Source organism: Aedes albopictus, chromosome 3 (assembly GCF_035046485.1).
Source record: "Aedes albopictus strain Foshan chromosome 3, AalbF5, whole genome shotgun sequence".
Lineage (NCBI taxonomy): Eukaryota > Metazoa > Arthropoda > Insecta > Diptera > Culicidae > Aedes > Aedes albopictus.
This window is the reverse complement of record NC_085138.1, coordinates 411,336,804-411,451,514: the sequence shown is the minus strand read 5'-3', so window position 1 is coordinate 411,451,514 and position 114,711 is coordinate 411,336,804. Positions and strand designations below refer to the sequence as shown.

General features: G+C 39.6%; 1 protein-coding gene and 1 long non-coding RNA gene across 8 annotated transcripts; one reads left to right on the top strand and one right to left on the bottom strand.

Annotated features, from left to right (window-relative positions):
- Positions 1-15,359: 15,359 nt before the first annotated feature.
- On the top strand, positions 15,360-112,820 carry LOC109403338 (6-phosphofructo-2-kinase/fructose-2,6-bisphosphatase). 7 transcript variants are annotated; one of them, XM_062856260.1, is made up of 10 exons: positions 15,360-15,696; positions 71,800-72,086; positions 98,943-99,077; positions 99,300-99,356; positions 100,275-100,532; positions 100,603-100,821; positions 100,889-101,123; positions 101,185-101,312; positions 110,899-111,420; positions 111,507-112,434. In XM_062856260.1, exons 1-9 carry the CDS (start codon positions 15,393-15,395, stop codon positions 110,977-110,979), a joined length of 1,704 nt encoding a protein of 567 aa, XP_062712244.1. In that variant the 5' UTR covers positions 15,360-15,392; the 3' UTR covers positions 110,980-111,420; positions 111,507-112,434. The 7 variants fall into 7 exon arrangements, with proteins under 7 accessions (XP_062712244.1, XP_029731474.2, XP_062712245.1 ...); XM_019676170.3 differs by lacking the exon at positions 15,360-15,696 and adding an exon at positions 70,863-71,539; XM_029875614.2 differs by lacking the exons at positions 110,899-111,420; positions 111,507-112,434 and adding an exon at positions 112,557-112,820.
- LOC134289779 (uncharacterized) lies at positions 49,340-50,771 on the bottom strand. The gene is made up of 3 exons (XR_009998662.1): positions 50,397-50,771; positions 50,170-50,341; positions 49,340-50,108 (listed from the first exon to the last, which is right to left on the bottom strand). It is a non-coding gene; the product is annotated as an uncharacterized LOC134289779 (long non-coding RNA).
- Positions 112,821-114,711: the final 1,891 nt, after the last annotated feature.

Below are 114,711 nucleotides of genomic sequence, written 5' to 3'. Positions count from 1 at the left end.
ACTTGAATCTTATCATAAAATGTTATACCTAATGACAAGCTTGGTTATTTTTCAGGAACCACTTTAGGGATTATTTTAAAAAATTCTTCCAAGGATTTCCCTAGGAACTCTTCTTGGATTTTTTTTCAGAACCCCACAGGAATTAATCCAGGACTTAGGGTGGGGCGGGGCAAGATGGGTCGCGGGGCAAGATGGGTCAGTGCCATTTTCGGGCGTATTACTCATGTTTTGATTATGTTAATAATTTTGTTAGATGACCAGCATGAATATACAAAAGTTTGGGGCATTGATTGAAAAATTATTCACTCTCATTGGAAATACAAAATAAAATGGTTTTTTGCCATTTTTCTTATGCGATACATTCCATATATTCTCCATATAAACGGCCGCGGGCAAGATGGGTCACCTTCAATTTTGAACGTATTTTTGTAGCATTCAAAAGTTATTTATTTTTTATTACAAGACTATCTCATAAATGACTTCAATCAAGCGGAATAAACGCTCGAAATTATAACATAAAATTATGATAATTTTTGAGTAAAAACATCGATTTTCAAGTCGCCTCAGGACCACTCAAATCGTAAAATGTTTTATATTCCAAATAAATTTATAAAATGTTTACTAGTAGCTCTTGTTTACTCAGTATGGATATGGAGCATATTTGAATGCGGAACAAATCTTATATTTTGACGTTTTTCGTTGAGAAAATGTTAATTACTTAAAAGGTGACCCATCTTGCCCCGCACTTTTTTCACGGCACAAAATCGATCACTTTTTAAAACTGCTTGTTTAACATCATATTTTTTATTTAATGAACTTTTTATCGACTTTTAGCATAGCTAACTAGTGTATTAAAGAGTAGCGGACGAATGCAAACCAATCCGATTTGTATTTACGAAGTTATGGTGATCCATCCTTATGCGACCCATCTTGCCCCGCCCCACCCTATTCCAGGAACTGTTTCGGGTTTCGCTTAGAAAATCATCTTCGGATTGCTACCTCCTGCGGTTTCTTCAGCAATTTCTCCAGGGATTCCTTAAGGAACTGCTATGCCTACAGGAGGTCCTTCGCGAACTCTTCTTAGGATTCCTTCAGGATATCTCCCAAGAATTTTTTCTGTGATTTCTTCAGTTCCTCCTCGTGTGAATTATTTTTTTTTAACACGAACACGTTTAACCTTCCGTAACTCGCGTGGTTGACTACCTGCGTCAGCACCACGCTAATGTTGAGTACAAAAAGCGAGATTTTTTCATCGTGTTGTACAAAATACAACAGTGCGATCGCTCGAGGGATAATGCTTCCAGTGAGCTATTCGCTCTTTGAAGGAAGCACGACACTAGACAACGGATGAGCATGCAACGCCCAGTGGCACAGCCGAAAACTTTTTTTGACAGCTGCGGCGGGAATCGAACCCACGCTCCTCGGCACGATGCGACTAAATGCTTGATGACACTATCCCCACGACCACGAAGCCGCACAGAAACTTCTCTTGGGATTCACTCATGAATTCTTCCTGTAATTCCTCCAGACATTCTTCCTGGGATTCCGAAAATAATAATTCTAGGAATTCCTGCGCAAATTTAAGGATTCTTCCAGGAATTCCTCTGGGAATTCTTGCAGGGATTTATCTAGAAATTTCTCCAGGAATTGCAATGATGTTTCCTCCAGAAGTTTTCGAGATTCCTCCAAGAACATCTTCAGGGGTTCCTCAAAGAATTTCTTTAGTCCAGTAAGGTAATCCTAAAGAAATTCTTCCAGGCATTTCTCCAAAGATTCCTCTTGGAATTCCTCCAGGGATTCTTACAGGAATTCCTTCAGGGATTTCACCAAGAATTACTCTATGGATCCCTCCGAGATTCAATGCAGGGATTCCTCCAGGAATTTCTCTACAGATTCCACTAGGAACCCCTTCGGGCATTTCTCCAGAAGTTCCTCCAGTGATTTCTACATGGATTTCTCTAGGGGTTTCTCTAGGCTTGCCTCCATGCATTCCACCTGGACATATTCCAGGAATTCCTCCAGTGACTCCTCCACGAATTTTTTCGAGATTTCATCGAGGAACTACCCCAGGGAATCCTTCAGAAATCCCTCCAGGAATTGATCAAGGAATTCTTCCAGGAATTCCTACAGCAATTACAATTTATCCAGAAACCCTCCCAAGAATCTAGATCTCCAAGATGGCCTCCAGAGATTCCTCCGGAATTTGGGGCTGTCCATAAACCACGTGGTCATTTTTAGGGACTTCTCAAACCCCCCCCCCCTGCGTGGTCATCAGTCCATACAAATTTTTTTTCTCTTCCATACAAAATGGTCATTGGCCGAACCCCCCCCCCATGACCACGTGGTTTATGGACAGCCCCTTTCATGTACACATCCCTCTAGATATTCCTACAGGCATTCTTCTAGAAGTTCCTCCAAGAGTTTCTCTAGGAGTTCCCCCAGAAATTCCACAAAGGACTTCTCTAGGCATTTCTCCAGGATTTCATCCTTAAATTTCTCCAGGGAGTCCTCCAGGAGTTCCTCCCAAAATTCCTCCAAGAATTACTCCAGGAATTCCTCCAAGCATATCTTTAGAAACTGTTTAAGGAATTCCTTCAAGAAATCCTCCATGATGTTTTTTTCAGGGATTACTCCAGGAATTCCTCCGAGAATTTATTCAGGAATTCCTCCAAGTAGTCTTCCAGAGATTCCTCCAAAAATTGGTTCAAGGATTCCTCCTGGAATTCTTGCAGAAATACCTCAGCAATTCATCCAGAGATTCCTCCTGAAAATTTCTCCAAGAATTCCTCTAGGGATTTCTTTAGGAATTCCTCCAGGGAATCCTTTTCAAATTCCTCAAGGGATTCCGGGGTCTCCAGTTAGCCTAGTGGTTAAGGCTATGGATCGCCAATCCGGAGACAGCGGGTTCGATTCCCGTTTCGGTCGGGAAAATTTTCTCGATTCCCTGGGCATAGTGTATCATTGTACTTGCCTCACAATATACAAATTCATGCAATGGCAGGCAAAGACAGCCCTTCAATTAATAACTGTGGAAGTGCTTTAAGAACACTTAATTGAAGCGAGGCAGGCCAAGTCCCAGTTGGGGCGTAGAGCCATAAAGAAGAAGAAGAAGAAGAAGGGATTCCGCCAGGAATTTGTCCAGATGTTCCTCCAGGAATTGCTTCAAGAATTCCTCCAAGGAATTATTAAAGAATTCTTCCAGCGATCCCTCCAGGGATCTCTCTTGAAATTTCTCAAAGGATTCCTCCAGAAGTTTCTCTAGGAATTCATAGAAAGATAGTTCAGAAATTTTCCATGGCTTCCTCCTGGATTTTCCCCAGGGATTCTTTCAGGAATTCCTTTAAGGGATTTCCAAAATTTCCTCCAGGTATACTTTCAGAAATTTCTCAGGGATTCCCATGGGGATTCCTCCAGAAATTTCCCCAGAAATTCCCCCTGAGATTCCTTCAAGGATTCTTTCAGAGATTCCTTCAAGAATTCTTTCAGAGATTCCTCCAATAATTGCTTCAGGGATTCATCAAGATTTTTTTAAGAATTGCCTCTTTCTCCAGAAATTCATCCTGAAATTCTTCTAGGAGTGCCTCCAGAAATTGCTCTAGGGATTCCTTCCAGAATCCGCTAGATATTCTTCCAAGAATTCTCCAAGGGATTCCTCCAGAAAACCCTACAGGTAGTCCTTCAAAAATTCCTCGAAGGATTTCTCCTCCTTAAAGTCCTCCAGGCATTCTTGCAGAAATTTCTGCAAGAACTTTCCCAAGGATCGCTCCGGGAACTCTTCCACAGATTGATCCAGGAGTTCCTCTCGTGATTTTAGAAAGCCCTTTAGGGATTCTTCCAAAAAAATGTCAAGCAACTCTTTTAGAAATTCCTCCGGGAATGCCTCAAAGGTTTCCTCCAATGATTATTTCAGGACTTATCCTAGGATTTCTTCAGAAAATTTTATCAGAGATCTCTTTTCGAATTTTGTATAAGGATTCCTCCGAACATTTCTCTTGGAATTTCTCCAAGAAGTTGCGTAGGAATCTCTCCAGCATTTTCTTTAGGAGTTTATTCAGGGATTCTTACAATAAGTCCTCCAGGGATTCTTTCACACATCTATATCTATCTATATATATATAAAAATCCAGTGGCATACGTGGGACCGCGCATAACTTGCGAACGGATGGTCCTATTTGGGTCGTCTAAGTTTTATTCTGTTAGTTTCCACCCAAGGAAGGTTTATAAGGCAAAAAACATGGGAGAATTGAGAATTTTTGAAAATCGGGATTTAATACATTTTGGGCTTGGCTAGGTACTTGAAACGTCAAAAACCGCAGTAGGCAAGACAAAGTTTGCCGGGTACAGCTAGTTGTAAATAAAAGTCACGGCAGCGCAGGTTTTGGTTGCGCGTAAGTCACTGTGACTTAATTTGAACAATAAGTATTAACATGCTAGAAGCGCTTCCAGACATTTCTCTCCAGGGTATCCTTAAGGAATACATCTAGAGAAGGCTCTCCATGAATTTCTCTAGGAATTTCTTCTTAAATTCCTTCATACATTTACGTTTTTATCCAGGAATTCCTTTAGGTGAATTCCAGAAATTTTCTTAGAACTCCATTATTTAAGGACAAACGTTATGAAATCCCGTTTCAACAGTGCATCAGAACTTCAGACGCACAAATCTCAAGAAGCAAGCTTTAAACAACCGCGAATTTAATTATTCTGTTCTTGCTCACTTGTAATAAGCTTAAAATAAGAAGATCAGGTGCGCTGGTTTTGTTACGAAGAGATTTGTGCGCTCAAAATCGTGAGTAGGTGCCAAAGTCGGCCATTGTGGCGGCCATGTTGGGATTCCAACAAGTCTGTCCTTAAGAGTTCTACGGAAGCACCCCCAGAAAGTTATTTCAGAATTGACATTTGACATTTCCACAGGATTATGCTCTGAGATGAGTATATATTTATTTATGTATGCAGTATGAGTGTAGAAACTTTTTTAAGGAAATTCCGACAAGGACGTACTCGGAACAATACAGCTGAGGGTTTATTTTTAGAGGAATTAAGATCCAAGACATTCGATGATTGCTTATAAGCATAGACAAACAAGATGATTATTTACTAAAAGAACTACAGTTTGTCATAGAAGACATTATGTAGACATTTTCAAAAATTCTTCGGACGGATTTCCATTATGTTCTACTACAGAAACGGTTGAAGGAAATCACTAAGAAAAATCTAAATGACTTCATAAAAGAGTTTGTAATTTCCAAAAGAGTTAAGCTATGATTTCTTACAAAAGTTTTGTAGGAAAAAGAAAAAGTACTCTTTAAAATCCCCCACCCCCACCGATTTTTCACGTATTTGGCTTTCTATATAAAACTGAGCGGTTGGTACGAGATGTCCCCGCCTCAATGGATTTATTGTAGAGTCAATAACGCAGCACAGTAGGCATGGCCGCTTTAATGCTTGTAATGCATTTTCGATATACTGCAAGCATTAATAATGACAAGAAAAATGGTAGAAGTAGTCGATTATACCATTTTCCATTCTTTTAATGAATGGCTGTGTATGTGTAGACTAGACTAGATTTCTTACAAAAGTTTTGTAGATTTTAACAACAAAAAAATGAGCTCAAAAGAAATTATGCATGAGTAAAGAAAAATTTTAAAATATAAAGTTATCATATTCAATTTTCTCATGTTGCGCTTAGTTATAAAAGAGCTACTAGGTATAAATAAGCTAAGCCCCCCCCCCCCTTACTGAAAAGCTGGCTACACCCTTGATTCGAACATTAAAAAGCAGTTCTATCGCTGTAAGGGAACGTTCAAAAATTACGTCCAACATTTGGGGGAGGGGGGGGGTCTAGAAAAGTGTGACAGTACGTGTATTGGGTATAGGGAAATTGCGTGACAGAGGGGGGAGGGGGGGTCTGGAAATGCCGAAAAACGATGGACGTAATTTTTGAATCTTCCCTAACAATGATCATGAAAATTTGTTGACTGCTGCATACCCTTTCGTTGCAAAAACTCCAGGTTTGAAAGAAATACCTACTAAACTGATTGGCAATGATTTCAATTACGAATCGTTTAACGTTAAGTTGGAAAGGGTAATAGGGTGGGGCGGGGCAAGATGGGTCGCATAAGGATGGATCACCATAACTTCGTAAATACAAATCGGATTGGTTTGCATTCGTCCGCTACTCTTTAATACACTAGTTAGCTATGCTAAAAGTCGATAAAAAGTTCATTAAATAAAAAATATGATGTTAAACAAGCAGTTTTAAAAAGTGATCGATTTTGTGCCGTGAAAAAAGTGCGGGGCAAGATGGGTCACCTTTTAAGTAATTAACATTTTCTCAACGAAAAACGTCAAAATATAAGATTTGTTCCGCATTCAAATATGCTCCATATCCATACTGAGTAAACAAGAGCTACTAGTAAACATTTTATAAATTTATTTGGAATATAAAACATTTTACGATTTGAGTGGTCCTGAGGCGACTTGAAAATCGATGTTTTTACTCAAAAATTATCATAATTTTATGTTATAATTTCGAGCGTTTATTCCGCTTGATTGAAGTCATTTATGAGATAGTCTTGTAATAAAAAATAAATAACTTTTGAATGCTACAAAAATACGTTCAAAATTGAAGGTGACCCATCTTGCCCCGCGGCCGTTTATATGGAGAATATATGGAATGTATCGCATAAGAAAAATGGCAAAAAACCATTTTATTTTGTATTTCCAATGAGAGTGAATAATTTTTCAATCAATGCCCCAAACTTTTGTATATTCATGCTGGTCATCTAACAAAATTATTAACATAATCAAAACATGAGTAATACGCCCGAAAATGGCACTGACCCATCTTGCCCCGCGACCCATCTTGCCCCGCCCCACCCTACATATGTATCCTTAGAAAGTAACATCACAGATGTGGTAACATAATATTGATAGCAAAGATGTTTTTATGAAACCAGCATATGACGAAGAGTGCAATGATGGAAAATTTGCCATCATCCCTTCAGGCACATGAGACAATCACATGGTATACTGTCAAGAATGGAAAACCACTAGGACGAGATACATGTTAGAACGTGCGCTGGTTACTGCTCTTTTTGTGCTACCTGATCACTTTTGCTTTCGTGCGTTAAAATTTTCCTATTACGGCTATATGTACCTATGTGCTTCTAGCATCTAGCATATGGTATCTGTATTGCATTTGTTGTACGATGGGATTTTCCCCCACATACAGCAAAGCATATTTCAGATAAACTTTCCAATCGAGGTTTTCAGTATTGCCCATTGCACGGTGACGTCATCAAGAAATCGCTCTCTTTCTCTCCTACGGGAAATTAGAAAACAACAGGACCAACACCTGTCAAATTTGACGGGTACTGGTCCTGTTGTTTTCAAACTCTTTGAAAGAGCGAAAGAGATAGAATTTCGCCGTGAGGTGGTCTATTGTACTGAATAGCACTACCGAACGTTTTATGTTTTATTTTCGGTGAAACGGATAATCGGTCATGTGTTGTGCTACTGTTATTATAAAAATAATATAACTTAACTTCATATTCTTTTTTAGAAATGTACAATTGAGCAGGCCTAGACTCTCCAAACAATTTGTACGTTACCAGAAAACAAAACTCGCAAATATTTGACAAAATGAATGTTACCCAAAAGTAAAAATTACCTGGCATTCCGGACATTCCACTCGAATATTCGAATTTCCAAATTTTATGATACACAATACGGACTCCAGGCGTACTTAGGCGACTCTTATAACACACGAATCAGCGGTTCATTCATTATTATCTATCCTCTATTTCAATTCCCGGTTTTTCGTTCTGAACTTAATCGCAATGTTTTCTTGAATCAGTAGCATAATGTACAGGGGATAGACAAAATGATCGGGACAGGCCACTCTCCTTCTCTTTCACTTTTACAGAAATTTTGTAAACAACAAGGCCACGAAACGTCAAAGTCCCATACAAAATCAAAATAGTGCAGTGCCCTATAGCTGTAACTTTTCGAAAAATGCATCAAATATTTTCAAAATTTCACTGTAAGTTGATCATCTAGTTGTGTATCAGTGGACAAAATTTGGAAAAGATCGGGCTATTCTGCACAAAGTTATAAAGATTCCAGTAAAAGGTATTATTATCCGATAGCCAACTTTGAGCTGTTATATCTCCGGATTGAATGAACCGAATGCAATGAAATTTTGACCATTTATGACTTACATAATGAGCTTTGAAAATTTTTTGACTTAACTTAACATTCTTAACACGGAAGAATTTTTTTTTATCTAGTTCATTTATTTGGGGCTCAATCGCGTATAACGCTTTACGGAGCCGAGGATCTTTCTTTGTACTTAATAGTATACATTATACAGAGTAATAACTTTTTAATGATATCTGTTAGTAATGGGTGGAAGCCAGGGTACTCGTGGCAGCTCGAGGTTAGAAGGTCACATTTTGAGGGATGGACGGGGTAAGGATTGGGCCAAAGGTTTCACTGCTGCTCATCCGGGGGTGAATCGCATCTTGCTAGCGAATTCGGTGCCTTATGGTGTCGGTACCAACTTGTTGTGGTGGACTTGGTCACGGAAGAAAATTATAACGATTAGATTATTTTTCTAATAAAAAACCAAATTTTCTTAAATTTCAACATCGTTTCAAAATTCAATATACTAATTATAGTTCATTTAAATTTCCTCTAATTGTCTCAAATATAAGTATATTTTGAAAGAGAGTAACAACATAGCCGGAAACTTATTGAAAAAGTAATGGGATGCATATTAAAAATATACCAATTTACTAAGAAATCATAAAATAAATAAAATTGCTATAACTTTACCTCTTGCTAATAATTTCAAGTTGAGTCAAACATTTTTCAGAGCTCATTATATAAGTCATAAATGGTTACAATTTCATTGCATTCGGGTCATTGAATCCGGAGATATAACAGCTCAAAGTTGGCTATCGGATAATTCTCCCTTTTTCTAAAATGCCTATAACTTCCTGCAAAATAGCCCGAACTTTTCCAAATTTTGTCCACTGATACACAACTAGTTGATCAACTCACAGTGAAAATTTGAGATTATTTGATGCACTGTTCAAAAAGTTACAGCAAATTGAACATTTTTTGAAAAGTGAAAATTTTGCCTGTCCCGATAATTTTGTCTATCTCCTGTATATAATTTCTTTAAAAAAAACCGTTAAATCTAACGGAAATAGGTGAAAGTAAGTTCATTACAGTCCATTGTAAGCATGCCGGTGCGTCATGATCGGGATTGACAACAAGGTCCAAATATAAACCCACTGATTACCACCACGAGCCGACCGATTACTCGCGAGAAATAATAAATATTCAAAGCCAACATGACGCCACTTGGCTCGTTCGATTTGTTTGCGGCGATCATATTCATTCAAACGACGTCATCTGTAGCGTTGATAGATAAGCAAGCTTCCATCCAGTGCAATGCCAACATGGTTTGTTCTGCGTGTAACTCAATGCCAGTGGCATTTGTTTATATTTGTTCGCGCTTTCGAGTTAAAAGTAAATCGCTGATACATATAAACAAAAATAATGCAAAACTATGTCTATTTCATGTACCGCTACCGCTTCTTATTCTGCGCACTTCTTCGAATATTCTTCGATATATTCAAATTTTGCCTATCCAGGTTTTTGCGCTAGCCTTGCCATAAATTTTGAATCACCCCTTTCTGGCATTTCTTGCCGACACCATAATTGGCTTCTTTAGCGCTGTTGAGATAATTGCATATTCTGAATCTGCATGCCAAACTGAGCCGGAATCCAAATTTTCATGAATTTTGGTGCCCGGGAACCTATTTAAAAATAAGTTTGAAATTTGTATGGGAGCGATTTGTCGAATCACCCCTCGTCGCATTTTGTACTGGGCGGAGCTGTCAAGCAGTTGTCCAGCTGTCAAAAGGTGATTTCAAAAAATCTCTTTGTTGCGATGTTCTTGGACAATGCCTATATTCGCGTAGTTAACGTAAGAGCCACTGTAGTTTTCAATACACTTTTGAAATTTTAACAATGAATAATGGAAGGTTTAAGATTTTTTTCACGTTGACATCTTCTTCTTATTTGTTGCTCTACGTCCCCACTGGGACTTGGTCTGCCTCGCTTCAACTTAGTGTTCTTTGAGCATTTTCACAGTTATTAATTGAAGGGCTTTCTTTGCCTGCCATTGCATGAATTTGTATATTGTGAGGCATGTACAATGATACACTATGCCCAGGGAATCGAGAAAATTTTCCCGACAGGAACGGGAATCAAACCCGCTGTCTCCGGATTGGCGATCCATAGCCTGAATGCTGATATTGTCAATAGTGGTTACGTCGACTATGCGATCATGGGCAGTCAGGGTGCAAAATGTTCGTAGCCATTGACTGAAAACAGCACGAATTTCAATAATTCTGCACAGAATAAATATTCAAAACAAACAAATTCATTTTCGCTCTCCCTCTTTACATAGTCAGTCAATTCGTAGTCATTGAATATGGAGCCGATCGAGAAACATCTTCATAATTACCTACGTTTATGGCTACGATTCCTTCCAAAAACACTCCACAACAATCAAATGGGAAAAGAACTGTGTAAAGCACCGTTAAATGTAGGTAATCGAAACGTTAATATTTTATCAGCAATTTAACACTTTGTAAGATGTTTACAAATATTCATTGATTTTCATTCAGTTGACAAACGAGTATCGAGCAGCTGAATATGAATATGCAGGCAAGTAAATGAAAATTGCCGCACGGTGAACTTCAGCTCATCTGCTCGAAAATTTTGCGCCCTGTGGGCAGTATGCTCTTGGCACTGATGGATGAGTTCCCAGGTATCCGCTAAGCATTTGAATAAGCCGTACAGCAGACTGTATTAAGCATTTGAACTGCTTGCTACCCTAAATAAGCAGTTAAAAAAAAACTGGGCTTATGTCTCTGTTGTCAAACATTGCTGCAGCTGGTTTGGATTGGGAAATTGGAACATGACCATCGAGAAATTACCATGCTTCATTTCGTCGGAAAATATTTGCAGAACCATTGCGGATTATGAGATTATTTGGAAGAGGGAATCATATGCTGCAGATTGAAGTGGGAACGAAAATGTTTTATACAAAATGGAATATCTCTTTGAAAACATGTTTTAGGTGTTGGAACTGAAGCTGGCTTCCAACCATCCTTATTATATTGGCAATAAAACCAACAGCGTGGAACAGAACTTTGAGCAGCAAAAATGATTTAGTAGTCTGCGGATCGTAAGTTCAAATCCCAAAAACTACTTAAACTTGAAAAAAAAAATACCACCTAGAGTGTGAAAAGACGAGGAAGCGGGAATGTTGAGAGAGCAAAAAGCAGACCTTAAATATTTTTGTTTTGTTTTGCTCTCGACGAGGCGTTACGCTTCTTTGACATTTTGATACGACGTTCCTGAAGGTGCAGCACTGAGACAGCCCGTTATTTTGCCAAAACCTGCTGTGGGGTAGCACTATAGGCGTATAGACGATCAATAAGCATTAAACGTATTGTCGTAAGGACTACTATAATGCTGAATAGATGCTATTTTAAATGCTTGCCACCACAATAGATCAAATAAATGGTCGCAGTGGTATCATGTCCCCAACACAGGATTAAAATGCTTGCTGGTGTTGGGTTATGTCCATTAAATAAAAGATGAAATTCAGGCCAAACATGTCTAAAGGTCCTATCTGCAGAAGAGAGGCTCTCTTTGGTTTCCCTCTCTTTCGTTAAGATATCAGCTATTTAAATGTATTATGATTGTCTCCTTGCATTGAACGATGGTCAAAACAATCGTCTTTTGATTTGTACTGCAAAAATAGTTGAAAAGTGTACCATTACATTGCAATAATTGAAAGAGAAAGTGAACAAAGAGAGCCTCTCAAATGCAGATAGGACCTATTGAAATGTTTGGCCTGAATTGCCTCGGGCTGCAAATCTTTCTGAAGAAATAGGAGGCCTTGGACCGATCCAGTTTAAGTAGTAGGCTATGAAAAAACCTATCTACTCCGCCATGACAGTTGTTAAGGTCATTCCACTACAAACCTTCAAACAGTTAACACATACTTACAATAAAGCTAATTTAAATTCAAGCCTAACTTTACCAAACACCGTATCTAACAAAATCAACGAGCGGAGAAAATCGAAGGGGAAGTTCGCTGTTCCCATAGCAACTTATACATTGAGCATTTCGGAAACGTGAATATCAGGGTATTTTTTCACAAATCATCCCCAAAGGTGAGTGATACAAATGGTCCTAAACAAAATTCAGCGCCTCATGTAAAACTCTCTTTTTTGTTTACATATGTTACTAACGGTGTTTGGTAAAGTTAGGCTTGAATTGTTCAAGCTCCGTTTCATTCTTTCGCCCATCTGAAGAGAACCTCCTTTAGGCTCGTCTTTGAAAGTAGGTTCCGGCATCCCGCAGCTGAATGGACCAAACTAGGAAAATTGGAAGTTCCGAGTCAAGCTTTACCTGGATGCGGCGGAAGTATCGACGGTGTTGAAGGCGGAAACTCCAGCTGAACATGATGCGTCAAGAGCGAAGTGGGACCAGCTGGACAGGAAGGCGAAGTCGTTGCTGGTCGGATTCTTATCGGATGAATGCCTGGAAGTAGTCCGAGAGAAGGAAACCGCTTGGTTGATGATGTGGAAAGCCCTCGAAGAAACGTTTGCGAAGCGCTCCGTGACTAGTCAAACCCTTTTGAGGAAGCAGCTCGCAAGATTACGCATGAAGGAACCATTTCGTGGCGTTCGACGACCTTATCCGGCAATTGAAGTCTGCTGGTGAAAAGCTGGAGGAAAGTGACTTGGTGTCACAGCTGTTTCTGACCCTTCCGGATAGCTACGACCCCCTGGTGACAGCGCTCGAGAACCTGGATGAGAAGAACCTGACTGGAAACAGTGAAGCAGCGGCTTCTAGCTGAAGAGTCGAAGCGGGTCGATCGTCAGGATTGCGTTAGCGATGACAAAGGTGCGGCGTTCGTTGGAGGGAAGCAGCATGACAAGAAGAAGTTCACGCGGGAATTCCATGGTAAGTGTCACCGGTGCAAGAAATCGAGCCATATGAAGAAGGACTGTCCCTTGAAGAAATCCGATGGAAACGGATGAAATAGGAAGGTAGTTGCTTTTATGGGAAGAACCGAACATCCTAAGGCCTAAGGCATCAAATGAAGGAAGGATCTCGTTCTGCGTAGACTCGGGCTGCAGTCCAGTCTTGTTAAAGATCACAGTCTTCGACACCTTTTCGTCGATATTCTGCCTTTGTCTCTAACATTCGCAACACAAGCGATCAAACTACTGTACGAAACGAAAATGTCAAACGAATGCGCTTGACCAAGATAGCGTCTTCGGGAGACGGTTCGGTTTTTGTTATTCCTGTCTTTCCCATAAAGAGAGCAGTTTTGGCTATATGTATGTGTCGTAATCGATTTATCACACACGAATAAACTAATATGATACCAATCATAGCCAGAATTGGCATAAAATCATGCGAAAAGCTGGAATTAGACAAAAATCATCGTGTTAGACGACGTTGATTTGATCCACTTTTATGTTTACTGATCTTCGTTCTACCGCTCGTGTTGTGTGTAAGAGGTAGCGGTAGCGTATGAACGTAACAAAGCAAGCTGACACCCGACCGCGGCACCGAAACGAAGGTAGTGAAAAATGTCGAATGTTTACAAGCCTGGCAGTGATCACCTGGTTAACGAGCCATCTGACGTGTTTGCGAAGTTTGAAGGAACCATTCATCGTTGAAGTCGCGATAGAAGGTGTGTCCCTGATTGGCAAGTCGGTTGGAGAATTGATCGGGCTGTCCAACAAGAGTGTGGAGTTCCGCATAAAGAACGTTATTTTCATTCCGGAACTGCGAGAAAATTTACTTTCGGTGAAGAAGCTTTCTCAAGCCGGAATTGATGTCTTGTTCCGGCTAAGACATGCTAGGGGTATCCACATTATTTCATAATCGGATTCTCCGCCCAAAAATTAGTCGAAATCCAAAATTTCATAATTTTTTAAGTCTGAGAACTTTTTTTAAAATGAATTTAAAGTTTGTATGGGATTTTTTTTTTTGTTCAGGTCGAACTGTCATTTTATCGATTGAACTGTCATCCTATCCACGAAAATTAAAACTCTTTTGTTAATTTAACCATCAAAACAAAGGTATTGGAATCTACTAAAATCACATACTCAGTAAAATGAGCTCTTTCGATTAGGCTATTGAAAATAGGAATATTTTGTTCACTAAACAACCCAATTGTCCTAAGCTTCTTACGTGCTATTAGGAATATTGGAAATTTAAAATGTTATCGATTAGTGCACAACAAACGTGGCTTCGTGCTCGTGCGGCTAAGGTCACCAAGCCTTTAGTCGCAACGTGCTAAGGAGCGCGGGTTCGATTCCCGCCGCAGCTGTCAGGAAAAGTTTTCGGCTGTGCCACTGGGCGTTGCATGCTAGTCCGTTGTCTAGTGTCGTGCTTCTTTCAAAGAGCAAATAGCTTACTGGAAGAATTAAACGTGTCCGTGTCTTTTTTTAAAAAAAAAAACGTCTAAAAAATCTTATCAGAGGGATATTGAGGAGAGCCGCTTAACTCCAACGGCTCAAAATAAACCGATTCCCAAGCATATTTTTTCTGATCTAAATATCTTCACTGAAACTAATGCTAATATTGCTCAGTATTATTTACACTTTAGCACGAGTTCTCTACCATAATAGGGTAGCGAACCACTTGGGCAGCGGCCGGTATTTTGGGCACTCTTCGCTTTAACTCAGTCTCAGTCAATTCCAAACCAATTGATTTGAAATTTTGTAACGGCTAGATACCATACGTATCTCATCGCGTTCCAAAAATTGTGTCGATTGGTTCAGAATTGGCTGAGTTATAGCAGAAAAGTGCCCAAAATAGGACCCCTGCCGAGATGGTTCCACTTCCTCATATGGTAGATTATATTTTCATAATAAAGTTTATCACACATCAGCAAATTTACCAACGCTGCACCGAACACTTTCATTCTCAGAGTCCTCAGAACAAAAACATCGCTACCTACTCTTGTGAGAACGCCCATCTACCTACATCTCTCTCTTCAAGTTCTTAAATATTTTTGCAAATCTCGTGTGCTCATACCGCATGGCCCGCATATTGGATTCCCATGATGGGGAACTGCTGGTATCTCGCACTCTCACCATCCACGTCTGATTACTAGACCACTGCTCTGGTATCCCCTTTATCGCGCGCGGGTAGAGCTGACCAGCTGTGCGATTCTCAGCAACCATCGCCTCCGCCGATGAGCTTATGCCAGGAGGAACGAGCTTCGGTTGCTCAGCTCAACTCAGCTCAGTTCAGTTCGCGTTTGTCAGCCGTTCGAGATGGATGTAATCGTGGGAAACAGTCTGTCGTCGAGTAGTAGTGTAATGTCGTCGTCGTCGTCGTCGTCCGCGTCACCCGGTAGTAAGACGTCGGCGGTGGTTACCGGTGGTGGTGGTGGCATTTCGTTGCCACCGGCGGCGTCCCGGTCGTTGCGTGTGCGCACATCGAGTACCAGTGGAAAATTCAACGACGGTGGACCTGTGAGTGAGATTCAACTGTGCCCCAGTGTGATGTCCGAGGATACCAAGAAGATGCTTCCGCCAACGACGGAAACCATCCAGACCAAACCGTTCCCGATTCGAGGTGAGTGGAAGCCCCGCCCGTGCCACCCCAAGATGGGTGACCTAGTCCCACCCCTGTCGAGTAGTGCGCGCCGCCGGTGCTGATTGAGACGCGCGGTAGGCGGGCGAGCAACTTGTTGTAATCGGAATGCACAATAATCATGCCCCATGGTTGGTGGTGGGGCCCCCGAGGGGGTGCCCGGAACAGAACTGCATGCGCGGGGGAACAGTTGCATCGTACGATATTTTCTTCCATTTTACGCTCTTCCCCCTCGCCTTGGCTCGACTCGACTCGACTACTGAGATCGACACTGGCTACTGCGAGATGCTCTCGTTCGTGGAGCGGTGATGATGATTGCTTGGATCCATCTCAGCTCAATGAATGATTGCCCTGCACTACAATCAGTAGTCGTCTACCTACTAGATTGCAATTAAAAGAAATTATTAACCATCACGCGAATTTACGACGATGGCGACGAACAGTTGGCGTGGACATCGTGTCGTGGCGACGATTCGAAGCCGTTTTCGATTTAATTGGGCAGTAGAAGAGCAAATTGTGAAGCAGCCAAGTCCAATGTAGACTTCAATAGACTAGCAATAGACGAGAGTGAAACGACTGGACCTAATATTATTGATTCTTTGATATTGTTTAAAATAGTGACAATATTTAGACTACTAGATTAGATTGTCATGTTCCCCAAATCCTTAAGAAAGATGGTTTAATCGGTTCTCGTATGACATTTGCCCAGTTGTCAGCTGCACACAGTTCCCCCCTCAATGGAAACCTGCTTGAGTTTTCCTCGGAACCATGGCCCACCACAACAGTGATGAAGAATGCAGTTCAACGGAGCGAACGTTGACGATCAAATGCGGGATGAAGGGGCAAGGTAGTGCAGCAATGCTGTGATGTGCTGGCTGGTGGGAAAGTGGTGACGGAATTGGCATTGAAATGTGAGGCAACGGCGAGTGGCGCAAAAATAGAACGATTTGCTTGCTTTTTGTGCTTCCCCGTTGTAAATTGCCTCGCTTTTTTCGCGACGACAGAGTGTGGGAAAAATGGTTGGGGATTGTGGGTTGGATTCTAGAAACACAGGAGTGAAATGGGGCTTCTGCTCTGCGAAAGAGATGTTTTGGGTAGCTTTGATGCAACATACCTATACCTACCGTTGTTTTGCCATGGATCGAAAATTTTAGGTGATCTGTTGAGATCGAGTTTCCGATACATGCTAGGTACTTAGTTGCTGTTTCAAAGAAGGAGAACATGTTTCCAACAACATTGTCATCAGTTTCTGGCGTGTGTATTCGATTCGCGTGAAACAAACTTTAAATGTTTATTAGATAAACAGAATCGTACAGGGTAAACGTTCCCTTAGCGGTGGTACAGATATATCTCGATTTAGAAGAAATTACCATTTTCGAAATGTTTGTAAAATTGAATTTTACAGAAAATCGAAGCAAATATTTTTCTTTAAAATGTATACCATAATGTACCAAAACATGTGAAAACTGAGTTTTCGATAAAACGCTCGGGGGTTTTGGCCTATTTTAGTAATTCTCGATAAATAACGAATAAAAAAATCTAATATTCGGAAATTCATTTAGGGAATTCTTTGAAATGACTCCGAGAATTTACCCTGGAATTTCTTTACGAATTGCTGAACTGTTGTGGCTTTCTCAGTCTAAGAGCATTAAAACGTTTAGTTTGGCATAGCCCGACGTTTCGGTCCCATGTATTGGATTTTTTCAAGGGAACTGACGGGCTTGGTGGTCTAGTGGCTACCGCTTCTGATTCGTATGCAGAAGGTCATGGGTTCAATCCCTATTGACGCAGTAGGCAATCGCCCTAATGCCCCACCCTGGTTACGCCCTTGGTGACCAACAACTGTTATTTTTTCCTAACTATCATTCACAAGCCAGACCTCAAGTCATACAGACGTGTTTCTCAAATAAACTGTTTTCGTTTGTTATCATCTTCGTTATTTGTCACTCGAGTCGTCCCTTAAAAGGTTATGGGTCCCTCAACACGTGAATCGACGCACGGAATACCTCAATTCGATGGTGGACAAGGCTTCCAGAACTGGAGTTACAGGGTGAAAATGTTCCTGGATTCCGTTGGAGTACTGAAGACCTTGACGGAGAATCCCCCTGAGATTGCTGGACAACGAGAGAAGTTTGATGAAGCCGACCGTAAAGCCAAAGCCCACATTGTAAGTTTCCTGGCAAATGAAGTGCTGGAAGTTGTACGCGAGAAGACCTCAGCAAGAGAGATGTGGAAGGCCCTCGAAAACACCTTTGCAAAGAAGTCCATCGGAACTCAAAATCTACTACGGAAGCAGTTGAATCGCTTGAAGCTGGAAGAAGGGAAGTCTGTACGAGCCCATCTGCTGGTATTCGAAGATATCATCAGGCAGTTGAAGACGGCCGGACGTTTTTTAAACAATATCCACGCTGGTGGAACGTACGTTGGAAAATCAAGTTGTTCAAATCTTCACAAATGCATGCTTCGTAGGACTCTAGGACTATTCGACTGATGAGATACCGGAGGATCACCAAACGGACGATAGAGAGGGGGTATTGACGCAGTAGGCAATCGCCCTAATGCCCCACCCTGGTTACGCCCTTGGTGACCAACAACTGTTATTTTTTCCTAACTATCATTCACAAGCCAGACCTCAAGTCATACAGACGTGTTTCTCAAATAAACTGTTTTCGTTTGTTATCATCTTCGTTATTTGTCACTCGAGTCGTCCCTTAAAAATCCCTGGCCCGTCCTTTTCATCCTACTTTGTATCTTTCTATCCACTTTCTCTCGCTCTTTCTTCTCTACATATACAACTCATGTACAGGGGATACTCAAAATAACTGGGATAGGTAAAATTTTCACTTTTCAAAAAATGTTCAACTTGCTGTAACTTTTCGAAAAATGCATCAAATACTGTCAAATTTTTACTGTAAGTTCATCAACTAGTTGTGTATCAGTGGTCAAAATTTGGAAAAGATCGAGCCATTCTACACGAAGTTATAAATGTTCTAGAAAAAGTTATAATTATCCGATAGTTAACTTTGAGCTATTATATCTCCGGATTCAAAAAACCGAATGCAACGAAATTTTGATCATTTATGACTTATATAATGAGCTAATAAAAACATTTCACTAAACTTAAAATTCTTTACACGAAAGAAAATTATTACGATTGGATCACTTTTCTAATATACAGGTCGGACTCGATTATCCGGGTGACCCCAAAATTATTTCACCCCGGATAATCGAATCACCCGGATAATCGATCCATGCTTCTTTTCTTTTATTTTTGATGTTCTTCAATCAAAAACTGTACCTTAAACATGAAAGCTAACATACATGACGTTGTAGTGCCTAAACTTAACGCCTGGTATTATTACAAGCATGTTTTTTGAAAATGAAATTTTAGCTGAAAAATGTGAAAAAGTAAAAACAATTTTCAAATAGGCTAAATCTTATTTACAGGTGTTGTATTGGATGTTTATCACATTTTCTGACATACTGTAATCTAAAAATTTGTAAACAAAGCAAAAACAAAGTTTTCCCCGGATAATCGAGCCATTTTTGCAGGATAATCGAGCCCCGGATAATCGGGCCCCCGGTTAATTGAACCCCCGGATAATCGAGTCCGACCCCACCAATTTATCCAAAACTTCATCATGGTTTCAAAATTCGAGATAGTAATTATAGTTCATTTAAATTCCCTCTAATTGACTTCAATATGAATATGTTTTGAAAGGAAGTAACAAAATAATCGGCATTAAATTGAAAAAGTAATGGGATGCATATGAAAAATAGATAAATTTACTAAAAAAAACATACATTTATTCTAACCGCCATAACTTTTTTTCTTAATAATTTCAAATTAAGTAAACTGTTTTTCAAAGTTCATTATATTAGTCATAAATGAACAAAATTTCATTGCATTCGGTTAATTGAATCCGGTGATATAACAGCTCAAAGTTGGCCATCGGATAATTATACCTTTTTCTAGAATCCTTATAACTTCGTGTAGAAAGGTCCGATCTTTCCCAAATTTTGACCACTGATACACAACTAGTTGATCAACATACAGTAAAAATTTGAGCATATTTGATGCCCTTTTCGAAAAGTTACAGCGAGTTGAACATTTTTTTTAAATTGAAAATTTTACCTGTCCCAGTTATTTTGAGTATCCCCTGTATATTCATATGTTCATAGCCATCGCTAGAACCAGAAACGAATTGAAAAAAAGTCGTTTCCCTCCCTTCCAACTTCCACTCACAGCACAGTGTATATATAACGCCTATAAGTTATGCAACCAAAGCGTGCTGTGTCGCTTGACCTTATTCACCTTATTCACCACACAATCTATCACGAACACTATAAATAACCCTATCCATGGATCGCATCACCGACCCAACGGTGACTCCCAGATCTCCCATCCTTTCCGTCTAACAAATACCCCAGTCCGTGCGGGTTGTGGGGACGCAGAGTGCTCTCGGTCTCTAGTAGCAACAACCAGTACACTCTAACATTCCTTTCCCTTCCCAGCTGACTATAAGGACTTGGCCGGCGCCGTTATTGATCAAATATACATGAGCTGCTAAAATTGCACTTTGAGAATAAGCCCTTATTCAGTTGGATCTCAGTGCAACTGGTACCAGTTCAGATCAATCACGGAGGAGCAACCATTGACATGTATAGTCAGAATTGATCGTTATCGTGATATTGGATTTTTTTCAAGGGATAAGCAGTCAACCGTCTCTCGGTATGCGGTTTTTGAATGCAGTTTGAGAGTTGCTTCAATTTTTGTATTTACTTTTATTTTACTTTTTGTATTGCTTCCAAAATTCCTCAATGGGTTCCTTCGGAAATTTAGAGATTCGTGACAAGCACTTGATAGAGTGTGGTTACTAGTTGTGCTGTATTTGCAGAATGATCTTTCTGTACGAGTAGCGTAGGTTTGTGCCGCTATCTACTCGGTCGCGTTTTGTTGCAATTATACGGTGTTAGATAAAATTAAGTGAACCCAGAATTTTCAACTTTTTTACGATGGTTTTCGCAGAAAACTTCCCAATTTTTAAAAAAAATCTTCCATGTGTTCCTCCAGAAGTGTCACAAAAAAATCTTCCACGAAATCTGGCAGGAATTTCTTTGCCATATCCTTTATGATTTTTCACAAATCATTTCAGAAATTGTGTGAGAAATTCGCCCAGGAATTACTTCAGAAATTCTCCTAAATATTTTTACAGAACTTTTTCTATGCATTCGTTTGGAGAAGCTGTTGAGGATTCTTTAGAAAATCTAACAAAAATTTGTTCAAAAATTCTTCTAAAATATTAAAAAAATCTATCGGAAACTTGCCGAGTATTCGGTTAAAAATTCCCTCACGGATTGTTTCAAAAAATCTTCCATGGATTGATTCGGAAATTTTCTTCAGGGATTTGTTTAGAAATTGCTCCTATTCTAGCAAATTCCATTTTCTCCAGAAGTTCCTGTAGGGTTTCCTCCAGAAATTTCACAAAGTGTTGTGGATGGAAATTGTGTATGAATTGGTGCAGAAATTTCTCCAGGGATTTCTTTATAAAATCCTTCAGAGACTTTACCTATTTTTTCGGGATTTTTTTGGTTCTTGGTTTTTGGGTTTTTGGTTTCCAAGGATTTATTCCAAAATTTTCTCTGGAGTTTGCTGTAGAAATTGCTCCAGGGATTTTATTTTAATCTGAATTTCTGTCAGAAATTTTTCGGAAATGCTCCTGGGATCCTTTTTTAAAAAAATGTGAGATCCATTCTGCAATTTGCTGCAGGGATTCCTATAGAAACTGTGGTTCCTTCACAAATTTTTCGTGGGATTCTTTCAGAAAATCTCGCATGGTTTTTTATTATAAATTCGACTAATAAATTCTTCAGAACATTTATTTACAAATTTCTCCAAGGGTTACTCAACAGATTTTTCGATAGTTCTTTCATAGATCCTTGCTGAAATCCATTTTAGGACTAGTTTCAAAAATCTTTCACGAGGTCCTGAAAAAAAAATCTCCCAGGGATTCCTTCAAAATTTTTTTCAGGGACTCCTTAGGATTTCCTTGTAGATTTGCTTTAAAAAATCACCCAAGAGTTCTAAAGAATTTCAGTAATAAATTATTTGAAAGAATCTTCAAGACTTCAGAATGTCCTTCAAAAATTCTCCAAAATCTCCTTAAGAAAGTTTTGGTGGGATAGCTTCCAGAAATGTTGCATGGATTCTTCTACAATTTTTTTCAAGAATTCCTTTCAAATAATCTTGCACAGATTGTTCCAAAACTTCATCTACGATTTTTTGAAGATTTTTATTCATGGAGATTCCTCTAGAAATTTGTCAAAGCATTCATTTAGAAAACCTTCCATGAATTTTCTCAAAAATACTCCATGGATTTTTTTTAGAAAATGATTCACGGATATATTAAGAATCAGAAATTCAGAAATCCTTCAAAATGTTCTGAGAAGCAGAGATTATTAAGGAAATTCACAGGATTTATTCTCATTCCTTTAGATTTTCTTTATTTCTCTTCGAGAAATCGCTCCAATGATTTCTTAAGAAAGTCTTACAAAATTCTCCATTGATTCATTCAGAATTTTTTCTACATATTCTTTCAGGGATTTTTAATAAGAATTCTTACGGAAAGGCTGTAATTTCATCAAAAATTCCACCGTGTATTCCTCTATGTATTTTCTATATCCAAGTGTACCTCTAGGAATATCTCTACGGATTCCTCTATGAATTCATTGAAAATAATGTTTAAGATTTTCATAAGGGGATTTATCCAGGATTGTTTTTCAAAAATATCTCAAGAGGTTTTGTTAGGTATTCCACCAGGGTTTTCCAGATGATTCGTCAGGTATTCCCCCTGGAATTTCTTCAGAGAATCCATCTGTGGATTCTTAAAATGTTCCTGTTTCATCAGAAATTCTTGCAGGAATTCATTTAGAATTTGCTTTCATATCTTTAGAGACTTCTTCAATTATCCTAGAATAACTTCAAAAATTTGTTCCATGGATTCTTCCAGAAGTTATTCGAACAATGCCTTCAGGAATTGCTCAAGCGGTTCCTTTAGAGATTCATCCAGGAATTCATCCATGAGAATGTACCAGTGAAGAGGCGCTGAAATCGGGGAACCTTGACTAACTAGCTCTGATTTTACCATGACAGTACTGGAAATTAATTATCACACATCTTGTCAGTAATCTACCGAACCATTACAATGACCTATTTATGGAATTTGCTACAAATGGAATTCAATCAGCTGAGTACAGGCCAAGATTGTACAAGGCATCTACCACAAATATCAGGAATATATTACAATTCTCGGTGAGGAAGTCATAAGAAATCATGAAAAAAATGTTAGAAAGCTTTGAGGAAAAGTCTAGCGTATGGGAAGTATCCGCTTAATCGAGGTAAAATGTACATAAAATCGAGGGTCTAAATAATCAAGGGTCCAGGAAATCGAGGTATACCTGTAGTACCAATTCTGATAGTGGCAAAAAGGCACCATTTCGACCTAAAAATTGATAAATTAAGGCTAACAATTGAAAAGGCCGCATCAACATTGAAGCAATCCCAGAAGTAGTTACTGAATGAATCTCGTAAGGAGCTCCTGGAAGAATCCTGGAGAAGTTCTTGTAGGATTCCTGGAAAAATCTCAGAAAGAATTCCTGGAGAAATCCCAGAAGGAACTCCGGGAGTAATCTCGCATGAAGTTCCTAGCAATTTTGGAAGGAGTTTCTGTAGGAAGGAGAGAACTCCTGGTGGAATTCCGGATGATATTGCTGGAATTACCAGTCACATTTTGCAGAAATACCTCCTCTAAGTAAAAAAAAAATAAACTTCTGGAGATATTCCAAAAAAACTATCAGGATAATCTAGGATGGAATTCCTGGAGGATTCCCGAAACTCCTTGAGAAATTCCGGAAGATTTCCTTTGAAGTTCTAAAAGGAATCCTGAAAGGAGTTCCTGGAGGAACCTTTGAGGAATCTCAGAAGGAAACTTCTGAAGAAATTCCAAACACAATGGACAGATGGAGCTCCCTGAGGAATAACAGAAGGAAATCCTAGGAGAAACGACGGAATAAATTCCCGGAGAAATCTCAGAAAAAAATGCTGGGGTTATCTTAGAAGGAATTCCTGGAGGAATCTCGGAATTAATTTCTAGAGAAATTGCGAAAGGAATTTTGAAGGGCATTTAGGGACTCTTGAAGTAATCTTAGAGAGGGTATTTCTTAAGTAATCCCCGAAAACATTCTCTGGAAGTATCTCAGAAGAAACTCCTGAAAGAATCCCAGAGGGATCATCTGCAGCAATCTTGAATAAACTCCCGGAAGAATCTCAGGAGGAGCCCTGGAACACTTTTGTAGGAAAACTGGATTTCTTGGAGAAATCTCGAATGGAATTCCTGTGGAATCTCAGAAGGACTTCCTGGAGCGATGCCATCGTTCCGTCCTCAAATCATAAATTAGCGCAGGCGAAAAAGTTTTCTTCAGGTCCTAGGGGAACCATAAAATAGTTATTGAAACACTGCTCTACCACAAACAAACAGACGCAACACTCTGATAATTCTCATCGTACATCGATTGAACGGTCTTTTCAAAAAAAATAATGATAGTTGGCCAACTGATTATCCGTGGTTGGTTAACCAAACTCCGTCCTCTTACCATGATTTGAATCAAAAAATGTTCGTCTGCTTGTCTGTGGCTCTACTCTCGAGTATGCCATGTTTTATCCAGGCTCGTTACTCTACACGACTTTTCTAATCATTAGAGTGGGTCAACGTTGTATGGAGAAAATTTGAATTTGATCGCATCAACCCGAAACAAAGCTTTTTGAAACTGTATTAGCGTCCAAAACAACTGTGCAAAATTTGGAAGCGATTGGTTGCATCCCCGTATTCCGCATTGCGATTGAAATTTGTATGGAAGTTAGTATGGGAAAACGTACTTTTTTGCATTTTACTCATAAGTTGAATTCTTTTTTCCAATACCATGTAAGTGTCGTAAGTGTTATATCTTGTCTCGCGCCTAGTGTTATGTGTGTACCATGTAACTAATGACGTTAAAGTATAGCCTAGGATATGCCGAAAAACTTTGCCGAAGACTGCAAAGTGATCCGACGCTTGTGAAAAAAGTTATTCGCGGGATAACTTGGGTCAAAAATTGAGATTTTATTATTGATGTTATGCCTTTACATGTTAAATGTTAAGCACCACCGGGCAATCTGTACGTTATAACTATTTTCGCAAATGTCAGATCACTTTGCGGTCTTCGGCAAAGTTTTTCGGCATATCCTAGGCTATACTTTAACGTCATTAGCTTGATCGTTTTAGAGAAAAAAAATGCAAAAAAGCACGTTTTCCATACTCAATTTTATACAAATTTCAATCGCAATGCGAAATACGGCGGCGCAACCAATCGCTCCCAAATTTTGCAGTTGTTTTGGACGCCAAAAGGATTCCAAAAAGATTTGTCCCAAAAAATCAACTTTGTTGACCCAGTCTACTAATCATGTTTGTATACTCCATAGATTTCAATCTGTAAATAATATGTGAGTTTTAATGTGTTTTTCGGGTCACTAGCAAAGTTTCATCAAAATGAAAATGTGATTTTCGCTTACTTGAAATTATGGGTCTTCCAAAACTCCAAACGAGCTTTCATTGATTACTGCTTGTTTCATATTCACTATTTTTTCCTACCGCTCGTCATAGATTAGCACAGTTCTAGCATAACATGTGAAAAGGGCCTAAAGGCTTTTTATAAACAAACATATTTCGGTCGCGCTAGGGCTCATCTTGATCCACCCACGCACATCAATACGCTTACCAGAAAGAGTAATCTTCGGGCTATCTGTTAAGGGTCTGTGTCAATTGACGAATCAAAATTAATTTTTACTTAAATTTGACAGTTCAACACTTAAACTTGACAGTTCTCCCAAGGAAATAAATTATGAACTGTAAAGTTTAAGTGAAAATTAATTTTAATTCGCCAATTGACACAGACCCTAAGTTTGTTGTTGTCCGTGGGTGGATCAAGATGAGTCCTACAGCGACCGAAACATGTTTCAAGGTGGCCACTCAGAGCAGCAAATAAAATTCCCGAGTTTTTCCCGGTTTTCCCGATAGATTTTTGAAATTTTTCCCGATTTTAAAATAGAATGATTTACAGTGAAAATTAAACATAACTTAGGGCCTGTCCATAAACTACGTAGACTCTTAGGGGGGACGGGGGGGTCTGGCCAAAGTCTATGCTTCATACAAATTTCGAAAATGTTGTATGAACAAAAGTCTACGGAGCGGGAAGGGGGGGTCTGAGATGACCCAAAATAAGTCTACGTAGTTTATGGACAGCGCCTTACTGAGAAAAATTTAGGAGAATTAATATTGAATATTCTCAAATCCTTGGATTTAACCCTCTAATACCCAATCCCGCCTTTAGACGGGGTATAGTTTGAGCATTTTTGTAATTTTTGTTTCTTGGAAAATCTAAATTTTTATATTTTTGGCTGATATTTAGGACTGTTTTGTATATCTCAAAATAAATGTTGGTGTATTTTGAAACATACTAACATTTTTCAAAAATCATTGAAAAATTGATGTTTTAGTCACTTTTCATAAGTCATTGTTTATTTTGCTTTGAAACGCTACAATTAACATATTTTAAAATTTTCCCAAGTCATTCTATCCTAGTTTAATAGTTTAAGGGAATCGAATACACTCTAAAATTATTTTCCTTAAAATTACACGGAAAATAAAATTTTCAATGAAAAAAAATAAAAATAAAAATGTTTTAACAATAATCATAAAATCTCAAAATGTTTTCATCTAAAAAAATCCGTACCCCGTAGGCTTCCAAGAAAAATATAAAAGTGTGGAATGTTCAAAAATAAAAATTAGAAAAATCAAAAACTGAAATTCACGAAATCGCGAATTAAAAAGAATCATCTTCCAAAACATGTTTAAATCGATTTTAGATGACGAAAAATGATATTTAGATCAAAATCAAAAATTTGGGTATTAGAGGGTTAACATAGTATTCATATGAACTTGAAAATAAGTTATGTGTTGTTTGTCTCGTATCCAATGATGGGCATTGAAGCTTTACGATATCTTCATTAAACATTCCTTAAATTTATAGATGACCAACTAGTACCAATTATGCAGTTGTTTAAGCAAATAAAAATAAAAAAGATAATCCTGAGGGGGTCGAAATTTTCAGTATGATTATAGGATTTGCGAACATATTATTAGTGGATTTCTTAGTAATATTCCAAAAATCTCTTCTGAAAAAATCTTGGTAAGTTCGTTTGGGAAACTAATAGGCAATAACAGAATGCTCAGAAAAAAAACATTCTGGATGAACTTCTGGTGGAATATCTGGAAAGATAACTCGTGAAAGAATTTTGGAAACGATTTCTAGGGAAATCTTCAGTGTATTTGATGGTCATGTTCAAGATATTTTAATAGAAAACCAGTGGCTAATTTTATGGTACCGTAAATGGCTACTGCAGAAAGTCAGGCAGGTTACTTACGCTAGAATCGTAAATTCTAGGAGAAATTTGAGAGATCAAAGAAATCTTAGATTTTGCCTGATACTCGTCTAGCATTCAGTTATTTCATCAGCGATTGAAATATGAAACTCTCAGAGATTTAATTCTGATCACATTTTCCCTATGCCAAGAATTTCTCCAGGAATTCCTGAAAGATTAATTTTTGAGAAAGTATTTCCCCCAAAATGTAGAGACAAATTCATTATTTGGGAATTCCATAAATCATACAACTATATTACTCCAGATGCTTTTGAATACTCAATGAGAATTTCAATTGGAAGTTTAACTAGAAACTACGAATACTCAAAATTCTCGAGAATTTGTTGAACCAGGCACGGTGCTCCCCAGACCGTTATTATAAAATAAAAATCTCCATCCAATCGGTGCCCACCATTCGTTTTCTATGACTATCCTGCATGTCTGGGCAAAATTTGAAAAAAATCGTAGGGCCCGTTTTTGAGTTAGGCCCTTTTAAAGAGCGTAAAGTCATATATTCAAAGTAAAAATCGAAATATTTATGTACCCAGCCATTTTTTAACGATTTTGATGGAATACCCAAGTAACAATATTAATTTTATCAAAGTTTTTTAGCGATTCAAAAATCCTAAACATAAAACCATTGATGCCGACTTGAAAATGCTCTCGAGTTCTTGTATGCCTCAATAAGCCCACGTTCTGGCTAGTTGGCCCAGTCTTATTAGGGTCTACAGGACTTCGTATGCAAACCAGCTTAGGATTTCGGGTTGTATCATAGTTTTATCAATCTTCTAAATAAAACCATCTTCTGACTTGTCAAATAATTGTTTTGATTATTTTACACTATCAATGTTCGATCGTCAGAATAAATTATGCTTGGTTGTTTATCCAGCCATCAATTGGAAAGATGCAAATATGGAATTCAGATTTGTTTTCCTATTTAATACGTGTCAGGAGACATGCCACGGAAAATTTGTGGTGAATGTGACTGTGATAATGACAAAAACTAAGTGCGCCACACAAAATATGCATAATTTGGAAGTTAAATGCATTTAATTTACTCGGTGGAATTGGGTGCAAAAAGGTTTTTTCAACACAGCGGAGTTGAAAAGACATTATGTAATTTTTCTGACAAAATAAAATGACGAAAACGTGTTGTATGGTTTAATTTGATCTTAAGCTGTACGTGAAATCATAAAATTGAGTAATCATTTTTCTGTATTTACATAAATTATCCCGGCTAGGCGACATATTTTTCTGATAAAACTCTGTGTTCCTGATGATTCCTCCGATAGGGCTAACCTTCCTGAGGTAGTCATAACTGAGCTCATGATAGAACTAGCGGTTTTATCACAGCATTTTTTTGGTTTATGTTACGGCCACGAAATCTTTTGTTGGTTTTATGCATTGCCTCACAGTTTTGTGTATTTGTTTACAAAAACAAATCTCTCCGACAACAACCGCAAATGCAAGTTTTATTGAAATGGTTTATAATAAGTGATAAAACCAATTCATGTCTTCTTGCAAGTCTTTAACTGAAGATGTTTATAGCAGAAGTTATATGATAGTTTTATAAAACGCAAAAGGTTCAAAGTAAATAACTACCACATAAAACTAGTTTAGAACAACTAGCTTTTTGACATGCTCGTATAAAACCAGGATAAAACATGAATAAACCTTCAAAGCATGCTGATTGTTACTTGGGTATTTTCACAAAGAATCGTTTTGTATCGAGAACCGGTAGTGTCAAACATAGTTTTGACTGAATTCTAGACCAACTTGTGAAAAGGGCGAAACAACCATTGCTCGCCTCAGCTTCTTCCGTCTTTTCTATGCGGATCTTGTTATTGTTATTGTTATTTATGAAAACATACACCATTATCAGATAAAGAGGAGTCTGCTCTACGTGTTACTGGTGAGAGGTTGCAGAAGTTTGCAATGGTTGTTACGCTTTTTTCAAATGCTAGCCTAGATTTGTTGATGAAAATGTGAACATTTGAGTGTTGTAATATGGATAAGTGAGTACTATTACGTGAATATTTAATAAATTATGAACTAAGAATAAAACGCGGACAAAAATTACAAAAAAAAATACATGATAAAAAGTAACGAGGAGATTTAAAAATAATTTCAGGGTTAAAATAAAAATTGTAGAAAAAAGTTGAAGCATTGAAATGTTATCCATATAAGTTCGTTTTCACACATGAATGTAACACAAAATAAATACCCAAGTATGAGGCAGAGCAGAGCCCAACAAAATATCTATTCAAAGGAATGGGTTTAAAATATTTGTTACAATTTGAATCAATCGTTTTTCCAGTGTCTAATGTCTCTCGAGTCTAATAACATTTAATCATTCTCAAGAATTGATAAAGTGATATCCATCACGATATTTTGACATTCTAGTGTGAAGCACATGTCTTTGAAGACGGAATTTGGGACCTGAATCCGACTTCTAATGTACTCATTAAAAGGACAGGACAGGAAAGTAAGCCATTTCGGCTAGAAATCTTATTGGACTAAAAGCTAGTTAAAACAGATAAAAAGTTGTTTTCAGAATATCATGTCAATACATCGGATACATTTATACAAAAAGTTTTTATTTTTGTTAAAAAGTAGGATTTAAAGTCATTAATCAGGTTTTGGTCCTTTAAATTTTAAAAATATTGTGCGGACAAAAGGAAGGAGGAGGTTAAGATGGCCACCGATTTATTCCTTTCTGATTGATTGATTTGTCTTCATTAAAGAGACTTTCAGCCCTTGGCTGGTTCGTCTCTCGCCTTTCTTGTTGTTATCGTTTATTATCATTTCTTACAAAAAATACAAAAATGAGACACAAACCAAACCAAAACAGATACCGTACGTACAGGGGATGGCCAAAATGTTTGGGATGGGCAACTTTTATTTTTCTCACAAACAGTTCAACATGCTGTAACTTTTCATAGAGTGCACCAAATATTCTCAAATTTTGACTGTTTGTCAACCTATTATATGTGCATCATTGATACAAATTTGAGCTCGATTAGTTAATCTTTCACGAAGTTATAACCGTTCTGGTAAAATACTATTTTTTAGGCTACTAATTTTTGAGCTGTCATATCTCGGAGACCAGTGAACCAAATTGAATGAAATTTTTAACTTTTACCCACAATATATTAATGCTTGAAAATCATTTAAAACATGGGTACTTTTTAAACGTTGGAAAAAGTTATGATGGATTGACACTTTTTGGATCTTTTTCGAAAAAATGCATTTTTTTACATCAATGTCATAAAATTTTGTTTTTAATATCCAAAGATTTTCTACTTCTGTTCATAAGATATCTATAAAAAGATATATAAGAGCCTATTTGGATTAAAGGAAGAACACATTTAGTTATTTTTGTGTAGTATAGTTAATTTGACTCATTTTCCTCTAAATGGGTGAAAATGTCAAACCATCATAACTTTTTTCAACGATTAAAAAGTATCTATGTTCTGATGATTTGTCAAGCATTATTATATTGTTGATAATCGCTCAAAATTTCATTCAATTCGGTTCACTGGTCTCCGAGATATGACAGTTCAAAAATTGATAATCTTAAAAATAGTGTTTTACCAGATCAGTTATAACTTCGCGAAAGATTAACCAATCGAGCTCAAAATTGTACCACTGATGCACGTATAATAGGTTAATAAACAGTCAAAATTTGAGAATATTCGATGCACTCCATGAAAAGTTACATAATGTTGAACTTTTTTGTGAGAGAAAAAAAGTTGCCTATCCCAATCTGCGGAATTGAACCTAATCCTCATCGCCATTGAATTTGAGGGGACTGAGTTTCGTTTCACTTCAACGATTTAATGTTCTTAATTTTACCGTGGCATCTTTTCACACTTAAAATGAAAATTCTGCGGCCAATTTCGAGCAAAGCATCTTGAATATCAAATTAGTTGTTAAAGAGAAGACAAATCGCTGTCAGGAGGCACTTGTGGTGTGATGATCATGTTTTCTCATAGTAAATTCAAATACATTTTTGTGTTCTTCACTGCAACGCGGCTTTCACTGTAAGTAGGTATTATTAGTTATGATGATACACTACATTAATATTCAAGATATTACGTTTTTAAATACAATATATAATTGATTAAATGTAACTGCCATTCGAAATTTGTAAATCATTACATATTGGTGTTCCTGATTTTATACAGGATTTATTCGTTTTTTATTCTTGTGCAAATAAAACTAGTATGTTAAGGGCTTAAAACAATTCAAACTCTTCATCTACGCTATCAAGACGCGATTCGTCCCCGGATGAGCTGCAGTGAAACCTTTAGTTCAATCGTAAGGATCTGTCCATCCCTTAAAATGTTACCTTCTAACCTCGAGCTGCCACGAGAACCATGGCTTCCTCCCATTACTAACAAATATGATTAAAAAGTTATTATCGTTTGTATATTGTAAATATTAAGTTCAAAACAGATCTTCGGCTCCGTAAAGCGTTATACGCGATTGAGCCCCAAATAAATGAACTAGTTAAAAAAAAAAACTTTTTATTCGAACGCAGATAATATGTGCTTTTCCTTCATTTTTTTTTTTTGTTTATTTACATTCACGATTTTCTTAATATATTTGAACTTGAAAAATTACAAACATTATTGAAATATTTTCATATAAATTCACATTTATTTATGTCAACTAACAAAAATGTTCATATTTCTTCAAAAGTTCAACAAAAACTATGCTAAACATATTCAATAATCAATGCAATACAATTATTCATGAAGATATTTCATCAAAATCATTCAAAAATTTCTGAGTACATAAATATTTCGATTTTTTCTTTGAATATATGGCTTTACGCTCTTTAAAAGGGCCTAACTCAAAAATGGGCCCTACGATTTTTTTCAAATTTTGCCCAGACATGCAGGATAGTCATAGAAAACGAATGGTGGGTACCGATTTGATGGAGATTTTTATTTTATAATAACGGTCTGTTTCGTCCAGCGGTTGATTAAGGCCCCACGTTGTGTTTATCTTTCTCCCGGGGGACTCGAGGAAGAACGAACTACTTTCCTTGCTATTTACGTTTTATTGCGCACCACAGAGAGGCAGTGCTCCTGCTCTGTGGTGGTATATTGCTTACAACTAAATCTACATGAAATCAGCTGCCGCTTTTATAGGCGACAGCGATAGTACGGACAATACAAATCATCAAATAAAATAAAAGTGAATAGCAGCGGTGCGCTGCTCTGCTGCGTATAGGGAGCCCGACGCACAATCAGGCTGCTACGGAGTCAATGCGGTGTCTGTTCAATGGGCTGCTTCTGCACACGCTCTGCATGCTAGAAGCAGCCAACGACGACGCCGGCGACAGTGCGAGATCAAACACGGTCTGGGGAGCACCGTGCCAGGAGTTTTACCAGGGACTTCTGCTAAAGCTTCGGGATTTTCCCGATACCTTACTCCGGTTTTCTCCGAACATTTTTATTCACAAGTAAATACAATAAATGAGTACATCCTATAGCTTCATGAAAAACAACAGAAATCTTTCAAACAAAATATTAGAAGTACTTGAGGAATTTCATCAGATACTAAAAATCCCTTCAAATATTTTTTCAATTGTCAATTTCTTGATTTTGCTTTGGCTGACCAAGCCATGTGGGAAATTGCACTGTTGAAAATGCTTTGACATCCATGTGCACAACAGAACATGTGCTCGATGAACAAATTGAGATTTGAAATTATGAAAAAAAAAAATCCACGTACTCCGGTGAGACTCGAACTCACGACTCCCAATTTGCTAGACGGGCGCTTCTATTCCTTCAAGCTACGGAGTCACTCGACTATCTTGTTACCGAATGGTAACCTTGCTTCCAAATTCTGGTGGGGCACGTAGGAAATAGTAATTGTAACTAGTCAGAAAGCAACTGTGAATTTGAATTGTCGGGACAAGCGGGATGAGTGTGCGGTACACATTTAGATTGCGTTTCTACCACGACCGAAAGAAACGCAGACGGTCAAAGCGAGAGTGAGTGGGCTGCATGGAGCTGAGAGCTGAGTGGTCAGACGAAGATAGGTAGAAAACCCCCGTATGAAAGGGAGTGTGTTGGAGACCACGAAGGAGAGCAGTTCGCCGTCACGAGGAGGGATCGTCGCTTGGCCTCACAGAACCGCGAAAAGAAGATTCTTGAAGATTCTATGGGGGGGTGTGTTCGCTAGCACGTGGCGTGGTGCAGTTAGTAAAACCACGTACTGCCGACGTCTCCGGTGACGTTGCATGACACCCCCCCCCTCCTTTCATCAACATTCAGGCCGCTTTTCGAACACCACAATCGGCGGCCATTACGGCTGCACCACGGTCATCGCCGGTCGCTAGCCATTCCGGCGGCCCTCTGGTCACTAACCAGCCGATGTGCGGACGCTCTACAACTACCGGTCATTTCGATCGCTCCACGACCCTCTACAGTGGCCGGCCATTCAGGCCGCTTTCCGACCACCACGTTCGGCGGCCATTACGGCCGCTCTCCAACCAATCCTCACGTTCACCGGCCGTTTCGGACGCTCTCCAATCCTCACGTTCACCGGCCGTTTCGGACGCTTTCCGATCACCACGTTCGCCGGCCATTCCGGCCGCTCCTCGATCATCTACGGCCGTCAGCCATTTCGGCGGCCCTTGGGTCGCTAACCGGCCGAAGTGTGAACGCGGTACCATTGTCGGCCATTCCAGCCGCTCCACGACCAACGTTCGCAATCACCACGTTCGCCGGCCGTACCGGCCACTGTCCGATCACCAGATTTGCCGGTCATTCCGGTAGCTCCACGATTATCTACGGCCGTCCGCCGTTCCGGCGGCCCTCCGGTCGCTAACCGGCCGATGTGTGAATGCTGCAGCGATACCGGTCGGGCCGACCTCTCCACGACCCTCTACAGTCGCCGGTCATCCCGGCCGCCTCCCGATCACCTCGTTCGCCGGCCGTTTCGCAGACATGTGCGAACATCAGCCATTCCGGAGGCCCCTACCGGCCACTCGTCGATCCGTCTACAACAATTTCGCTATACCCTACGACCGCGGCGGCCCAGATGGCCGCTTCTCCAAGTAACGACAGTTTTCATCCTAGCACCCAATAAACCGTTAATTAAGGTACGTCAATTCATTCTCCAAGTTATTTAGGACAACCCCACCGAAAACTCCCCCTGCCAATACGCCCTGGGACCCGGGAGGCAGAAGATGGCCTTGAGTACCCACCCCGGAAGCGGCCGCTGGCTCAGACCAGCCGCTTGGGGCTTTGGCCGGTCCCCGTCTGGGATCGAGCAGGAACTCCCGGGGTCAAAAGTTGTTTCAATCTGTTAGATGTTCATCTAATCCCATCCGAAGGAGGTTTGGATTGTAAAAAGAAGATAACCATGTGCGATTGTGGAATCGAGTTCAGTTCTAGGCCTACTGGCGACGGAGATAGTCGAGTGACTCCGTAGCTTGAAGCGCCCGTCTAGCGAATTGGGAGTCGTGAGTTCGAGTCTCACCGGAGTACGTGGATTTCTTTTCATAACTTCAAATCTCAATTTGTTCATCGAGCACATGTTCTGTTGTGCACATGGATGTCAAAGCATTTTCAACAGTGTATTTTTTCAATTGTTTTTCACTAACTAAAATGGTTTCACCAGAATTACTCATCCAAAATTTCATTATTTTTAATTTTAATTTATTCTTGGGGCAATTCGTTCATTCATTCAAAATTTTATCAGCATCCAAATTTCTCAGAGACTTTTCGCTCAAAGGACAAATGCTATATCAAATATTCTCCTAGAGATTGTACAAGGATATTTTTTTAGAAAGGAGTTATAACTTTTGTTATGTTTTATAAAACTTTTATAGGACGCTTGATGTTTTCAGGAACATGTACATCCTGAAATGCTAAAGTGGCATATGAATCTATAAATATTTGAATGTGTCTCAACCAGTCTTTCCACCTCAATGTTCTTTAGAATATCTTTGAAATTGTTCAAATTGTGATGTTAGGTAACAAGACTATATGATTAACTTCAATTGTCATGACTCGACGACAAGATATTAATTTCCAAGAATGGTTTTTAAGCCAGCTCACCCACTATGTTATATAGTTCAACAGTTGTTGACTGCATTTCCCACAGATTCTCGTACTTATACTTCTGAAGACGGTACAAATTTTAGAATTTTGGAAATTCCCGGTGGCTGGCAACAATTCCCGAGGCTTTCCCGACTTTTTCCCGGTGGTTTCGAATTCCCGAGCTTTTCCCGGTTTTCTCGAAATTCCCGACTGGGTGGCCACACTGATGTTTGTTTACAAAAAGCCTTTAGGCCTTTTTCACATGTTACGCTATAGTTGGTCTATGTAGTGAAAAAAAAACAATAACAAAACAACGTTAACGAACGTACTGCTAGACCTAGAAAGCTTGCGAATTTCCAAGCCAAGAACATCTGACCTCCTTTTTGATAAGGTTGTGCCTGATAAGACTTTCGCTTTCGCGTGCTCCATCGCCGCGAATGGCAAACGACAGGATTATGGATGCGATTACATTTATATAGGTACCTAATCATCCGACATAACTGTTATATGATCGAGCCGCCATTTAGCAAACAAGCGAACAACGGTGGACTGAGTTGTTGACTTCAACGAACATGCAATCCGACAAGTGGTTCTTCTTACGAGTCCATCTATTTCTCTCTCAGAATAATCCCGTAGTTATCGAATAACTACCAATCATTCCTGTTGCACTATAATGTCCTCAAGCGGAATCGGACTCCGCACCGGACCTTTCATCGTCTAGCTAGACTCTAGACGCTCCTCTACCTATCTTGGATCTCGTATCTTGAACGAATTATTTATTTATCATGACAGGCAATCGTCATTATCACCAGGGCCGGATTTGTCAATAAAAGAAGGAGGTTAACAAAGTATAATTAATTCATATTAAGTTCCTCAAAAAAGGGCAATCAATGTGGAATAAATAAAAAATATTCTTAACTCAAGTTTTGTGAGAACCCCGAGATAACTTCGTCTCAAAACCATCTTTAAGTCCGACTCTGTTTATTACTGTTACCCACCTTAACCGCAGGGGATGTAAACAGAACTCAATCTACTAGGCGACGGACGACACTAATCGATTGAGCAATTACGTGCTACTATCTCGTCCCGATACTCCAAGTGAGGAGGGTGGTTATCAATTGCAATTTATCGACCTCTTCAAGACCACCTCATACAATCACTGACTGTCCGGCCGATACACACGTGTAACCTTAAAGGTCGCGAACGTGGCACGCACGAACTCGTTCAAGGTCGATTTTGGGTATTCATGATGACCATGCTGACATGAGCGTGTTATAGGCACTCATGTGTAATTGATGCGCGATTTGGGTCGGCAGACCCAATGGCCATTGTTCTTATGAAAAAAAAACACCCCCGAATTTCCCACCGTGTCCAAATCCGGTTGAACACCAGCGAAGCTCTTCAACTGACCGACGCGCTTGGTGGAATAACGGCTGCTAATCTATAAATACCACACGCAAACCAATCTCAGCTATCGCACTGCTGGCTATCAACAAACAACAACAGTCTGTTATCACTGTTATCTTTGGCCCAGTCGAGCGGCTTGGGTTAGGTCTATACGAATAATACGCAATCCTAGCATGTAGGTACATAGGTGTTGGAAGCTTTTGTTTGGGTTTACCCTGCCGTCTGGCTGCAGTAGATTCGGACCGGCTCTGTCGGCAAAGTCCATTTTGCCGCGGTGGTGGCGCGAGAATGGGGTTTTATCGATAACGAAACAACAACTTTGGATGGCTTTTGGCGTGATTCTCGCACATTGCCCGCATGCCCCCCAGAGGGCAAGAAAACAAGGGGATTGATGGGGAAATAACGAGAAAGATGACCAGCCAATATTGCAACTGGTGGGTTCCTAGTACAGATTGTGGCTAAATTGGTTTCGGTCATAGTCAAAGTAGGGCTTCCGCACGAATGGTCGAACAATAAGAGTAGAGTCCGGATATTTAATTAGTTTGTTAATTACGTACGTCGTAAGACATCACACCCACTAAAGCTGCAGATGATTTTGGTAGTTCGCTGTACTTTTTGTGAGTCGAATAAGGATGTGAGAATTGTTTATTGACGTCATAGTGGAACATTCCAATTTCTGAACACAAACATGCTTGTCGAGCAATAATTAAATAAATTTATAATTTAGAAAGTTTGAAGAAAGTAAGCAATAACAGTTACTGTACTGTTTTCAGGTGAAACATAATGAAATCCAATATTATTTATGAAAGTAAAATACAGCAACACAAATCTGATGAATAAAGAAATAAACTAATATTTACTATGGCTTCGATCTTAAATAGTAAGCATACAAAATCCAAATTGGGTTCCTTTTTGTTTTCGAATTTTTGAAATCATTGCTCTTGAAAGGGGCCGTGCATAAATTACGGAAGAATCTTAGGGGGGGGGGGGGTCCCTGATATTGCTACGAACCATGTATTAGGTATGAGAAACTAAGCTACGAATGGGGTATCAGGTATCAGTAGGTCAGCTCCAGAGGCACGTTCTCCTCCATTTGGGAAATTTGTGCCATCGCCATAAACACGAGCCTATTCATCATTTACCTGAGGGAGAAGGGAAGGAAAAAAGGATGGGACAGGGAAAAGGACAGGTAACGGAATAGGGTCTTCATACACGCATAAGCGTACCACAATGGGTTCACATGGCGTCCTGAAAAGGGCACTGTGATATCGCATAAAGCGTAAAGAAAGCCTATAGCTCTTTACCACAGCGGGTCAAGAACAGCAGAATGTCCTGCAGATTCAGGTTTCTAAAGTCAGTTTCACTTAATAAGTGTTTACCGAGTACTCGGAAACGCAATTGCACAAAAACTGGACAGTTACATATTAAATGATACGAAGTTCCATAATCGGATTCACAGCTATCACAGGCAAATGAATCAGCTTGCTGAATATTCGCCAAGTGATAACTGAGTCGGCAGTGGCCAGTCAATGCATTGACCAGCATGCTGCAATTTTGCTTTGACAGATTTGTAAGATACTTCGCCACCCTTGGAGATGGCTCAGTACAATACAATTTGGTTTGACGACATGACTCACAAACTATTGTTTGTGCTGAGTGGCAGCCCAGGTGTGAATCTGAAGCTTTACCGAACACTTGACACCGGAATAGCTGGCTCAGGGCCAATGAAGTCATATGATGCTCCAGTGCGAGCTAACTCATCAGCCAATTCATTTCCAGCGATGGAAGAATGGCCAGGTACCCATACAAGGTGAACAGCGTTTGCTGAATTCAGCTCCTCGATTTGAGTTCGACAAGCGATAACTATCTTCGACCTGGAGTTGGCCGAAGCAAGTGCTTTAATAGCAGCCTGGCTATCTGAACAGAAGTATATTACTTTGCCCATTACGTGCTGCTGAAGTGCTGATTGCACTCCGCACATAAGAGCAAAGATTTCGGCCTGAAAAACGGTGCAGTGTCTACCAAGTGAGTAAGACTGATGCAGCCTTAGCTCACGAGAATAAACACCAGAACCTGCTCGACCTTCGAGAAGGGAGCCATCAGTGTAACATACGCTGCCGTCTGAAATACTTCTCTCCAGATAACCAGATGCCCACTCTTCCTGGGAAGGGAATTTCGTGGAAAATGTCTTATATGGAAAATTACAAGCAATTGTAAGATCACTTGGAGCAAGGACAACTTTGTCCCAATTCACCAAAAATGGAAACAACGAGGTGTGTGTTGAACTGCGGTTCACGTGAGTTTCCTCTAGTAAACCGAGTACCCATAGACGGTAAGTGCAAGAAAGTGCTTCTTGTTTGAGATGAATGTGTAGTGGGGCAACGTCGAAGAGAACTTCGAGCGCTGCCGTAGGAGTTGAAGAGAACGCTCCAGACATCGCCATTAGGGGCTGTCCATAAACCACGTGGTCATTTTTGTGGGACTTTTCAACCCACCCCCCCCCCCCCCCACGGTGGTCATTAGTCCATACAAAATTTTTTATTTGTCCATACAAAATGGTCATCGGCCAAACACCCCCCCCCCCCCCCCAAATACCACGTGGTTTATGGACAGCCCCTTAGGCACATCCTTTGGAGATGGCCTAATTTTGATTGGACCGTTCTCACTTCGCCCTTTTGCCACCACACAAGACATCCATACGCCAATATTGGCGAACAACAGTTGTGTAAATCCATTTGATATACTTGGGTTTTAGACCCCAAGTTGTACCAAAAGTTCGCCGACATTGCCCGAAGGCCATACAAGCTTTCTTGATTCTGAACTCAACATGAGGTGTCCAGGAAAGCTTGGAATCAAGAATGACTCCAATGTTCAGTCATATTGATATCAGAATCAAAGAGACGTAAAGGTCGAACACCATTACGGTTTCGCTTTTCCGTGAAAAGAACAATAGATGTTTTACTCGGATTTACCGAAAGGCCATATTGGCGACACCAACCCTCAACTACCTGAAGAGCTTTTTGCATCAGGTCGAAAAGGGTGCTGATGCACATACCGACTAACAATGTTAGGTAGTCGTCGGCAAAACCATAAGTAGGAAAACCGCTATTATTAAGTTGCCTCAATAGCGTATCTGCTACGAGATTTCACAAAAGTGGTGATGAGACTCCCCCTTGGGGGCATCCACAAACACTCAATTTCCTAATCGCCGCTTGACGCAATGTCGCGAAGAGATGTCGGTTTTTGAGCATTTGGTGAATCCAATTGGAAATCATTGGAGATATACCATGCGTGCGGCTTCCAATATGGCATCGAAAGGCACGTTGTCAAAGGCACCCTCGATATCTAAGAAAACACCCAAGCAGGATTGCTTTTGAGCGAATGCCTTCTCGATATCGTAAACAACTTTGTGTAAAAGAGTCACAGTGGACTTTCAAGATTGGTAAGCATGTTGGTTCACATGAAGAGGCACATTGGCCAGATAAACATCACGGATGTGATGATCGACAATGCGTTCTAAGCATTTCAGAAGAAAAGAGGTCAAACTGATAGGTCTGAAGTTCTTTGCTTCTTCATACGACGCACGACCCACTTTCGGAATAAACTTTACAGTAATATCCCGCCAGGATTTGGGAATATACCCTGTAGCAAAACTGCAAACAAGTAGTTGTTTCAAAACATGTTTGAAATGATCAAATCCCTTCTGAAGCAAAATAGGATAAATCCCATGCATCTGCCCCGGGAGGTTTGAAAGGAGCAAAGCTATTAAGTGCCCATTCAATCGATTCTAAAATTATGATACTCCGAGCCGAAGCTAAAGAATCATAACTACAAGAAAAGACATCAGGTTCATCCGAAGATGTAATATCCACACATCCGGGGAAGTGTGTACTGAATAAACATTCCAAAACTTCCTCATCAGAGGAAGTGAAATCACCATTTGGCAAACGAAGTTCGTTCACTTGAAAATCCTTAGATTTTGCAAGTATTTTGTTTTGATATTGCTACGAACCATGTATTAGGTATGAGAAACTAAGCTACGAATGGGGAGGGGGATGTTGAAAATCAGACAATAAATACTACGTCATTTGTAAATGCTTCCTAAACATAAATCATTCTTTGTAATAGTCTTATTTGGATTCTGCGATATGACAAAAAATAAGCCCTGATGAGGGCTAAGCGATGAGTTATTATTATAACCTCTTTATTATGGGTAAATTCAGCCCTATGCTAGTTCATCCACGTGTGGTAAATCTAGTAAAACTGAAAATAGTTAACTATTTATTATGAAAACTCGTACGAGTGAAAAGGCTCAAAAAATGAAAAACGCAAGCCCATCTCCAGCTGAGGTAACTGGCAGTTAATAACCGGCTGATTAAGAAATGAAAAACGACAGCAGTCAGGAGTCCGGTCGAATTTCTACTTTTCGTGACACTTTATACTACGTGCTTACGTTTGAAATATTGTTATGCTGACAACGACACTAACAAGATATTGGACAGGAAACATAATTACTGTCGTGAGATAATGATCTGTCTTCATCAGTAACATCAACGTCAACAAGTATAAGATATGCATACCTAACAAGCACAGAAGAGCGTAAGTTTTTTGCTATTGAAATATGACAGCAGAGTGATGGTTTCTGGTTGTATGGCGTTTCAGCCTTTTCGAGAATCAAACACAACTGAGGGAACTAATTTATTTGCGATAGTTTCGTTCTCTTCGTCATAGGGGGTTTACTGAAACCTATATTGTACTCTAAATTGGCTGGAAAACTGTAAACACACATTGGACAACGCTTAACACATACCGAAAAGCTGCTACCCTAACCGCTTCAAGGTGAAGGTCATCAGCGTCCCCTTGCCAAAAATTGCATTTTGTCTCGCGTTTTTTCGAGCACAAATCAGGACATGCATTAGGTATACAAATTGGTCGGAAAATGCTACTTGGTATTCACTGCGAGTAAACAAACAGCGAGTAGCATTTTCAGATCAATTGGTTTGCTGAATTTCCAGATTTGTGCTCGAGAAATACGTTCAAGTAAAACGAATGGCGGACATTGTGGCAGCCATCTTTACCAACCTTGTCCTTAAAATGTTGACCTTATTAGCACTAGCATTAAGCAAGTCGCACAAATTCATAAGGGGTACAATCATAGACCGCTGAAATGGAAGTTGCCTCCTTCCCGTCCTTCATCAAAAACCACAGGTATTTGGGACTAATCACTGACTCTAAATCTAAAACAATATTGAAGCAATCCTTTAACGGATAGGATCTGTCCTGGTCACGTCCTTGCGATAGCTGAGGGAAGGGAAAGGTAAATTTGCTGGACACCTCAGAAAGGTGTAGAGACCTCTACATCTCCAGAGACCTTGCTACCGCAAAAATTTGGATGCTGTTAGTTTAAGGATAATGTGCAAAGAATAAGTTTGATCAACGTTTAGGCACCAATTGTTTCAAAACGATATGCAGGAATAAACGCACCAATTTATACGAAGTGCAGCACGCTCGAGACGAAATTGTTGACTTCCATTTGCGTCTCCCTGACATCCATCAGTGATATCGCCCAAAAACACTCGGAAATACGACTTCTAGCTTTCAAATTTGCCAGGTAGCCCAGGCCCAGGATGGTCAAATGCTTGTAGCCATTTTTTATGAGTTTTTGTTTTTCATTGATTTATTGAACTAGCAGAAAGAAACATGTTTTGATATTTTAGATACCACAAATAGTTCCTAGTTTCAATGAAAAAACTATACATATTCTTGACAAAATACAATCGTCTGTGACTTTTACCAACCACCGAACTTTTTCAATAGTTTCACAAAATTGACATGTTTTGTAAATACCTACTCACAGAAACATAAAATCAATTGGTTGAGTAACGACTGAGTACTCTAAAGTTGACTTGTTTGAATAGAAAAACGACTTTGGTACATTTTTTGCCCGATAATGTAGATTATCGGCACTTCTCCGACCACTATCTGGTGATGGTCAAACTGCGCCCAAAACTCTCCGTCATCAACAATGTACGGTACCGGCGACCGCCACGGTACAACCTAGAGCGACTGAAACAACCGGATGTCGCTTCAGTATACGCGCAGAATCTCGAGGCCGCGTTGCCAGACGAGGGCGAGCTCGATGAAGCCCCTCTACTTAGAGGACTGCTGGAGTACAGTGAAAGCAGCCATCAACGACGCAGCCGAGAGCACCATCGGGTACGTGGAACGGAATCGATGAAACGAATGGTTCGACGAAGAGTGCAGAACGGTTTTGGAGGAGAAGAACGCAGCGAGGGCGGTAATGCTGCAGCAAGGGACTCGACAGAACGTGGAACGTTATAAACAGAAGCGGAAACAGCAGACCCGCCTCTTTCGGGAGAAAAAGCGCCGCCTGGAAGAAGCGGAGTGTGAAGAAATGGAACTGCTGTGCCGTTCCCAAGAAACACGGCAACGGAGGAAACGACGACGCTAGTGCAGCGGACAGGGATGGCAAAAATACTTTTTTCTTTTTTTCCGTTCATCGATACCGACAGTAAAATAAAAACAAAACAACGGCAGCACCAATACCATCAGCAGCCGCGCCTTCGGCAGTCAAGCTGGTGCTTGATGGTTTTCGCTTCCCCACAAAACTATCTATGAGCAGTCATGCCGAGGCGTGTGATTGCGAAAAATGTCAAATATGTTCAATTTCTAATAACTCACTTATTTTAGTGAATAATTTGAATCTGTTTGCACAAATAGCTAGAGCACACTCCTAGCTTTGTGATGCATATAAAGAAGTTTGTCTAGGAACGGTTTAAAAACGCAGAAAAATACGAAAATGGGAGAGACAGAAATTTCTGTCGTCGTTGTGCTCGAGTACCGGCGCTCTCCCGCTTGGAAACCGTTTCGAGGAAGGCTGCTGAAAAAAAATGTTATGACATTTATTTTTCGAACAGTTTGAGTTTGGCTGGGCCTGTGATGTTCGTGTGGAAAAATGTCAAATGTACAGCCGGTAACCGTTTTTTCCAGTACCTTTCTCATCCCTGGCAGCGGAGGACGGAAATGAACCAACTCCCACGCTGAGGGAAGTTAAGGATGCCATTCACCAGCTCAAAACCAACAAAGCAGCTGGTAAGGATGGTATCGCAACTGAACTCATCAAGATGGGCCCAGAAAAGTTGGCCACCTGCCTGCATCGGCTGATAGTCAGGATCTGGGAAACCGAACAGCTACCGGAGGAGTGGAAGGAAGGGGTAATCTGCCCCATTCACAAGAAAGGCGACCATTTGGAATGTGAGAACTTCAGGGCGATCACTATTTTGAATGCTGCCTACAAAGTGCTATCCCAGATCATCTTCCGTCGCCTGTCACCTAAAACGAATGAGTTCGTGGGAAGTTATCAAGCCGGCTTCATCGACGGCCGGTCGACAACGGACCAGATCTTTATCATACGGCAAATCCTCCAGAAATGCCGTGAATACCAGGTCCCAACGCATCACCTGTTCATCGACTTCAAAGCGGCATGCGACAGTATCGACCGCGCAGAGCTATGGAGAATCATGGACAAAAACGGCTTTCCTGAGAAGCTGACTAGACTGATTAAAGCAACGATGGACGGTGTGCAAAACTGCGTAAGGGTTTTGGGTGAACTATCCAGTTCATTCGAATCTCGCCGGGGACTAAGACAAGGTGATGGACTCTCATGCCTACGCTTCAACATCGCTCTGGAAGGTATGATGCGACGAGCCGGGGAACGATTTTCACAAAATCCGGTCAATTTGTGTGCTTTGCGGACGACATGGACATTATTGTCAGAATATTTGGAACGGTGGCAGAGCTGTACACCCGCCTGAAACGCGAAGCAGCAAAGGTCGGACTGGTGGTGAATGCGTCAAAAACAAACTACATGCTGGTAGGCGGAACCGAAAACGACCGGATCCGGCTGGGTAGTAATGTTACGATAGACGGGGATACTTTCGAAGTGGTGGAGGAATTCGTCTACCTCGGATCCTTACTGACGGCTGACAACAACGTGAGCCGTGAAATCCGGAGGCGCATCATCAGCGGAAGTCGGGCCTACTACGGGCTCCAGAAGAAACTGCGGTCGAAAATGATTTACCCACGCACCAAATGAACCATGTACAAAACGCTGATAAGACCGGTGGTCCTCTACGGACACGAGACATGGACCATGCTCGAGGAGGACCTGCAAGCACTCGGAGTTTTTGAGCGACGCGTGCTAAGGACGATCTTCGGCGGTGTGCAGGAGAACGGTGTGTGGCGGAGAAGGATGAACCACGAGCTCGCTGCACTTTACGGCGAACTCAGCATCCAGAAGGTGGCCAAAGCCGGAAGGATTCGGTGGGCAGGGCATGTTGCAAGAATGCCGGACAACAACCCTGCAAAGCTGGTGTTTGCAACTGATCCGGTTGGCACAAGAAGGCGTGGAGCGCAGAGAGCACGATGGGCGGACCAGGTGGAACGTGACCTGGCGAGCATTGGGCACGACCGAGGATGGAGAACGGCAGCCACAAACCGAGTATTGTGGCGTACTATTGTTGATTATGTTTTGTCTTAAATGTGATGTTGAACAAATAAATGTATGTATGTATGTAATGTAGATCATTTCGGAAGTTCTTAGCTTGTAAGATGAGGTAAGATGATGCATTTGTTTGTTTGATTTCCCAGTTTTGTTTACCATCATCCACCAGCCAACTATTATCGTAGGTTATTCACTTTGTTTCCACACACCAGTTATGTCATGTTTATAATCTCTTCACCACTCTGTCACCTGATAATCCAAAACCTACTGAGGTGTGTACTCTATAGAGCACCGACACTTATCAACAAGTGACTTGAGTTGAGTTCAATATAATGGCGTGGAAACACTTCAGTGAAAGAGAGTCGCCAAGAACAGTCCAAAATATTGGCGAACCATGACCCCGAATACGAGATTAACGAAACAAACGAGTCCGTTGTTGCCAAGGAGCGGGAAGAATAACACTTGCTTAACGGACGTAAAAGATTAAATGAGGGTAACGTGGGGTAAGATGTCATTTTCAAAAAAAAAAATAGCCTGATTTGTTAGGCATTCAAACAGAGCAGCTAAACAATATTTGTTTGATACTTCAGCCGAAATATTCACGAAACTAATGAATTTTCATCGTTTTTAGCATTTTTAAAAGATGTTTCGTAAAACGGAAGTGGTGTCACGCAATGACGATATTCAAAAATGATGTCCATCATTTCTCAAGCATTTCAACGCTCTTTCCGTCACGCTTTTTGTATACTCAATATATGAAGACAGGCCCCCACCCTTTTGGCCCTTCATACAGCGGTATGTTGATATCAGAGTGGTAATGTAATTTAATCTTTACTGTTAAGTGGAACTGCATGCAGAGCAAGACTCAAGCTAGGATGGTGGCTACGTACATACATACATACATACAATATATGAAGACAGACCCCCTCCCTTGTAAACGATAGTCGTCATATTTGAATGACCCCTAAAATGGATAGTGTAGGCATCAACAACCATGCGCCTCCATGTGTGTCTCAATCTCTTTGGAAAAACATGGCTGATAATAAAATCACCAGAAAACTTTAATTGCAATCAAGAACAGCTGCCAATTTTACATTGGGAAATCAGAAGATTTTCCGTGGGTTTGTCTGCCTGGCAACATATCCTGACTCCATTAACCTATAGTAATGATCAAATCAGATTCAGGAAGGATTTTTTTTTAATTGGATCACTTGTCCCCCCATTCCCCCTATATACTATACCTAGCTAAAACGAAGAAACAAATTTTGTTTTGTGTTCGAGTACCCAACATATTCATGCAACAGTTGTAAGAAATTTTCTACGCGGGTGATAATCAGTTTATATATTGCTTTAAAGTGATAAGGCGGCGAATGCCAATGTGTTTTGTCCCTTTTGTCGTCATCTGAAAATTCGCACTGATTTTAAACAAATAAACCTAGAGGATGTTTTCATCAGAACTTAGATGTTATTTATACCTATTTTGTTGATACTATTTTAAGATCGATTGAACTAGCATAGATTTCATCAGTAACAAATTCACTCCCGCACTTCGCCATTGATTTTTCATCAGAGCCAACTGACATTGCCTATTTCTCATCATCGATCTTCTCTTTGTGTTATTACAGAATATGTATTGAGTTTCCCAAAAACTTTTTGGTTGAAATACGATGGAGACGACTACATCTTGCTAGAAGAATAATGATTTAGTTTCTTTTGATCAAAGTAGTACACATATCGAAAAAGAGTGTTAAATTCTATGACATATGATGCACATAATTGGAGCGTGGGATATAACAGAAGTTTACATGACATATGTAAAAGTCATAAAATGTCATGTTAACTTCCATTATATGTCATGTAATTCAGCATGACTCTGAGTATTTACATGACATATAACACAAATTTACATGATATATCATGTAAACCATCATAAAGCTAAGTTACTAAGTAAACTGTTAACATGACTAAAATGAAGTTTACATGTCATTTAAAATTTCAATATTTTTATCTGTGTAATAAAATAGAGAGTCGGCGAAGAGAAATCGATCAAGTCAGTTGGGCCCTAATGAAAAAACATTGTCGACTTTAGGACAGACAGTGATTTCACTATTTCTGATTCGATAAATAATTTGATTGATACATTTTTTCATTCAGAAGAAGCATTTCATACATTCCCTCCTCCAAAGCTGATGGCGCGTCGATATTGTTGTAGCTGTAGGTAGGTGTTAACAGCACTTAGCACCCAATAATAATATATCACGCGCCCCGTCAGCTTCTTGGCGCGTGCTTTGTCGTGTTGCTGTTCACGCTATAGGGGTTCAAGTTCAATCTGGAGAAACAATTTTCGATAACAACAAACAGCGCGCGACCACGCGTCCGCCGCTTGAAAATGGCAGACCACTGCGAAACGGCTGCCGTAGGATTAGATTGGGTACAACTCCATTTTTAAACTTTTTTATGCTTTCAACGTTCTTATTCTAAGTGTTAACATCAGTTAGCCGATATTTGCTTGACACTGCAGAGGAAATATTTACAAATTGATCGATTTTTAGAAATTTTAATAGTTTGTTCATGAAACGAAAGTGATTCAAAACAACCATGCGTCTCCATATGTTTCTCAATCGCCTTGGAAGCACATGGCTAATAACAACGTTACCAGAAAACCTATAGTACCTAAGTGCAAGTAAGAACACCCGGAAGATGTTTATTTACATTGGAAAATTGGAAAAAAAATGCGTGGGTTCACCTACAAGGCTTCTAAAAGGATTTCTTATGTAAATATATCTTGACATCGTTCACACATAGAATTGATCAGGTCCAACTGCAGGAGTGGATTTATGTGTAGAATCATTTAATTCCACCAGCGCATTTTGGACCATGTTCCCCTAATGCATGCAGAAATAGTTCTCTCCTTTGCAAATTTGTAACAATGAGCCATTTTACGAAACTACAACAGTGGCGATAATGATAAATCGGGACACAGAAACACGGCTGTAATGTAATTCTGCAATTAACACCTAAAAAATGGCTTAAATTTTGTCTGGGAACATCTTAAGGTTGGTTTAGACGGTACAAGTGACTTGATTCCAGTCAATGGAAAGTGCCCAATTGAACGCGATTCAAATTCAAGTCATCTGCTTACTGTTACGTACTGTCAATGTATGTGATGCACTTCGTGAATCGTCAGTTGATGTAATGTGTTCGGATAAGCCGAATGGCTTTTCAGAGGAATAATAATAAAACAGACTTTAGTCTAATCTGAAACTTACAACTCTACGGATGTAATATCTTTTATACATAGCTGATCACGACAATCCCGTTAAAACCTAAAGTGAACTTAGCAATGTTCTTAGGATCTTAGCTTTTGCGTAATAATAGTACTTCTGCCCTACAAATAACATTCGCTATTAGACGGCGAATATAAAACTTACGAACTTCACAAGTTGAACAATGTAAACAATTGTTTCAACTGAGATGCATTCAAGTGAACTATCGGGTCATTGGCTAAGTCTAAACACATCATTCCATAGGGATTGAACATGTTTGAGAAGTTTGCGAGTGAAATGCTCGTTTCAATTGAACAGTCCAAACCAGGCATAAAGGTGTGTCCATTTCACCTGCAAAATTTCATGTAAAGTACTTTTGATTTGAGTGATTTCGTAGTTTTTCTGGGGGTTATTACCGGGAAAAATGAAAATTTTCAATGTTGTACGTTATATCAAAGCAAAATGTACTTTATATCGAATTCGCTGTATCGAGGGTACGTTATATCGAAGATTACCTATAATAGGAAAAGCCACATGGAGATCACCCGACCATCGAATAGAAAACCAAATTGACTACGTTTTAATCAACGGTAATTCTTCTTGGATATAACCAATGTCCGCACCTACCGCAGTGTGAATAGAGATTCGGTTCACTATCTAGTCCCCATATGCATGCGCTTAAAACTTCCGACAGTTATTACCACGCGGCGTCGGCTCAACATCGAGAAGCTGCATAACGTAGAAGTAGCTCCAGACTACGCGCAGCAGCTAGCAGTAACCCTACCAACAGAAGAGCAGCTTGGCACAGCTACACTTGAAGATGACTGGAGAGACATCCGATCCGTCATACACTGAAAAAACTGACATAGTAACGCTGACCAAATCGAGGGTCAAATTAAAACACTTTTACCACTTGATTTTGGTAGACCATGATTTATTCTTGAAATTACCATGTGCAGATTTCAATTTACCATGTCGTGTTTTATTCACATTCCATGGTAGCTTTGAACCTCACTTCATGGTTCAGCTTACTATGTGCGTGGTGCTCAACATAGTAATTTTAACCATCGTATTAGGGTTTTGATTACTATGCCAGAGGTTGCATGGTTGTGTCGTTGTTTACATTGCAGAAAATTGCAAAAAAAAGTAAAATCGATAAAATTTATTGCATTGTATAAAGTATAATTACATAATTAATAATACATAAGTATATTCCTTTAAGATGGATGTCCTCCGTGGGAGTCAAGCATCCTGTTTGGTCCCCTTCTTGCGAATATTCGTTTTTTTCGGAGCGGCATAAATGGTTCGATTGAAGTTCTTTGGGCCCGCTATGATGTGACGTCCGGGAAGCTGCTGAACGCGGCTGGATGTGGTTCCGGACGAAGTTGTTGCGAGAGCATCGGTTCGGTTAGGAGGTTACAGGCGTATCCTGATTAAACAACGGTGAAGGAATTAAAGGAGACGGAATTAGGAAAAAGCTCCGACGTCCTTCTTCGGATGGAGTCGTCCGTGGAGGGGGGATTTCTGCTGCAATTCATTCATTTTTGTAGGTGACTCGGGTTGCTCTTTAATCTGGAAGCTCCATCGGTATCAAGTGACTTTGTAACCTGTGAACTCGCCTGAGAATGATGAAATATATGTTGGATGAGAAAGAATTTTCAGAATACATTCATGACTTACTTTTCCCCTCTTTCTCTGCTCTTTCTTGACATTTTTTCCTTGGAACCTGCCAACTTCCGGAACTTCCCATCGATATTCGCCTTGGAAAAACAGAGGTGGTGAGAATGGTGTCGGATTTTTCTTGGGATTTTCTTCCGGCAGAAGAAAATTGGTTGAATTACTGCGGGTCAAGCTAGATTGACATTGTTGGTTTAAAGAATAGTTAAAAAAGCCTGTTGAAAACTTACCACCATTTTTATAAAACAAAAACCAATTCTCCATAACAAATAATTTCTTATGAAGCAGGAAACGTGGCAAACACTTTATCGCAAAATGGCGGTGTCTGCCGAATTTTCTGAAAAAAGAAGAGCTTATGCATATAGTATAGTTAAACATAAAAATAGTAGTAGGCAAGTATGAACATGGTTCAGACAATCACGAATAGCGTAATCAAGATAACCATACTTGATGGTATTTGCTACTATTCGCTTGGTTGTCAAAACATGGTAACTACGAGAAAAACATAGTAGTCACCATTGATAACATGCTCAATTTTACTATTTTTAGGCATGGTAAAATTAAGAATGGATGAATAGTTAGTTTTACTATAATTTTTTTCTCAGTGTAGGTAAATACCTCAGCGGCAGCACTAGGCTTTGCGACTCCGAATCACAGAAACAACTGGTACGACGGCGAATGTGAACAGTTGAAACCTGAGAAGAATGCAGCATGAGCGAGAATGTTGCAACACCGTATGAGGGCAAATGAGGCACGTTATAAACAGGCGCGGAACAGGCAGAATTCAGTCTTCCGGATTAAGCGTCGGCAGGAAGAACGGGATTGCGAAGCGATGAAAGAGCTGTACCGCACTGAGGACACACGGAAGTTCTACGAGAAGCTGAACCGCTCGCACAGGGGCTTTGCTCCACAAGTCGACATCTGCCGAGACAATGACGGGAATCTCTCGACCATACCGAGCCTGAGATGGTCGAGAGCTGGCGGTACCATTACGATGAGCACCTCAATGGCGACGTTGCAAGTACCGAAGGCGGCGTGGTAACAGATCTAGGAGTATGTGCATAGGACGAAAGACTTCCGGTCCCTGACCTCCAAGAGATTAAGGAGGAGGTTGGCCGGTTGAAAAACAACAAAACCGCTGGAGCAGATCAACTACCAGGCGAGCTTCCGAAATACGGTGGAGAAGCACTGGTGAGAGTACTACACTGGGTCATTACCAAGATTTGGGAGGAGAAAGTATTACCGGAGGAATGGCTGGAAGGTGTCGTGTGTTATATCTACAAAAAGGGCGAAAAGTTGGATTGCGGGAATTATCGCGCGATCACCCTACTGAGCGCTGCCTACAGGATACTCTCTCAAATTGTATGCCGCCATCTATCACCGATTGCAAGAGAGTTCTTGGGGCAATATCAGGCTGGATTCTAGGATGAACGCGCCACAACGGACCAGATGTTCGCCATTCGCCAGGTGTTGCAGAAATGCCGCGAATACAACGTGCCCACTGATCACTTGTACATCGATTTTAAATCGGCGTATGATACAATCGATCGAGACCAGCTATGGCAGATTATACACGAATATGGATTCCCGGATAAACTGATACGATTTGATTAAGGCGACGATGGATCGAGTGATGTGCGTAGTTCGAGTAAGGTAATTACCTATAATAGGATCTCTATTCATTTAAATTGGCACAGGATTACAAATGGCACTCTTTTCCTACAAAAAATATGTAATGTTCAAAATGAGCTACTAGGAAAATTTACACGGGTGGATGAAAATTCTGTGTGTGCGCAGTAGCACCCCACCCAACTGCAACGCACATCATCCGATACAAAATAGCGATACGATGAAGAAGGCAAGTTCAAGGATACGTCCCATACAAGTGCATCCCTCGTAACCCCTCGTAACCCACCCATGCAATCCACCCCTTGGTGGTGCAAAGAAGGAAAATGCCAGCACATAAAAAGAGCTGATTTTGCCGTATTCTTTAGCGCGGTGATTCCCAAAGTGGGCGAAATCGCCCCCCAGGGGGCGAAAATCAGGCCGAAGGGGGCGAAAATTTGAAATACCAAATTTGGGGGGCGAAAATACTAAATAAGGGGGCGATTTTTTGAATAATTGAGAAATATCAAAAATATTGAAATACAAGTTCAGAATGTCAACTGAATCATTAAAACTCCGTGACATTTCAAGATTTTTTGTTAATAGGATTTGAAAATGTTTCGAGGCCAACTAAATTTTACAGTATTTTTGATGTTTATGTGAACTTTTTGGCAAAATTCCAAGAAAAAAAGGCTGCTACACGAATTTCCGAAAGAATTCCTAATGATTCAAGAGATCCAATAAATGAGAAACTCCTAGGCAAAAATACATGATTGATTTTTGTCCAAGTTATGAAAGGAAGAACACAACTTTCTTATTAAGTAAAAAAAGAAAGTTTTGTTCTTAATTTATATGAGGTTTTTTTTTATTGAAACTTCAATCAAAAACATGACGTTTAAGATGCATCTAGAACACTTTTCGGATAAAGGTCGTCACATATTGTTTGAAAATATATCAAAGAAGCTTCCAGGAGAAATTTCAAACATTGCTAGTGAAAGGAGCTTTTTGAAAATTTTCCACAAATACAGCGTTGAATTCTCTCAAAAGCGAGTAATAGCTGCATGTCTGCATATCTACTTATTTGACAACACAAATTTCTACAATTCATGGGAAGCTGAATTGACACACATCCCAGGCTTTTCATAATTTTCAATTACTGAGCAAAGCTGACTACATTTGAAAATATACAAATAAGGGGCCCAGATGCAAAGGAGTATAAGTGGCCATTTTGTCGATTTTGAACTAAGCTTATTAGAAAATTCTTCAAATTTCAAGCTTTCAGGAAATTTTTTAAGATTATTTTCAAGTTGATTAGAAAAAAATACAATAAATCGAGAAAAAATGGGTCGATTTTGAAATTCCATACAGTTATTCGAGTTGTAATTTTTGCATCAACGATATTTTTGTAATTGTTTTTAAATTTCCCGCCAGTCCTATTTAACTACTTATGACTAAACATTTCGGGTGTTGAAGAACCCCCTTTTAGAATATTGGTGAAACATCTGGTTGAGTTTAACGAGTGTTCGTAAATGTTCACAGTCCGTTCTATTTTGCTCGATTTTGTTCAAAACTATGTATAGCACAAACATGATTTCAAGATGCACTGTTTTTACATGCAATAATGCAGTTTTTTTTTCAAGTGCAGACAATCAACGCATTTGCTCAATGAAAATGAGAGCGATACTAATTTAGGTACATTAAATATCAGTGTTACCATAATAGCACAGACAAACAGACGTAACACCTAGAACAATTTTCGTGAAAATCCATCGCCCAGTTCACATCACATGGTAGAAAAGTTTCACGGAACACTGCGTTGTGCAATATCGTCAACAAAGGGCGCTAGTGTGAAAAGTCAAACTCAAAGAAAAACGATGCGTGCGCCTCTGGTTGTGAAAGTCACAACTATGAAGATTTAAAATGATTGTGAAAAGCGTGGTCGATGGAAATTTTGATAGTGTTACGTCTGTTTGTCTGTGATAATAGTGTCAAATAGTGGGCTATTAACGGCTTCCGGTTAGCAAATTTTTAGCCTTTTATCATGGAAAAATTCAATCTCACTGAGGGGGGCGAAAATATTTTTCTCAACCTCCAAGGGGGAGATACCTCCTGAAAGTTTGGGAAACACTGCTTTAGCGGGTATACTATACAGCTGTTGAATTGCTGGTGCACATTGCATTGTCGGTACGCGTACTTCGACGACGACGTTCGTACGGACTCGGGATGGGGCTCCACGAGAGGAAGAAACTGCAAGTGCACCCGCTGCTGAGAGTGCGTCCAATGAGCGGGTGCACATGCACCGAGAGCGGTCACAGTTAGTTTCTTTGCTCCACCGCACCGTGCCGCTCTTTGTGACATGCATGGAATTGGAAACGCGTATGTGGGTGGAGGCACGTGCAAGCAGGCGCTTAGCAAAGTAGCATTATAGGATCAATCTGCTTTTTCCTGATTGAAGCCAATAAAATCTGCCCTGCCTACAATGCGTTTGTGGTTGCGAGGGAGATATACCAGTGAAAAAATAGCGCGGATCGCAGGCTTAGATGGAATATTATTATGCAGTTAGTTTATGGTTTTCATCCATAGGATAGCGAACCACTTGGGCAGCGGCCGGTATTTTGGGCACTCTTCGCTATAACTCACTCAATTCCAAACCAATTATCTTGAAATTTTGTACACGGCTAGATACCATACGTATCTCATCGCGTTCCAAAAATTGTGTCAAATGGTTTAAAATTGGCTGAGTTATAGCAGAAAAGTGCTCAAAATAGGACCCCTGCCGAGTTGGTTCCACTTCCCTACTAAAACAAAGCCAGCTTAAGCGAATCTAAATTTATTTGACTAAAACGATACTGAAATATTCACTGGAAAATTGCTGTAAGTATACATTTGAAATTTGTTACATCTAGATGTACATGAGATCAGACCAAACTCATCAAAATGAACTTTCCAAACCAAATAATCTGCTGTTCGATGTGAAACTTGCAAAGAGCCTTCCTTGAAAATTATGAGGATGTATTACATACATAATATATGCATCTTGTTTGTAAACTTTCAAACACTCCTAATAGGGTCCTAAAATTAAAGACGAAATCTCGCTTTTATTGAATAATACGATCAAGCTTGGTATTCTAATCGGAATTGTACTTTACTCGAACTCGAAAAGCTAATGAATAATGAGAAAATTTGAAATAAGTAAAATGGTAAAAAGTTCTAGTTTGACATTTGAGGTCAACCCTGACGTGATCGAACTCGAAATTTTTCGCACTGGGAATTTAAAAATGTTCCTGCCAAAAATCTAGATATGGCTTTAGGAGCCTATTGTCAGTCATACATCGAGGTCTTGAAATTAGTCTATCTTCATACCCTTATGGGGCCCCAAATGTCAGTAGCCATCAATCCCACTACTCTTTTTGAAGTTTGTGAACTGAAAATCTCTCTCTTTTATTTTTACTCGCTATTTTTTTTAGATTTTCAGCCTGGTTGTCATGTAGATAGCTATGGATTTGAAATGCAATTATGCAACTAAATCTCTGGATGTGGTATAGAATAGTAGGCGTTGCCTTAAATCCGATTATGCCATTACCTCTACTCTGCGACTGCAGTGCCATGCAGAAAACACTCAGTAATTCAAGTTCAGGGCTAATATTAGAATGTAGGGGTAGGCGGGGCAATATGGACACCCTAAGGTTTTTGCCAACTTTACCTGGCAAGATGTCAAAAAAATTAGTTTTTTGATACATGTATCCTTTTAAAGTCTAATTAGCATCTATTGCATAAGAATGCTCACGAAGAAAAATGATTTATCCACTTCAAAAAATGCTATGAAAAATGTTAGTTTTTCATGACCGTCTTCAAGCATACGGGGCAGAATGGACACCCCCATGGGGCAATATGGACACCATGAGACTTTTACGAATTTCGTACATTATTTACACCTATAAAGTCATTTCATTACAAAACAACTAGTATGGATGAATAATACGCCGAAGTAGTTCATTTTTGTTCAGTTAATTTAAATTCCGGCTGTTTTGGATAAAGCTTCGTTTTGTCGGCATGTACAGCTGTTCCTAGAACAACTATTTTCCACTGCTGTCGTTTTTTGATCAATTTGTTTCACCCTATGTCTACTATAGTGAACATTTAACCGAAAATATACTGAAATCGAAGAATTAGGTTGGTTTGTGATTTAGGTTATATTTTTCCCTTGCCGCATCTTTCAAAAAGGTGAGTGTCCATTTTGCCCCGGCAGCAGAAGATATTTCCAAACTTGATTTTGGATATAATAAAGAAGAAAATATAAACATATTAAGCATGTAGATACAGCAAAACTACTTGCATGTGTTCTAGAAATATCAGGTTTTAATCGACCTGCAATAAATTAATCACTAAATTTTATTTTAGATGGTGTGAAAATTATAATTTTCATACACAAAAAACGGAGGACGCAACTTTTTCGTGTAAAATCAAGTATAATTTTAATTTCGAATGTTTCTTTCCTGAAACTACGTTTTAGACAAATGGACTATATTCTCCATTCATTAAAAGTTAAAAAAAGTTCGCATATTTCAAAATATTGAGGGTGTCCATTCTGCCTCGGGTGTCCATATTGCCCCGCCTACCCCTAATACACCTATATTGACATTACTGAACCAACTAACCGTATTCATGAAGGTGGTGTTTACATCATATCATCGATGTATGGGCAACTGAAAACTGTTGATACACAACTGTTTTGCAATTTATTTCTTGTAGGTGGATAGTGGGGAGGGCCCATATAGCCGAGGCGGTAAACGCACGGGTATTCAGCATGACCATGCTGAGGGTGACGGGTTCGATTCCCGGTCGGTCCAGGATCTTTTCGTAAAGGAAATTTCCTTGACTTCCTTGGGCCTGCCACACGATATACACATGCAAAATGGTCATTGGCAGAGAAAGCTCTCAGTTAATAACTGTGGAAGTGCTCATAGAACACTAAGCTGAGAAGCAGGCTTTGTCCCAGGAGGACGTTACGCCAAGAAGAAGAGAGAGGAGGTGGATAGTGGAGCCCATTTAACCCTAAAAGGGATACCTGGGGTCCATTGGACCCCAGGCGCCTTTCAGAGCTCGTCTTTTATGGAACACACTCAGCGAGGTGGCGAAACTGAGGCCATGAAGGTATCCCTTTTAGGGTTAAATACATACTACAGCATAATACCAACGAGATTTTTGTAAACAAAAAATATGCAATCCGCATAACATCTATTTCGCGCAACAGACTCATCGTCGTAATGCATCATCGCCAGTACTTCCTACGATTGCGTCAAGTTCATTGACGCAGGCAGTCAGTCGCACCGGCTGCTTCGTTTTTTTTTTACTTTCATTCATAGACAAGTATTTTTAAAATGCGTCGCTCTCTAAAAAGCTTCTACTAAACCAAACGCCCAAAATTTGCTCCCACGCATTTGCTTGGATTCCTACATTGGCGTGTCTGGTGGTGCGGTGGACGAACATGAGCGCCATTGGCGCTGAACAGCGAAGGAATGTGTGTCATCCTAACTACGCTTTTCGGCAAACGTTTCGCGTGTCTGCGCCGCCGGTAGCATTTTTTCCCGCTCAATTGAAAACGGGATCGCGCGTTTTAATAGTTTTACTACTCCACTCGAATAAACGCAAATTGATGTAGCCTGGGTGCTTTGTGTAAGACAAAGCGCCGGCCGGCAGGTCACGCGATGCGACCCTAACATATTCAGTCAGTAGAGGAAAAAATAACATTTATGACAGATATAATGGATGGGAAATATGTCCGCATCATGTCTTTCCGTGACCTATCCTTCGGTTCCGGCATTTTTAGTAAGCCACTAACTATCAATGAAAACAATACTTAATTGGTCATTCATAAAAATTTAGTCTACAGCTGTGATGACAGGCAAAGAAATACAAATTAATTGGTGTCGCCTTTACTCAGAAATATGTGGAAGAAACGGTATTGGTTGCCATGCAACAGAAATGGTGGTGCAACCCCAGGGCTACTACGATACCAAAGTGATTCGTTCCAAATTGTGACGTAGCAATACAAAGCATTTGGAGATGGACAGTGCAGGAAAAAAATAGTATTGCACGAGATGCGCAGAATATCGGTGGTAACTGGTGGTGCCTAATAAGACAGAGTTTATTATCAGACATAGCCTGCTATTGGGGTTAGCATTCAACGAACACTTTCCCAAATTTCCATTACGGAAATTCCAAGCGTATCGGTTATCGAACTTCAGACACCCTCAGCGATAGCGTATTTACCGGTTGAGGTATTGAAGCTTAAAAAGAAGTTTACCCTACTTATGGCATAATTTTACGACCCGTACTGTAGTGGCAGTTAGTGCAATGTAAAGGGAAAAGCCAAGCAATGGAATACGTGACTGAAAACGTGTCTGCCATGAATCAATATGAGTTCACTCGTGACAACATGCACGAGTGCACTAGGTGCTCGGGAAGTTATAACAATCGACTTTTCTCTCACTCGAATGATTCCGATTCTTCAAATCAATTAGGATCGGCACCAACGCCGACAGCAGCAGCAGTAGCGGAAATTAAGCGAGTGTACTTTGCTCATATGAATGGTCGTCGTTGTGAGATGTTACAATATTGAAGTGCCATTTAGAAGCTGAATGGCTACATCTATCAACAATAGGGTCCTTAAATCTTATTGTCCCTAGGGTCTTAGAGTAAACCATGGTCCAATCGATTATTATTATTATTATCGACTCTTTATTATGGGGATATTCAGGCCGAGGCTGGTTCATCTTCGATCCAATCGATCATATTTACTCACAATTTGGCGTTTTTATTTATTGTGGTGGAAAATATATATTACTAGCTGAACCCGGCAAACTTTGTCTTGCCTACTGTGTTTTTTGACATTTCAAGTTTCTAGCCAAGACCAAGTCCCCGGTCAAAATGAAAGGAAAATCGATTTTCAAAAACTCTTAATTTTTCCATATTTCTTGCCTCATAAACCTTCCTTGGGTGAAAACTAACAGAACATAACTAAGACGACCAAAATCGGACCTACCGTTCGTAAGTTATGCGCGGTCCCACGCATGCCACTGCATTTTTATATATAGATAGATATATAGATAGATTTAATGTTTTTGATCTTGTGTCCTGCCCCTAGCTTTAAACTCACTGTGCTGTTTTCACCGTGTACATAGGAACATTTTTTGATCTTCAGTATGAAAAATGTTGAATTCCATCATGTCAAAGTCAACCTCAAATGTCAAACTAGAACTAGAACTAAATTTTACTTACTTCGAGTTTTTACCCTTCTTACACCCATAAGAAGGGTATAAATACCGCTTGGAAAACCGACTTTCGATCCGAGGCCCGCAGGGCCGAGTCACATATACCAATCAACTCAGCTCGACGAATTGAGCAAATGTCTGTATGTGCGTGTGTGTGTGTATGTGTGTGTGTATGTGTGTGTGTATGTATGTTACAAAAAAATGTCACTCACGGTTCTCAGCCGTCTGTTGACCGATTTGAGTTCTCTTGGAAGCAAATGAAAGCTACTACATCCTAGTAGAACGCTATTGAATTTTATTTTGATTGGACGTTCGGTTACCGAGATATCTTTCAAAGAGTGCTAGGGAGTAGTACAACTTAATTATTTTAGATATTTTTGACAAAGTGTATCACCATAAATTTCTCAGCCGTCTATCAACCGATTTGGGTTCTTAAGGCCCCAAACGAAAGCTACTACATCCTAGTAGAACGCTATTGAATTTTTTTTTGATTGGACGTTCGGTTACCGCGATATCTTTCAAAGAGTGCTAGGGAGTAGTACAACTTAATTATTTTAGATATTTTTAACAAAGTGTATCACCATAAATTTCTCAGCCGTCTATCAACCGAATCGGGTTCTTAAGGCTCGAAACGAAAGCTACTGCACCCTAGAAGAACGCTTTTGAATTTCATTCCGATTGGACATTTTGTAACCGAGATATCTTTCGGGGAGTACTTTGGAGTAATACAACTTAACTTTTTAAGAGGTCTTTGACAAAATGCTTCATAATAAATGAATCAGCCGTGTGTCAATCGATTTGAGTTCTCTCAGCATCAAATGAAAGCTACAGCATCCAAGTAGTATGCTATTAAATTTTATGCCGTTTGGACATTTTGTTTCCGAGATATCTTTCCACGAGTACTAAGGAGTAATGAAATTTACGCTTTTGAGAGATTTTTGATAAAATGTATCATAATACATTTCTCAGCCGTTTGTCAACAGATTTTTTATGATCATATTTGGTTACACAAGTTAGTTATACATAAAAATGCAATTGCATCAAATACATAAAAGCTACTATCTCTTTGTTATATTTGAGCTTAATAAACAGTAGCAAAAATATCACGGAATGTATGTAGGAAAAGCCTTTTTTTTTATGACCAAATCTGGTTTCTCAAGTTAGCTCTACATGAAAATGCAATTGCATCAAATACATAAAAGCTACTATCTCTTTGTAATATTTGAGCTTAATAAACAGTAGCAAAAATATCACGGAATGTATGTAGGAAAAGCCTTTTTACCCTTCTTACACCCATAAGAAGGGTATAAATATCGCTCGAAAAACCGACTTCCGATCCGAGGCCCGGAGGGCCGAGTCTCATATACCAATGAACTCAGCTCGACGAACTGAGCAAATGTCTGTATGTGTGTGTGTGTGTGTGTATGTGTGTATGTGTGTGTGTGTGTGTATGTGCGTTACAAAAAAAGTCACGCACGTTTCTCAGCCGTCTGTCAACCGATTTGAGTTCTCTTGGAAGCAAATGAAAGCTACTACATCCTAGTAGAACGCTATTGAATTTTTTTTCGATTGGACGTTTGGTTACCGAGATATCTCTCGAAGAGTACTTATGAGTCATACATCTAAACTTTTTAAGATTTTTGACCAAGTGTATCATAATAAATATTCTTGCCGTCTGTCATCCGATTTGGGTTCTCTTGGCACCAAATGAAAGCTACAGCATCCTAGTAGATCGCCCAGAAATTTTATTTTGATTGGACATTTGGTTACAGAGATATCTTTCGAAGAGTACTTAGGATTTATACAACTAAACCTTTTGAGATTTTTGACCAAGTGTATCATAATAAATATTCTTGCCGTCTGCCAACCGATTTCGGTTATCCTGGCACCAAATGAAAGCTACAACATTCTAGTAGAACCCTATACAATTTTATTAGGATTGGACATTTGGTTACCGAAATATCTTTCAAAGAGTACTTGGGAGTAAGGTTAACTTTTTGAGAGATTTTTGACCAAGGGTACCATAATAAATATCTCAGCTGTCTGTCAACCGATTTGGGTTCTCCAAGCACCAAATGAAAGCTACAATATCCTTGTATAACGCCCTGAAATTTTATTTTGATTCGACATTTGGTTACTCAGATATCTTACGAAGAGTATTTCAATAAATTCTTTTTTATTAATCTATTCACTTACTTGTTATCTTGCATTAGTTTTTAACCAGTCTATGGGAAATTATTTTTCAATAAATAATGCTGACAAAGTGTATTGTTGTTTTCAATAAAATTATAAATAACAAATTACAAATACACAGGAATTTTATGAAAACTATCAATATGTTAAATGAAAGCTTTGAATTTATATATTGTGGGAAAAATGCAAGAACCGGACAGCGAAAATAACTAGCTAATGCCAAAACTGATTAACTTAGTAGATATATCATTTTTGTCCTTTTTGCGCCATAACCATGAATACCAAGTACTTCGGAGCTAATTTAATCGACTGATTAAGAGATATTAGACAAAGTATATCTCGCTGATTTTCTTATCCATTTGTTAACCGATTCAAGATCTTTTGGCAGTTAACAAAAGATACAATATTCCAGAATATGTAAGCTATTTTTTAAAAATTTCACACAAGATTCTAAAAGGTGTTTGGCATTTCTGGTAGTTTAGTTCATGGTCCATGATGCTATTTTGGAAACCAATTCACTAGATGCCAAATCCACAATATTTTCTAGAACTTTTGGTCCATCACACAAAATAAATATGTTAAATACAAATAATACAACAATAGTTTTAATAAGTGTAAGAAGGGTTCTGTTCACCATAGGTGGATTAAATCAGGTTTTTTTTCGTAATTTTACGATCTGCTGAACATATAGCGCATTTAGTTCACCACTGGACTATCGCACTAGTTTTCAGGAGTGCGAAAACGCTAATAAAAGTGCGCGATTGCATCAAATCAACTCGGTGTCTTCAGAGCACTTGTTCTCCATAGATTGAAGAAATAGTGCGCCGAAGACATCAACCTGATTTGATGCAATCGCGTACTTTTATTTACGTTTTCGCACTTATAAAGTCGCAGTTCGCAGTCCAGTAGTGAACTAAATGCGGTATATTGTAGCGTATTGTAAAGATGACCCGGTTTCTGCTTATGCTTCATAATGAGCAGATTTATTGTATTTTTTTTATTTATTTTTTTTTATTTCATTTTTCTTATCTATATTGTGACATACTCTCTTCGAGACTGTATGGTTTTCTAAAACTTATTATTTTATCTATTTATCTATTTATTTTTTGGACATACGCTTCGCGATTATACGGTTTCCTAAACATATTGCAACGTTCCGATGACCCTGGAGGGATCGGTTCTGCTTAGGCCTACTGAGCAGAAACATAACAATTCATACTGTAAATAAGATCATCTCTTTTGATTGCCATCATTCAAAAGATTAAATTACAACCAAATAAACAACAAATGACATGGGTTCATCACCGGCTTTTCAGGCGTATCCTTGACTTAATACCTCTCCCAATTCCCACTCCGTAGTACTTATGGGAGTGTCGCTGAGTCGGAGGCCTCTTAAATAAGTACTACATCAACATTTCCTCCACACATCCCAAGTTACGGTAAAGATGGGCGTGGGAATAGCGACATTCATGCTTCTGGTATTTTTGTTTTAGACTGGAGCGTGAATTCCCCAGCCTAGTTGCGAAAAGCAGTCTGGACATGACTATCAAAAGGAACATGAATGTCGTTAGTATCCAATCTACGTAGTATACCGTAACTTCGCTAACGCTAACGCTAATTATGGTACACAACATGAGCGTGGTGTCGCTGAAGGTGGTCGAAGACGCAATTGCTCGAGGGTTAACGAAATCTACTGGAGCGGTGTTGCCCAAGTGGTCCTCCTTAAAAAAATATCATTTTCGTAGCGTAGGGTAACTTCTGTATAGCATACCTTGTGAACTCAGTTTTGCTTCTTTCATTATACATGAAATGGAAAATTCGCGTGTCGTGCTTCGAGCACACTATACTTCAGGTTGCACATAACCTACACAGTTCGAAAAAAACCTGTAAAATTATGGCGGATCGAATGTAACAAAAGGACCCCGTCATATATGATGGAAATTTTTGTGCGATCTTAAAATTACATTGCAGATATCTGTTAGAAAATATAATGCAAAATTGCACTCCGTGCGAGAATTGAACTCAGATCCTTGGGGTGTGAGTAGCACGCCCGAGCTCTCTCGGCTATCTCAGCTTGTTGAAGAGCAGACAGTCAAAGTTAAACTGCCTCTACCATAATGCACACATTCCCGACATGCTCCGGCTGCTGCACTCAGGCAAATAAACCTAAGATTATCATAAGGTCTAACTTATGAAATGGCCCTCAAACAATTCATAACGACTAGATTGAATTTCATAAGGTCGGTTTATGACGCAGAATCGACTCACTGTTTGGCTTTTATACACATTTAGCAAGACGATATTCTCAAGCGTCGATAGCCGCGTGAGTTGGGCACGAGCTCAGTGATCTCGATGTTCATGGATCGATTCCAGTCTGCATCATTTTACGATTTTTCTGCTCTTTTCATAAATTTATCTTATGTAATTAGGTCATAATAAGCATGTTCAATTTTCATAAGGTATTCTTATGGCATCCAAACCTTACAGTTATGGCTAAATTTCATAAGGTATTTTGATGAATTTCGGTAGTTTACTTCGCTGAGTGTGCAGAGAGTACCGTGAGAGACAACGGGGAAACCGCCACAGCTGCGAGCAGCCGTTCGTTTAGCTGATGACGGAGAGTGGCTGGCATGATTTATAGCAGATGCGTGTAAATTTAAAGCGAATATGCTTTAAAATCTGTAAACAAACCGTCTGACCAGCAGCGGGCTGCTCGGCTGACGTTAAATGTTGGTGATTTACATTTTTCTGCCGCAAATTTCAGTTGATCTTCAATTTACGTGCTGCTTAACTTTCATATTTTTTTGCTGTGTAACTCCGTCTCAGTTTGACCTCATTTGCTCATTTAAGAGTTCCTTCGCAAACTTTGCGTATTCAGGTATCCCTGCTCAGCAGACTGGGGAATCTGTACTAATTTGGTTGTGATAACATTTCATGGATAACTCGCTTCCATTGGCACCCCAAGAGAGACAGGTTCCCATGGTTTTACTACAACAATCACAAAAAACAGACGAACATGCTTGAACACAATTTCCTGAAAATGTAATGTTAAAAAAACTAGCACAGTATCGACATCGACGGTGACGTCTGTTCTCTGTGCTACACTAGGGCACTGCATTGTTTCAATTTTCATTATTATTTATTAATGACACTTTACCACGTTTGGTGGCGGCATTCGTGTCTGCGCATTGTTTTGATTTTGTATGTGATTTTGACATTTCTTGGCCTTGTTGTTTGAAAAATTTCTGTAAGAATGAAAGGGAAGGTAAGAAATTCATGCAGTATCTTATGTCCTCCATCGTTGTATACCAACTGTTGCTTTGAAAAAAGCTTATCCTCTGCGGTTTGTGAGGAGAACCTCACGTATCTTATTGTGGCGCGGCGTTCGATGTTTATCTAAATCAGGGGTTCTCAACCTTTTTGACGTGGCGACCCTCTTTAAGAATTGTGAAAACATCTGGGGCCCACTGAATATTTTTGGAAAAAAATATATATGAATTAAATGAGCGAAACCGTGTTTTTTGGGTACAGTGACGTAGCCAGAAATTTACTGAGGGAGGGATTTTCGACGATCAATGATAGGTTTATTTTTATTCGACACTTTAATTTTGTAAACAATGATGTCATGTACATTCAATTTGAGTCGAAGCTGTAAACTAGCGGCGCGGCCGAAATTTTTTTCTTCTGAAGGCGTTTTATACTGAAAATTGGTTCCTCAAATTGTGGCTTTTATGGGTGGCGGTAGGGTGCGAGCACCGGTTTTGGCCAGTCTAAGGGAAATCATTTATATAAAAATAACCAATAATCCTATGAAAACAACCAGCGTGTCAAATGAAAGGTTTCAATCTATACTTTGAAGGAAAAATGCAGAAATCAAGCCAATACTTGATTTTTGTATTAAAAGTGGCACTGGCCAAAATAGAAGCACTGCCGCAGTTTTGGCCATATTCTTAAGTTTGGTTTCTATTTTGGCCAATCACGTGTATTTCTTATGGGAGTGGCCAAATTAGAAGCACCCTGGCCAAAATAGATATATGGGAGCTGATTTTTTAAGGAAATATATTTTTTTCTTCCAGTTTTTAATCGAAATGTGTGGTTTTCATGGCTGTAATCATCATATTGTATTAGGATCTACTAGTAAAAAATAAATATACGCCGGTTTAGATCGCAACAGGCTCAATACCGCACTATGGCCAAAACTCCGGACTGGCCAAAACTGAAGCTTCTACCCTATACAAGATTTAAAAATATTTTTGGTAACATCGCGGCCCCCCTGAACTGGCTTCAGGCCCCCCAAGGGGCCGCGGACCACTGACTGGGAATCCGTGATCTAAATATTTTAATGTTCTGACTTTGAGCTTTCTAATACTGAGTTCAAAATTGAAATCGGTGTTTGCGAACACAGCTGAAATCGGGATTCAATGACAAAAATCAAAATGGCATCTAAATCCAAGATGACTGCCAAAATATTTTCTACTTCAAATGAGAGGTCTATACTTTCCCTTCGTTGCAAAGTGAAGTTTTGTACATGTTACAACATGAATTTTCGAGATATTACGTGATAAATTAGGTGCAATTTGACTAAAAATCGTCATTTCTGTCACCATGTCAGCCCCTTGGCAAGCAAGGGGTCCATCAATCTAATCCAATCAAAATGATTTTCATCCTTTATATCATATTCTAAAAAAATAGCAAGAAAAAATAGAAAATTTTATGTAAATGGCGGCCTGGTTTCAGCGAGAATTACCCCCAAGGAGTTTTTACAGAAATTCTTCCGGATATTCTTGCTGGAATTCCATCAGGAATTTCTATCGGAACTCTTTCACGGATTCTTTTTTTTTCTTTTCTTTTTCATTACAAAGAAGTGCATGAAGAAGGAAAAAGTTCGAAATCTATCAGGTTAACCTAGTTTCAGAGTGTCTGAAAGCTCATGTATACATGAATGAGACAGCGTGCCATGCGCTGGTTTGAAATGCGTTTCAGGAAAATTTGTGAGATTTGAGATCATAGCATGCTCATGAAAAATCTAGTGTACGTGCCTCAATGAGACGTCTCGTGAGACTCGTCTCATTGAGATGTTCCTCAGTTAAGAAGAATTTGCAGTGGCATTATTTCAAAGACCCTTATTAGATCTTGTGAACCTGATCCCACCCCAGATTTAAAGCAGAAATACCGAGATCAATAAATCCCCGGGAATCGAATCCGTTTATTCGCGAGTGGTAATGGCGGATTTTGACGTTTCTTAGGGGAAAATCGAAGTGGTTTGGTTCTCCTCCTCACCCTTCGTCAACTGTTTGTTGAAGTGAACCAGCTGCAAAACGCAAAAATCGTAACCGCTCGGGCTCGGCGTTGTACGCAGCGTGGCCATTACGTCTCGCGGATAGGTGGATAAAATGGGGCCAAACTATCAAATTATATTGGATTTATTAGAAACCTACGGCCAATATAGCCCAAGTAGTGCTGGCGGCCGACCAATTTTGAATTGTTTGTATCGATTGAGATTACAATGTCCCTAACCAAAGATGTAGCCCACATCATAGCTCTCCTCCTTCACAAACTATTGACCACAACAATCATTTACATCTTCTTTCCATAATAAACCTTATTTTGCGACATCGCTGGGGGTGGTGGTGGGGGAAGACGCCTTTCCTGACGTAAAACAACCTCCAGCTGTATTCCATCTGCTCCAACACACTCATGACCCTAACCCTTGACTAACCCCCGGAAAGTCAACCCAACCCCAAACATCATCTGGACATCTCATCCCTGTGAAGGGCTCGAGAGTGAATCAAACCGGTGCGGTATTGGGGCTATAACAAGTTTTACCAGGAGCTTGTCTCATTGAGATGTCTCATTGAGACTCGCAATGCTAATGCGATGTGCACCAACATCACGAGTCTCAAGCTCAGGGAATTTTTATGTGCTCACAGCCAACTTATCTCAATCTCGTATTGAGATTTGTGCGTACAGATACTCTGCCTAGTTTCTTAAAAAAAATAATTTCAAAATAGATGCTTCAATAAACTTTGTTAGATCTTTTCCGGAGCCGAACAGCAACTTCCTTTGAAGGTCTCCATACGTTTTATAACAAACTTCTTCAAGAAATGTAAATAATGTGCCTATATCCAAATATTCCTCCATGATTTCTTAAGAACATCTATATTGGTCTAGTTCAAACAAATTTGTCTTGATAATATCATTTTCTCTTAAAAACAATATGATATCAATAAACATTTCTAACCGCCAAGAATTCCCTCTGACTGATTCTAGAATTCCTTCACAATTCCAGATTTTTTCCAGGTAAAATGAAATTACATGATAATCCAATTTTTAATATTTATGATTAGATAACAGGAAGCTAAATCTGTTTCACTATGTTGCCATCCCAAGTAGCAATTCCATTGCTGATCGGTTTTGTTGGATGTTTATAGAGGTGTTATAACAGCAATAATCAAAACTCACAGTTTTATGACTACCTTTATGAAAACCATTGATGAAAGGTTTTATAGTACACTTGAAGATATGTTTAAAACCAGATTTTAAGAGTAAACAAAGCTTTCCGATATGTAAACCTCCACAAACCACAATAAAACTGTCCGAACTCTCAACAGATGGCGTTCCGCTCAATTAGTGACGACATCTGCTGGTGGCAAAGCAGAAATTAACAAGCATGGGAGCATGAGATTACTGATGGAACATATCATAACCACTTTTCGAGTATGGAAATGTTTTCAACTAGGTTTTAAAACATTTTTACAGGGGATGGCCAAAATGTTTGGGATAGGCAACTTTTTTTCTCCCACAAAAAAAATCAACATGCTGTAACTTTACATAGAGTGCATCTAAAAATCTGAAATTTTTACTGTTTGTCAACCTATTATATGTGCATCATTGGTACAAATTTGGGCTCGATTGATTGATATTTCGCAAAGTTAGAACCGTTCGGGTAAAACACTATTTTTCAGACAACTCATTTTTGAGCTGTCATATCTCGGAAACCCGTGAACGGAATTGAATGAATTTTTTAACGTTTATCAGCAATATATTGATATTTAATACGACGTTATAAAATGTAATATTTTCTCATGGCGAATTAAGTTATACCGGGTTGAAGTTTTTACCCATATAGAGGAAAATAAGTCAAATTTACAATACCACACAAAAATTATTAAATGTGTTCTTCCTTCAATCTAAGGGGCTGTTCATAAACCACGTAGACCAAAATTTGGCAATCTCAGACCCCCCCCCCTCCCCCTCGTAGACTTTTGTCCATACAAAAATTTTGAAATTTGTAAGGAGCGTAGACTTTGGCCAGACCCCCCCTCCCCCCAAAAAGTCTACGTGGTTTATGAACAGCCCCTAAATAGTCTCAAATATATCTGATTAGAGAAAATTTGAGAACAGATGTGGAAAATCTTTGGATATCAACATGAAAATTTATTGACATTGATGTAAAAAAAATACATTTTTTCGAGAAAAATCCAAAAAGTGTCAATCTATGATAACTTTTTTTAACGTTTAAAAAGTACCAATGTTTGAATACTTTGTGAAGCATTTACATATTGTTAGTGTACGTTCAAAATTTCATTCAATTCGGTTCACTGGTTTCCGAGATATGACAGCTCAAAAATGAGTTGTCTTAAAAATAGTGTTTTACCCGAACGGTTCTAACTTTGCGAAATATTAATCAATCGAGCCCAAATTTGTACCAATGATGCACATATAGTAGGTTGACAAACAATCAAAATTTGAGATTTTTTGATGCGCTCTATGAAAAGTTATAGCATGTTGAACTTTTTTGTGAGAGAAAAAAAAGTTGCCTATCCCAAACATTTCGGCCATCCCCTGTATATTTAGCTACTCTTATTACAGTTTGCAAAACCTCTCCGAGAGTGGTCCACTTAGCCGGAAAAAGCTCTCAAAGAGGTTATCAAGAGGTTTTGATGTATAATTCTGTTTTATTGCAAGTTTTATTAAATTGGTCACGAAGATCTCTTATAGAGCCGAACAAAACAACCTTGATATATAACAATTAAAATTAAGAAGATACATACGGATGGGGAGGGTAACCAAGACTCGCGGAAGAGCAAATAGTGTAAAAGTTTTGCTCATTTCAAGTCTGGAACCGTTAAAATTAGAAAGATTATATTCCTAAAAGATTGGTCTAAGATTACTGTAAGTTACTCTCTACGTAGGATTGGGAGAGAATATGAGTAGATGGGTCATCTGAGAGATAAAAGTTAGAGTCAGAGAGCATAAGAGAAAAACATATTAGAAGCTTGTTAAAAAAAAGTGTAGACAATTTTAACCGTCCTTAACCTGTTCCCCGTAAGCCGGGTGAGTTTTTGGGAGAGACAAAGTAGACACGCGTTGGCACGTGAACGAAGCGTGATCGCATTTTTTATGAATTTTGGGGCGGGTTTATTTTGATATTTTTTTAGCGCACAATCGTTTATCTCGGTGGAATCTAGTCGACCGTAGCAAGGTGTGCTTTTGATACATACGAGTGATACAATGGATAGGAATAATAATGCTCTCTAAGATTTTTAATGTTGATTTATTCTTTTTGCACGCTATACTGAAGTTCATAGTTTAGCAGTGGATTTCTGTAAAAGTTCAGTTTACCAATTATTTAGTTTCCATCAATTCAAACAACTCATATCAGCGCCAGGCAGTTGAGTCAGTGTCCTTCTATTTACACTTCATTGTAAATTAGAACTAACATCTTCCGTGCCCGTCCACGCGAACGGCATTTTAATTTATCAAGTGTGAAACTACGAGCCAACACGTTATTGAATGTGATTATAATAGATGTATGTCACTTCCTCGTGTTATAGATTGCTACATTCCACAGACAACGCCAGTGTTTTGTCCGTTATTTTCTTCGATTGATAAATTATCTGGTGTCCGATACCCTGATATGTAAATTCAATTGAGTTGTTCATTCGAATGCAAAGAATCTCACCCAACCAGATCAATTCAAGTGTGGTTACAATTCTGGCATAAATATTAATTTAAAAATATTAGCGATGCAATAAACTGATGTTTAATGTGCAGAATGGCATATCTCTGTTTAAAGATTATATATTTTCTAATAAAACGTAGTAACACCGAACGTAAATCACGTTTTAGCAGATATGAAGTCATTGTTAATGGTAACCCTACAATACCAACGCGTGCTGCCATCTGTTGCTCGGTCGCGGTAAATCATCCATTATCTTCACCACTACCAACAGATCTCATTTGCAAACAAATGGTAAGATAGAGGTAATGGTACTATACCTTTACCATCAAAGCGAACACTGACACTAAATAATGCTACCACTATATGTATGTACGTTCGAGGGGATTCTCACTCTCTCTGTAATTCTGGTTTTATTGGTCGGGAACTCGAAACAGAGTTTCGCTACAAGACTCTTTAGTGTACACAAATAAGGGAAGAAGGGGTCGTCCAATAATGACGAAATAAATTTTAATACAATCTAGAGCTATTGAATATAAAATTTGGAACGTTTTTTGTCCAACGTGTCTATTTTAAGGGCAAACTTTACAATAATTAAGGTTTGAGGCGTCATTTACCTTCACTCCTCGAAGGGAACCGCAAGTCTCTCCGACTTCGGGGCAGACACACCGGATCCCATCTCCCAAGCGTAAACTTGTTTCATTCTCTCTTCTGCTTCGGATGCAAAGAGCTGCGATACTACAGTACACGTTCCGTGGCACATCGCCGTCGCCGTCGAGTTTATCGTACTTAATCGAGTAAAAATTGTGACTTAAAATATATCTACGGTTCGATAGGTCGGTTTTGCCTGTTCGGTTCGATTTGGATACGCGTTGATATATGTATAGTGACTTTCCGGTTTCCGTGATAGTTCGTAGATTATACCAACTGTGTACCTTTCCACTAGCAAGTCAATTTTGCAAATTAGCAACTTTTTGTCTGTACTGATAAGCAAATAAATGGTGATTGCATTACTGCCATAAATAGTCATAATAAGTGTCAGTTAAGGTGATTACGTATTACAACACGGGTCGCATGCACACAGTAGGCCACGAGTACATCAGCTGTTTTCCGTCCGTCCAGGGCCTACTTAATCGTCGACGATTTGAACTGTATGTGCACTTTCCGGTGCCCATAAGTGAACTCTAAATTCTAATACTGGGGCGGAAAAAAGTGCGTATCTGAGACGTTTTTGCGTGCTTTCTACACGAAATAATGGCGGCGCCCGCAGAGGATAAAAATAATGACAACATGAAATCGCTCGGGTGGAAGTTCTTGCACAAGGAAACCTTCGGTATTGGTACGGCTTGTTTTTGTGAATGTTTAATGTCCGAAAAAGAATGTCAATCCAGTTTGATTTTATCTCGATTCAGCTATCAAAATTATGTACATACGACGAAAAAGACGATTGAGGTCCAGCCAGAGATCGATATTCTCCCTTTCGATGCCTTCTCTACTCACAATCATCACCATACCTCCCAGCCACAACGCTGCTATTGAACCTCTCTCGCTAATGTATCTCGTTTTTTTCGGCGTTTCTATCTTCATTCCGCATTTTAGGCGAACGAGCAAACTATGTAAACAGTCCACATGTTATTGCGATGGTAGGGTTGCCAGCCCGAGGCAAAACGTACATTTCCAAGAAGCTGTCCCGCTACCTGAACTGGATCGGCATCAACACCAGGGTGTTCAACCTGGGCGAGTACCGACGCCTGGCGACCGATGCCTACCGAAGTCACGAGTTCTTCCGGCCGGACAATGAGGTGGCGATGGCCATCCGGCAACACTGTGCCGAAATGGCCTTGCAGGACGTGTGCCAGTGGTTGGAGAACGGAGGCGAAGTGGCGGTAAGTAAATGAGTGCCTCAATTAGCGTTGTCAATTTCGGGGGAAGTAACTATTAATGATGGCCACGTTCTAACGACTGGATGATAAACTGCGAAGTGACTATTCGATTGAGGGAAACTTTGTCTAATCGAGGTGTGACTTGACGACTGTAAAAATGTGTTTGTCATTCGACTGTACTGAATCAGGTTAAATCTTTAATTATATGACGCAAGCACATTTGATAAAAATGTTGAGTATTATGACATACAGCTCGTCCAGAAACTACAGAGGCTACAATGAGGTAACACACGATTTTTTTCGTTTTGACGAAAAGTTTTCATCGACTGGAACGGGAATCGAACCCATATTTCGAGGATTCTTCATCTTCTGTAGAGCCTTCAACCACTGCGTCCATAATTTAGGAATATTGTGGTATGACCCATATTCAATTTAGTGCTAATCGATTATCCTGTCAGAATTTAGCTGTGATGGATATTGGTTGATAAAGCATTCGATCCCAATTAGGCACAACTCGTTTTATAAAGTCTATTACCCTGGTAAAATTACTTTGCCAAATTTCCAAGAGCTCTAAAACCTTTGATTGTACAGCACTCCACAGTTGCAGAGCAAATGTTCAGCGGTTTCGTTTTCACTTTGGCAATAACGACACTCAGATGGTTAGATTTTTCCAATCTTGTATAGATGGTATCTTCTGGGGCAGTGACCGGTCATTTGGCCCGGTCATATCCTCAGGTCTCTCTGCTTCAAATTTAGTATGCTCCTGGCTTCTGCTGCACTACGTCTTATAAATCTTTTTGCTTGTCTAGATGTATCCGTGGCGTTCCAATTGGATTCTACCATAGACATTTCTCATGCTTTTAGTTACGTTCTAAGAGTACACTCAAGAATTCAACAGAATGGTTCAAGGCTTACGAAGCTCGATGCTGCACCCTGTCTGGCTAGATTGCCGGTGTTTTCATTTCCTTGAATTCCACAATGGCCGGACACTCACTATAAAGTTACTTCGTTCCTATAGGCCAACTGCTTCAGAGAAATAATGCATTCCCACACCTAGATTGGACTGGTACGTGAATGCCATTAGTGCATTTAGAGCAGCTTGACTGTTTGGGAAGATGCAGATTTTTGTACACCTATAGTTTCTCATCAGACAAGTATTAGCCTAATATGGCTTGAAACACAGTGTGACTGCATCCCATTGGTATAGCTTTACTTATACCGGGTACAAAAACTCCAGCACCTGTATTTTCACCTATCTTAAGACCCATCAGTATAAAATACCATCCCGAGCAAAAGAAAATATCAACAGCATAATAAAACATGTTATTTAGGCTTAATGACGAAATAATGAAATTTTTTTTTTTTTTTTTTTTTTTTTTTTTTTGAAGAGTGACCAGGTGGAGCTGCAGGACAGCTGATGATGGCAAAGCCTGGACCCTTTCCCAACTTTCCCCCTACTAGGACCAATACTCACGATAGACTAGACGATGTCGTCAACTTGAGCAAAGTGTGTAGTAGTTAGCATTGGGTCGTAGTAGTTTTTAAAAATACTGTTTTTAACTTTTCCCATCGCACTAGTGTTTTGATCGAATGGAAGCTCTAAAGATGATTTGATAATTGAACAATATTTCAATAGTCGAACATCTCCGAGGTCACTGGACAACATTCAGAGATAAAAAAGGGTGTCTATGTCAGAGGCGTCTCGTCGGCGTGTTCAACCAGTTCATTGCACAGGTATTCGATTTGGAAGAAAATAAATAGGAATTGTTTCACTATCCCAGTTTTTGTCATATTTTAGTTTAACCTAAATGATATGGATTAAATTTTATATTAACACAGAAACTTGAAAAAAAAAGTTTTTACAAGACTTCAATACATCGCATCTCCGTTGGAACAAAAAATCTGGAACGTACCACCCATCCTACCACTATTAGACAGTCGCCCAATCACCCACCGCGAAGCGACCGAGAGGCAAAACAAGCACACCGCACCGTAGTTCAACTTTTTGTGTTGAACAAGCTCTCATATAAGAACGCCCCAACACACTGCAATAGGTCGGATGTTCGTATACGGCTGGAGGTGTAAATGTGTGAGATCAACCCGTTCTACCGGAGAATTTGAACAACGTTTGCTATCACATGCTGGGAGTCTCTCGTGCGCGTTTTTGTTTGACGCTAAAAATGATTCGCATAGGATTGAGTTTAAACTCATTTAAATCGCACATGATAATGCTTCCACAGAAAACGAATTTCAGCAGAAAATAGTTTAATTACGTGAATGTCGTCATGTTCTTGTCTTAAAATCAAAAAGCGCTCTATTATTACAACTAAATTCTAGCAGAACATTTTTTGCTAAACCAGCATACTGCTGTGTGAGCCACTCTCACCGTGTTGCATCAAAAAGCGCGGTAAACTTGCCTCGAAACTTGCATGCAGCTTGGCGTCGGTGTCTCTCATCGTGTTCAACCCACCGGCTTGAACTAGAGAGAAAAAACGAAAAAAAAGAGAGGCTTTCTCACCGTAATTATTGCATGCTGTCAATGCGCGTGGCTTGCGCACCAACCAACCATGCGTACCTGCTACTGAAGCTGAATGTGCTTTCATTTGGCGTTTGTTGCGTAGTGTTGAAATTCTTATTAAACTTTTCCTAGTCGGGCTAGCTTGTATTGATCAACATACATTTAGGGGAAGACGGGGTAAGACGGCCACCCTAAGCCAACAAATTATAACCTAGCACTGACAATGAATTACACTAGTTTCAACACAGCATATCATTTTTCAAAGTGTTGGGCATGCAAGAAAATTAATTTTCGCTTCGTGCTGTTGAAACTTTTATATTTTTGAGTCATTTGAAAATGTGATTAAAAAGCACTTTATTTTTTGACGACGGGGTAAGACGGCCCACCAGCGGGGTAAGAAGGACCATCACTATTTTTTTAAATAATAGTGATTAGAAATGTTTGAATTTCATACGTTGAAATAAGATATGACTCCCTTAAGTCCCTCACATGGAAAATTGATTAACATAATTGTCCGGGGGTTACCATTTATTATTTTTATTGGGGTATCGTAAATATGGATATTCAAACACCCATTTACATCACAAAAATGTTGTTTCTGGTTACGTCCAGCGCAGACAACGCAAATATGAGTTTATTTATGTGAAATGGCATATTTTCAACAAACAATTTTCGATGAATTGGGTGCAGCCATATTATTCTATGATATAGGGGGTGGCCGTCTTACCCCGTTCGAGGTGGTCGCTTTTACCCCGCTTGGGCAAATTTTACTTATGAGGGTAGTTCATAAGGATTTTTGTTTTCAATCTCAATCCCGTTCCTCTTATGTTTTGTTAACATTCCTGGTAAGTTATTAACGGATTACTTTTTTGGTTTGAAAACGTTATTCCGAATCAAAATCCTTAAGGTTGTATGCGACAAAATTAGATCAAATACATCATCATGGAGCAAAATCTTTGTTTTGTTTATTTGTTTTGAAAATCTCAATATAAACATTGCACAAAATGGCTCAAAATGACAAATATTTTTTACTTCAACAGAGTACTAGGTGAAAGTTTATAGAAAACGGCATTTTCATGGTGAACTGCAGGTGGTCCGTCTTACCCCGGCGGGCCTTCTTACCCCGTCTTCCCCTAGTTATATTCTGCTCCGCGAATGCGCAAAGAAAAAGCCATGCTTCAATATTTTTTGGCAAGAAATTTAATGCGCTACACCGTTTTCATTCTACACATCACTTGTATTCTGATAGAATGCGTTTGGGAGCGTAAGATTAGTAATGGCACTGACACCCTAGTCCCTTAATTTTCAAACAGAACTGAAAAACTTATTTTGATCGGCTTTAACATTGAGCCAAATTAACCCAGATGATCGTTAGGATAAGATTGATTAAGGTCCATTTCAGAATCTTTCTCATTATCTGGAAAACATTCAAGCACCACAACATGGTGGCCATGCGAAGGATTTGTTGTTTGACGAAAGCTTTCTTCCAGTAGTGGAATGGGAAATAAACGCAAACTCCATGTATGTACCATGATATGTAGTCAGTCGTTTAACGTCGGTAATCGAACGGCATCGAATTTGTTTTGGCTCCAACAAATCTGCGATTATTCAGAAGAAAAGTGCACCACTTTCAGTTTTGGAATGCATATAATATGTAATTCTCATCTCTCATACCTGTTCTTCAACATAAATGTACCAAAATCCAATTTTGAATTTAACCTCAATGTTGAACAGGTCCCCTATTAGACCACGCGTCGCCTCTGGTCTATGTCTATGTTAACGACTTCAGAGTACTATTCTAAAGAGCAAAAAAAAAAAAAAGTGTCGTAGCTAATTTTTAAAGATTTGATATTTCTAAAAATTATTCGAAGACAGCTACCAGAACTAGCGTTTTTAGCCGATATGGGCAACTAGTTTTTCTGACAGCTTCCCCAAACAATAATCAGATAATATCCTCAGTTATTTTATAATACATTCTGAAAATTATTTCAAGCTGATTACCAATAGTGTCAATAACCGATGTTAGTCATTGACAGCACCAGCATCATCTCCAAATAACTCTCATATTAGTGTTAGATAACACTTTTTGAGCTTCCATTCGATATTGTAAAGAAATTTGTCAAACCCTATTTGTCAAAATATAGTCAATAATGTATCAAATTGTGTTTCTAATTTCGCTAGTCGTCTTCTGCATATCTGTGATCATCTCAGTCCAAAGTAATATTATATCCATCGAAACCCTTTACAGTGTCAACCGTCCTAAGTCCTAACTAAATTCCTGCTTTTTTTTTTTTTTTTTGATCAGTGAAATAATACCGTCCAAGATATAAAAACAAAAAAGTTCAGTCAACTGATTTTTGTCAAAAGTAAAAATGATAGTGATTATTTGTCAACTTTTATAAATTCACAAAACCCATAAAAATAAGAAATACAAATACAAACTCCTATAATCAACAGTTTTATCTTTACCTAATCAGTCCATAATTTTCTAATTAAAATGAATTTAATCTGTAAGGCTGTAAGTCAACTTATCCTAGCGTCCCCTGTCCTGTGTACTAACGAATTCAAGTAACGAATGATGAGTGTAGCGCAGAGACCTCCTCTACCCACTCTTGCGTTACGTTAAATTTAACAATTATTGTTAATTTTGAGAAAATTCAAAGAATGCAAGGAAGACCTAATCTTTGCATTCTTTGAATTTTCTCAAATGCAAGCTGAATTATAATTTGTTTTTGACTTGTGACAAATGCACGACGGATACTCCTTTGGTTCCCATTAGCACTTACGGCGATTCCTTCACTTGCGCTCAACTCGTAAGCTACATATATCTAGCTCAAAGTCCAAACGGTGGTGAATGAACTGGCGCTAAATTGCTAATGGGTTAAGCCCTCCCATCGCGTCAAGATCGAATATCCAGGGGGAGCATTATCACCATTAAAAGATAAAAGTAGAGTAGAGTAGGGTATGTAGCTGTATGCTTACCTTATTTGATATTGCTTATACTACGATTTTCATTCTAATTGTAAATTTGTTTGTCGGTTGTGGCGATCCTATTTTCTCCTACTCGCTGCCTTCATAGGCCTCCTCGTCGCTGAATCCGTGGAACACAGATGGAGCAAGCGAACTGATATCACTGTCCCAGTCTGATTCGCTGTCTACTTCATATTCTGATTCAACCATTGTGTCGTAGAGCTTTTTGGTCTGTTCCTTCATTTTTGATCTATCCATTGCGATCTCCTGCCAGTGCTGTAGAGATTGTCCACTTCGTTCAACATCCTGTCGAATGCAGGTTCTCCATGTATACGGCGGCCTCCCTTTTTTCTTTGGCTTATCAATCTTATGTTCCAGTGCTGATTTCAGAATTCCATCGTGGTCGCTTCGAAGTATGTGTCCATAGTAGTTTATCCTCGCCACTCTTATTTTGTTATTTATCGTGTATCCCTTGAGCCATTTTGGCGCTACATGTTCGCTATCTTCATCATTGGCATTTACCGGTCCTTCTTGAGATTCTTCTGATCTGTCTTCAAGTGCGCTTCCGTTGTTTACCATTACACTTCCTTCCTCATTTATGTCATTTCTGCTTGCATCAGCGCTTAGGGCCGATTTCTTCACCCGGGCTTAAATTTTAAACCAGGCTTAGCAAAATTTTAAGCCAGGCTTAACTTTTTTTCGATTTCTTCACCTCGGCTTAACCACTAAACCCGGTTTAATAAAGCTAAGGACTGTTCATTTTATAAAGAGGACAACTTTGCAAGGCTATAAAAAGAAAACGCGTAGTTCAAATTTGAGCAGCCTTGGTTAGTTGTTCAGTACATTATATTAGCAGATAATAACCATAAATAAATTGGGTTAACATTATTGAACTTCATAGAAATGTGGCAAAGTGTTTCGAGAGATCAATTTTTCAATTCCCAAAAACTAAAGATAAACACAAAATTTCTGTAAAACAGCGGTGTATCGTTTATAATTGCATAAAAATGTTTTCCTGCTGCAGCATGTTTGAGTGATACATATTCTGGCAAAATATAAACCTAATCGGAATAATGGTTGTTGTGATATTAAAGTTACAAGTTGGGCTCGATTTTCAGAATAAAATTTATTTGTTAAACAAAAATGTATAAAAATATTAATTTTTGAATGTTTTCAATGGATCTAGTCGAAAGTACTAATAATGCAATTTCAAATGCAGAAAACCGCTTCTTGATAGCATTGTTGGCTTGGTTACTGTGCTTCATGGCAGTTACCGGAGATAAAACCGCTTCGTTCTTTGAAGGTTTTTCTAAATAACGATGTACTCTATTGCAAATACAACTTAACAATGATGTCGAAAATAAAAATTAACATGTAGTTATTTTTAAATAAGGTATATAATCACATAGGGTCAGACCTTGCTGAAAATAAATAATAATAAGCTTCTCTATAATCAAAAAACTTGCATTTATGGAGCAAAAAGTATGCAATTTTTCATTATGGCCATCATTAAGTATTAAATTTATAATGAAGAATGTACTTTAAAGCATATTTTTCTTCGGTATCATTTAGAATGCGTTTCTCTTCTATACTTGACAAATTTTGAACTGATTTCGTAGTGTTATTGCATCACTGGACTTAAATAAGTATTTTTTATCAATTTCATTGATAACAAGGCAACTGACTATATCAAGCTGTATAATGCTTGATGCATTATTACTGACCAACTATTACACTCTACCTTTAGAAGAATAGTATTAGATCCCAACACATTGAAAAGTTCATGAAAATTTTAAAGTTATGTCACGGTGTGTCTGGTAGAACAAATTTATTACAACAAAATGGGCATCGCTAATTTTTACGCTACGTGAAAGTTGACGCTACCAGCTTTCATTCAAGCCCAACATCGAAATATTCCATCGGGGGAACTTTTTCATACAAAAATTGGGTATGTTTGTTAAGTAGAAATAGGGATTAATTTGGAACCGTGCATTTTGTATGGGGAAAAATAGTATTCTGAAAAAGTTGTTCGGGATCCCTCGGTGGATTTTTTTGAGGGACCCTGCAAATGAAAGCTGAAAGCCTCTATTTTTGAATAGCGAAAAATTTGACGATGCCTATTTTTTTATTATAAACGTTTCCCATACACACGCCGTGTATGTATGTGGAAAGTTGTGAAGAATTTTGAGAAATGGGGTTTTATTGAGTTTTATCGAAAACCGATTCAGTCCCATAACTAAGGACAATTTGTATAATGTTATATTTTTCCTACACTGTAGAATAGCTATGGAAATTTATGCAAAAAACCGATAATGATTTGATTGAAAAATAAAAAAGATATCACACAAATAAGGTGTCCTCTTTATAAAATGAACAGTCCTTACGGTTTACGTTAAGTGTGGCTTATTTTAAGCGGTGCTCTGAGGTGGCTTAGCAGTGCTAAGCCAGGCTTAAGCCGCAAATTGCAGAGTTTGAGTTTCTTCACCTGCTTCATGGATACATTTTTGAAACAGCAGAAAATATTTTTAATGAAACTTGTACACTTACGAACGATACAATTGTAAAACTTTTGGATACTGATGGAGGCGATCATATAGAAAATGATAATCTACATCCAGCGCGTCGTCAATATAAAATATTCAACATCGGTTTTTGAGTCAATCAAGTTTTTACATTAGATTGAAAGTCTTCAAAAAGGCATCGTGTTTGCAAATTTGTCACCCTGATTTGGAAATCGAAAGCACATTTGAAATGAAGTTTCTATTTATTTTAATCTAGTCCTTTCCATAATGTCAGGTCACAATGAACAATGTTATGGTTCAAAAGATATTATTTTTTAACAAACAAATTACACTAAAAAAAATTCCTCAAATAGCTTTTTACACACTGATTTCTTACAGAAACTTAGTTCAAAGCACGTTTAGCCAATCGAATATTCAACATTTTGACTCATAATTCTAAATATAAAAAAGTATTAGTCGTGGTGTACTTCTAAACATGACTTTTTTTGAATACCTAATAGGGTGACGATGGCTATTATCGGCAGGTTTGTTCTTTTTGTCGTGGGGGTTTTTCGTTGGCCAAAATGCCTGAAACATTGCCATATCATTCAGGATTTGTGGCCAACTTTGAGTTCAATAGGTTTCAAAAAACCTTTTATGACGACGAAAACAAAACTGCCGAAAATACATAAGTTCCACTACCTAAAAATGACGCAAGTGGATTTTAAATATCTTTTCGCAACTTAGCACTATGAAATTTGATTTATACTTGCCGTATCACAACGGACTAGTTTTTCATACTATACCAAAAAAATTGCAATATGATTCATAAGCACGATGGTACTGATAGAAACAATCATATTCTAGTGATTTGTTTTTCACTGCAAAAATGTTTTGCAACTCGTTGCAGAGGAATTCCTGGAGGAATCACAGATGAATTCCTAGAAAGAAGTTCCCTGGAAAAATCTCTTAAAGAAATTCCAGGAGGAACCCCTGGAGGAGTTCCTGAATGAGTTCTTGGAGGAATTTCTGGAGCAATAACTGGAGGTGTTCCTGAAAGAATTCCTGGACAAATATCTGGAGGAATCTCAGAGGAACCTCTGGAAAAATTCTTGGAGCTATCTCAGAAGAATTCCTAGAGAAACTTCTGGTGGATGTCTTGAAGGATTTTCTGGAAAAATCTCAGATGAATTCCTGGAGAGAAACATAAAGGAATTCCTCTAGGAATGCTTGAAGGGCTTCCCGAAAGAAATTTCTGGATGTATTCCTGGATGAATCCTGGAGAATTTCTTGAAGAAATTCCTAGAGGAATCCCCGAAAGAAATTCCTGCAAGAATTTCTGGAAAAAATGTGTAGGAATCGCAAATAAATTCCTGGAAGAATTCCCGAAGGGATTCCTTAAACAAATTCAGGAAGAATTCCTGAAGGAACCCCTGGAGGTGTGCCTAGAGGAATCCTTGGGCAAATTCCTTGAGGAATTCTGGGAGGAATCTCAGAGGAATTCCAGAAGAAATTCCTGGATGATCTAGTGGAAAAATCTCTGAAAGAATCCTTTTAAAAAATCCTAAAGGAATTCCTAGAAGAGTTGCTAGAGGAAACTTTGAAGGTATTCTTGAAGGAATCTCTGGTAAAATCTCAAAGGAATTCCTGGACAAAAACCTGAAGGAATTCCTCGAGGAATCCTTGGAGGGATTCCTGGATAAATTCCTGGAGGAATCCTCGGAGAAATTCCTGGAGCAACTCTTGTAGGAATCGTAGATAAATTCCTAGATGAATTCCCAAAGGGATCTCCTAAAGAAAGTCTTGGAAATATTCCTGCAGGAACCCCTGAAGGTGTTCCTGGAGAAATTTCTAGAGGGATCTCAGAGGAACTACTGGAGAAATACCTGGATGCATTGCTGGAGGATCTTGTGGAAGAATCTCTGGGGAAATTCCTGGACAAATTCCTCGAGGAATTCATGGAGAAATTCCTCTAGGAATCCCTGGAATAATTCCTGAGGAATCCCTGGAAGAAATTCATGCAGGAATTCCTGTAGGAATCGTAGATAACTTTCTGAAGGAATTCCCGCAGGGACCCCTTAGAGAAAGTCCTTAAAGGAGCCCCTGGAAGTGTTCCTGGAGGAATCGCAAGGCAAATTCCTGGAGGAATCTTAGAGGAAATTACTTCAAGGAGAAATCCATAGAAAAAAATTTTGGAGATATTTAAGAGAAATTCCTGATTTTTTTTCATGGGCCGTAACGCACGATCATATTTTCCTTTTCTTTAGAGCATTGTAAACGGCACCTAAACATTTTTAAAATAAAGTATTAAAAAACACCAACGAATGGAATAAAAGTGGAATAAACTGTTTCTATTAAGGGATTTCATTTTTTTTTAATTTTTATTAATGTGTATTTTAACTTAAAGGCTAATTCTACACTCCTTAAGAGATTTCAGTTTCTAGTTGAGCTTGAACTTTGCTGTGGCTTTCGTTGAATGTAAACAGTTCAAAATTTTGAACATATTCGAAAAATGGTCTAGACTATGAAGCATCGCACGACCAACACATTTTCAAAAAGTCACTATCGAAATGCAACTTTAACAAGGCGATAATGAAGATTATTATTCGAAGGCAATTCTGGATATCAAAACATAAAGCAACATTGCAACGCCTTTTCTGCAATGTGGCATTCCAACTTTGTACAATGAAAGGAAAATTCGAACACCAAATGTTGTGGAACGATCATATGAAGTAGGTACTAAATCGAAGATCTTCGATACTAGCGTTGGATAAAATATCAACAGTCTAGGTAGTTCATCATTATTAATTTCCTTCTGCATCCGAAAAATTTACCGAGCGATTTCGCTTTTCCTGCTCAAATTTCAGCGGATGTTTTGTTGTTGTTACTCCATACTGCATATAACGGGCATTTCAAAATATCGGCGGCTTAAAATGACGTTTCCATTGGAAAGCCACTGGAATGATATGGGAAAATTCGTTAAGCTTGGCTTAGCGTAAGCCATCGCCTTCATTTGCTAAGCCGGTGTGAAGAAATGCAAATATTTAAACCTGGCTAAAAAATTTGGCTTAACTTTAAGTGTGGTTTAAGATAAACCAGGCTTACGTCGTTAAGCCGGGTAGGTGAAGAAATCGGCCCTTAGACTTTTTAGTGTTAACAACATTTCATTTTCCATTTTGCGGAGGGCGTTCCTATTTCGCTTGATAATTGTGGATACTTCCATGGAGTACGTGACGACTGGTGTTATCAAGCAATGGTATAGCCGTTTCACCACATCCCATTTCAGACGGTGCTGTTTGAGGAAAGAGCATAAGTGATGAAACGCCTTTTGAGCCTTTCGAATGCGGTCCGCAGTTGTGGCTCCGCGTGTTAGGCTGCTTGTTATTTGTGCTCCGAGATTTGTTAGGATAGTAACTACCGGTAGTTCGTACTTCCCAAACTTGACTGTTTTTTCTGGGGCAATGTTGTTCGTTTCATCGGGGTCTCGATATAAAACCTTAGTTTTCTTTGCGTTAATTTCAAGACCTACTGAACTTAGTAGCGGCTCCAGAATACCCAAAAGTTGTTCGACTTCTTCTTCTGTTCGGCAAATAAACATCAAGTCATCTGCGAACCCTAAAATGCATGGAAGCTTGATTGATCCCTCGTGCGAGAGTCTCAGTTCAGGAATGAATTCTTTTACTGACATTAGTACATGATGAAGCATCAGAATAAAAAGTTGAGGACTTAGTGGGCACCCTTGTTTTATGAATTGAGCCTTTTTGAACGATTGCGTTCTTTGTCCATACCACTGGACCGAAGTTACTTCGTCCAAGCATGCTCGGATTATTCTGTTTACCAGTGCCTTCGAGACACCCATATCGATTAGAATTTGCCCTGCTTTGGAGATATCGAGTTTATCAAAGGCCTGTTTGATATCGATAGAGACTAATATTGTCTTGCACCCTTTTCTCCAGCGTTCGTCCAGCACCCTTCGCAAAACAAAAATTTGATCGGCCGCACTCCGTTTGGCTTGGAATGCCATCTGGTACGCTGGTATTGGATCGATTTGTTGCTGTAGTCTATTCAAAAGTATTTTGGAGTATATTTTGTATACACTCGAACATAAAGTGATGCGGCGATACTCTTCGATGTTTTTGGGATTTGGATTTTTCGGGATTGGAATTTGAACGGTTTCTTTCCAGGCTTTTGGAACTTCATTGGTCCTAAACACCTCCTGGATAAGCGCGGTAATTTCGTCCAGCAATTCTTCCGTTCCATATTTCAGAAATTCGATATGGATGTTGTCAAGGCCAGGTGCGCTATTGTTTCTGGCATCCCAAATGATCTTGCGAATTTCTTCTTTTGTTGGCTCCGCTCCTGCATCCCTGCTGTCGTCTTCAGTGAAGGTGGGTATTTCTTCATTCGATGTACTTGTAGCCGATTCTTGCAGTTTTTGATTCCATTTTTGGATTGGGATGTATTGACGATTGTTATTTCCTTTCTGTCTCTTGTGGTACTTGATAAATTTGAATGTCTTTGACATTTGCGCCAACGGATTCTCGTTTTCGATTTCGGTCAGGAAGTTTTGGACTTTGTTGTTGAAGTGGTCCGCGAATGCCTGTTTCTTCTCCTTCCTCGCTGCTTTGGCTTCAGCTTTTAAAATCTGGTTGCTTCTGTCCGCCAGTTGTTTCTGATGCGCGATGTTGTATTTCTTCGAAGCATTCGACCGGCGCGGCGTTGGAGGGGATCCGGGTTTCTGAAGCACAATAGTTGCTGCCTTGATGATAGAGTTTTGTATTTTATTCCATTTCTGGTCCGCTGTGTTTCCTCCATTTGATTGTTGTGCCTCCAGATAGTTGTTCATCTTACTTTGAAAACGGTTTCGCTCGTCCTCGTTACTTTTAAGTACTTCCAGGTCATACCTTATTCTTTTTGGGCCATTGCTGGTTACGCTCATCTGGTGACACGGCTTTGTCGTTTCTTCCTTCTTTAGTACGCATTCAACCATCTTGTGATCACTTCTTAAGTGTGGGGTAAAGTACGCTCGGATTTTTGGAATTTTCATGGTCTTCATTTTAGACATGATTACATGATCTAACTGTGACACTGATTTCCCGTTCGTCCAAGTTACATCGACGGATGGCGACGTGCTAAAGGTCAGGTAGTTTTTCAACCGTAGACCATGTAACATGTTCTTGAGCGCTATTCCATTCTCGTTGCAGTAGTCATGTCCGAGTCTAGTTCCTATGACCGCCCTATCCTCCTGTGTCAAGTCCTTTCTTCCGATGTGGGCGTTAAAGTCTCCCACAATAATTACGTTATTCTTAATACTTTGGGGGAGACACGTTATATACCGGAATAGAATTTGAAATTCTCGGCTTTCTGTTTGGTTTTCCGCTCTGATGTAGGTCGAGATGATGAGGACTTTTTCGCCAAATATATTCGCCAGGTAGGAGCAGGAGTTCGCACTAATTCTCCTGAATTTGTTTTCTTGGAAAACTGCCTTTGCTATTAGGATAGCGGTTCCTCCTGCTATGCGACTGCGACATGCCCCAGCAGTATTGACATTAAACCAGTAAAAGTTAGATGTTTCCAATGTACATTCTGCTATCCTCGTTTCCTGTAGGGCCACAATGCGATATCCGTTCTGATTGAAATGTCGGTCCATTGTTTCGCGCTTTGATAGTTCCGAGCACCCTCTTGCATTCCATGATAGCAGTTGATACTTGTTTTCCTCTAGCGGTAGGGCGGGGTCCGGGAGTGACTCCATTCCATCTGATAGGTTGCTGATTTGCGATGCATCTACTCGGGTGTTGCGTTCTAGGTTCGTTATCCTGGATTCTGGGCATCGTAGGTTGTTCTCTTGGTTCTGATTTCGATCATCTCCTTCAGGGGTTCTGAATTTTTGAACAACAGAGTCGTAATGTTTCCTAGTTGCGATTCGCGACCGCTGAGAGGTCCGGTACGCCAGCCTAATCGTACCTGCGACGACTGCTGACCGGTTGAACACTATTAGTGGCCCTGCTTCGTAGTATACATCGATCCTTCTGTTCAGAATCTGCGCCGCTGCTGCAATAGATTCTTGGCCTCCCCATTCGTTGGTTTCTTTCAACCTTTGTAGGAATAATGGAATCCGGCTTTCGATGTTTGCCGGTCCTAGATGATTCATATTTTCCACCGTGTCCGCCAGCGATTCATAAAATTCGTCATAGTTTCTTCCGATGTGTTCCACAACTTTCTTTCTAAGTTCCATAACTTTCCTGTAGTGCTCTTCGGTTCCCAGCTCTTCCTTATAATGCTGATGAACAATTGAGGAGAAAAGACAGTGTCCATCTTGAGGCACTCTTTTCACTAGGACCACACCGCCGTCGTAGTAGACATGCTCCATACTGCCTGTGACCGCTGCTATTCTTCGTCTCACTGTGAACCTTATTAACAATACTATATATTTTAAAGGTCCCTAGATGAGCACCCAGAGCTTACAAAATCTCTCCTTCCACTCAATTGCCCCGGGTCTCTATAGAAGAGTAAGAGTTATGTCCATTCTATATTTATTCCTGGTCAGGCTTTTTGTCATTTATATATTAATTAGGAGTGTTGTACTATTTCTTTTATGCATGTGATGCCCTAACCTGCAGTCATCTTGAATGTGTATATGATGTGTCTGCCCGTTGTTTTGTCTTTTATGTTGATTATACACCTAAGTAAACATTAGATTCATCTCGACCCTGACTGTTGAAGACATATCGAAGTCTCACGCTGTTTATATTATATCAACTGCTTTTATAGCATGAAAATATAGAGCCTGTCACGCTGTTCACCTAATCATAGTAGTTCCCATTTTTGTCGATATTCCTCAAGTCGAGACGCCCCGGCGTCAAAACTACTCTTCATCTGTTGATCGTACGTGGCACGGTATTGATTCTCAAGTGGGAAACAAAATAATCAGGTTCTTACCTTAATCGATTTGTAGGTTTACTCACGGTTCCTATGCTTTGCTTTTTCTTCCTCTTTTTCAATGTATGACTTTTATTACTTCAGATTCGTCCTAGATCCGGGTGTGGTGATATAGACTCTCGGAGTTATTATTTTCACATGTAACCGAAAAATATGAAAAGGAAAATAAGAGAATAAGAGAAGAATATTATTAGTAATTGTTATCAGATGCAATAGTAGTATAGGTTATGGTGATACACTGGACTCAGTTTTTACGTGATTGGTCGTTTCGCGAAAGGCAAAGGTTATAATAATAATGAGAATAGTCATAAATAAAAAGAAATAAAATCCAGTGTATTTCCTAAGTGGCTATTCAGAATGGTTCCACGGACATGGATAGCAAATCATTAAATTTTTGTAATGTATCGGATGTGTTTTAAAATCCATTCGTTTATGTAGTGTACTGCTTTCCTGAAGTACCAAAGATGCGCGATCGCGAGTTAATGATTTGCATCCCATCTTCAAGGGATCACTACAAGCTCAACCCATCATTCCAGCTCTTTAGAATATCAGTGTTGATGAGGGTTTTCAAATATTACGTAACTTGTATGGGAAAGCTTAGAATTTTTCACACAAAATACAATAAATACTGTTACATAATCTTTCAACGACCCCTTACTTGTTCTCCCAAGAATCCTGCCTCGACCGAGTTGGCAGAACGCTGCCCAAACCCTCTCTGAACTGAAGGGCAGGGAATGACGAAATAATGAAATTAATCATTTTTATGTTATTAGCATAACATATTTTGTTATAAACTTGTCTGTCATAAGGGTCATAAGCGGCAAAATAACAAATATCATAACAAAAAAAAATCTTGGAAGACTAATTCAATAACATGTTTTGTTAGATCAATTACAACTTAAAAACAGGAAATTTTAGAACTTGTTATTGTTATGTTATTGTTCATCACATATTTGTACATTCTCTATGGTAGAATAATAACTAAACTTGGACGTAAACGTGCCCCACAAGAAACCCACATATAGCGGCTTGGTTTAACTACATTAAAGGGAACATCATAGTTGGTCTTCGTAATCATTCAATCCTCTTCTGTTTTAACATCTGAGTTTAAATTGAAGTCTTTAACGATCTTCAAATGTCTTACAAGATCACCTTCTAGCAGTTTATTGTGACGCAGAAACTGCAGGGCACTTTTGGCCGCTTGCAGTTCAACAAATCGATGCAATGCTAACATATTGAGAAGGGCATCTAATGCAACGGATAGTTTGCGCCTGCGCTGCTGTAATTGATATACATGCAAGTCTCTGAAGCTTGCCTAGCTTCTTTTAAGCGATTACCTCGATTGTTTTAGGCCGCATATACAAGTGAAGCATACACTCTTAGAAAAAATCAAGTTAATTTAAGTTCACTTGGATGCACATAAAAGGAGCGGCCCGTTTGACACGAATTTACGTTTTCTTTCGCAAATAAGGTCGAGCTAGCAATCGCTAGAGCCAAAGTGAGAGATAAAATATATGTAAATAAAATAATGAACTGGATTCGAACTCTGGTCCGCTGATTAAGAGGCACGTACTATACTTCTCGGCTGTATCACCGAGATGTGAGACAAACGATGAATGCAAAACTGTTTCTACCTACCTGGCCAGATAGGTTTGTTGACATCTTGTGCAACTAACTCGATCTTACATAAAGTGACCAGATGATCAGAGCTCGAACGCGGGACATTAATTTGGAAAGATGCATAGTAACGTGAAATCATGATCTACTTTTTTTTTGTTGACGAATACGTAACGATTTTTTTTTGTTCTTAGAATATGAAGCACTCATTCCTTCTACCAAGCATATCTTTCTGCGTTGTGAGCTTCGCAGAAGTGGGACAAACTCATAAACATTTTTTCTACAGTCTTCAAAAGCAACCTGATAATTGAATCTAGCTGTCAAAAATGGTTTTAATATTTCAACTCTCAATTGCTTTCAAAATTAAAATTAAGGTGCTTCGTACATAACTGAAACAAAAATCGTTTATTACAGCATTTTTGGCTGACAAGCATGACGTGAACTCTACAATTTTTTGAGGTTATTTTTACCCTCAAATTGCCTGAAAATGTTAACCAATCTAGCTTCTGCTTGTCCAATTTTGTCATTTGCTTACTGTTTTCTTAAGTAGCTTGGATGCTTCTCTGTCAACATTGATTAACTTATTGGATGAATTTAATTTACGAGCGTACTCGTACCAGTCAATGAAGGTTTTGATATTCACCCATTTGAAAAAAAAAAATAACTGTCAAAATAAATTTCCAATAAAAGTTTACTATACTGGGTTCGGAAAGATTTTAACTTCGGGCAACGAATTCCCTCCAGATTTTTCATCTGACTGTGCGCAGTGCGCACTTACATAGTTTTCTGCCCTGAAGTTTGAACTTGAGACAGTTTCGTCTATTACTTTTGTAATTGTACTCTTGTAACTCTCTATTTTCTTCACCGAACTGTAAAATGATGCTGTCTGACTGTGCATAAAAATCAACCAAATATTCGATTTTTTTTCTTTTAAAATAAAAAAAATGCTAGGACTTTTTTATCGCTCGATAAAAAAAGCTTTCAATAGATTAAACTTTACTGTAACCCACAATCTTCATGTACTTTCTCGCCAAAATCTTTCAGTTTTTGAACTCTGATGTTGAAAGTTCCGTTAATATGTTTGATGTGATTTGTGCTTTGTACAAAACCGGTTTGACTATTTTGGCTTTGAAGTTAGTACATACAATATTTTGAATGCTTGTTGAATTTTTTTCAAACGCGGGACATTTTTACGATTTGAGACGAACGCGGGACATTTCGCGGGACATAATTTGTCGCGGGACATTTGGTCAAAATGCGGGACTGTCCCGCGAAACGCGGGACGTCTGGTCACTTTAATCTTACATGATGGATGTAAAATTAACTCAAATTTGCTATTCAGTCATAAAATGTTTACGTACATTGATGGTTTACGTCACGTGTAAATTCCTATTTTTTTAAGAGTGTATGTAACTTTTGACCGGACCAGAATACATATGTATTGCAAACTGAGGCCAATGAAACCAGGAGATGTATTCATGAAGATGATAAATCAACTTTGTTAGAAGGTGCCAGGAGTGATGCATGCATTCTGGCCAATCAAATTATTACTGAACAAAAGGTCAAATGGGAACTGATTCCTTTGGAATGGAATCCTAACACCTACATATCTTAAACAAGTTGTTCCGATTAGGCTTATCATTAAGCCATATTCCTACAGCTTGGAGAGGAGTGCGAGTCAAGAAAAAGGACAAACTTCAAGAATGTATTCGATAAATAAAGTGAAACTTACCATCACTCACAGCGCAACGAACACTTAGCAAGGTTGCTATGATACAAAAAATCTACGAAATACTAAATGAATACTAGTGGTAAATATCATGGATAGTTTAGAGTGGCAGGCCCCTTGATTATGACTATATCGTCTGCAAAGCCCACAACTTCGAAACCTCTTTCATTTAAGCTACTTAGAAGATCGTCTACAACTAAGGACCACATAAGTGGTGAAAGGACTCCTCCTTGAAGGTAACCAATCGTTGCCCTTACTGTTATAGAGGAACTTCCCAGCTCAGAGGTGATTTCTCTTTTAGCAAGCACAGTAAAAATTCAATGTATGATACATTGGTCGAAGTTTTTATTCTCCATGGCACGCTTCATTGATGAATAGGAGGCATTATCAAACGCACCTTCTATGTCTAAGAAAGCGCATAGAGCTGTTTCTTTTGCTGAAAACGTTTTGTCCACCTTTGTTACTGTAGTAACTGGAGACTTTATATTAAAAAAAATATATTAGGCAAGTTGGATGAATAGTCCGTAACCGTTGACTTACCAAATTGATAAGCAAACTGGAAGTCAGATAGAGGATGCTCTTTATGTAAGAAGAATTGATAAAATCCTTCAAATCCTTTTCCATAGCCTTCAACGAAACAGAAGAAAGACCAATTGGCCTATATGCTTTCGGATGCGTCTTGTCTCGCTTCTCCTTTTTTGGTATAAAAATAACTAATAAAATAACTGGTATAAAAATAATAAAAAAAAAGTTTACATTTTGATGGAACGTAATTCAATCTTAACCTTCACGTACCCGACCCCCGACAACTCATTTTCAAAATGCTGGCATTTCGTCAATTTTCATCAGATTTTTTTTGAAGTCGCCCTCAATCGATCATAAATTGGTACAAGTTTATTATATTAGAGTGGTCATGTAATATCCATCATCATTACGGAGATATATCGGATTGTACTGGGGTTAGGGGGTGGGAGAGGGGTCTGTTTTGCCAAATGGCTAAAATTTAGTTATTGTGTTTGAGAGGCCCCCGCGGAACCTGTTTCAGGTGTTCTGGAGCGGCCACATCAGTTGATACATACTTCAGTCAATTTTTTCTGCCCCATTTCTCTCAAATCATGAAGATACGTCCCACGGCATTTTTTGCTCGCAAACCAGAAATGTCCGCGATGACACCCTCTAGGAACCTGGTCCTGGTTGGCCATATTAGTTGATACAGATTTCAGTCTATCGTTTCTGACTCAGTCTTCCGAAATCATGAAGATTGAAATGTCGCACGGAATGTTTAGGTTTAGGTGTTTTATAAACCCCCTTAACCATTCATTCCTAGCGAAGACCACTTTATCAAAAAGATTTGCAGCATTTCTGAAAATCGGGAGTCACTGTTAGCAGCGCCACCACGGAAGAAGGTGGCACTATTCAAGGTAGTATGAGTAAATCTTCATAATCGCTCCAATTCACTCATACCATTTTATGCAAAGATACCACCTTATCTCAACAGGCGGCGGTGCAGTCGGTGAAGCTTATCGCATAGTATGGAAAAATAACAGAATTCCATGTCTTCTTGATAAAGTAGTAGTCTTCGTTCTTAGGTACGGTACGTATTAAGCCGCCTGACACCATGAATTAGGGCTCACCTGTTTGGTTTACTTTTACCACCGGATCAAACAATCCGTAGTGATATTATTAGCCAGTTGAAGGAACTGCTACCGACACTATACAGCAGAGGTTCCCAAACTTTTTGCTACCGTGGCGCCTTTCCAAATTTTTAAAAATGTCGCGGCGCACCAACAACTTTTTACAAAGATGGTCGGCGTTGAGAAAAACCGGACCATGCGTTTTTCAATGATTTTGAGAAAATCTCGGGGGAAATGTCCTGAAAGCACTTGAGATATCAAGTCAAGAACGTTATTTTCTTAGATACTTTATCTTTTCTATAATGAAACATCTGCATCAAAATAACGCTGAAAAGTTCAGCTCTGTCGAATTCCATTGCTTATCTATAAAAATGAGTTTGTAGTTCCTTTGAGGCAACAAAACTCACGAACGGCCGAACCGATCAGCATGACCCTTGCACGTTTCAATTCGTATTCATGGTGGCTGTGTTTATATGTATAAAAAGTTACGAAAATATTTCAAATAATTATGAAAATTGAGAAAATACTGATTTTCGATGAACCGGGAAGAAATTTGGCGTGATCTAAATGAAATCAATCTAGAGTGCGTTGCTGCGATAACCTCAACAGTTGTCAAACCACCACAAGACTGGCAAGACAAAGTTTGCCGGGACAGCTAGTTGCTTATATTTGCCTGTCCAAAAATTCGACTAGTATTCTCTGTTTGAACAGTGACCACTTTCAGTCAAAAATTTCAAATAAAAAACAGAGAAAAAATCTTTATAATGTTTTCTTAGATTCTAATAAAATGGGTTTTTAAAATGTATATTTTTTGAAAGAAAAATGGCTAGACGATTCACAGAAATTAACAAAAAATTTAAATTTCTTCGCGATTGCAATGCAAAATCTTCAAACTTGTAAAATAAAGTGGTGTTTCGTCCAGCGGTTGATTAGGCCCCACGTTGTGTAATAATTGCCCCGGAGGCAAGACGAAGACGTTCTACTTTCAACTACGATTTATTTGCACCACAGAGAGGCAGTGCTCCTGCTCTGTGGTGTTATATTGCTTACAACTAAAGATACATGAAATGAGCTGCCGCTTTTATAGGCGGCAGCGATAGTACGAACAATTGTATACAACCATGTGCACAAAGGTGCAATGCGCTAAATGCTAGCAACACGCAGCCCAGAACGGCAATGATAATGCCGTTGGGCTGCTTGCTACTAGCAGCAGAAGAAAGCGGAGACAAAACGACACAAATTGAATGCACACCGCTGCGCCGATGATGCTGCTTAGGGTGCCAGGGTGACGCCGTTGATGTGATGCGCCAACAAGTGGTTTGTCCAATTTCAAGAAGCATAGATAAAAAATAGATTGTAAAGTGACACAATACAAAAGAGAGGGTTTCCAGAATAATGCACGAAATTTACATACAAATTGTCGCAGAATTGTTATGCAACAGTGATGTTAGTAAAAATGTCGCTCCGAAGCGTTTGAGACAGCATGAAGACCAGAAGATTGACAGTAATAATTCTGAACAGAACTTCAAGTAGGTCCTTGAAATATTTACTTTGAATTACAAGCTATTGATGAAATCGAAAACCAGCTGAATAATAAAATGTACAAATAACAATTTTAAAAGTTTAACAAAATTTGTCAGAACTTCGGAAATTTAAAAGCTTGGTTTTCTTAATCTTAAAGTTCCACGAGGATATTAGAAATAACATTCGTAGAACATCCGATGATTTTGCAATATTTATTTTTTACTGAAAATTTGGAAAGAAGAAAGCCCTTTTTGAGCGACTTTCTTTCGAAGACTTCCTCAAAAAGGCAAGACTTTGGAATGTAAAAAAAGTCTGTGAAGCGACACTAGTTTTACTAAACAAAACAAAAACAGCAAAACAGAGATTTCGCGTTTTGAATAATAATAGTTTGTTCCTTTCATTTTGGCTTAAGATAAGAGCCTGCGGCGCACCTGACAAATGTTCACGGCGCACCAGAGCGCCGCGGCGCACGGTTTGGGAAGTACTGCTATACGGCTATCTAGGCTGATCGGAAATAGAAGTTAATATTGATGATCAACTTCTTTCGAGCCCAAGCAACCAGTATTCATAGGATGGACTCTCCATAGGTATATAATTGGATTAACAGGCGCAATGGGGAAGTAACATTCCACCTAACTCAGGTTCTTTCAGGCCATGACTACTTCCGACAGTATCTACATCGTTTCGGTCCGTGACCGTATGCTTGCCACATGCGGGGAGGACAAAACTCCGGAGAATCTTGTTCAGAGGATCGTAAGGATGAGTTTGGCTGGAATGACGTTTTAACGGCTATCACCCACATCGTCTTGGAGCTACAGAGGAGATGGCTCATGGACTCAGAGAATGGCTAGTTCAGATGCGGTCCAGGGATTCGGAGTCGGCTTCGCACACACCAAATTTTCATTTGATCATCCAGCAATTTAATTTGCTGAAAGCACTCCAGCAACACTAAATTTTGCTGATGTGCAGTACATCATTAATACTTTGCTGAATTTCAGTTCTGCAGTATACTGTATAACAGCAAGCAATTTATTATTTGCTGATCACCAGTACTGCAAATGTCAAAACATTTGAAATCAGCAATGGATTTGAAATTTCACCGCAAATCAGTAAAAATTGTTGCTGGACATATATCAGCAATCACATTTTTGCTGAAAACCAGCAATCCACTCGAACTGTCAACAACGGACTTAGAAAAAAATCTCTTCATTTATTCGTCGTGTGATTTCAAAAGTGCAATTTTTGATCATTTTTACCATGTTTTTTTCTAAAAAATATAACTGGAACCGTGGAAATAGAAGAATCAGCTGTTCAGTAAGTATAGATTTATAGAATTTAAGAAGCAAATTATTGTAAATTTTTCCTTTCTACTTTTAGAGCTGGCATCGGACTTTGCGAAAAAACGGTGTGTAACTCCGCTTCATATTGATAGATTTATTGTTAATAAAGATCTGTAAACATAATAATAAAAATATGAAATTATTTTTGAGGCGGAGTGATCATTAAATATCGAAAAACAATAAAAATAAACCCGAACGACGATTGCTGGTTGTAGAGTACATGACAGGCAAAATAAAAAATAAAATGAAAATGTTATTACCGTGTTCTGATTTGGAATTTCTATATAAAAATGACGCAGGCCCGAACAAATCCATAATCCGCACTCCATTCCGAATGCCCACGTTAGAAGAGATCATAGGAGAACTTGACGGGGCGCAGTGGTTCTCGACAATTGATCTTACGAGCGCATACTTTCACGTCGAGATTCACGAGGATTCGCGTCACCTCACAAATTTCTTTGCTGGAAACAAAATGTACCGATTCAAGAGGCTCCCGTTCGGGTTGTGCAACGCCCCCGATATTTTCCAGGAAATCGTACAAACAACTGTTCTGGAAGGTTGCGAAGGGGTAGTCAATTACCTGGATGACTTTCTAATACACGGAAAGACCAAAAAAGAACACGATGATAATCTACAGCGAGTTCTCGACCGTCTTCGTGAACACAATGTTCGCATAAATGAAGAAAAGTGCGTTTTTGCTCAACAAACAGTTACGTTTATTGGATATTCGTTTTCGAAAGATGGACTCCGAGTCGAGGACGAGAAATTAAAAGCTGTACGTGACTTCAGAACTCCTCGGTCCCAGCAAGAAGTTAAAAGTTTTCTAGGACTAGTTAACTTCTCTGAGCGTTTAATTCTAATTCTGCAGACAAAACCGTACATTTGCGGAACTTGGCGAAGTCGGATACCTTCTATTGGAGGTCCGAAGAGGAAAACGAGTTTATGTTCCTCAGGGAGAGAGCTTTGCGGTCTATTATCAAGCTGGGATATTTTAGCCAGGAAGACAGCACCGAGTTGTACGTCGACGCATTTCCGGTGGGCCTAGGCGCCGTCCTGGTCCAATATAACGCGGCGGCAGTGCCGAGAATCATCTCATGTGCCTCAAAAGCCCTCTCGGAATCCGAAAAAAAGTATCCCCAAACGCAAAAGGAGGCGTTGTCAATGGTTTGGGCGATCGAGAGATTTTCGGTGTATCTTTTGGGAAGAAATTTTGTCGTTAGGACTGACTCGGAGGCCAATGAGTTCATCTTCGGTAACAAGTTCAGAAGCGGTAAACGATCAGTATCTCGCGCGGACACGTGGGCACTAAGGCTGCAGTGCTATGATTTTTCAGTGAAACGAATCCCAGGACACCTCAACATAGCCGACGCGCTGTCTCGTCTGATTGCGGAAACACAGATGGATGAACCTTTTGACGAAGAATTCGACAAGCATATCCTGTACAACTTAGACAGTGGTTTCATGGACATCTCTTGGAAGGATATTCAATTGGCAGCAGAAGAGGATACGGAACAGAAAGCTATTTGTCGTGCTATCGAGCTTGGAACATGGCCCGGAAAGTTGAAGCATTACGAAATTCAGGAGAAGTTTTTGCGAACGCTGGGACCAATCATCTTCAAAGAGGAAAAGATTATCCTTCCGGAAAAGCTACACGACAGAGCGTTGACAGCAGCACACCAAGGTCACATCGGCTGTGGGGCTATGAAACGGGTCATGCGAGATCATTTCTGGTGGCCGGGAATGTCTCCCGATGTCGAGAAGTACGTTCGGAATTGTGAATCGTGTTTGATGGTATCTAGGAGGAATCCACCGATCCCGCTGTCTAGCCGTCGGCTACCCGATGGCCCTTGGCAAATCTTGCAAGCAGACTTTTTAACAGTTCCTGGATGTGGCTCTGGGAAACTATTTGTAGTCGTTGATACATATTCAAGATACCTTTTTGCGATCGAAATGTTTTCAACTGACGCAAAAAGTACAAATCAGGCATTGGGCAAGATATGTTGTACATGGGGACTACCGTTGGTGTTGCAAACTGACAATGGACCACCTTTTCAAAGCCAAGATTTCATTGAGTATTGGGAGGAAAGAGGGGTTAAGGTTCATAAGTCAGTTCCATTGAACCCACAATCGAACGGCGCGGTCGAGCGGCAAAATCAGGGCCTCATAAAAGCCCTCGCATGCGCCAAACAGGATAAGAAGAACTGGAGGATTGCTTTGCAAGAATATGTCCATTTTCATAACACGGTAAAGCCTCACTCCCGTCTCGGAATAACACCCTTCGAGCTTTTAGTTGGGTGGCGTTATAGGGGATTTTCCCGTGTCTTTGGGAATCAGGGTTAAAAACCCATGAAGTAGATCGATCCGAAGTTCGTGATAAGGATTCGTTGGCTAAGCTAATCAGCAAGAGATATGCCGATCAACAGCGTGGTGCGAAGCTTTCAGATATAGTGGCAGGAGACAGGGTTGTAATAACAGTTTCGAAGAAGAACAAGTTAGATCCAATGTTTTCTAAAGAAAGATATACGGTGCTAGTACGAGAAGGATCAAAAGTAGTTCTTGTTAGCGATAGAGGAGTACAATATTCACGAGATATTCGTGACGTTAAGCTTGCATCGGAATGCGTGGAAAAACTCGGTGAAAATGAGGACGACGTAGCAGATGATGAGCTGTTTGCTGGTCATGATTCAGTTGTTTTGGGCGGAGGAAACGCTGAAAATGGCACAGAAAATGGTACAAATCGGTCTGAAATAAAGCCCAAAAGAGTTGTGAGGAAGCCAGAACGTTATAAGGATATGTTTCTGTATCGGATCTATCAATGAAGAGTAGGGGAGATAAGAGATGTAGAGTACATGACAGGCAAAATAAAAAATAAAATGAAAATGTTATTACCGTGTTCTGATTTGGAATTTCTATATAAAAATGACGCATACTCCCTTTTGAAATGAAACACTAGAAATATTTTAATTCAAACTAATACAAAAATAATATTGTTCTTGTAAATATGCGTATTGGTAACGGGTGTTCACTAAACCATGCGACGATATACATGTTCAGACTGCATGATGAAATGGTGTTGGTTTTGGATCAGTTTTAGGAGTCAGTTTACCGAGAGATTTACGCACGTACGGATGCGACACCGGAGAAGCTCGAAGAAAAATAAGATGAGCCGATCATCCGGTCCTACCGGTAATCCTACCGACCGGTCACTACACTGGTGAACCAGCAAATTCGAGTTTCATATTGCTGATCGCCCAGCAAACGTGCTGTCACTTTTCTGGAATTTAGCGTTGCTGGTTGTTCAGCAAGTTTTAGTTTGCTGGAAGAGTTGCTGAACTTACAGCACAAAAAAAATCAGCAAAATTTTGCTGATTTCCAGCAATAAAAATTTGGTGTGCAGGTCATACCGGAGCCCTGCGGTCGAAATCGACCCTTACAGCGATTAAGTGACCGTGGAGAGAACATCCTGGTAGCATTGCTGTCCTGGCATCGGTCTACTGGGTTGGATCAGAGACCGCGATTGGAAAGGGGTCCCCTATAAGGCCGGGGCAGGTGGAGGTCCCACTGTCAGCAACTCCTTTTGGTGCAGCTGATAGGGCCTGAAGGGTAGTGACACCCTTGCCTTCAGCAGGTCAGATCTAGTAGTACGTGGGCATCAGTTCTTGATGTCTGCAAAACAGTTGAGCGCGGGCGAGGGGTTGACCCTGCCCGACTTCCGAGGACAAAGGGAGTGGTGAGGACCACTCGGGAAACTGGCTATAGCGCCAACATGCTACTGTAATGAACTCTCCAAAGCGAGTCATCGATGTTCGTTTCGTTTGTGGATCCGGAGACGTAGGGTTTCACGGGTCTGGGATGTAGTCCTGTCTTCTACTTTACTTGTAGTAACTGGTGCCCAATTGCACACTACCTGGACCTCTCTGTACAGGTGTCTGTTAAGTAGATTATTCCCCTCAATTAAGTTAAAAACTGTAGAAGTGCTCATTGAGCACTAAGCTGAGAAGCATCAGACTATGTCCTAGTTAGAACGTTGCGCCAAGAAGACGAAGAAGATATTGTTATACTAATTGATTAACAAAATTATTTTCAGGTATTCGACGCCACCAACTCGACCCGCGAACGCCGTCGTATGATCAAAGACATCATCGTACACAAAATGGGCTTCAAGCTGTTCTTCGTGGAATCAATCTGCGACGATCCGCAGATCATCGAACAAAACATCATGGTAAGAGCTTTGTACTCCTCTCTTTCTAGCAGTTCGACAAATCCACTTGGTTCATTTCCATCTTTTTTTCTCTTTCTATATATCTTCACAATTTTGCATAAACATAAAAATGTGACACTATCCAATCCCCCGATTCGATTTGAATTATACTCCCTTTGCTAACGTTTTGCTATATATTCGTGTTTTGTGCGTGTGTTTTCCCCAAAAAACCCAATCTCCCAGATAAAGGTCAGCGGTCTTGAGTACTTGCCCCCGCTGGTGTCCTTTAACGGTATTGAGGTGACTATAAGTGCAACTAGCTAGAATCAGACCACACTATCGTGTTCCATTTATCACACTATCTCTACCGTGCGTAACGTCACATTATCGACGATTATTCCATCTGCTGCTGCTGTGTGTGTGTCAATACCACTTCGGTGTATTTCATTTGTCCACATTCGTGTGTATGTTCTCCTGAAATTAGTTTCTTATTATCTGCGAGCTCTGTTTTAGCAACTTTTTCCGACTTTTAGTAGTTAAACTACCTCATTTACTTATAGATCATTCCACATCAAACAAATCGTAATACATGATTATATCAAATATCGCTTGAAAACTAATAATTTCATGCAAATATAGTAACTTTATAGAGACCTGAAAGTTAAATAAGACGAACATAGTGACCAAGTCACTAAAATGTGATTCGCTATCAGGCCAGTACTCTGCATTATCGTTACTTATTCAATGGCGTAGATGGTTTATGCATCCTGTTTAGCAAATTGACAAGTCGTGGGTTCAAATCCTACAAGAGCTACACGGTTTTTTTTCACAAGTTTTTTCATATGTTTTATGTAAAGGCAAAAGAAATAAAATTAGAATACATGCAATTTATACTACAAATTATTTAAGACAAACATTTAAAAATGTTAGTTATCATGTAGGTTTGTTAACAGTGTGGAATGGTCCATAAATACTTCAAAATTTTCCGTGTCCGGTGATTGGCTCCAGTTTTGGATCAAATGTGTTCACACCTTCCAGGAATTGCAATTAAAATTTCAGTTCATAACTCCAAGCCTATTGTCCCGCGCCTTTTTTTTTGTGCTGCCATCCATCCACAAACCATCCGATCGAACTTTTTCCTTCGTAAGACTAACCGTGTTTAATATCTGTTTGTTTCGATCTGTTTCACCCTCACCAAAAACACGCCACGCCCTCCAGGAAGTGAAAGTGAGCAGCCCGGACTACCGCAACATGAACATGGAGGAAGCCCTCAACGATTTCCGCCTTCGGATTGAGCACTACCAAGAACGTTACGAACCGCTGGTCGAAGAAATCGAAACGAACCTGTCCTACATGAAGATCTACAACACCGGCGAGAAGGTGGTCGTCCACAAGCACGAAGGCCACATCCAGTCGCGGATCGTGTACTACCTGATGAACATCCACATCACCCCGAGGACGATCTACCTGACGCGGGTGAGTTACCGAACCGGAAAGATTCGCATTTGAATCGAATCTAACAGTCGCACGTTGGATCTCTTTTCAGCACGGTGAAAGCGAGCACAACCTCAAGGGACTGATCGGAGGCGACTCGGTACTGAGCGACCGGGGCCGTCGGTACTCGCAGGCCTTGGCCAAGTACATCCAGGAACAGCACATCGAGGGTCTGCGGGTTTGGACCTCGTGGCTGAAGCGCACAATCCAAACTGTGGCGGACGTTACCGCACCCCAGGAACGTTGGAAGGCACTGAACGAAATCGATGCCGTAAGACCCCCTCCTATGTTGAACCTTCCATTTCCCAACTAATAACTGCAATTTCCCTCACCGACAGGGCATCTGCGAGGAAATGACCTACGAGCAGATCCAGGCCAAGTTCCCCGAGGAGTTCAAGGCGCGAGATCAGAACAAATTCGCCTACCGCTATCCGCGCGGCGAAAGTTACGAAGATTTGGTGGTCCGGCTGGAACCGGTCATGATGGAGCTGGAACGGCAGGGTAACGTGCTGGTCGTGTCGCACCAGGCCGTGCTCCGGTGCGTGCTAGCGTACTTCCTGGACAAGACGGCCGGTATGTCCTTCGACGGCTAATTTTGAGAATCTGAACTTAACTAAACTGACCCTCATTTCAGACGAACTTCCCTACCTGAAGGTACCCCTGCATACGATCATCAAGCTGACGCCGGTGGCCTACGGATGCAAAGTGGAACACATCAAGCTGCCGATCGACGCAGTGGACACGCACCGTGCGAAACCCGAGGTAGGTGGTTCGGAGCTTCGTTTTTTCTTTTTTTTTGTCAATAGTTCGGTTTTGTTTTGGTTCGTTTAACATGTTCACGCGTTTTGACCGCACTCTTGGTGTTGTTGTTGCTTCTTGAAGGAATTACCGCTGATTAGTGAAGATAAACCGGTTTGGTGGTGTTACGGGTACGATTAACATGTGTAGCTTTTGTCTAAAACTAGTTTTAAGATCAGAGATTAGCGTAGTTATTCTTAGTTATGTTCGAATTCATTTTAGCATTATATTCTAAAATACTTATTTTGTTTTTGCTGGACAAATCGTTTAAAAAACAAATTTGTACAATGCATTGTAGTTTTTTCCCTAAAATATTTTTAAATTCTATGGTAGAATTACAAAAGCCGGATTGAGAAGTACGTAAAAATCGAAGATTTTTATCATGCCAACTGTACTGACACATTCTCTTCAATGGAATTGATGCCATCGCCGAAAGAGGAATCGAACAACGAACAAAACAAAGTTTACATAAAGTTAAGAAAAATCATGAGAATTTGGCTGTAATAATTGATTTCGCATCACAAATTTTCTCATTGATATGTATAACAATACGATCATTAACGAAATGAGTATTCGATGATTGATATTCGGTTACTTTTGCATTTTTAGACGCTTAAAACCGTTCTCTGGCGGACCACCATGAGATTATTTATCAAAACTGGAACTTGGAACTTTTTTTTTCATTCGAGTTCATTCATCATTCCGATTCATCCAGAAGAACTAAGTGATGCCTCCAGGATGCCTCAGTTCCGTAAAGAGTCATCCCAAAATTCCAATCAGGGATTTCTGTATCCTAAAGATATCTCTTTAGGAATTCTTTCAGAGATATCTGCACTAGTTCCTTCAGAAATTCATTCATGAGGATTCAAGGATGTTTCTAGGATTTTCATTAGGGATTCCTTTACAAGTACTCTCAGCTATTCTGACAGGAGTTCCTTCAAGGATTGCTCCAGGAATTCCTTCCGTTTTTTCCGGAGTATTCAGGGATATCCTCAAGAGTTCCATCAGGGAATTCTGCAGAAGATCCTATAGGACAGTGGTCCTCAAGCTTAGTGTCTATGCGGGCCAAAATTGAATTCTGCAGTGAGACTGCGGGCCGCAAAGTATTTAAAAATTCAATTTAGACAAAATAAAAAAAAAGATCACTGGGCCATTTCTCCGAAGGAGAGTTTCCCGTATGATCCATTTCAACGAAAAGATTATACATTACTTTTTTGTTCAAAGTATTCGCTTCCACTTTTTTTTTTATTCATGAATTTTAACTAAGGCTAATTCTTAATAATTTGCATGCCACAAAATTTAGTCAGTAGGGACTGTATATGGTGTTAAAAACATCAAGCAGCAATAAAAAAAGGTTTAAAATTGCCTTTATTTATTTTAAGATGATTTTTTGTTAATTTATCATCATTTTGATGTTTTAAACACCGAATTTAGGCTAAATTAAAAAAAATGTTTTTGATTTAGCAATTCAGCCTAAATTTGATGGTTTGTGGGCCATGCCGAATATAGCCAAATATGTGATGGAACAATCAATAAGCAACAGTAAAAAATAAGAACTACACTATTGAAATAAAAAGGTGGTAACTTTTGAAAAAAATATATTTTAATTATTTTGATTATTGATTCCTGAACGCAGCAATTTATCATTGAGAATGATATCATAAGCTGCTTATTTATTCGCGCGTTCAATATTTTTAAGAGAGCTCCCGGTTGGCATGAAGAAAATTGATTATTTAGAAGAGCGTTCAAACTACGACAGTATTGTAGTAGTTGAATAGCGTTCTTAGAATTCCCATACAAAAGTGTGAATTAAACGTACGTCAATGTTTTTTTTTTTGAATTAGTAAACTTGTTCACAAATTCACACCAAACATTTGAAGGATCAGTAATTTTTGGGCGCAAAAATGTGATGAATTTCAGCGTTATTGAAGAAATAACGATACTGATTCAGAAAAGCTTTGTAGAGTAAAATAATTCTGCAAGGTCATTTTATTTTCTTACAAGTCAAAAAATATTTGAAAAGCATCCTTTTTCAAAAGTTATTCATTTTTTCTGTGGGCTACATTCTTACATATTCCAAAATAGGTTCGCGGGCCGCACCAAACCTTCTCGAGGGCCGCAGTTTGGTGACCACTGCTATAGGAGGTGTTAGAGGTCCTTCAGAGATTTGTCTAGTTTCTTCAGAGAATAGTCCAGGAGTTCCTTCAGAGATTCCTCCAGGAGTTCCTTCATGGATTCACGCAAAAGGTTCTGCGAAGAATTCCAATCAGTGTTTCCCGTAGAATTTCAATCAGGGATTTCTCCTAGTGTTTCTTCAGGAATCTGAATTCCTTCGGGGATCTCTCCAGGAGCAATCAGGGATGCCTCACCAAGTTCCATCAAGCTTTCCTACAGGAGTTCTTTCTGGGACCACTACTTGATACCTCCTGGAATTCCTTCAGATATTTCCCCTAGAATTCCTTCAGGGGTGTTATCCCAGTAGTTCCTTTAATAATTCCAGGAGGAGTTCCTTCCAGGATTCCTCCAATATTTTTTTCTTAAATTTCTTCCGGAATTCTTTCTGGGATTTCATCCGAAATTCTTTCGGGGATTCTTTTTGGAATGCCTCATGAAGATTTTCCAAAGATTCTACCAGGAGTTCATTTAAGGATTTCTCTAGAAGTTCCTTCAGGTATTCCTACAGAAGTTCCTCCAAGGATTAATTCAGGAGTTCCTTCGAGGATTCCCGCAGACCAGTAGTTCTTTAAGGATTGCTCCGGAAGTTCCTTCAGAGATCTTTCGAGGAGTTCCTCAAGGAATAGGGACAGATATACACTGAGGATACTGCAACTCCGAAAATCATACGAATCAACTATGATTTTTTGCCACAAGAATTTCTTGCGAAAATCATAGTTACGAACTATGATTTTGGATTCAAAGCGCCAACTATTATTGTCATACTGTTACTGTATAAATTTCATAACACTCACGTATGAAAATAATACCGAAAACGTATGAAAACTGCAACTATGTCGTATGACTATCATACATATTTTTATGAAATATTTTGCACAAATTAAAAAAAAATCGCAACCTGGAATCGAACCAGGAACGTCAAGGTTGGCGAATGCGCGCTTTACTCATACGCCCATCGACGCTTCGAAAGTTGAAGTGGTTAGAAGCCAATAAAAGGTTTTGTTGTCTTTTTTGCAATGGTGATTCATAACACGTCTTATGATTTTCATACGATGCTTCTTAAGAGATTTTTCATACGACAAGTCTTATGGATTTCGCATTTCAATGTATGAAAAGCATACGAGAACTATGAAATGATGAAAAATATAAAAATAACTGATTCATAAGATGTAAACTATGAAAAACATACGAACAGTATCCTCAGTGTAGGAATCTACCCAGTAGTTCAGTAGTTCTTCCAGAAGGATTCAGGGATGCCATCACAAGTTTCATCAGAAATACCTTTACAGATTTTTCCAGGAGGATTCAAAGATGGCTCCAGGTGTTTCAGGGATTCCTCCAGAAGCTTCTTCAGGAATTCCTCCTATTCAGGAATTAGCTCAGGAGTTCCTTCTAAGGTTACTACTGGTGTTTTTTCAGGGATACCTCCAGAAGTTCCTTTAGAGATTCTTGCAGAAATTGCATCTGGAAGTGCTTCCAGGAATTACACCAAGAATTTCTCCAGAAGTTTTTTCAAGAATTCCCACAGAGGTTCTTTCAGGGATTCTTCTAGGAGTTCTCTCAAGAATTGTTTAGAAAAATAGTCTGGCATACTTCCAGGAATTCCTTGATGGATCTCTCATAGACTTCTTACAAGAATTCCTCCAGGATTTTTTTCAGGGAATCCTCGAAGATCTCCTTCTGGACTTACGCCTTAAATTTTTTCAGGGATTGCTCCTGGAAATCCTTTGAGAATTCAGTCTGGAAAGCCTTCTGGGATTGCACCTGAAAATCTTTCTGGGATTCCTCCTGGTAATCCTTCGGATATTCCTCCTGGCATTCATTCTGGGATTCCTCCTGGAGTTACTTCCGTAATTCCTCCTGGAATTCCTTCGGGAATACTTCAGGAATTCCTCTTGAAAATCTTTCTGGTATTCGTTTCGGAATCCTTTCTAGAATTCTTTCAAGATTCCTCCTGGAGCTCATTCGGGAATTCTTCCTGGTGTTCCTTCGCGAATCATGGATCTTCTCTGAATTCCTTCGAGGAATTCTCTTGGAGATCCTTTGAGGATTCCTCCTGGATATCTATTGAGACACGCTATGCCCAAAGGGAAGTAATAATAAAAAAATAAAAAAAAGTATTCTGAAAAGTGAATGTACCTCAAAGTTTATTTATTGGACCTCTAGGTTCAGAATGGGATGAAATTGACCTTGAAATGGCTTTTTCCGACATTTGTATGAAAAAAGGAAAAACCTCAAAAAAGATCAAATATTTTAAACCGCACAGATTCTTAAACTAGATCCTACGATCCTAGGGAATAACATTTGGTGTACATTCGATTTTCATAATACTTCCCTTTGGACATAGCGTATGAGGATTCATCCCGGAAATCCTTCGAGGATTCCTCCCGGAAATCCTTCGAGGATTCTTCCCGGAAATCCTTCGAGGATTCCTCCCGGAAATCTTTCGAGGATTCCTCCCGGAAATCCTTCGATGATTCCTCCCGGAAATCCTTCGAGGATTCCTCCCGGAAATCCTTCGAGGATTCCTCCCGGAAATCCTTCGAGGATTCCTCCCGGAAATCCTTCGAGGATTCCTCCCGGAAATCCTTCGAGGATTCCTCCCGGAAATCCTTCGAGGATTCCTCCCGGAAATCCTTCGAGGATTCCTCCCGGAAATCCTTCGAGGATTCCTCCCGGAAATCCTTCGAGGATTCCTCCCGGAAATCCTTCGAGGATTCCTCCCGGAAATCCTTCGAGGATTCCTCCCGGAAATCCTTCGAGGATTCCTCCCGGAAATCCTTCGAGGATTCCTCCCGGAAATCCTTCGAGGATTCCTCCCGGAAATCCTTCGAGGATTCCTCCCGGAAATCCTTCGAGGATTCCTCCCGGAAATCCTTCGAGGATTCCTCCCGGAAATCCTTCGAGAATTCCTCCCGGAAATCTTTCGAGGATTCCTCCCGGAAATCCTTCGAGGATTCCTCCCGGAAATCCTTCGAGGATTCCTCCCGGAAATCCTTCGAGGATTCCTCCCGGAAATCCTTCGAGGATTCCTCCCGGAAATCCTTCGAGGATTCCTCCCGGAAATCCTTCGAGGATTCCTCCCGGAAATCCTTCGAGGATTCCTCCCGGAAATCCTTCGAAGATTCCTCCCGGAAATCCTTCGAGGATTCCTCCCGGAAATCCTTCGAGGATTCCTCCTGGTAATCCTTCGAGGATTCCTCCTGGAAATCCTTCGAGATTTCCTCCTGGAAATCCATCGAGGATTCCTCCTGGAAATCCTTCGAGGATTTCTCCTGGAAATTTTTCGAGGATTCCTCCTGGAAATCCTTCGAGGATTCCTCCTGGAAATGCTTCGAGGATTCTTCCTGGAAATCCTTCGAGGATTCCTCCTGGAAATCCTTCGAGGATTCCTCCTGGAAATCCTTCGAGGATTCCTCCTGGAAATCCTTCGAGGATTCCTCCTGGAAATCCTCCGAGGATTCCTCCTGGAAATCCTTCGAGGATTCCTCCTGGAAATCCTTCGAGGATTCCTACTGGAAATCCTTCGAGGATTCCTCCTGGAAATCCTTCGAGGATTCCTCATGGAAATGCTTCGAGGATTCTTCCTGGAAATCCTTCGAGGATTCCTCCTGGAAATCCTTCGAGGATTCCTCCTGGAAATCCTTCGAGGATTCCTCCTGGAAATCCTTCGAGGATTCCTCCTGGAAATCCTTCGAGGATTCCTCCTGGAAATCCTCCGAGGATTCCTCCTGGAAATTCTTCGAGGATTCCTCCTGGTAATCCTTCGAGGATTCCTTCTGGAAATCCTTCGAGGATTCCTCCTGGAAATCCTTCGAGGATTCCTCCTGGAAATCCTTCGAGGATTCCTCCTGGAAATCCTTCGAGGATTCCTCCTGGAAATCCTTCAAGGATTCTTCCTGGAATTTCTTCGGAGATTCCTTCTTTAATTTCTCCGAAGATTCATCCTGGAATTCCTTCAGGAATTCTTTCAGGAATTCATTCGGGAATTCTTTCTGGGATTCCTCCGGGGATTACTCCTGGCATTCATTCGGCGACTCCTCCAGGAATCCCCTGTGGGATTTCTCTTAGAATCCCTTCTAGGGTTTCTCTAAAATTCCGATCAAGGATATCTCCAGGAATTTCTGCAGGGATCTCTCTAGGAGAGATTCTTGATCCACAGTTGTTCCTCCAGAAGTTCATCCAGCAGTTCCGGCAGCGATTAGTCCATGTGTACCTTCAAGGATTTTTCCAAGAGTTCTTTTAGACATCACTGATATATGTTGCTCTTTACTTGCATTTACCAGATTTTGCTGGTATGTCATAAACATACAGAAAAACTTGTAGTTAGAAGACACAGAATGTTGCTAATTGACAAATTGAGGGATGAATTTTTGAAAAAAATCGCGTTCTGGTGGGATTCGAACCCACGACCCCGAATTAATAATACGCTCTCACTTGTAGTTGTTGGGCACAAACGAGGCTGTGTTGTGGATTGACATCTAAGCCGAAAGAGAGATGGTTCTTGAAAAAGTGAATGTTCATGGTGAGGGCACGGGTTCAGTTTGGCTTTCTATTCCGCAGAATTATTACCTGTTCTGTGGCTTAGTTGGTTAAAGCACCGGTCTAGCGAATACGGGGTCGTGGGTTCGAATCCCACCAGAACGCGATTTTTTTCAAAAATTCATCCCTCAATTTGTCAATTAGCAACATTCTGTGTCTTCTAACTACAAGTTTTTCTGTTTCTTTTAGACATTCCTCTGACAAGTTCTGTGCTTCGCTAACGTTGACTTCATGGTCAAATTTCGGCCACGCCGATTCGCGCCGCCGCCGAAAGTTGTCGCCGGCGTGACGCCTATGACGCCGCCGCCACCGGCTAAAAAAGACCTTCACAGGTCACAAGGCCTTGCCCGTTTGCTTCCTTTTTTCGACTCGCTTCAGCAAAAAGGAGTAAATATGAAAAAAATCAGACGAATATACGGATTCTTGAAGTTTCAGGGGTGTCCTAGGGAGTGTGAGGGACATTCCATATAATTTCAGGGGGTTTCATATGCATTTCTCACCCCCTGAAATCACCTGAAATGTTTCTTAACACATTGACACCCCCTGAAACCTTCTTGGATAATCCTTTGCAGACCTCCAAAAAAACCCTGAATTTTCTTGAAATCTCCTTGAAAGCATCATTAAACCCCCGGGGAACCCCTTCCAAATCTTCCTGATACCATCCAAAAACATTAAACGCCTTGAAACCCTTCTAAAAAACCCGGCACTTCCTTGAAAGGTTCCTAAACCCCTTGAATTCTCCGGGAACACCTCCGGAACGCTCCCGAAACTCCCTGAAGAGCTTCGATACGTCTTGAAACTCCTATTGAAACATTCTTGAAATCCCCTTGAAGGAACCCTGAGAGTCTTTCTGGAAGTCCTCTGATACTCTCATGATATTTGAAAATGAAAATCTGACAAATTTGTTACATATACGCTAATTTACCGTGGTAAATCTTTATGTACATGAGAGCCACTCTCATAACCTGCTAAGCGTCTGTTGTCCAGGAAGAGCGATTCACAACAGCATTTACCCATGTTAGGAGGCTAATCGACATCGGAGTGCGCAGTTCCAACGCGAGCACTACCGCTATTCAAGCCACGACGTCAAGATCATCATAAGAGGAGACCTAAAAGTTCAGGCCAGGAGGAAGAATTCGGACCAACGATTGGAAACTTCCGCGGTCACACGCTGATGAACGAAAATGGTCTACGCCTCATTGTTTTCGCCGCCTCCAAGAGCATGACCATTCGTAGCACCTTCTTCCAGCACAGCCTCCCTTATCGTTACACCTGGAGATTACACAGCAAACGCATTCGCAAATCGACGACGTGATTCATGGACGGCACTTTTCCGACATTAACGATGTCAGGACCTATCGTGGCGCTAACAACAAATCTGACCTGGTGATGGTCAAACTGCGCCCAAAACTCTTCGTCATCAACAATGTCCGGTACAACCTAGAGCGACTGAAGCAACCAGATATCGCCTCTGGATACGCACAGAATCTCGAGGCAGCGTTGCTAGACGAGAATGAGCTCGATGAAGCCCTTCTAGAGGACTACTGGAGTACAGTTACAGGAGCACAAAGGAACAAGTCGACGAAACGATTGGTTCGACGAGGAGAGCAGAGCGGGCAGCAATGCTGCAGCATGGAACCCGACAGAATGTGGAGCGATACAGACAGAAGCGGAAGCAGCAGACCTGCCTCTTTCGGTACAAAAAGCACCGCCTGCAAGAAGCGGAGAGCGAGGAAATGTTACTGCTGTGCCGTTCACAAGACACACGTAAGATCTACAAGAAGCTCAACGCATCACACAAAAGCTTCGTCCCGCAAGCCGAAATCTGTAGAAATGACTATGTTGCTGCATCAGAGAACGGGAACGAACCATCCTTCCATCAGCTGAAAAACAACAAAGCAGCTGGCAAGGGCGATATCGCAGCAGAACTCCTCAAGGAAAAGTTGGCACCTGTCTGCCCCGGTTAGTACAGTGACCCCACAATTTATGAATCGGCAAAAATGACCACAGTTTATGGATCACTAATTTGATCAACATGGTGATTCATGAATAGTGTACAAAATTAAGGTGATTCATCGGTGTGGGGTCACTGTGGTCAAGATCTGAGAAACAGCTACCGGAGGAGTGAAAGGAAGGGATAATCTGTCCCATCCTCAAGAAAGACGACAAGTTAGAGTATGAGGGCTTCCGAGCATTCACCATTCAGAATGCGGCCTACAAAGTGCTATCCCAGATCATCTTCCGTCATCTTTCACTTAAAGTAAATTTATTTGTGGGAATGTTATTCAGCCGGCTTCGCAGACAGCCGCTCCACAACAAACCAGATCTTCACCTTGCTGCACGGTGTCAAATATTTATGGTCAAATATTTGGCATTGGTCAAATAGTGTAGTATTAGTCGAACTCTAGATAAGTGATTTTAAAAAATATGTCAAAAACGATTTTCTAAACATTTTTAGGAACATAGTAATTCGTGCATCAGCATTTTTGACCAGTATCTATTTAGAATTAACATTTATAATAGGATTAAATCGCAACTCTCCGCAAAAACAATTATGCTTTCACTAACACCCGCTTACCGCACGGAGAATGGAACTCAAATGCTTAGTCTTTCTAGCTTCTCATTTGATCGGTCGCCTATCTAGAAGTGAGATATTCTCCCATTAAACTGGCAAATCAGGGACGAGATGCCACGTGCAATTCCATAACCCACAACGCGGTCCGAATTGTCGCAATAGTCGTTGTTTCTAACCCTCACACACTCTGCACACACTGCTTGGCAAAAACAAAACGAAACCTAAAATCAGCAACCAAACCTCCTCCCTCTCTTCCAGATGCCCGAAGACGACAGCGCTGGCACTAGCACCGTCGTCACGCCGGATGATTCGCCGACGAATGGCACTTGCTCGAGATAAATGTCATCTCGGGGAGCAAGAACAATTGGCACTTTAACATTTGAAAGCAAAAACAAATATGCTTGAGAGAGGGACACACTATTCCACAAACTGAAAATTTAAAATAAAGTTCAATCACCCCTGTGCTAACAATATACATATTTGTCTACTGATACAGAACTGTATGTTAAGTGTAATATAAAATGTTGTCGCACATTATTTTTTTCTAAATAGTGAATAGATGTAAGTACTTAAAGTTTTATTATTCGGCCTAGCTTTAGGCATTTTGTTACTCAAAATGTTGTCGAAAAATTGGTATGGTGAAATATAAATTTTATTCAAAATTCAAAATCCATGGTGTTTAATAACAATCGAATAACCTTCATGAGCACAATCAACCGCGGGAGTCGAAACGTCGGTCACCGTGGCAGAAAGCGAAACAAAAAGTGACTAAAATTGAATGTATGTTTTGTTCCTCTCTTTAATCTACCAAGATTCTGTTTGACTAACAAAATTTGAAAATGTTGTTTGTTGCTCGTCACTTGCAGGTTCCCGGCTCGTTGGACGCCAAATTCGTCACCCAAAAGCTCAACTCGTTGGCACTGTAAAACTGGCAGCACGGATCGTCCCATCCTGTACTTCAATTTTGCCACCTCTATCATTCGTGCTTTATGTTTGTTTTGTTGAAGGAAAAGAATAGTTTATAAAACTGTTAGGTGATAACGATTGCTACAAAGTACTTCATCGCATTCGAAAAATGATATTTTTATGTAGATTTTACTTTACTCATAGAAACAAACCTTCAAGTGTTAAGTTTGCATTTTCGTTTTTGTAGAGCATTTTCGTATCTTTCCATAAGTTTGTGTTTTCTCAATCGCCATTGCTAGCCATTAGGAGACTCTGGAAAATAGAGACTTAAATCTTCCCACAAATCAGTCGTAAGCGTGACCGAGGCAAAAGTACATCCGATGTAAAAGTTTTTTTATTGTGTAAATTTACAAGGATCCATTTTACTGTAACCTAGTGATTTATTAAGAAAGTAAAAATAAAAAGACACCGCGCACCTATACACATCTATTGATCGCTATGCACCCGGCTATGCAGCTCTCGTTTTAAAAAAGAGGGCATAGAATAAAAATGCCGGAAACATAACGGTTGACAGACGCTACAAACAGTCCCAAGTAGCTTTTCATGTTTAATCTTTATTCAAAACCAAAATCTCGGTCAATACAATAAATATAAAACTGATAAAACGCTACTTGGGAAAATACGAACAAAGGAGTTGTACAGGCAACTTGTCATTATGAACAGAGACCATAACTAGGGCGTAAGTACTCTATAATAGTCGAAGTACTCTTTACATGTAGCTGTTCCGGCGAACGGAGACGACAGTAGAATTAAGAGAAATATAATAATTTAAATAAACTAATGATTCCCTTTCAGGCGGAGAAGAAATCTCGACGAAACGAGAATGAAGTTTGTTGTTTTTTGCATGTTGTTCCTAATAGACAAAGACAGTCCTAATCGACAAGAAAGAAATTCCTTCCTTCCATTCAGCGTTTTAGCAAATTATTAAAAAAATTACTTTATTGTTTCAGAAAGTGCATATCGGATCGGTTACCGATTTGATTGAACCTTTTCTGGATTGAACACATGCATACATCGAATTATGAAGCGTCGAATAGCATGAACATATCTGTGGGGAATACCTCTGAAGTAGGTTTATACACTTTGAAAAGTTTTAAAGCAATTGTCAATCTCAGTGTAAGAACCAATATAGTACAAAAAAACGAAATACATCCAAATAATCGATACGAATACTGCACTATGTACCTTCAATTGTTGTTTGTATTTTAACAAATGTGCAGGGCCCTGTAGCATAATCAGGCTAATAATATTAGCTACAAGTTATAAGTTACAAGTACTAATATTACAAGTGCTAATAATTTGTGTTGCATAAAGGCTCAATTTTCCACTAATATTATTAGCACTTGTAATATTAGTGACCATGAAAATACAAGTTGTTTTGGTTCATTTACCTGTCAAAATTCATCCGACAGTTCACTATTAATTTGAAATGGCAGTTGATGTTTGTTTATATTCTGCATTTTCCGCGTAACATCCGGAAATAACTTTATTTCGAAGTTTTGCATTCTTTATACGATAGGTGAAGAAAAGCATGTGCTGTTTGGATAATTTTCGGCCGCTCTGACGAAATATTTTTTTTACAAAGTATGGCACTGCAAGTACCTACATTTTTAGTAAAATGTCCCAAAGATTAAATAGTACTGGTTGAAAAACAATGTATAAAGATTTAGCAACATGTATTATGCTTCTTGTTAAAATCCTAAGTGATCTGGGATGCAAAAAATGAGCTTTTACCTACTTTTATATGTCGCCACTCGATTCGAGTTAGTGTATGTATATTGTAGCTCTTGATTAGCTTAATGATGCGCAATACAAGCAATTGATTCAAATTTATTTCGCATCTGCAACTTTACCTGTGCTTATGCAGTGACCATAATATATAACTTCACCAAGAACCTCCAATCAAAGATGGGTATTGTAGAAACTTTGGAGAACTTGAGAGACTCAGCAGAAATTATATTTTGAATACAAAGTGTACATCAAAGCAATTTTCTCTTCAATGAGTTTCGAATACATACTGCCTAATTTAATCGTCGAAAACTGGAATTAAGGTTGACATGTTAGATAAATAACATCTTTTGAGTTCATCAAAATGGTAAATCGATATATTCAAAACTAAATATGACTTCTGCAATACTTAAAATCTAACTTGTAAATTATTATACAAGACCTTTGAGACTTGTAATCAAAAGTACAAGTCATAGCTAATATTTTATACTTGTAGTTTGTTTATGCAACATACACTTGTAAATTCTACTAATAATATTAGTCCAACCGACTTGTAGTATTGGACTTGTAACTTGTACTTGTAGTATTTTTATGCAACAGAAAATTATAAATTACAAGCTACAAGACTAATATTATTAGTAAAATTTTCATTATGCTACAGGGCCCAGATAGTAGACATTTTGATGAGTAAACCACAGACAAACAGACGTATCACTTGGAACAAATTGCGATATAAATCATCGTCACGAAAACATAATCGCCCAATTCTAACCTGGCTGTGTTACGCAAACCACTCAGTAGATGGCGGTAGTGAGCAAACGTCAAACAGGAGCAAAAACGATGCGAGCGCCGGGACCGGGAAATTTGCGAACTGCAAAATATTTGAACTGACCGTTAAAAAGGGTAACGATGACAAGTGAGTAGAGTGAGACGTCTGTTTGTCTGAAAAATAAATCGAAATATCACACAACCAATGAATGTTTTTATCGTTATATCCGAATATACCTCATGAGCAATTGAAAAGTTTCCTAATAAATCTGCAAGGACGCATTTGAACTCGTATACGACAGCTACTCAAACCACGACTTTTTTTCTTTATTTGTTCATTTGAAAATCATCGCTTAAACGCTCAGATAGGCCCAGAGAAAACAGATGAAACGCAACTCCAACACGTTTTGATTGGATGGCGATTTAAGCAACCAATGCCAATTCCTACACGCAGCATTGTCTGGCCAAAGTCTACGTTCCGCTTACAAAGTTCAAAATTTATGTTTGGACAAAAACCTAAAAAAGCCCCTTGACAGTTCGATAGGTAGATTTGGTTTCACTCTATGCGGGACAGTAATAAAAACATACTCTATAGGGCACTGCACTGTT

What these genes read in the sequence shown, in the direction of transcription:
- LOC109403338 (XM_062856260.1), top strand. Translation starts at nt 15,393, where the DNA reads ATGGATGTAATCGTGGGAAACAGTCTGTCGTCGAGTAGTAGTGTAATG. An exon ending in TGTCCTTTAACGGTATTGAG is followed by an intron (nt 99,357 to 100,274) that starts GTGACTATAAGT and finishes CACGCCCTCCAG; the next exon opens with GAAGTGAAAGTGAGCAGCCC. An exon ending in CTTCCTGGACAAGACGGCCG is followed by an intron (nt 101,124 to 101,184) that starts GTATGTCCTTCG and finishes CCCTCATTTCAG; the next exon opens with ACGAACTTCCCTACCTGAAG.